This window comes from Trematomus bernacchii, unplaced genomic scaffold (assembly GCF_902827165.1).
Source record: "Trematomus bernacchii unplaced genomic scaffold, fTreBer1.1, whole genome shotgun sequence".
NCBI lineage: Eukaryota > Metazoa > Chordata > Actinopteri > Perciformes > Nototheniidae > Trematomus > Trematomus bernacchii.
In genome coordinates this window covers 16519711-16641606 of record NW_022987564.1, presented here as the reverse complement: position 1 = coordinate 16641606, position 121896 = coordinate 16519711, and the positions used below count along the sequence as shown (strand labels likewise).

General features: G+C 40.7%; 1 protein-coding gene and 1 long non-coding RNA gene across 3 annotated transcripts; both read left to right on the top strand.

Annotated features, from left to right (window-relative positions):
* The first annotated feature begins 590 nt into the window (after positions 1-590).
* Positions 591-33801, top strand: dbpa (D site albumin promoter binding protein a). The gene is made up of 5 exons (XM_034125222.1): positions 591-1580; positions 6693-6982; positions 8996-9203; positions 26446-26702; positions 29922-33801. Exons 1-5 carry the CDS (start codon positions 1388-1390, stop codon positions 30135-30137), a joined length of 1164 nt encoding a protein of 387 aa, XP_033981113.1. The 5' UTR covers positions 591-1387; the 3' UTR covers positions 30138-33801.
* Positions 33802-39376: 5575 nt separating this feature from the next.
* LOC117478307 lies at positions 39377-47213 on the top strand. 2 transcript variants are annotated; one of them, XR_004555407.1, is made up of 3 exons: positions 39377-39527; positions 41223-41242; positions 46358-47213. It is a non-coding gene; the product is annotated as an uncharacterized LOC117478307 (long non-coding RNA). The 2 variants fall into 2 exon arrangements; XR_004555406.1 differs by having other exon boundaries at positions 46338-47213.
* The last annotated feature ends 74683 nt before the right edge of the window (positions 47214-121896 follow it).

Sequence of the window (121896 nt, the reverse complement as noted above, 5' to 3'; positions counted from 1 at the left end):
TCAGCTGCTGTTTTATAGTTTATAGTTAGAAGTTTAATCATGCAACACAAAAACAATAATGAAACAGAACTAGCCTCATGGTTTTCATGACGTCTCTTTGATCTTTATGATATTTGGTTTAAAGGTAATATTAAATGTCGTCATTTTTGAATAAAGCAAACTGATCATTTTGTGTATAAAATGTCAGAAAACAGTACAAACAAATTGCTGTTATACATTCCTACAATCCAATAGGACATTTTCAGTTGTCATTTTTTTGTTTGACCAACTGCTCTATTATTAAAAACTGTTGGAGGATAATTCAACCAAGTTGAATATCATTTGAAGTTATCCAACAGTTTGATTTAAATTTGCCATAAAGTAAAATTACAGTTGGAACCGTATATGTTTACATGTAAAACAACTCAAATTTACCAGCTTTCCCATGCATCCGTGAACGCAGAATGCTTTACTGACAGGGGAGGCGTGGCTTATTTATGCAAATGATCCACGCCCCCAATCGCTTTTCCCCCGTGAGCGGTGACATCACACGAGCGGCCCGTGTTGGTTCCAGCTGACTGAGAGAGGGAGTCAGAAAGAAGGACGAAAATAGAGAGAGGTGTGTGTGTGTGTGTGTGTGTGTGTATGTGTGTGTGAGAAAGAGAGAGAGCGAGAGAAAGGGAGGGAGAGAGGGAGAGAGGGAGGAAAATAAGAGCCATCAGTCTCATCTATCTGACTCTCATACTACTGGATATTATTTATTTTTTTCGGGGGGGATCTCTTTATTTCCTTCATCTTATATTTTGTCGCTCATATTTAATCACAAGTTATTTTTTTCTATCTAGGAGACTCTTCGCTTCGACTGTTTCTAATCCTCTCTCACTACATGGAACTGTACGGCCATCCGCGTTTGAATCTGCTTTTATTTTAATTTTGCTTTTCCCCCTCCGGATTAAAAATCAAGCGACCGACCAACGGACCGGACCCGAGCGAGAGTTTCCTTTAACACAAACTCAAAGAGGACTTTACTCGCCGCGAGCGCCAGGATCCAATCTGTCTTCCTGTGTGTGCGTTCATTATTGCAGAGTTGTTTCAAAGAGGTGAAGGCTCAGCCAGAACCGAGAGGATGAATTAGACTCGGCGAACATGGTGCCATTTTGGAGATAAGTCCCCCCTCTTTTAATTTTGTACACCTTTTTTCTTCATGGGACGGGTGGATAATCGAGATTCCAGGTGGAGATTTTAAACGCGTCACCTGCCCGCGCACCTTTGTGACGACGCGCCTGTCAATTAGCGTCACTAATTGGATTATTTTGATCTTGAACTTAGAGTCTGCAGGTTGCTCTTCTCTACCTCCTCCTCCTCCCCTCCCTCACCTCCCACCTCCTCCTCCTCCCCCCTTGAAGTTATGTCAAGGCCTCTCACTCAGCTCTTACCGCCGGATCTCCCTGCCGGGGCCACCAGCCCCCAGTTTGGGGCCAGCAACTCGGCCGGAAGTGGCACCCAGGGAGGACACCTGACCTCCATGACCAACCTGAAGACCCTGCTCCAGCTGCCAATCAAGGCCGACCAGAGGGCCAAGGACTGCTGCGAGATGAAAGGTGAGTGTGTGCACGTGTTCATGTGTTCATGTGTTCGTGTGTGTGTGTGTGTGTGTGTGTGTGTGTGTGTGTGTGTATGTGTGTATGTGTGTACCTACGTGTGAGAAAGAGAGGCATCCTATAGGGGAGAAACTTCTTAAAGGGACAGTAAGGAAAAGACCTCAGCCAATAAGCAACTGCAGAACAATCATAGATGAATGCATGTTTACATTAGGTGCATTCAAATGGACTAAAATTAATATGCATGCACTATAAGTACAATGCATGTTTGTCTGATACATGTTGTCATATATTATTGTTAAATAATCCATATTATGTGCAGTAAGGATACCATGAACCTTAAATGCACCTGCAGAAATATCCTGCTAAGGAGGTATTGAACTAGAGCTAACACTTGATTCATCAATGAGTCGACAACAAGCCAGAAATTATTTGGTACAAGCTTCTCAAGGGATGATTTTGAGGCTTTCAATAGTCCAACCTGATATAAATATGAAGGGATGTGGGTGCTGATTGTTTGGTAAAGACAAGCAATGCGAATATGTCAGGTATACTCCTATGGGAAGTTATAATCAGCATTTCTTACATTTTTTACATTTTAATCAAGAAAATAATAATTAAAATGATCATTTGTTTGCTGTTCTAATTATGAAAAAACTTGAATAAATACTCATTAGCCTTTACTCAATATAATCTTTGCAGGAACACACAAGAATATTAGACTGATTTACTTTTCATTGCTGTGTGTGTGTGTGTGTGTGTGTGTGTGTGTGTGTGTGTGTGTGTGTGTGTGTGTGCATGTGATTGAGTGGGTAGGTGTGTTTGTAAAAGACAGAGCTCCTGCTTATCCAACACACACACACACACACACACACACACACACACACACACACACACACACACACACACACACACACACACACACACACACACACACACACACACACACACACACACACACACACACACACACTATCCTTCCTCCTTCTGGCCTGCTAGATTCTGATATTAAACGCGTCCCTTTTGTATTTTGGTGCTGGAATGAAAAGCCCATGTGGAGGAGGATGAGGAGGGTTTAAAAAAAGAAACACAATCTGGATTTAATGCCATCAAAAGAAAAATCAGCCAAAGCAGCAGCAGCAGTGTTCTGGTTCTCCGCTCTGTTTAAATAAAGGTTAGTGAGCGGGATTGAATTGTTTCCCATGCACCAGCTGCCATGACAAATATTAACCAGACTGCCTCTCCTTCCTCTCTCTTAGTGTGGGGATGTCATAACTCCCAGTCAGCTGCTGTCACGCACACTCAGATACTGGTTTTGCTGTGCTTGTGAGGACACTTAAAATCACTCCCTTGAGGATTGTTCTTCTTCTTAGTCCAAACTTTATTATTAAGCCACTGTGATGATGTGTTAAAATGTCCTCACAAGCACAATGGACTGTCAAAGAGTCCACAAGTATGTATAAAAGTTAACACACCGAATAAAGAAAGGGAGAAAAACAAAGACTCCTGCTTATTGGTGGCCCCTGGTGGCATATGGGTGTAACTGCAGCTGCTTTCTGTTCCTTTGCATGATGATGATGATGAGGAGGAGGAGGAGGAGGAGATGATGGTGAGCGCGGCTGACAGGCTCTCCATGGAGTCAGAAAGCAGCTCAGAGGCCCCCACTTCAGCGTCACTGTCAGCTCTCATAGAATGCATATGTCCTAATGTTAGGTGATGCATTCAGGGATGTGTTCAAAAAGGAAAAGACGATGCCGCTGTGTGGGTTTTGGTTTCCTCGATGCAGAGTGGATTTTCACCCTCCTGGCTAGCTTTGTGTGACGCCTTCACAATCTCCCACTCCTGCTCCTCTTCCTCTTCATCCTCGGTCCCTCTGCTGATTTACATCTTTTCTCAGGCTTCTCCTCTGCATCTTTTACAGCACATCTCATCTCTGTCTGTTTTCAGTCTCTCCTTGTGCTCCTCTTGGAGGGTTTTCCTCTTGCTTTTATATTGTTGTGTGCTTTCTTCTCCTGTCCTTTCTATGGAGCCTGCAGGTGGGCTTTTAATGTGTAAGCAGCATGAAGTCATTTGTGCTTTTGATGCACATACATTCAGTGTTTCCCGTAGGTTTACTGCTTTGGGGGGGGGGGGCATTGGGATATATATTTTTTAAATCCTCTGGAGCAGAGAGAGGAGCTGTGGAGTATTGTTATTGGTTAATGCATCAGTATTTCTTAGGGTCAAAAACACTAAACTCACAACTTAAAATGAAAGCATTTGGTTTATTTAATAAAAGAGCACATGTTCGATGTGAAAAGTGACAGTAGATATAGATTAGTTGCAATTTAGTGCTATATATATATATATATAAAAAAAGAAAAAATTATAAAGAAAAAAAGAAATTATAATATTTTTTCTTTTTTTAAACACCTTGAATTTCAGGGGGGGCGCGGGGCTCCGTTGGCGGGGAGCAGGGCCCCTCCAAGACAATGGTAGGGGAAACACTGTACATTAGTTATTTCTTGTATCTTTAAATCTTTGTACCTAGATTACTGTCTCTTAGTCAGCACAGTAGGAGCATCTCCATGTTGTTGTGGCTACACAGTCAGGCTATCAGCTGTGTTTTGGTATTGAGCTACCATACAATGTGGGTATTTATACAGTTGTGATTTCACATAGTTTGGCTGACTCTCTGTTTATATTCCACTCTGTAGCCTCAGTCATGAAGTGCACAATCAGCCCTGAAAATTCAAAATGAGCATCCTATATGATGAGATACATGGATTTGCTTTGGATTGTTGGTGCTAATTTACCTAGTGGTGGCTAATGGTGTCTTTAGTAGGAATTGTCAACAAAATAACGTTTTATAAATATTACTTTCATTATTTGGTATATTACCTCCTCTTCACTGCAAGGTAGGGCGCAAAATCTTGCGGCTTTGTTTCTATGTTTACCTTCTTCATTCGTCATCTTCAATGCGAACCACAAAACCAAAACATCAGCCGTTAGCTGTTAGCACTCAGAGCTCACAGCTCCTCATATCTGTTCAAAAACTAGACAAAAGTTAAACAAGTACAAACCACAGACTGTCTGTGTCATGGCGAATACACAGTCGCTGGTTTATTTATGTCTGTAGGCCGTTGTTGTGAGTGTGGACGGAGCATATACAACGTTAGGTTAGCCTGATCGATCCGATCTCCATTCAGAAAACACACATTTAAAAAGGTTTTTCGCCTGCCGTCTTGTCTGCAGACCGGTATCAGTATGTTGTTGCATCATTTTGAAACGTGTATTACAATGAAATCACGGTAAAATATGTTCATTTTGTTGTAGTTGTAGCCACCTTGCCAGCGATTCTCTCTGACCGTTCAGCAGTCGAGAGTGTTTACGTCACTAGTTTAGCATATTCAGCCCGGTTGTTGGCCCAGTAAGAACCTCGATTTTGGAGGGCCAGAATAAAGGTGAAAAAGTAGCCCTGAGTCGGAACTACCCCTAGTGGAAAAGCAAAAAAAAGCGGGCCTGGTTTGGCCCGGCCCACTTAAACCGTGCTACGTGCTGCAGTGGAAAAGCACCATTAGAGTCCTTTGAGTTTTGTATTAAACAGACAGTAATTGAAAAGAAAGTGGCAGATGATGATGATGATAGCAGAGAGATTATGAGGGACATGCATTTAAAGGCCTCAACTCTTTTCCTCCGTCCCTCCATCTTTCCGCTGTAATCTCCCCTGACTTTATGTTCTTTAATCCCTTTTTAAATGAAAATTTCCGGCCGCCCCGATGTTCTCCCGATGTCTCCTTCTCTCGCTTGTTCATTATTCCCCTTTTCCCTTTCGCCGCAGCCCAGTTAAATATGCTCTTTTATTACTATTTGATTGGGTTGTATTATTCATTGTTCCATTTATTCAATATGCACTTTGTGAGGCTTGATTCTGTAGAATAATATTATCAAAGGATCAGGGTACAAAACAATCACTCCAGTTCTCTCCTTGTGATGAAGTTTGGTTCTTTTTTAGTTTACTTGCAGGATGTTTTCGTTTATTTTCTGTGCTGATGCTTTATTGATGGCCTTATCTATCTTTCCATCAGACCCTACCGCTTAGATAGAGGTCATGACATGTCAGGGTCAGTTTAGTCGACTTTATTTATAGATGCCTTTTAATGATCGCAACTAAGTGCTTCCCAGAGAGCAAAGGACACAAACATCAGCCGGTGTTCATCAAACGACAGAATCAGCCTCGGGAGCTGTTTGTTTGTCGGAAAATAAGTTACGTTTCACACGATTGTAACGCAGCTTCTTGTAGATAAATGCAAGATCTGGTTCACCTCAGGAACAAAGGGATGCAATCACAAGCGGTTCAAAACCAGAAAAAGGGAACCAAATGTAAATTTTCTGAATATTTCAGAAGCTTTCTGAGGACAATGAGGCCTTCAAGGTAAACCATATAACATTTGCTGAACTGAGGTTAACTTTCCCATTTTGGAGCGTTACATAGAAAACAAAAGGCATGTGTGTTTGGATGTTCAAGTGTGTTACCCTTAGGGGATAAAACCTGTGACCATCTGGCGTCCAGACTCTGTCTTTGAGCACTTGTAAAGAGTGTGTGAAAGGATGTTTTAAATTAATCATTTTTGGGCCACAATTGCATCAGATTTGAGATATTTGTTTTATAGTTATGGATTGACGGCGGAAGTCATTTGGGGACACATGGATTTGATTTTGGTCACCATATACAGTATGTAAGGATACAATGCCTTGAAATGCTTTGACGCTATTTCTATAGGGACACACAGTGTTTTGGAATGGAGGACTGCATTTGTTTAAGTGCTTTTTTTTAGGCAATAAATCCCTGTCACATTAAGCTGAAGACAGATTGATTACAGAAAACAAATTAGATTTTCAGCCGTTCACTGCACGGCTAGTCTCTGCTCTACAGCACAAAATACTAAACATTTTCACACCCTGAAACACATATTTTCTAGCTGCATATTTTCAGTTCTTATCATTTCTTATTATTTATTTAACCTTTCATAACAAGCACAGACAAGTGGATTGAGATACATGACCATTTTAGGATGGTTCTTCTTTTATTACACAGATAAAATAATCCAACATACTTCTCCTTCTCTCCAGATAAAGATAAGCCTGCGGAATCTGATGAGGAATCAAATCCGGGTGTCATCACCGGAGGGCCAGGTGCTCCCAGTGCGGCCCCGGGGGCCCCTGGAGCCCCTGGGTCCGGCCCGCTGCGTCCCAACTCCCAGTCAGCGTTCCTGGGCCCGCTGCTGTGGGAGAGGACCCTGCCCTGTGACGGAGGCTTGTTCCAGCTGCAGTACATGGACCTGGAGGAGTTCCTCACTGAGAACGGGATGGGCATGCACAACAACGGGCCCAGCTCCACCCGGGCCCAGATCCCCTCCCAGGTAGGGCTGATGGAGAAACTGAAGCTTTAAAAACTTGGCCTCAACCTCACCAAGCTGCAAGAAGATTTATTTTTCATTTGACAAGGTGTAGCTGTTAGTTATAGAACTTGCCAGGCCAAACATATTGACCTGACTTTATTTATTTCTATTAAAGGAGAGGTGTCATGGCCATTTCCACTGATCATAATTCCATTGTTGAGGTATACTAAAATAGATTTATACTGTGCATTTTTCCAAACTCACATTGGTTTCTCATACAGCATCTCTGTAAACTACTTGTATTCACTGAATTTCACTATTTGCCTTTAACGGCTCGTTGTAGCTCCAAAAGCTCCAGCCCCCACCCTCCCTGTGAGCACAGTGTGCTCTGATTGGTCGGGACGTTGTGAATCGCGCTGAGCTCCGTGGAGGTGTTGCTTCCTTGTTTAGGATACATAGCGAAACACAGCCAAACTCATCCTGAGCACACACAAACTCACATCCGAAGTAAAAACAATAAGTGTGGCTTGATATTGAGTAAGAAAAAGGTTGATAAACGCTGTGAGAATGGGTCTGCAGAGAGAATTTTGCCGCGATCCCAACTGTCTGTTATCAGCCTGCAGCCAGGGAGGAGAAATCAGCTGAGCTGCCTGCTTCCTGCACACAGATGTGTGTGTGAGGAAGTCCGTGGATCGGTCAATTTGGACCAATCAGCGGGGGCTTAACGTAACGGCTCCGCGGACGTAACGTAACGGCTCTTCGGGATTGGTCCATTTCGTTCCGGGTACCGCTTGACATCATGCCGTACCCGGAACGAAATGGAAGACTCAAATGGCCAGTGACGTATCTCCAACGAGGCGTTTTGGGGAGGTATTTTCTGTGTTAGAGTTTTACTCGCTACAGGGTGTACTTTGAGGGTTTTGACTCTGCACACCGTTTACATGCATAAAAACCTTCATAACACACAAGGGGACGGGTAATAACCGGAAAAGCATGACATGGGAGCTTTAACAACGTTGTGGTTTTAGCTATCCACCGTAAAGAGTGACTGTCACCGTAAAGTGACCGAAGCAGAAAACCACTTGTAAAATGTGCAACAAGTCTTCATAAAACAGTAAAGCTAGTTTTCAAATTAAATATTTTATTATATTACCATTTTCGTTAATGTCGCAAACAGGTTTTGAAACACAACCACTTGATTAGCTTTAGCTAACAAAACTCTTTTGGAAGGTTCAAAATATCATGGTTTAGGTGGTACAAGTTTGTTTGTTATGTATTTACTAGCTTACATACGTATGATAATGTTTTATTTTTAGGTTTCAAACAGGATATTTTTTCGGTAAGGACGCCATTTTGTCACGCTAGCTAGCAAGCTTGTGTGCTAGGAGGTTAGCTTGCTAATGTGTAATGTTGTGTTTACATGGTTACATCCAAATAAAACTGAATATTCACAACAAATGTAATTAGCTAACAGCTAAAAACATGTGACAAAAGGTTAATTTAGGCTTGTTTTTTATCTTCAGGTGTAAAAGGCAGGCAATAGGGGAAAACTACCTTGAACATAATGTTAATACAGCGTTAGCCCGCTATCTCGGTCACTATAACATTTTGCTAGTTAGATTGCTAGCTTACTATGTGTGCCATCCTTCTTCTCCAAGTGGAATAGCTTTAAGAATTGTGAGGAAACAAGTTGATATCAAACTGTCTCCATGAATGTACCCATTGTTTTTCTGTTTAAGAAAGAAGATCCATTTAATTGAAAACATTTTTAAAAGCCCTTAGGACCCATAACAACTTGCCCATCATTTTAAAACAAAGTACCATTTTCTACATTTGGCATGAGGTCCCTAAAAAATGTCCGCCATAGGCACTGCTGTTTAAAGAAAAGTTTAAATATGAAATACTCAAATTATATTTTGTGAATTGGAAACATTTGAAGGAACCTAATGAGAGAGAATTTGATCAATCAGTCTGTGTTTACATCTCAAAATCCTGGACAAAAGTAACGTTTATTTAAATGTTCTCTCCTTCCAGAGCTCCCAGTCAGCGGTGCCCAACCAGAGCTCCCAGTGCCCTCCCAGCTCTCCCCCGCCCTGCTCCTCCTCTTCTTCCTCAATGTCCTCTTCATCCTCCTCTTCCTCGTTGCTGGGACTGGAGAACGTCCAGCCTCAACCGCCACCGCCACCACCCCTGCCACCTCAGCAGGAACAAGGCATGTTGGGAGGACCTGAGTGTCCAGATGGTGAGTGAACGAGTGAATTTAAGGGTTGCTATCCGGCGGTTTTATTCCATTTTGGCCCTTGAAGATTGAATTTGAACACATTTTGTACAATAATACCTTAGAACGATATGATATGAGGACCTTTTTTATATATTTCATATCTTTACATTTAAAAATACTTTCCCGTCAGAAATGAGAACGCTTTTATTATCCTCTTTTCCTCCTGAGAAGTCCACACAGAGATTAAAATTGAAGTCCTCACGTGAGAAGGCAACATTTGTGCACCAGCTAATGCAGTCAGACATTTCCGAAGCCGCACATGCAAAGGCTTTGATGTGATCTGGCACTAATGAGAACACAGATGATACATTAAATTAACTAACCCACTCCTTCAACAATAACCAGAGTAGAATTTTGTCTAATTATATCTCCGTGTGATAAATGGCTGACACATTGTTCTGCAGCCCTCCTCGGCTCCCTGTGACAGCCTCTTTTCAACCATTATATATTCATAATTTATTGTTTCCTCTCTCTGCTGGTTTTGATGTGAACTAGAACTGCATGATCATCAGAAGAGCTATTTTCTCTGTCTGTCTTTTCATTTTTTATTTCTCAACTCTGACAACTTTCAATTCTGGCTAATTGAAACCACAAAGACATTCTTCATAATGCTGACGGCAGTGTTGTGAAATCCTGCGAGCCATAGAAGGAATCATCGCAGCTAGTTTTATGATGATTTATAGATGGCAGATCAACCGCATGTCTTTGTAAATGTTCAGCGATTGTTTCAACATTTATTGGAAGGATGAGAAGATTAGCGAGGGAATGTAAGGACTGGCTTCAGATCGTTTGATCGGATTTTAGAGAAGCAGAGCTGTGAGGATGCTTTAATGCATATGAGGCAGGTGAATTAAATGTATACATACAAAAAAAAAGCAAGAATCACTATCCATCTTGTGGGGAAAGGCAGTATAATAGATCATGTTTACATGATCTATTATTTTATTATTTTATATGACTTTTTCAAGTTTTCAAGGCAGTGTGTCCTTTATAGTAAGCATTACAGAACACAACTCCTTTCCTTTGCTGTTGCTTTGTAACCTGGGAATAAGGATATCATTCTGCACTCTGTTTTTTAGCCATTTGTGGGCAGCACAACAAGCCACAAACACCACATTGACATATTATTACCTTATAAAGTAGTGAATATGTAAGCAAACTGTTGATTTATGCATCATTAGCATTGGATTTTGGATGTTTCTGCCGAACCGGGCAAATACATTTTCACTGCATAGTATGGCAAGACTCTATTCAACTAGTGTCGCTCTTTTAGCAAAGGTTGTGGCGTATACTACCTGGCCCTTTTTTTTGTGTTTCCCCCTCGATACATTTTTCCAAGGGAGCTGAGCTGATACCAAAAATGTTTTAATTACCAAGCTCCTGTCATTTAGATAGAACGGCAGCCAAGGGAACATCCACGATTTTATCCAATGAAGAAATCTATGTATTAAAAAAATGTTGGTCTGCAAAACTATGTTGCACTATTGACAAAGTGAAGACGTTATCCTGTGTTGTTGCTGCGAAAGGTAGCAAACAGTGGGTTTCTAGAGCTAAAAAGCTGCTGCTTAAAATCATGGATGTATAAAGGGAACTGGATACAGTTGGAGGCAGGACCCCCCGCCCCTCATTCCTATGAAAGTTGCTAAGTGGCGCATTATGAGTCTTGAGAGCCAAAGGGCCCGTATCTGGGTCCAAAGAGTATGCGCACTTGTTTTTTGCTTAATCTAATTGGTAACAATACGGCCAATCTTCGCTCATCCAAAGCAATTAGAGATTTAAAATAACTCTGGATTAATTTATAAACCATTTTACACCTTTTAGACCCAAATGATTAATATATGGGCAGTGGTTGGTGGTCGCTTTCCCAATGTAAGTCAATGGGGGAAAAAAGGTTTCGGCCTGCTGACGTCACGGACGAACACGGAAGTTGTACTACCATCATTTGGCCATTACAAAAATGTGCTTGCCGGAGAGGAAACCAAAACAGATAGAAGGCAGACGCTAAACACAGCTGCAAATGTGGGTTTTCTTATTATCTCTGCATGTTTATCACTACCAACAACACATTCTTCTATTGTCCATCTAATGGAAAACACAAATAGTACTGATTACATCATAACCAGCTATCTTTATGTGCACATGCGCAACTACAAATATGAAATGTAGACAAGGTAAATTAAAGACAACATTGAAGTAGACGATGCAGAGGTCAGTTGTGTGTGTCTGCTCAAGCGTTTCCATTTATACGAAGGCTGAATTTATGAAGGTATATCTGCATGTAGGAACGTCAGGGACTGCCCTCCTGCTTTGTTGTTTAGAAAATGTTGCCAGCCCCGGTCACAGCTGTGAGATAATTTTTTGATAATCTGCTCTTTACTTCATATTTCTGTCTGTGTGGTACTTAATGCTAAACCGGTATGTAGTACAAAGAGTTTGTAAACACATACAGTCAGAGAGGAAGACTCTGGGAGAGATAAACGGCGAGATACGATTCGGAGAAATCTGATTGCAGCATTGTCTTTTCATTGTGAGTCATAAACAACAAGATTTGTTTCACAATGAGAGCAAGCTGCAGTGTTTCTTAAAGAAGAATTTAATTAGCAAAAAAAACTATAGCAGAAAATTGAAAATGAGACACAGACAGAAGAGAAGGCAGCAGAGCCTCGGCAGAGCTGATACAGAGGAGAGAATACCACTGGATACTGCTGCAAGGCTCTAACTGTGCGCGTGTGAGTGTGTGAGTGTGTGAGTGTGTGAGTGTGTGAGTGTGTGTGTGTGTGTGTGTGTGTGTGTGTGTGTGTGTGTGTGTGTGTGTGTGTGTGTGTGTGCGTGTGTGTGTGTGTGTGTGTGTGTGTGTGTGTGTGTGTGTGTGTGTGTGTGTGTGTGTGTGTGTGAGAGAGTGTGTGTGTGTCTGTGGGTGTGCAGTACGCTGAACTTCAGATGCACATATGAATATGAAAGTGTCCTCTTTGTTTCCGCATTTGCATGCAACTGTTTAGGCTTTAATGTGACATGCTCTTGTGTGGGTGTGTGTGTGTTTTTTGTGTGTGCCTAGTGTGTGTGTGTGTGTGTGTGTGTTTTTGTGTGTTTGCCAGTGTGTGGGTGCTCTTGATTCTGAATTATAAACACGTGACTGAGCTGAGCATGATGCATCCAGCCAGAAATCCCTCAGGTCGCTGTGGAGCTGAAGTGTTACTACAGAGCTGCAGAGAAGTAGATGGAAAATAGACTGGTAATAATAATCTGATCCACATGCCCGTTTGGTTTTATTTAAAATCATTATGCGTCAAAGGGAGACAGCTCAGAGGGATGGGGGGGACACACAAATGTGGATACAGCTGTGGTTTTATAAGGTTTATTGTCACCTGTTTGTTGCTTAAAAGGCAATAAATGCTCAATATTCACATCTGTGGGGATTTAAACTAATGGACAAACAAAGAGACAGTTAATGCTGCTTGGATCAACAGCTGTGGTGAAGCTTGACACACAAATTCCCCCCAAAAATGTTGCTTTCCCTTTTTTTTCAGTTTTTCCGTACCTCAAAAAACCCCAGACTTGCCTTCTGATTTAGCTATTTATTGACTCCAATCTCGTGATTTTCAGATTTTAAATAAAAAAATACTTGGATTTTATACTGCAAAAGAATTACAGGTTGTTTAAATATAAATGTTCAACAGGACTTTATATCCAGAACTTGTTTCGAAAAATCCGGATTACTACAGTTTACGGTGAATTTGTTGTTCAGATAATGCTACATGTAATAGAAAAGACATTTAGAGAAATAGAAAAAAGCTTACAAGCCTTCAAATATGTGATGTAAACCCTGCAAATATAACATTAAGAATGATTAATGTAAATCCCCATTTCTTCTTAAAAAATACATTAACGAAACGCAAGCAGCTATACATAAAGGTATTTAAAGTTATGGTTTTATCTTTAAACATGAAACATGATCCTGCATGGTCTTTTCCTCACATTGGTGAATTCATTTTGTTACATGGTTTAGAAGACATTTCCAGAGCAGCAGAACTGCATCAAAATCAGAATTGACATCTGTCCAATCTGCAAATGAAGTAATCATTTGAATATTTGAATAGAAAAGTTGAAATATGTGAGGTTTGAGCCTGATTTAATCATCTGACACTCGCTAATGATGCTCTTGAACACCCACTGAGCTACAAAATAATTTGTCCTTTTTTTTTTTACTTGCCAGAGCAGTCTCTTTCCCCCATAAGAACACGTCTTTAGAGAGGATCGGAAACATGAATCACCTTGATTTGTAGTTCAAATCAGCTGTTTCCTCCTGCAGCCCTGACATTTCCAGGTCAGTTCACTCGGTCCGAAATCTGTTCTGATCAAACACAGATTTTTAAAGCTCAGATTTCCATAAGCACATGCATGCTTCAGGATACACAAACTCATTGAACTGCAATGTGTTTTGGAAGAAGGCATCTGTGGCACACATGTATAAAAGCTTTACAAAGGCGCATCTTAATCCATTATTAAAGAACAAATGATTATTGCAGGTAAAATAAAGCCAGGGCACCTAGAGAGAGAAATACCAAAACTGAATATCCACCCAGATCTAATCAGCTGCTCCTTCGCCTGAGGCTGATCCGTCCACCAAACTTCATGGGAAAATGTGCAGTTTTCAAAGCTGCTGACAGGCTGACATGTGAAGAGAATGATGGAGTGGCGGAAGTGGTTGATCTTTAGTGGGGAGTGCAGTTAAAAAGCAAGATTTCAGAGAACAGGATGATTTTCAGCTGATGATTTTTGTTTGGCCACCATTTGTAAAATACTTTAAACCAATACAGATCTAATTGGACTTCAATACCGGGAAATGAAGCAGATTTAGGCAATTGCGCAGATAAGCAACCATGCTTAATAATAGAAATCACTGGATTTTGTCATGGATTTACTTTTCTTTATAATTATTTAAGTTTAGTAAATAAGTTATTACATTAGTATTCCCCCAGCATTGTCCTAACTATCAAGTAACTGCTAGTTTGCGTGTTAACAAGTGACTTTTCAGGGTAAATGCCTATCTGGCTGTGATGTGAATAATAGCAATAAAACTGCAGCACAAAAATAAGGGTTACGTCCATTTGTCGTGGAGTGAGCGAACCAATAAAAAGACTCTGCAGACTTGAATCTAGCTCGGGACAAAAAAAGCTGCCTGCCGCAATGTACTTCCAAATAATAAGGGATGTCATCTACTGCATAGATATAGAAACGCAGATACAGCTGAATGTGAGGTCCGGTCCGCCAGTACATGAATACTAGACTTTTCTACAAATCACTGTAGCACACTCAATTCTGAACCAATGATCTTATAATTTGGTTTAAACATGAGAAATTGGACATGATACTGTGTAGACCATGGATGTATAAAGATAACTAGATACAGCGTTGGTGGCGGGACCCCATTTACTCCTATGAAAGTTGCTCAGTGGTGCATGAAGCCAAAACTGCCCATTGTGAGCAGAAGTACCAGTAGACTATCTTGGCCCATACAGCATGAAGCCCCGCCTCAAAGCCGCAGAGTCCCACCGATATCCGGTGAGTCAAATGAATGGAGAGGGAAAATAACACTGGATTCGGCTTCAGCTCATTTTACACATCTTGGACCCTAATGGTTTAACTAAGGCCTATATCCGCTGATTTACAAACGTCCTTTTCCCAATGTAAATCAATGGGAAAGAGTCTTTTTGCGCCCAATGCCGTCACAGACTGACCCAACAGTTGTAGTATCACTGTTTGGCCACTAAGACATTTGCGTCAACGTCCGGCGCACATCCTTGGGGCTTGGGGTAGACGCTAAGCGGCGGTATACATCATCTTGTTTTGACTTTTAAGCTTGAAATAAGTGTTGCATTAGCGCCCCCTACTGCACTGTCTCTTGCCACATTTATTCCCGCATTGCTGTGACGTGTAAATAGGTGAAAGAATGAAATGTTCGGAAAAGTAGTGCATGTGTAAATAGGGAAAACCCACAAGAGGGGCCCGCAAGGTTATCCCAGTAATTTCCTGGGAACTATGTGTGAAAGAGGCTTAAATGATAAACATGCCCGCATTTAGCTCAAGCACAGCGCCACAGAGCCGCCGTATGTAGACCCTTAATACAACAGTGTTTACAGCTCATAACAGGGTGGTTTACATTCGTCAAAACAAATATAACTATATTTGATATTGGGAATTTTTCACTGCTAAGGGAAAACATATGAAAACGTGGCAAAGGTCAGCAGTGGGATTACTGCAGTCACTTTCTCATGCAGACAAACACCCTGAGCACAGATTAGACCATCCTTGGCCTTAGGAACCACCAACCCTATATGATTTGCAGTGCTTTAAACCAAATAGTCCAGACTGGATGAATCCCAGATAAACCCTTTAGGAATCATTCAATCAGATCAATATACATTAAGAGTTTAATTAAAATATGCATTTAGGTGGAGCACTGTATTGGAATTCATGGGATCTGCTGTTTCTTTAATAGAGGCCGAGGCAGCCGGTGATTTAACATTCAGGGCTGTGATTAATCCTGGCGAGGCAAGGGTTAAACAAGACACTGACTCTGCACTCTGTAACACTGCACACACAGAGGGAGAGGGGAGTGCAGCGCTGGAGGGGGGAGAGCGAGTCAAGAGTGTTCGCTTTGCATGTTTTGAAATCTCTCCCTCCTTCTCTCTGCCTCACACGATCGGGCCATGTGCGGCCGCCACGTCACGTGCCGCTGCAGAAAGCAACCGAGCGAGAGAGGAAGAGAGAGGGGAAGGGAGGGGCTGGGGGAGGAGAGAGAGAGAGGGAGAGAGTGAGAGCAGAGCAGGGGGAAAGTATGGGGGGAGATAAAGTGAGAGGGAGAGGAAACAGTGGAGATTACAGAGAGAATAAACACTGAGGACGAAGGGGGAAAAAAAATCTTTAGGACGGCAGAGTAAACACAGAACTAGGGAGAGAATTCTAATTGAATAGCAGTGAGTTGAGAAAAGACATAATACTGTCTAATAATTGTACAAATTCATATATTTGCCATTGCAGCATGTCCAAAAATAAACTCCTTCTCTGCTACAGAATACATAACAAGAAACTAGCTGTAATAGATTAGCATTACCCTGTAATTTGATCATTGGTCACCACCTTTCCAGTGCTTTTGACCTTTATAAAAAGGACTCGTATAACATTTTCTCTTTGATTCACTACCTTATTGCTTCAAAGCAGAGTTCTGCAGCGTGCGTCGACTTGTAGTCATGCACCACCGTCCTTTTCTCTGCAACAACGTGCATTGTTTATGAAGTCTTTTGATCGTCCCTGAATTGCAAGATCACGGCTACTGTATTATGCATTGAGTGCGTGCTACGGGGCGTCAACGCGAAGCTAATGCGTGTTTCACTTTAAGGTCACGCTCTGACAATAGCAATGTATGAGAAAAAATAAAAATACAGCCAGAAAAACAAACAAGCACAAGTTGTGTCGGCAGAAAAAGTTTGCAAAGCACTAGAATGATAGAGTTGTAAAAGCTTATCTCAGGATTTGATAAATGGCTGTGCAGGGGCTTGCCTACTGATAAGCTGTCAAACGTATTGATCGGTAACTGGCCTAACTGGGTTATATGTCATCTCACTGGAACTTGAAACAACACACCTTTGCCGCTCCTAATAGTGCCATACATTTCCTAACACCTGGTTGGTTTTGGTTATGTTAAGATGGCTAAAACTATTTTTGGGGTTATGTGATGTTAAAAAGCAAGCAACATCCCGCGTAAGATTCAGATACTTTGACCTCCACCCTAAGATGTTTTGCAGTGTTGTTGCGTCACTCTGCTTAAGACTTTGCTTCTTACAGATGTATTATGCACACGAGAGGTCGCTTGTCAAGAAAACATGATGGTGTTTGAACACACCGTACTAATGATGTTGTTTTTCCGGTGAGGAAAGGGTGAATCGGCATTTGAATTGATTGTGAACGTGAATGAAATAGCTAAGCTGTGATGCAGTGAGAGGTAAACCTGCATGTTCAGTGAGTGAATCAGGGAGCAGTGATTTAGCAACACGTGCAGATATAACTCGTGTTGACAGAAGGAACAAGGCTCCCGGGGTGTGTCACCTGGACTGAATTGTTTGTGTGTTTGTGTGTGTTCACCGGTGTTCTCGCACACTCATGCGAGCGCACGTGCCTGCTTGTGTGTTTGTTTGTGTGCGCAGAGGCGAGTTGGAGCCTGCTGCCAAGCCTGGGTGTGTTCACGGACTTGCTCGCTGTCTGATACTGGAGCTCTGAGCTGAGACGTAAAACAGATGTTAAAGATGTAGACTTAGATACAAGTATATTAATAACACAAAAATGACTAGAATGAAACAGCTTGGGGGAGTGTTTTTCAACACATCTTTTTTTACTCTCCGCAATCCAAACACTAATAAAAAGTCATATGTGTGATTTTTTGGGTAAATATTACGAGTATGCAAATAGCAAGTTACTTTTGTCGTAACTAAAGCTACTTTCAACCCCATTTGACTTTTTAAGTACAATTTCTGAGGAGCTTAATGTCATTGTACTTGCTAGTTCTACTCAACTACATTTAAAAGGGGAATATCAAACTTATATCGTTTTTACTTTATAACATTTCTTTGATAAATGTAGTAACTTTGCAGATTCAGATTATAAACACAACATATATTCATCCACAATGAATTGTATTGTTATTACAATACACTAGGCAGCAGTATATGAAGTATTGTATTAGATCTGCCTTCACAACATTAGTAATGCTTACATATTCATATATAATTTATTATTATGCCATAATATGCCATAGTCCGGCAGTGGCTCAGTCAGTAGGGGCTTGGACTGGGAGCCGTAGGGTCGCTGGTTCAAGTCCCCGACCAGACCTAAATATGGAGTGTGGACTTCTACTTGGAGAGGTCCCAGTTCACCTCCTGCCCTGCCGTGGTGCCCTTGAGCAAGGCACCGGACACCCCCCTTCCCCCCTCACTCCCATTGCTCCCCGGGCGCTGTACAATAGCTGCCCACTGCTCCTAGTACTAGACTCCTGGTACTAGGATGGGTTAAATGCAGAGGCCAAATTTCACTGTGTGTGCTGTGTGCTCTGCATGTGTGACCATTAAAGAGGGTTTCATCCCTCCCTATTCTATTCTATTCTATTCTAATACAATATATATTATTCTGAGATGCGATGTTCTGCATAATGAGTAGCTTCTCTTTTGGTACTGCTTTGGATGCTTTTGTACTTTTACTTGAGAAAGAATGCAATACTTTTACTTGCAATGGAGTGTTTTTACACTGTGGCATTGCTAAGTGTAGGCTACTTAATACAAAAAAATCTAAATACTGCGTTCACTGCTGGTGGAAGCAGAACCAAACGTATTACTACCATAAAGTAGCAGTATTTGATCTGTTGGCAGTAATGGTTGTAGTTTTAGTGCTTGTACTTTGAGCAGTAGTAGCAGTGGCACCAGTGTTGAGCCTGCTGGCAGTAAAGTGCTTTCTGCAGAGTAAAGAGAATAAAGAGTCTGAGTTAATTTCCTCTCCAGTTCCACTCTGAATGGACGACATGGAGTTGAACTATGAGCTCTGCCAGCAGCTGTGTGTACCAAACACAAAAAAACATTAGCTGGAAATTGAATACACACGTGGAATGTGATATAGGAAGTGTGTTACATAAGGAGGGCTCCCCTCCCTGTAATGTAAACACGCCGCCATCCCCGGCTGCAGCCATGTTGGACTTCTTCCTCTCGGACTTCAACATATCAGATCCTTCCTTTACAACAGCAGCAGCAGCTATTGGACCAACTGCAAGCGTTAACTATATGTATAAACAACGGCAACACACTGCTACTGTCAGTAAGTACTAAGAGCAGCAGTAGGAGTATTAACAGTAGTTGTAGTGCTTTTATTACTGTAAAGGCTACTGCTAACATTGGATCTCCCACCACTGCTGCTGTTAGTTTTACAGTTAAGACTGCAAAACTACTGTTACTGCTGCTGAAAGTACTGCTATTTCTTAGAGTTCCAGTAGGTATGCACGATAAATGTTTCAGTGCCGAAAAATGATCAGCCGATAATCAAAATGTTTGTAAGGGATAATATGCAGCTAGGCATGGATCCTGACTGAAGCATGACTGTTGTCCACAGCTGACGTTAAATCGACCGGACTCCTTTTGCGGATTGATATGCCTGCCCTGCACAGAGTCCCTTTATTCTCCTTAGCAACAGTCATGGTCTCCTTAGCAGCGGTGTGTTAGCGCAAATTAACAACCTCTGAACCGTCCATATTGACCAATCACAATTGAGTATTCAACCAAGCCATGTAAAAATACTATTAATATATATATTCTAATATAACCAATAACTATTTCGGACGATTATACAAAGCCAAATGGTTTTCTTTGACTTAGCATCCCCACAGTCCTGTATTTGCTCCTGTAGGGCGGTATGCACCTCTAAAGTTGTGTTGCAACCTGCAATTCAAAACAGAGAAGAAGACCAAACATGGCAGAGAGACGAAAACCACCGCTGATGTATTTTCCTATAAATGAACAACTGATGAGTCATAACTGTAATTGGGTGGAACAAAGCAATCAAGTAGCAGTCAAAAATTAGATGACTGGACAACTCTCAATTTCAACGCTAAAAGAGATTAATGCATTTAAGTGTTTAACGCAGTGAAGATGGAAAATAAAACAGACTTCAAAACCACTTCAATAACAGTAATTACAATACAATTTGTTACCTTCAACCTTTTATAATTAGCATCATTACTATTGTAGCAGTAATTGCACGGTTTCCCTTTATTACATAAGAACCTGCTGAAACAGGAAGACGACTTAATCAGATTAACAACCTAATTATCTGTCCTGCTTTATGATGATGGTGATGATGATGATGATGATGATGGTGATGATGATGATGACGTCACTAAATTAAAATGTATTCGAGGAGGTTTTTGTGTTTTAGCTGCGTGTTCAGTTCCACCTGTTTCGCCCACTTCCACTTCAGTTTCTTAGGCTCCTACATTTCCCAAAATGCCTTTTGATGAGCCCTGTGAGAGCTGCAGTGAGTTCAGTGTTCAGCTGTTGGTTTCATGTGTAGGTGGATCAAGTGAAAGTATAGTTAGATCAAGCGAGCGATTAGTCAGGAGGAAGAGTTGCTCACCTGACTCTCAAACCTTAACCTCTCTATTTTCTGCCTCTGTGGGCGTCCTCTGCCCACGACAGCTGACTTCTCCCTGCATGCTTTGTGAACACTGGAGTAAAATGGCTGCTCAGGAGGGAAGCTGTTAGATTTTTGTCATTTTGCTCCTATCTAACTTTCTTAGACCTCGAACAAGGACATTAAAAGTCCTCACATATTACAATACATCGCCCAAATTCATCAGTATGCTTCGGATCATTCCATCCGAGGATCAACACTGTGATGAAGATTTTCAATGATACATGTCTTTTTTTAATGAAGGAATTTAACCAGGATTCCTTGACTTGACAAGAATATGAATAAGATATGCGTGCTCTTATCCTAAACCATATCGTCTGTACATTTCACATACTGAGACTTTCAAAGTCCTTGAGAAGTATTGTAAGTTAAGGCAGGAATGTTAGTGTTGCAGTGTGGGAAGTAACACTGGCTTTCTGTGTGATGTGTTTGGCACATAAATTGATCATTTAAAAAAGATAATAATTGAGTTGCTTTTGATCCACAAATATTTCTATATACAAGGCTTTCAGGGAACCTCACAGACTGATGGACAGAGAGACGGCGATATTCAGAGACTGACAGGCAGAAAGCGAAAAACACTTAATCTCAGCTAAATTAATGAAAGCAGATAGAGAGAATCGGAGAGTCTGAGGCTGCCTCGTCCAAATGGCTCTTGCTCACAGACAGGAAATGAAGCCAGGCGAAGCTGCACTTGGCGGCTGTTTACCCAGGAGCAGCACGAGCCGTGTTCTTGGATCGATTTCAACTTTTTGCCCAAAATGGTTGTTATTAGGACAGGGCTTTGGGCAGACTTATCCAGGATCAGCTCTGTCCAGCTGCCAGAGAGTCAGATCAAGGCAGCAGCAGTTCATCTAATAGAGTCTCTGCTGCACGGACAAACAGATGGACCACAGCATGCATAGCTGGATAAAGAGAAGGGTATATGGTACATTGTATTATGAGTCATAAGCTGTTTACACAGTTTGGGATATTTTATCGGAAATTCAGCTGCAAATTGGCCAATCATCTGTCCAAAAACCCAAAGATTTACAATTGATCAACGATAGATGTGTTATCTTGGCCGCTCGGGGGCAGTGGAAACAATCTGTTGACCTTATGTTATCATATCATCACAATATAAAGCTGATGTATCAACAGCGTTTATAACCGCTTGAAGCAAGACAATACAGTTGCAGCCTTTAAACCAAAACAACGAGCTGAAAGATGCTCAAATGAAATAAATAAGGGGCAATACCTTTGCCTGAGAGAAGTAATGGTTTTTGAATACATTAATAAACACTTACAATTATATCTGCTTACAACTACATTATAGAGTGTTGTAAACCATGTATTCAATGTTTATATCCTGTCTCTAAATGCTAATACTCTTTTCATAATTTCTTTGTCTGCTTTGTGTGTTGTTATTAGTTGCTTTTCTGTCTCCTCCTTCTATTCTACACCTATATCAGTAACTGAAACAACAAAAAAACACATCAGAATAACACGTGATTATGTACAGCACTTTTACAACAAGAGCTCTGTATACGCAGTGTTTGGTTAGGAAAGGGTTATCTTAGTTTATCCGTTGTTTATGTCAGTAAGTTGCCAGCTTGGAGGACTTTGTTTGCAGGTTACAAAGTTCAGTTTAGTTCAATTAGAAGCCCACAGGTACATTTGAACGCTGGTGGCAGCAGATAATGACACCAAAGTCCCTGGAAATTTGAGCCCCTTTCAAGAGAAGAGGACTCAGGTTTTGATATTACTGCCAAAATGTCAAACCCTGCAGGGTAGAACGTTGCCACAACTCATGCTAGTCAACAAGCTTCTGTATTTGGGAGACTATATACATTTTTTTATAAGCCTTTCGATGATTGAGATGGGCACTTTTAGCTAAAAATAAACAAAAATACAAAAAAGACACAAAGGATAATAATTGTTTGGCAGGATGATGCATTCATGGACGTAATGTTAAAACGAACAATCATTCAGTTATAGCTTGGTACATACAAATAGAAAATGTGGATATATTCTCACAAAATGTTTTTTTTCATAAGCAGATCAAAATTGCTGAGGAGCTTTTTCCCGCTTTTTCCGATTGGATTCAAACGCAATCATAAGAAGATTTTATCTCAGAGTTTGACTTGAGTTTGAACTCAAACACCACCATAAAGTTTATATACCAAGCATTTTACACTCCTGTCTTGGCACTCCCTGCTCAGTGTGTAGTCAAGGGTTTTCAGCTGGATTTCGGGCAGGGGGGAACACAATCGTCTACTTCCCCTCAAACGGTCCCATCCCTGCCTGCCGTGAAGCATTAGCCTGATTTCTCAGAGCCTGTAGGAAGATTTGGTCACAGTATTGTGGGTGACATGGATAATAAAATGATTGACAGCTCAAAATAGCAGTCAAATTGCAAAGCATTGTCAGTTGTGCTGCTCTGACTGACATTTTGAGGTTTGCAAAACAGTTGTACATGTTCTCAGATGGCTTTTTGTGTTTCTGTTGGCTTGAAAATAACAGCTTTTAGAACATTTTGCTGCTACCTTGACTTGTAAAGGGGACAATGATGCCTTTGTCAATCCCACTTAATGCCCCTAACACCTGTTCTTGCACTATTGTGGAAATGTAAGGCTTAATGTTGATTTTGGTGAAACTGGATAATATTTTCGGTATAAAATTATTTCAGTTTGCCCTCTAGTGTCCTCCACCTGATCTACTTCGGCTCTCTCTGCAATTTACAATTCACTGATGCACATACAGCTTTACTTGCTAAATAACACTTACCGCCAACCGCTAACGGCTAACTGCTAAATACTAACTGCTACTAGCAAAACCAGGAATAACAAACTGTTAGCTAGTTCGCTTTTAACTCAGCAAACATGTTGGTGTTTACACCACTATCACATGACCTTTGGACTGCTGGCTGGAAAATGTTTTTCCTTTGTACAGTGCTTGTGGTTTTGGCCGTAGCTAATTAGTTCTGTAATTGCATTTAAGCTAATGAGCCCCTTTTGCTCTCCAACGGACTGTTTACCTGCAACAGCCGTAGTTTCATAAAATATGACTTGACAATAGGCCTACTACTTTTACTCCATACGCCTCCAGTAAAAGATCATTTTGTTGTTGTCTAAAGATTAAGTACATTATGTTGCTTTAATAAGAGGATCATTTGGGATATAACCGTGCTCTCTGCTGGTTAAAATACTTAAAGAGTCAAGTAATGTACTGCCAACACATCTCTTTTCTGTTTGAAATGTGTTCGAGTATCTGAAATCTTTCCACTACTGTTTCCGTCGATATTGGTCACCAGCTCTGCAGTTATTTATAATCTGTGGCTGGGTGCCTGGAGCTTAAAAAAATAAAAAATAAAGGGCATTTTACAAATGCTGCCAAAATACAGTTCTGAATGGTGCTAGATGATTGCTCAACTGACGCTTGTTTTCTGAAGAATAGATGTTTGGAAAAATCATGTTTTTCTCCAGGTATCAGCAATGGAAAACATATTCTTAAGCAGCTGGTGAAGAGATATGGCTGAAAATAGACTCACTCTTCTTGGTTCTATAGAGATACATTCAGAAAAGAAAACAGTGCTGGAGCAGAATGGCTGCAGGGTAAATGAACTAATGAGGAGTTTTACACTCTGACGCAACATTTACTAGAATCCTCGAATAACTTGAACTGAAACCAAAACATCCAACAATTCCCGGTATTGTTAAACGTGTTTCACTCCATGACATCTACACACATGTGAAATGTCACGCCACAAAAGCCTGCTGGAATCGAATTGGGGAGAAAAAAAATCGACTGCCACACGAGCAAACCAACCAACATAATCTGTTGTCCATAAACGGAGGATTATTGAATCTCAAACAAGCACAAGAGATCTGATTTATGATCAGATTCTCTTTTATTTGCCTATTGTGGTTCAGCTATGATCATTCTGCGATTGTGCTTGGTGATAGGAGCAGATTTTTCCCACACGAATCACCACAAGGGGTTAAACTAAATCTGCTCTTGCTTGTTGTAAATCCAGCATGATGTGAACTCGCTGCCCTGCTCAGAGTCTCTGGCTCCACACCGCCACCTGGTGGTGAATCACTGTCACTGCGACTGCTGTGGAAAACATTGAAGATGCTGTTATTTTGAGGACATTTAACTGAGAATATGAAAAGTTACATCGTCCACTTGTATTTAAATATGCACAAAACCATTGTGAAATTAGAGTAGGGAAAGCAAACATACTGGCATTCCATCCTCCTCCCCCATTTTGAATTAAATGTGAACATATTGTCCGCTGTCTATAATCCTCTTTATGGTCAACTCATCTCTGTGGGCCTCATTCTTGGCTCTCTGCTCTCTGGATGAAGCATGAGGGAGAGAGACAGAGCGTTCAGCACATGTCCCTCTGCTGCCAGTCGCCTCAAACCCTCATACGACAGGCTTTGACCTGTGACTGATTTTGGACCAAATCTGAAATAGTTGCGTGTTTGGTAACTTTTTTGTATTCGCCATTGTAGAAAATATCTAAATCTGATCCTTTTCATGGAATTAAAAGACAGGAAAGCCACTGCTTATATTGATAGTTATGTAAATAATAACAAAGACATCACTGCTGTGTTTGTAAAGCACTTCTGCACATAGCCAATGTGTTACAATGTGCCTTACTTAAAAGTAAGATGGTGCCAATAAAATGTCATCTAAGCAGAAATAGAACGTCACCATAGAGCATTTCAAACATAAAACAGCTAAAAGAATATTGTGCAGTAAAAAATAATTTGAGTCCACTAAAAAAAGCATTAAAAAAGCTAATATAAAGGATAGAATTCAGATCTAAAATATGTAATATTGTCAGAAAACATGTATATTGGCTTGGTGTTTAGGCAGGCTGGTGCTTTCCACATTGAATGAAAAGTAAATTTTTTGAATTTAGATAGGTGAGGTCTGCAGGTATATAATTAGTTTCATATAGTGCATTGCCATAACTTGAAATTAATTAAATAAGGTATTTTATGTTTTTTGTGAGTTGCTTTTGGAAAATAAATATTTGAACAAAGCAGCAAACGTAAATAGAAATTAGAAATTTGATTGAAAGTGTTATACTTTACAGGCTGCTACTTTACAGCAGTAGTCCTTGTACTCAGCCCTCCATAACAATATTTGATCCTAGCTTGCTCCACATTCTGAGTCATCTTAATCTCCAGAGTTTAGGTTAATTTGATCAAACTTCCATTGAGGACGGTCTTGTTATCATCTTTACGTGTTAGCCTTTAGCTCAGCCACCGCTCTCTGGCATGTGACCGTCCTCAGAGAGCAGATGGGCTCTAATCTGCAGATGAAAGTAGATGATAATGACTGCACATCTAAATGAGTAATGAAGCCAGTCTTACATATTCTGTTTTGTGCATCTGAATGGACTGTAGAGCAGATTAAACTTTACTGGAATTCACCATCGCTCTCTTCTCTCTCTTTTATTGTGTTTTATTTGCCATTTAAAATCAAAGATTGTTCAGGGCTAGGGTTATTAGCCTTTTGATCAGCAGACAAAGGAGGTAGCTTTCAATTCAAACCAAACTTTAATGCTCTTGAGCTACACTTCCTTTGTCTGTAGTTGAGCTTGACCTCTGACCTTCCACTGACCTTCTGCATTTTGGCAATCAACAGCAGCTTTGCAGTTGTGTCTTACATCTTAGCATCCACATCTGGCTCTGTGGAAAAGATCTCTGTGGCTATAAAAGGCTTTGGAAAATGTTTGACTTTGGCCTCTCCTGGTGGCCAAATGTAAAAAAGACACTGTGGCCAAAATAGGAACATTTCAAAATTAAAGTTATTATGACACAATAAAAAAAGTTTTTTTAAATTTAATTTTATACAGAAGAGATTTATTTTGGAAAAAGTGTTGTAAAGGTGTATGTCACACCACCTGAAGGCTGTGGGTGGAGCTTCACGGTAACTGTTTACCAATCTAACTCATCCTCCGTCTCCTTCTCCCCACCAGATGGTCGGGCGGCGCCTCAGGACGCGTCCCCCACATCCACTACCTGTCCACCGGGACCCTCCGGACCCCCGGCGGCCGCCAACGGCAGCAACGACGTCATGGTGAACTTTGACCCCGACCCAGCAGACTTGGCGTTGTCCAGTGTGCCGGGACAGGAGGCGTTTGACCCTCGGCGGCACCGCTTCTCTGACGAGGAGCTAAAGCCTCAGCCGATGATCAAGAAGGCCCGAAAGATGCTTGTCCCCAATGAACAGAAGGTACTTCATTTCCCACAATTCTTTGCTTTCCAACAGATGCCTTTCTGACTAGTTTCAATGTGTTTTTACCCAGAATTCAAGCATACAAACAACTCTGTTATGGTTTTGCTGGGTTATGAAAGACACATATTTTTGATGGCCAATGACCAGATTTAAGGCTTTTTAGTTCTCAACGATTTGAATCATTTAGGAAAATAGGTTATAAGTTTCAAACCAAGTTTATTCAATTTACCAAATACCACATTTTTAAGTTTCACAACTTGTGTCTCAAAGCTACAAAAGCATTCTTATCATCAAATCATTTTTGTCGTTAAAATCTTATTTTCCAAACCCAAGGTCAAAAAATAATATTTTAACCAAATATATCTTCTTATATTGGGTATTTTCTAAATTAATAAATAAGTAAAATAAAGTTAAATTTTTTAAGATTCTTCTTGCTCAAGGTTAACATTTTTAATAGGATTCACTTCTAGACAGAAATGTATTTATATTTCTTTTTTAAACAACATAAGTCACTGATAAACTGACATATGTTCATTCAAAATCTTCACTGAAACATTTTAATCAAATCAAATTAAAGAATGGAATTTAAAATAAAACCCCAAAACTTTCCCCAATGAAAAGAGGTCCGGTTTTCTACAGTATCCTGTTTAGATAAAAACCCTGAACTTCATCACGATGAAGACCACAGCTCTTATATTGATGTAGAAAACGCTGCTGGAGCATGATGCCTTCTAATATTGATGGCTCCTGACGAGACTCACACAAATATTCTTTCTTGCGTTCATTGCACAATAAGCGGAGCTCTGATCGATGGCTCCTGCTCTCATAGCTCAGTGCAGAGCAGCTGCAGCTCCGGAGGCTTTTCTAATTTATGAACAGATGAAGGCGTTCACCTCGTGTTCAGTCGCAGAAGGATTAATAAATCATTTGTATGCAGGATGTCCGGGAAAAATTATGTCTGACCAGCCTTAAAGATGAAGCTGGGATTGCTCTGCAGCTCCTCATAAATTATATATTAGATTCAGCTCTTTGTTTAATACAAACCCTCAGCCGGACGAACAATGGCTACGACCGAAAGATGAAAGATATTTCATCTTCATAACATTGAGGAGTTTTTTTAATGAACTCATTAAAAAACGTATCTCATATTTTCGAAGCTGGTAATCCCAGAACCTTTAAAAAAAATTAGCAAACGTGTAATGATTTTGCAGAGTTTAATGGTGGGATGATATCAACTCTGTCAGTTCCTCTCAGAGGAAACACTTACAGTTTGGGCCTGCACTGTTCCACTGGTATAAATCGTTCAGATAGACATCTCAACTTTCAATTTGGACTCCTATTTTACTCTAGTCCACATATGTCAAACTCAAGGCCCAGGGGCCAAATCCGGCCCGTGGTAGATTTCATTTCGGCCCGCAGGATAATTTCTAATTACTATTAGATCTGGCCCGCCCGTATATTGCACGCACACCTTCACTCAATCCTGAGGGTTTCCTCAGCTCAGAGCCTGAGCCCAAACATTGATGAACTTGCACCCAAGATGAGATGCCAAGTATCTGGCTTGAACTAGCATCACAGAGCAGCAAACTGAGTTTAAATGGATGTTTCCTTCTGCACTTTCATTCTTTGGACAACAGGGCATGTTTGTTTTTTTCTTTGAGGGAAATAGTTTTTTTGAAGCTGTTGTTGGTCTGTGGAAAAATGTACTCATAAGAAATGACTCCGGAAAAGCTGCAGATGGAGCCATAAGAAATGAATGCAACTGATTATTTCATGTTTAATGTTGATTTTATAGGCAATCATTTAAGCTTTGTTAGTTCCAGGTTTAATATGTGCAATAAGTTCATTTCAATACGTTTTGCAATAAACATTGAACCAGTCCGGCCCTCGACTAGTACCCATTTTTTTTTTTTGGCCCACTGTGTATTTGAGTTTGACACCCCTGCTCTAGTCCAACAATCACAACACAACAATCACTGTGATTTCCAATCTTCCTTTCATGAGACCCTCACCGGTCAAAAGATTGCTTTCATGCCCCATAAAGCAACGCTGCAGACTTTATTTGTTCAGTTTAGCCCTGACTTAGGACTGCACAGCTGCATTTTTTTACACTACTTTTCCTATTATCTTTATTATTTTCAGTCTCACATACTTATTTGTCGGTATTGCAGACCTTCTGATTGCTTCCTGTGTCGTAATGGGTCTATTTGTTAGCTTTTAAGTGTCTGTTTTTCATGTGATAGCAAATACATACTTTAACTTATCAAATATAAGGAGCAGTTCCAATACAGGAAAGAAACAGATAAGGCCCATTCATTTTGTAGATAAGTATACCCTGCAGTGTATTATTGCTCTCATACCATGGCCACCTAAAGCGATACTAAACCAAATTCACAGTAGGTTCAGTAAATTCTAGTGTTTATGCAAAACAGAAAACGCCCAAATCCTTAACAGCAGTATTATACGCTTATCCATTATCTTTCCTGATATTTATTATGTTATTATAACATACTATTGTATGTCAAAATAGTGCTGATGCACAGTTTCTGTTTGTGGCTAATACAGTTAGCTGTTTATGAACGGACACCCCAAGTGAATAGGGTAAAACATCTAACTGTCAAGTGTAGTAAAAAAAAACACCTTAATGCTGATTGTGATGTTAAGCAGTCAAAATATGCCAAAATCCTAAACTTGCTCAGAACCAAAGTCTTAGCTGTGTCACACATTGCTGCATTTGTCATTTGTGAAGAATGTTAGCATCCTTGTTAGCGAATGGGGCTGCTAATATCAAGTTAACCCTCTGGAGTCTAAGGGTATTTTCTCGATTTGTATATGTTTCCTTAAATCACCTTTTAATTGTACTTGTCATACATGGCACCCCATGTGTTGCTGCTTACTGCAGCTATTATATGGAAGAAATAGCTAAAATGGCAACATTTCAATTTATTTTGTGTGACTAACTATTTTCCAAGGCCACAGTGATCTTTTCCGAAGTGGCTCTCCGCATTTGTGATATTTTCATGTTTGTTGTGTCCTGTTGTAGCAACTATTCAACTGTTGTCTCCCTTCCTCTGCCTTCTTCCTTTCCTGTCGTCCTTTCATCTCCTCTTATATCTGACCCTCATAACTCATCCTGTGTTTTCTTCTTCTTTTTTCTCTCCTCCCCCCACCTTCTTCCCCACACACCACAACATACCACACCGCCGCCGATGCCAGGACGACAGGTACTGGTGCCGGCGCGTCAAGAACAATGAGGCGGCAAAACGCTCGAGGGACGCCCGGCGGCTGAAGGAGAACCAGATCTCGGTGCGCGCCGCCTTCCTAGAGCGGGAAAACGGTGCACTTCGTCAGGAGGTGGCCGACATGAGGAAAGAGCTGGGCCGCTGCAGGAACATCATCAACAAGTACGAGAATCGACACGGAGACTTGTGAGGCGGCGGCGGAGGAAGAGAAAGAAGACGTCGAAGGAGATAGGGGCGGGAGGGGAGGATGAAATGAGAAAAGGGTACAAGGCAAACCCAACAACAGCAGCACTTTAGTTGAAGTGGCGAGGGGGGGCGGCCGACGTAGATCTGCAGTAAGCGCTGTGCGACACCGGGCGCAAACACGAAAAGTGTGTGCACGCTGTGCTTCAGGATGTCACGAACGGGAAAGCACAGCGACGCCATCTTTTCCAGTTTGACTCCTTTTTTTTTAAACGTGATGCTTCGCTGAATTCCACTCTACGTACTGTATCACCGCGTGTCACCTCGGCAGCTTACGTCACCCTCGGTGCTGTGCTTACGCCCGGTGTCGCACGGCATTTTTGCAGGTAGTGCGTCCCGGCTGCTACTCCGGCCAGTTCAAACAGGGTGTTGAATTCACATTATGCCAGTGAAATCTCACGTTATAAGCTCAAGGCACGGATACAAGCCAGGAGAGGTCAGATGTGTCATTTTTTTCTATAAATAGGACAAAAGAACATGTATATTTTTGAAGTGGGCAGGAAGGCAAGACTAGTCCAGCAAAGAGGAGGAGGTGCAGGGATTTCGTCCATAACCGCAAAGAGATTTTGACATAGGATTATTGTATATTTTTCTATTAGCAAAGATAGTCAGGAGGAGGATTTTGGAGATAATCTTTTGTATATTTTATATATGGAGGGGCTTAGCTGGACAGTCACGGGGCCACACAAAACACTTTTCCTCCCAGCTGTTTATCGCAAACAACAGATAATCTATTTTTGATTTCACTGAGCTGGTTAGGCGTGGGAGTAACAGAGAATGTATCACGGTTGAATCAGGTATTTCACTTGCTGCGAGAAGAGGCGGGGTATCTTAGTAACGATTGTTCTCGGCGGGGGCAGTTTGGGCGATGGCAGGGGGAAGACGGTGAAACAAAAATTGTACAGTTTTAAGAGATTTTTGTGTTTGTTTGTTTCCTTTGTGGGCTCGTTAAAACACTTTATTTGTTATCTTCTATTTGATTCCGTGTCTGATTTTTTAAATGATCGCAGGGGCTTTTATTTTTGAAGGATAAGGAGAAAAAGAGACAGGAAAACAGGAAGTAATTAGCCATCAGAACAGCTGGATGTGAGCAGATGTTTGAAACTAAATAAAGGTGGAGAATTTCGCTGGCAGGTTTGCATTTAGTTTGGTGTCTTGCTCGCGCACATACACACACTCAGAGTGACAGATATCAATAACACAACAGTCTTTCTCTCTCTGTTTACTCCTTGATTTGTCCAGGATGTGCAAAAATGAAAAACTAACTGGTTTAGGGTTGATTTGCCCAGATTGAACAGTGACTGAGACATTCAGCATGCAGACACACAACAAACACCCGGACACACACAGTCCCTACCCAGGTTTGAACCCTTGTTGTTGTTGTTGATGTTGTAATGGACTTCTATGGTGCTGATCTGATCTGATCCTTCACCTGACACACACACACACACACACACACACACACACACACACACACACACACACACACACACACACACACACACACACACACACACACACACACACACACATACACACACACACACACACACACACATCCACTGTTTCAAACACAGTACTGAACTGCCTATACCCTTTCTTTGTCTTTTATTCCTTCATTTTAGTTAAACAGTTTTCTTGCTTTTGTTTCATATTGTATCGATAAATCGTATATAGATTTACACACAAACACTTGTCTATACCTCTCCTTCAGACTTTACCCAATGAGAAACAAGACATGCACCCTACTGCTACTGTACCATACAACTGTACTATTGAATATTAAACTATTCTCTCACTAGATATAAATATATATATGTATATGATATATGCTTGAATTATGTGATAGTTGTAATATACATAATTGAATATATTACAGAAAATCCCTATGGAATCATTTTGTCAGTTTTTCTCAGGTGTTTTTGTCTGAGGTATTAAATACACATATTAAAAAAAAACACAAAACAAGTCTTGGATCAGAGAGTTTGTGGTTTGATTGGTTTTGTTTTGGGGAGGAAAAACAAATATGATGTTGGATTTTTGTTTTTGGAAAGCATTTCCAAGCTGTTGGGTTTTATTGTTATTATTCTGTTGTACCCCAATTTATTGTTAACGCGCTGTTGGATAGAAAACTTTCCCCGAAGACCAACTGACCGTTCATCAAGCCCCACCCCCTTAAGTCACTGTTGCTATGTGTTCAATTCTAAAGCTTCGCAAACACTTTTCACCATGACAACATTAGCTTTAGCTAGCTAGCTAACATCTCTACAATCACTTTTTATTTTTTTTTATTGTCATTACACAGTACAGGTACTAAGTAACAAAATGGTTTCTCTGCATTTGACCCATCCTAGTGTTAGGAGCAGTATCTCATTGAAGGAAGCCCAGCCACTATTTTGATGTTGGAAGTTATTGATTTCTTTTTTAGAGATAACAAAGCTAGTTTTCTTTTCATAACGGGTTAAGTTGTAAGTTGTAGCTACCTAGCTAACATTAAGCCGGTGCAAAATCAGTCGCACGTTTTTAATATTTCTGACTGAGTTGTACGACATTTGCAAAATGGTCTTAAATGTCCATTTAAGAGTATCTCTTTTACTTTAGCGCAATGCAATACTTCTTTAACATGCTTAGAACTCCAAAACCAAGTTACAATCGCTCAGCTAGCTATGATTGGACAGTCACTTTTTGGGGGAGAGGTTTAGTGAATGGTCAATTTAAAGCTTGTGTGTCTTTGCTTAGAGTTGGCGACTAATTGGTACTTGAAAAATACATTTCCTGTTATCTGACTGATATACAGCCATAGTTGCAAGTATTATGATTTCTTGATTGTTTTATTCAGGGGAAGCTGTGATTTGCTTCTCACCTAAATCTCTTTTTGATTTCCAAGAACAACTTTTACTTGATTTCCCATGAGCCTGTTTGCTGTTGACACCTTCAACAGAGACTTAACTGAATCCCAGTTGTATTGTATTATGGGAGCTGTAGTTCTATCCTTGATATAAATATATATATATATATATATATATATATATTTTCTTTTCTTTGGTATTTTCTTTCTGGAAATATGTTTCACCCTGATCCACAGAAACAAACATTTGAATATAATCCCTTGAAGAAAAGTCTCAGAGCTTCTTACACTTCCATCCGTTGATGGAAGAAGAAAGCCATGTGGTTTTTCTTTTTGATATCCGGGATTTTTGGATTTCCTCACAGACATTTTGGAAACTTTTTGACAGTGCTATTTTTCTATGTAACTGTGTTGTTGAGCGTGTTGCAACTTTTTTCGGTGGTCCTTTGAGGCCTACTTTTCACGTGGTGGCAATGACAGTTGGCTGATGTACGATGAAACACAGCATTGCGGGTAATAGTAACATCAATAATAGTAACATCAATAATAATAACGATAATAATAATGTACTCAGCCTTGTTATTTCTCCTTCAATTTTGTGGATTACCAGCTATCCTCTCCATGTTGTGACTGACTGTTATGAACTACAAGTCCCATGAGTGCAACACTACCCTGACTCCTCACCCATATTGTGTGCTGTCCACAGGGATGATGGCTTTTCCCCCTCCAAACACCAATAAAGGCTTATCCTTACTCACTGACAGAGGTTTCTGGTGTCTTGCTATGTGTTTTGAAAATGTTAAAATGTTTTCTCGCAACCACCACACGATAGAAGCTAATGCGGGAAGTGCCATTACCTGCTGTTCTTTTAATGGCCACTAGGGGGTGGCTCTAGTCAGTCAGCTAGTCAAGAAATCCAATAAAAAACCAAAAGCAACAATGAGTTATTTTGTTGATAAGTCCCTTCATGATAGACACAAACACACACTTAATTGTATTTAGATTTGAGATCTGAATGTGGATCCGCCACTGAAAATAGTCCCAAACAACTTATTTAGAGAGAAGAATAAGAGTTTGAATATCAGAACAATGGGATTTGAAGACACTAGAAGAATATTAAATGATGTCACCCATACCCTTTCAAAACAGCAGCTAATGGTCATGACATGTGGTTCTGCTTGGCATTCCAAGTACATTAAATCATTTCTTATCTTCGTTTCAGGTCAGGTCAGTGAGTATTCATATTGGTCTTTTTTAGGCAAACTATACACGTTAAATGGGTATCTTGATTGGCATCTCAGCCAGCCATGGTGTAGGATGGTTAATTCAAAATCATTCAGAATCTGGAAAACAGTAAATCTGCCTTGCAATATCAAAAATATTTGAACTATGGAGAAATTACAGTTTAATTTTGAACACCATTTACAATTATACACATTTTTTATTTACAATGTTGTAATTGTATTCCCTTCTGCCTGTATTTCAGAGATTTTGAATGATATAATAAATCGTTTACAGTGCAACAGCAGGCCATTGGGAGGCACTCGGACCCTTCTGACAGCTTCAGATATCATCCACAAAGAGTGTGTGTGTGTTTTTTGTGTATCTCATTATGTCCATGTGTAGTTACATGTGTCTGCATGGGTGCATGTCCCAATGTGTGTTTCCATGACTACTGCTATGAATTGAAGGTCCCCTGGACTGATTAGACAGTGAAGCCCCTCAACCTCGGTTATGTAACAAACACCATGCCGGTCTGTAAGTGTGGGGGAGTGGATCGCCTCACCACCTGTATGTGGTGGGTTGTTTCAGCTGTTGGGCGATGTCTGCGTCACCGGCTCCCCCTCGTCACGCCGCAGACCATCTGCCCAAGCTGGTGCCGAGGGTCAGAGCCAAAGCGTGCTCCATCGGCCCGCTCTGTGCCACACTGTGCCGAGCTGCTCCAGGTGGTGCCAGGCCCTGAACCCTGCTGCTGACGTTACTTACAGTGATAAGAGGGAGTCCCACAGAACAAGGCTTTAACATCTCCATAACATACAGATACATCTTTCAGCTGTTGATTTTTCCCAATATATCCAAACTGCTTTTTTGTCGACTAGCATTTTCAAGCAGTCGGTCTTGTTGTTGGTGCCACTTCTGTATCGCTTTTCTATTCCTAAAAGCTACCAACACCATAGGACACATTGCATTTGTTCCCCAACAACCTGCCCAACTGTGATGTTAAAACCTGTTTTCTGTCTGTTATTTTTCATATGAACAGACAGATCAAACTATTTACTTGTTTATATATATTGTTAGCAACATGGCTAATGCTAGCTGCCTGGGTAAACCAAGATACATCCACATCACAATTTGAACTATAAACCCCAATATAAGTGCTGTGATAATAGCAGAACAAAACAACGGATATGAACGAATTGGCAGCCTTTGTTACATACTGATCGAGCTTAGTAGAAAGACATTTTTGTATCACTCATTGTCTTCGCATATCTTGCATTCTCCGTGAACGAGGAGGCCCTTTTGAGTTTCCAAAGTGATCGTTACTCCGGTTGTTCAGCAACCTGGGAATAGTTACTGTAAGCTATTGTGTTGAGAGCTAAATGCTCTCTAGGTAGGCAGTGATGGAGAGTATATAACTAGGGCTCTTGTTATGAAAGGTACGAATTAAAGCTGCATGTTGTGGTTGAGAATGCGGGAGCAATAAAGAGTTTGCCGTTGTGGTTTAACTACGGAGCCTCCATGTTTTTATTGTATTACCTTCATTAGTATAGACGCAACTAGAGCGCCATCCTCTTCCTTTGTGCCCCTAATTGAGCCTTTATTTTCACAGAAGATGGGGAACCGTAGGCAGACATAATTGCTAATAAGGAGCCAATGTAAATGCTGATAGTGTCATTATTCATGAGCCATTACATTTTGTAATTACCATGCACTTCATAGTGATAAGTTAAAGCAAATAACCACTTATATAGATTGACACTTAACATTTATATCATTTATATCACTGCTCCTGTAAGCTATCCAATCAATCTGCTTATCACAAATAGCCGTATATAGAAAAGCGTGATGTCATTACTGTGCTGGCCTTTCAATTGTTTACCCATAATGCAGCGGTGTATCTCAAGGATTTCAGAAGTCCAGGTATTTAATCTGTTATTGTACATTTCCTTTTACAGAGGTCAACAAATACATATTTCATTGCGATCATATTATGTTGAATATAATGTAATTAATATGTCCTGTATTGTTGAAGATCGTGTGTGTGTGTGTGTGTGTGTGTGTGTGTGTGTGTGTGTGTGTGTGTGTGTGTGTGTGTGTGTGTGTGTGTGTGTGTGTGTGTGTGTGTGTGTGTGTGTGCGTGTGTGTTACACAAAGACACAATATAGACACAATGGAAAGTAGTAATCTAACACACACACACACACACACACACACACACACACACACACACACACACACACACACACACACACACACACACACACACACTCTCAATCTTTCTCTCTGTGATGTGTGACTTTCTTCTAATTGTCCTATAATTGGTTCAAATTAGGAACCACTTTTCCCAATTACATTAATTTCAATCCGGACACAAACAACTTGTAGCTAGAAATGGTGACAATAAAATCTAAATACAATTCACTAATAAACTAATTTCAGTCAGTTAATCATTCAGACGATTATGGTTTAGACACAGCACACATTTCAGTTTCACTCTTCTGTCATCCCTTTGGTCTGATTGGTTGCTTTGACAACCACACAGGCAGCATGTGTACTATGTGAGTATTGTTTTTTTGTGTGTGTCTGTAGTGACCTTCCTCCAATTGTAAGAAATGCCTTCCCTCCAATTGCATTTTCCCCACCATGAGAGGGAAGTTTCATCATCAGTCGATGTTTGTATAATGCAGGTGGAGGCTGCAGAGCCTCCTGGTGGTCAACTGTGACAATACATTCAATTAAAAACACTAATCACTTTATTGTGTATTTTTTGTAAAGGGTCCGCCCTTTTTTTATGTTTAGACCACAAATTGGATGTTTAAGATCTGAACTTTTTTGGAACAACAAGAAGAACTTGCAGCAAAGCTAATAAAGCAGTAATCAAATTCCAATTACAGACAGGCTCATTTTAAAGAGCAATTTAGCAGCAGTAATTAAAATGGATTAAAGCGCATGCAAAACTAATTGTTCATGTTCATTGGAGTTTAATTGATTGTGCTCTTTGTTTACCATTTTAAAACTACTTTTTATCCTAAAACACAAACAGGGCAGTTTTTTTTTTCTAATACTAAAACAAAGGTAAAATCTTTTTCAGGATAATACTAATAGATTTATTAGATTTTTGGTATCTTTGGTGCAGAGAAATAGCCTGTTATTACACATGTAACTTCACACAATAAAGCTCTTTTTTGATGCCTACTAAGTAAGTGTATTGACATTTTGATTTATAGTTGAGTTTATATTTTAGTTCTTCTTTGAAATTGTACAATATGTCAACGGAATGTTGATACTTTTTTACCATCTGGGTAGTGAACAGTCAAGTTATAGGAGCTTCTCCCTTAAAAATGGCTCTCCACTTCTTCTGGATACATGATCGATGATAGTGGTGAGCAAGACATAATAAACAGTAAAACAATAAATTGTATTGATGACTCAGATTTTGTGATATTCATCACATCATATTAAGTGATGTTTTAGGCCTCGTAGACTGAACTGGTGTGTTTCAACTATAAGAGATGAAATGATCCAAAATCAACATTATTGTTGTTTTCTTCTGGTTTGTTCCAGACAAGAAGCCCAGAGGATCATATTGAAGGGACACTCAAAGCCTTCTTTTAAATTCCATGAAATGTTAAACCCTTATTTTATTTTTTTCAATCAAACACACTTTGTATAGCTGCTGTCTGAGCCCAGTTCAGATTTTGCATTAATGTTTGCGTGTTGTTCTGTCTTACACAGAGAGCAAGGGAAAGACACCTTTTGAATAATTAATGGATTTTTATCAAAAATACCATCATTTATCTCTGTGTGTTCGATTGTGTGTGTGTGTGTGCGTGTGCGTGTGTGTGTGACAGCAGGTCATTTTGGAGTTTATCTGTCACATCTGTGTCGCTCTCCGTCTCGCTGTGAGGACGTCACTCTAAATGTCTCTCTGAGGCTCCGTTTGCCCTCAAACACCTTCAGCAGCACCTGATCCCAACCAACTGTCAATCAAACCCGCTTCCTCTGGCCCTGTGATGTCCCTAGACGGGCAGGTGTGTGTGTGTGCATGTGTGCACAAGCAAAACAAACACTGTTTGCATTCACTCCCTGCACACATACAGTAGGGGAATATTAAAACCCACAAACCTTGAAATATCCTCCACTTCTGGGTTTTATTTATTCATCTTTGATAGTAATAAAACATATTATGTGGACTACTATCAGCTTGTCAACTTGAACCTGATTTCATAATGGAATTTGTAACAACTTGGGTCTCATTTTAGGCATAATTCTTATAAGCTTTGACAAGATTACACTTAAACGTTATTGCTGAGCTCTGCAACACAATAAAATTAAAATGGGGAGAATTAACCTAAGCAGCTTCTTTTTATTGTGTTAATAAAATATTCAAGTCCCTCTCAGTCAAGGGTGTTATTAGCATGGCTTTTTTAGATGTATTGTTAAGATACAAAAAACAACAATATAAACCTATTGGTGCCAGTGTGTAAAATGTACAACCAGAAAATGCAGTCTATTACTACTGTGCGTATAAAGTCACATACAGTATTGACCTTCATATGGACAAGAAAAAGAGATGTGTATATATGTACATAATTGCTTAATGCACTGAGTGATGAGTCTAAGATTGCACAATGTGTCCTGGTTTGACTGTGACTGTTGAGTCGCATAAAGGGACTAGCATTGTACTGTATAATTTTGTTATAAAACACTTTTCTGTAGAAAGATGAATAATGAACCTTGTATCCTGTAGCCTACCCTGAAAAATATTACATTGTAATGTAATGTTGTCTTAATGTTAACTTTTCTCAAGTCAAAACGTTCTGTAACACTTCAAACAAGAGTCTTATTTATAGTTCTTTTTGTGTCAATTCTTTTTCCAAATGGATTCTTCTGTTTATTTTACATTTAAGCAAATATCTATCTCTTAGTAATTGTCATTATTGCAGGTTATTATAATTTTGAACTACGATATTAAGTTAGTGGAGACTGTATTTTAAAACCAATTTCAAAAGCCAATTTCCAGAAAAGGGAACTTTGAATGCCAACATTAAAAACCACAGAAGAAGAAGAAGAAGATTGCATGCAGGGTGGACGACACACCTGAAACTAATGACCATTGTCACTGGTGCTGCTGTATCTGAACTGAACCAGAGCCTGTTCTGGATTTGGACAACTTTATTAAGACTTAAATATCACGGAGCTGCCCCCCAGGTTTCCTGTTTGCAGTTGGACCGGGAGCAGTCTGCCGGAGGCCGGGTCGTTTTGCCGGTAAGTCAGCTAAGTACCTGCCTCTGTGCTGCTGGTGCTTTTACTCTGCTAGCATCGCATGTTTAGCTCGGTATGCTACAGGTTGTTTGCTCGACAGTGTGTGTAGTATGGCAAGCCATTTGTGTATTTATTCCATATCCTTGATATCAGACGGCAGCTGCCTACACTTGTTGGCTCTTTGATTTCACTTGTTAGATATATGGTCAAACTAGTTTGGCACTCTGCTTTACTAGTTAAATAAAACATTACACTAGTCACTCTTTTTCAGCAACTAGTGGCACTTTTGTCCGACTAGTTAGCACATAAGCCTTACTAGTTACGCCAGGAGCAGCACTTGTAGCACCAAAGTCCCAACTTGTCAGCTTTTTGATGAACTAGTGGCCTTCTGACCGTACTAGTGACGCTAAAAGTCTTACAAGTTAACTAGTGCGCTGCAAAAGCTCTGACATGTTAACTAGTTACACAAAAGAAGCAGAACTAGTTAACTAGTGGCATACATTTGTCTGCACTAGTTAACTAGTAGCACCCAGAATCACTCACTAGTTAACTAGTAAAGGCAAAAGGTTCACTAGTTAACATGTAGACATTTTGAGCCCCACTAGTTAACTAGTAAGGTCAAAAGAGGCGTCAACTAGTGAACCTTTTGCCTTTACTAGTTAACTAGTGAGTGATTCTGGGTGCTACTAGTTAACTAGTGCAGAAAAATGTATGCCACTAGTTAACTAGTTCTGCTTGTTTTTTGTAACTAGTTAACATGTCAGAGCTTTTGCAGCGCACTAGTTAACTTGTAAGACTTTTAGTGTCACTAGTACGGTCAGAGGGCCACTAGTTCATCAAAAAGCTTACAAGTTGGGACTTTGGTGCTACTAGTGCTGCTGCTGGCGTCACTAGTAAGGCTTATGTGCTAACTAGTCGGACAAAAGTGCCACTAGTTGCTTAAAAAGAGTGACTAGTACAATGTTTTATTGAACTAGTAAAGCAGAGTGCCAAACTAGTGTGACCATATATCTAACAAGTGAAATCAAAGAGCCAACTAGTGTAGGCAGCTGCCGTCTGATATCAAGGATATGGAATAAATACTCAAATGGCTTGCCATAGTAGGTATAGGCAGCGCCATATAGATAGAAGAGTTACGACAGCGGAAGTCCAAAATGCTTGATCGTCACGTGGTTCAGGGAGAGTCAATAGTTCCCCGGAAGTTCGTGGCGGGACATATGAATGCATGATTACCGGAGATAGAACTACGATTTTTGGTAATAAGTAGTGAATAAAGGTCTTGATTTGCAATATTTATACAACATACCGATATGTGTATGTATTTACATCAATATGTTTTAAAAAATAAATAGAATCTGCTAATATTTATGGATAATATTAGGAATAGTGTGAACAGCTAGTTTACTTGTTAACATATACATGTTAGGCTGTTGCCTTGGTTAAAGAGCCTGTTGCTGTTGTGTATTGCTTTGAATTATTTAAAACAAATATTATCTTCTTAAACAGGTATGGTAGTCAGGAGCATCACTTCCTAATGTTTATTGATATATTTAGAGGGAGGGGATGGTAAGGAATGCTTCAAAATTTAGATTAGATTCATTTCTACAATTTTTTTTAATTCATGGTGGTTTCAGTAATCCCATGGTACTTGAGGACATAAGTAATCTAAATGACTAATGTACTCTTTATGACTTTCAGAAAGGACAGGAGACCAACAGGTGACTATCAATGGACTAGCAGCAACATGATTATGACGTTAAAAGTGTTGTTTTAGGAACATCCATTGTAAATACATGGAATTCAATAAACATTGAATAGCATGTCATGCAGTTTGTCTGTGCCTTTTCCTCCGTGTTGTCCTGGCATATCGTCTCCACCATGGTTTGCTGTGCTGCCTGGGGATGTTCCAATCGCTCAGAGAAAGGAGTAAGAATCAGAATGTACGGCTTCCCCACTGACACAGAGAGGAGGGAAAAATGGCTAGCTCAAGTCAGCAGGAGCAATTTAACAATCAAAACAGACAGCCGCAACAAAATATGTGAGGTAATCATATTCAAACACTGCATTTGCACTTTTTCACAAAACGAAGACCACACCATTGGGAAGCTTAATGTTTGGTTTAATACAAATAACAGGGAAAGGCTTGAAGAACTCTGAGAGTTGAGACTCAGGGTGCAGGGTGAGGGTCTCAGTGCAGGTATTCAGGCTCTATTGAATCCCCCTCTGGTTCTTGTGCTGAAAGAGGGAGAAACAGACAGGAGAAAGGGTTATACACAGGTGTGCACATAACTTTTTGAGTGAGTTACTCAGATGAGTACCAGGAGACAGCGTTTGGTACTCACCCCACATGAAGCGTGGTGTTAATAAGTGCAGTCTTCCTCACTGTCCTCCTCAGTGTCTCCTTCACTGTCCTCTATTTACACTTCTTGCATGCTAGATGATGAAGATGATGAAGATGCATCTCCCTGTCTCTTTGTAAGCCTCCAATTTGCTTTCTCCAAAACTTGTTGCCAAAACTGTGTAGTCCTTGCATTTCCTGAGGCCAAGTTGAAGGATCAAATACTAAGAAATGATCACATGACTTGAAGTCATATCTGATTTCAGAGGTGGGAAGTAACAAAGTACACTTATTCAAGTACTGTACTTAGGTACAATTTAAGATACTTGTAGTTTACTTGAGTATTTCTATTTTATGCTACTTTGTACTTCTACTCCACTACAGTTCAGAGGTAAATCATGTACTTTTCTTCCACTACATTTATTTAATACCTTTAGTTACTTTACAGATGTGGATTAATGATGTGAAATATAATCAAGTGTTAAATCAGACTTTAGTTCCACCTGGAGTAAATCCACAAGCTACCCTGCAGTATACAAAGTCATTCAAACTAATTTTTAAACACTTTAATGATCAATAATTATAAAACATATCATATACATTATTATGAAATGGACCAATCTGCAAAATGACTACTTTTACTGTCGCTACTTTAACTAGATTTTGATGATAATACTTTTCTAATTTTACTTGAGTAACACTTCTTCCACCTCTGTCTGATTTCAAACTCTTCCATTAACAGCCTGAGTAAGTTTGCAGCTGTGTGTTTTACTCCACTTTGTTGTAAATAAAACTGCAGCAGCTTGACCACAGAGCGTGAACGTTGTGATCAGCTGATTTTGCGCAGTTCTCCAGTGTGTGCGCGGGGCACAGAATGTGCACAGGGGAGTCTCCCACCGCAGCCAGTTGACGTAGTTTTGGTACAATTCTGTTGTACACACCGACGTTAACAGCAGCTCCGTCTGTGCACACGGCGACCAACTCTGTCGTCCAGTGATCTAAGCCTCTGCCTCCTGTGAAGCTTCACAGGTCCGTCGGTTATGCCCTGCGCGGCACGGCCAGCACCCAGTTCACTCAGTCATAGAAAGTCTGAAGATTTTAGCAGGGAGCGAAATGGCAAAGTGGCTGCTTAATGTCTTTGTTTTTTTTGGACATGTCTAATAATTTACTCCACTGAGTATTGACAAGAAACATGTGTAGGCGAAATATGTGTTTTGTTTTGATGACCTATCAGGTACGCAAAGGCGCGTTGTGACACAAGTGACGTTACGCATTTCAGATTGTTGCCGCGCATGCGTACCTGCGTACCAGTTATGTGCACCCCTGGTTATACACACCTATATAGCACATCTATTGGATGGGAAATTGCCTTGGGGAGATAAGGTGTGGTCTTTGTTTCCAACTGAAGTTATGGAACTTTATTATTTGTGAGTTTAACAAAGTATGACAAATGGCATCAGTAATGGATGTGATATGAATTTGTATAAAGTTGTCTCACATTCTTGGTCGTATTTTACGTACAGTATGTAATGAGTGTATACATGTCCAGTAAATCCTCCACCTGTAACATCACTGCCCCTCCACCTGCCATACAGTAGGTTACTAATATACACTAACAAGATTACTTATATAATACAGTGATAGAATACATGTTTAGTATGCTTACTTGTATACAACAGTAGTATTACATTTACCTTGTGTTTTCACTCTCACTTTGCCATCATTTCAAAATCAGCTGAGCTGCAACATAATACAGACAGGTAATAATCAACAGAATACACTAAAAACACTCACCCATAAATTACGTTTTTGTTTACTGTTTGGAAGTCTCAAATATGCACTCTAAATTAATATCAAATAGCTCTCTTCCTTATTATTGTGTAACGTTAACTTTATTATACTAGCTTGTAGGTCTACTCCAAAATGGAGATCGTAATTTCTCCACCTCCACTCATTACAATCACACGTGCCCCAATGTTATATTTAACTAATATTATATTCCTCCACCCCACAAAAAAATCACGTTTAGAAGCCCTTTTTCTCTAATTCCACAACGTTGGATGAAATAACATTAGGAGAACGGATTAATAGGCTGTTCATGGTTAACGTGTGTTGCTAACTTTATCCGGTATCCTAGCCTAATCTGTTATCTGTAAACGTTTCCTAAATCAGTAGATTTAGGGATAATCCACTAACATCCTTTAATACACATGTTCATTTGACTCAGATGTGCTGATAATATCCGCAATATAAATCTTTAAACGTCTTCTTACCTTTAAAAGTCCATCACGAATGGTCTATTATGCTGCAACTCTACTGTGTTGCTGGCCGCAATAGTTCCCTGGAAGTCAGCGGCAAGCTAACTTCCGGGGAACTATTGACGGCTCCACGATCCGCCATTGCTGTAAAAAAACTGGTCCATTGGAGTGAACGGAGATGTCGTAACTCTTCTATTATACGGCTCTGGGTATAGGTAATTCACTTCAGAAACACTTTTTGTTATATTCCATGGAATGCTCTTAACATCCCGATAGCAATGAATACATTAAATGCTTTGACAATAAATACATAAAAAATGTCATCTGTGGAAGCCGTAGTACTGTAAAAAGCACGACCAATCATCTGAGCCGGCCGGCTAAAATAACTGGATGGCCTATCTGCCTGTCAGCCTTCCATCTCGTGCACAAACTTATCTCGTGCCCTCATTGGTCATGTGCGCGTTCGTGTGTGTTGGAGGAGGGGCTCTGTAAGGAAGTGTGAAGGAAGGGGCAGATTTCTTTCGGCTGCGTACTTTCAAATTCTTGCGCACTCGAGCTGGTTTCTCCATTCTTACCTACCCTACCTTTAACTAGTAAAGCAGAGTGCCAAACTAGTGTGACCATATATCTAACAAGTGAAATCAAAGAGCCAACTAGTGTAGGCAGCTGCCGTCTGATATCAAGGATATGGAATAAATACTCAAATGGCTTGCCATAGCTGGCTCCCAGTTTGCTGTTCATGCTGAATCAGTGCTGTGCCTATTCATTTCAATCTGTGTATTCACGTGCTGCGTTTTCTTCCACAATTTGTGTTGCGTTATAAGTTTACATATTTAAAAAAAATCACCTACACATGAGATGTTTTATTTCTAATATGAAGTCGTTTTCTTGTGTAGCCTCATCTAGCAGAGACTATGGATTTTAATCTATCGATTGAGGAAAAATCCAGGTATTTTTCTGGCCAGGTTGAATGAATTGTGACTTTTAATATACATTAAAACTGCTTCTGTGTTAAGCAGGTGGTTCATTTTCTCTTCTGGTACTTTTTGTTTTCCCCCTTATCTCCATTATTTTTTCAGAATACTTGGCAACGATTTGAAAATTAAATGTGAGACTCCTATTACATTAATATCAGTATTACACTTTTGAATTCATGTTAAATTAATGGAATTAAGAGACAGTAGTTTGCACTTTGACATGTATTTAACCTACCCACAGCAGTCAAGCAAGGGGATTTATATTCTTCATCAATATATTAATGTAGGCCTATTTCTAGGTGGATGTGCCCAATAATGGTGCAGCTACATTATGTTCTAGTGTTTTTTTTTCTTTGGGAGGATCTGCTTTTTCTTGTTCTGATCTTCCAAAGTGAAGATCCTTTGAACCCTCCTTTTTTTGGCTGAACTGGTTTTCCGCATGTTTCTCTTCTGGTGTGTTGTGGTTGTAATGGGAGTTTTCGTTTACCTCATGTAAGCTCATCTCTAAATTGGTTACTCAAATGTGTTTTATGGTGCTTTTATTGAAGAATCTAAAGCTGAACCTTTTCTCACTTTGGCTTCTTTAATGGAAGAGTAGAGAAGGCCGGACTTTGAAGAAGTGTTTCTGTATTGTATTGGTTAATTTAGGTTGTTGAATATTTCCACTAAGATACTAGTATTGTCTTATCACTGTTACTCTGCTGATTTCAATCCCACACCTGCTCCTCAGTGGTATTCTCTATTCCTGACTTAAACTTCAATTTGTGTTTATGTATGTGTTTTTTATTGATTAACTTTCAATAGATCAACTTCATCGCTGCTTTGACATGTAATTCTTAAATTATTTGTCAATTCCTTGAGTCTCTAGCCACAGTACATATTCGGGTTTTGTTAACTCTGTACTTATACTTATTTTCTTTTTGTGTGTGTGTGTGTGTGTGTGTGTGTGTGTGTGTGTGTGTGTGTGTGTGTGTGTGTGTGTGTGTGTGTGTGTGTGTGTGTGGTGTGTGTGTGTGTGTGTGTGTGTGTGTGTGTGTGTGTGTGTGTGTGTGTGTGTGTGTGTGTGTGTGTGTGTGTGTGTGTGTGTGTGTGTGTGTGTGTGTGTGTGTGTGTGTGTGTGTGTGTGTGTGTGTGTGTGTGTGTGTGTGTGTGTGTGTGTGTGTGTGTGTGTGTGTGTGTGTGTGTGTGTGTGTGTGTGTGTGTGTGTGTGTGTGTGTGTGTGTGTGTGTGTGTGTGTCAGCATACTGATGAGAGAATCAGGCGGGCTGATCTAATTGTCTCCAGGCTGCTGCTAAAGTGGACTCTGACAGAGAAATGGGATCTAGATCAACATTTCAGTGCAAGGCTCATGCACCAATATCTGGCTGAAGAAATTGCACGCTGAAGTCATTTGCAGTGGCTGTTACACATGTTTGTGTTGTTCACTGTCTCTCAGCTGCAGAGTCCAGGGATGGTCCCTCTTTTCAAATTACAGAGAGTCATGCATTTGTATTTTCAAACACAGCGCTGGCCTGAAAACTAGACCTGAAAGTGTGAAGAGGCAGACCCCTAAGGTGCAGTGTCTCTAAATATATTTTTGTAATAAAACTCAACAAGATAAAAAAACTATCATTCAAGGAAATTTGCCGTAATACAGTCTTATTGTTAAAAAAAAACGGATAATATTCCACACAATAAAAAATGGTTCCATGAAAAGCAACGGGTGACATTCAATCAATAACAGCAGGACTCATAGAAAATAATGTAATTGCTCTTAAAATGCAACACTATTTAATTCCTGATGGTTTTGCTCAGCAGTGGCTGCTTCGTGTGGGTTATTTCTGGGTTGAGCCGTCATGCTTATTGATGAGCATGAGCATGACTTATTACTGTTAGCCTCTGCATGCTTGCAGGTGTGAATGCTGCTGGCTCCCAGTTTGCTGTTTTTTCTGCTGAATCACAATGTATTCATTTGCAATCTGTGCTGTGTTTGCTTATACTTTGCATATTTAAAAATGTACTTGAACTCTTATGATTCTACATCTATTAATGGGTTCAAAAATGACATTATTATTGTGAAAACTATTTGTTCAGTCATCACAATGGTCAGTTATCTTCAATAAAAACATGCACTCGAGCTGACTTTTTTTCTTTTCATGATTTTAAATCAAACTGGTTCCGAAAGTTTCAGATGTGTACTTGGTGTTTACCCCTGACACACAGGGGTACTCATGGTGTAGTTATATATTATAACTGCAAGGTAAAAAACTGTGGAAAAAGTAAGACTTGATCTGATCAAAGTCTACCACATTGAAGTTGCAGTTTTTGATTAATGTGTTCACATTACCATCCATTTCCCTTCTATTTAAAATGTGCAAATGAAAAAGTATTGGTCATGATTTGACCAAAGCCACATGTGCATGGTATGCAGTTTTTTTTTTATTCCAATCCAAGCACGTCTGCTCCTCTTTACTCGACTACAAAGCAAGAGAGACATTTTTGTAATGCCTTCTTTTAAAAGGATATCCATCTTCAGTTGTTTAAAAACTGAGTTATTTTTGTATTGCTCCATTGGGTTGATTTACAGGGAGGCTGTGGCGCAGTGGACTAGTGTGTTGGTGTTCGGATCAGGGTAGCACAGGTTCAAACCCCACTGCAGTCAGCATGTCGTTGTGTCCCTGGGCAAGACACTTCACCCCAAATTGCTCCTGTGGGGATTGTCCACAGTATTGAGTATGTAAGTCGCTTTGGATAAAAGCATCTAACAAGTAACATGCAATAATTTAGTTAATGTAATATCTTTATCATCGCTTTAGAGATTGATAAACGGGCTCAGGAAGAGAACTTTCCCCTGGGAGGCTTCATCCACAGCTCATTAGGGCTTCAGCTACGTTGGATATATACACAGACTCAAACTCACCCATACATACAGTCTCCTACATTCAATAGTTCCTATACCATCCTTCCATGTGACCACAGATAAATCAATTGTCTGTCTCTGTCACTTTTGCCCCTGAGCCTGCTAACAACATTGACTTGGTTTGACTCTGAGGCCACTAACGATGTTATGGAGCTCGCTTGTGTGTTGCTGTGATGAGGGCTCGTTCTGCTTGATTTATCATCACTGTTGCAAATATATTGGCTGAAAACATTCCAAATATACATCGAATAATGCCAATATTGGTTGTCAACAAGAACTTTTATGCACAGTAAAATGGGTAAATCATGGGCAGCTAAGTGGATGTGTGAAATTACCCAGCGGAGAGCAAGCTCTTACTTGTATTGTTCTCTATTCAAGTGCAAAAATAAATAAAGCAATTACAGTGCAATTGATTTTTAATAGTTTAAAATTCTGATACCAGAATATAAAAGATACAAAAAACAAACAAACGGATAAATAATGATCCTGAGGCGATGTCTTTTTCCACCACTTAATCAAGTTATTTTGAGGGTCTGCCTGCAGAGCTCCTCTGGAATTGCTTTTGATGTTCCGCTCTCAAATGTTATTTTACTTTTCCCAAAGGATCTGATATCTCAGTGGTGTTCACGATTCAACGGTAGGTGACTGATTTGTAATATCCTAATCATATATTTTAAATGCATTGCTACTTTATGCTTGCCATTCACTTTCAATTTGTGCTAATTTAAAACATGCATATTACTGAATATTATACAGGGGGATAGGCTGTTTAATCGTTCTAAACGTAGCTACGTCAACAGTCGCAACTAAAGCTACTGAAGTTTTGTACATTTCGTAGCTTCTTTCTTGGATGAGTAAGCTAAATCTTAACTATGTGTTCAGTGTAAATGCTAGTTTAAAAAACTTGTGTTTAAGAGTTTCCTAAACGTATATTCCTGCATGTGTCTTACTGTGTAGACTGTGTCGCTTGGACTGCTTATTTGTCATCCAAAAGAAGATTAAAGAAAGATTTAACGTTTATATTTTGTTCAGGCCATTTGTTGTGAATACAAATGCTTACTGACAACTATTATGACTAACATTCTTGAGTAACAGTTTTTCTGTCTTTTGTAGATCCATCATTCAATTCATCATTTCCTGTGGAAAGCATGCATTCAACAGTTGCACAACCTTTTGCAAGCCTAACACTTATACTGTTTTAAAAATGGACATTGTCAAAGGTACATCACCCATCTGATCTTGGACTTCTGTTAAGAAGCCTGAAGTGACGAGAGGAAAAAGAACAATGGAACGGTGAAAAATACATTTTTAGACGACCACTGAAAAGCATTCAGTTGAATTCTGCATGTTACATGCTTTAACTACTACCCCCTTTGCAGTAAATGAAAGCATATCATATGGTCCAGCCACAGTGCAGGCTTTGCTTGCCAGGCAACTCCCCCGTCGACACAGAAAATACATTTCCATCAAAGTAAGTAGTATCTTTGTTTCTGCTCTTCAAAGGTAAGTGACTGATTTGCAGTTTCTGGCTGAAAACATTTTTGTAAAGAGTTAACCAAGGCTTTAGTCCTGCATTTCTCTTTTTTCTATTTATGATGTTGAGTTTTAGATTTGTATTTATAAAAATGTATATGAAAAATAATAAAACACAAATATTAATATGATATATTCAAATATTTCTGTAGTGCTAAAGGCTTTAAAACACATAACACACATAAACACAAACAATATTTTCCACATCTCTAGATTTGAGTGAATTAACCCTGCTTAATAAAGTGAAAGTAATGGGGCTAGTGGGATTGCTCTGAGCAGAGAGTGAGGATACTCCCTAAGTTTAATTGCGCCACAGGGAGCAGCAAAGAGCACGTGATGTGGAACAAGACCTTTTTTAAGCCAGCTTTGGGAAGCAGAGAAGCTTCTAGCATCGTTTAAAACACTCACCTGCATTGCGAACATTTCTTCTGGGCTGGTTGTGTAGTGAGTGTAGAGTCCAAATTTGGCTTCAGTCTGATAACGGTAAAGGCTTTACACTTTATTCTCAGTTCAGTTTGTAGAAACATTATAAATGAAGCTCAGCGCAAGTTCTTTCAGGAAGACTGGGTATATATACATTCACTCCGCAGCTGCATATATTACATTCACCTCATTCTCCAGCAGCCAATCACTGTGCTGCAGCCAAACTTTAAAATGGTTCTCCTCTCTCCTGCAGTCAGCTCTGATTTCAGGTTTTCATGCTGCCGCCATACCCGTTCCAGATCCTCGTAGCAGATATCAAGTCTCGTCCAGCCCTCGCAGCACCATTCAAAAACCCAGTGTGTGGTTAATCCGGGTCACCATAATGCTCTGATGCTCAATAACGTCCATGCGCAGCCAGAGCGGCTCCGGAAAATAATGGGGTAAAGATACTCATCTCTAAGCCTCAGCAACCTCTCGAGAGGAGAAGACCTCCATCGGCAGAAACACGGGTACAGTCCGGCCGTCTCGGCATAAGTGAAACGAGCCGATCGGGCATCAGAACGGAGTCGAGGCCTCCTCGATCAGCTGATCCGCGAACACGGAAGTCGCATTACGCACAAGCCGACCGTGAGCAGGCCTGGAGCAGCCCCTCTACGCCGCATTCAATCCCTCCCGGGAAATTCAACCAGCAGATAAGTGATGTTTATCCGTTTTCACAGTAACGTTTAGGCATGATCGCCTCAGTGTCTCATCAGATCGTATCTTGCCACCCCTTCATGGTTGGGGCCAGTCCGGATAAGTAGCTTAGGGCGCGTTTCCACTACACGGCCTCGCTCGGTATGGCTAGGCCTCGTTAGGACTGGCTCACTTTATGGCGCATTTCCATTACAGTTTAGGAACTGGGGTAGTATCTATAGTAACGCAGTGTAGGCGGAGCCGTGACGTCATCTTCAATGAGAACCCCAGAAAAACAACACAGCCGTTAGCTGTTAGCACTCAGAGCTCACAGCTCCTCATATATGTTCAGAAACTAGACAAAAGTTAAACAAGTACAAACCACAGACTGCCTGTGTCATGGCGAATACAGTCGCTGCTTTATTTATGTCTGTATAGCCCGTTGTTGTGAGTGTGGACGGTCGGAGCATATACTGCGTTAGCTTAGCCTATCTCCATTTAGAAAACACGCATTTTAAAAGGTTTTTCGCCTGCCGTCTGTCTGCAGACTTGTCAAAGCATTAATTCATGGTTTTTACTAACCGGTATCAGTATGTAGTTACTTCGGCATCATTTTGAAACGTGTATTATAATTAAATCACGGTCAAATATGTCCATCTTGTTGTAGTAGCCCCCTTGCCAGCGATTCTCTCTCTAGTTTAGCATACTCAGCCCGACTCAGCCTCGTTGTCTCTGGCCCTAGACCCACGATTTTATGAGGCCAGAAAAACTGAATTAGGACCCGCCGGCCGGTACTAGGCCAAGTGGAAACGCAACCAAAAACGGGCCGCTGACGTCACAGCCCTCTTAAACCGTGCTCCGCGCTGTAGTGGAAACGCGCCATTACAGACATGTTTAGTTCTTGCTGTACCTCGTTAACAACTACCGTACTCTCTGATAGAGGCGCATCAACATCGTTTCTCTGATTCCCTCTCTATATGGTAAAGGGCTCTCTTAAAAGCGTCCCCTCCTTTCTCTTAGGTTATGAATAAAATAGATAAAATGGATCAAATAGATATAATGGATAAAATAGATCGAATGAAATGAATGAAGTCTCTCCTGATTGAAATGAAGCTCAGCGCAAGTTCTTTCAGGAAGACTGGGGCCGTGTCTCAATTCAGGGGCTGAACCCTTCGGAGGCTGCATTTGTAGACCGCATAAGTCACTTCCGCCGAAAGAAGGCTGTCCCAATTCAAAAAAATGATGAGACTCCTCCGAATGTGGCCCACAAATGCGGCCTACTTTTCCCCAATTTGAAGGATACATCTGATGTACACTCCGCGGCCTACCATATCCCAGGGTGCAATGCGCGCATGGAAGAGTGAGTTTTTTTCAAATTAAATGGCTTCCGGTCTCCCCAGCAGAGCGGAGGAATCACTAATGCCCCTTTCACACCAACGCAACTCCGGTTCAAGCTCCGTGCTAGAGCTTTTCTGGTTCAGAACCGGTTCTTCGGTTTAGCGCCGGCTCTTTTCACACCGCTCAGAGCCCGACTGGTGCTGCCGCTGCTGCGTCATGACGTCACAGTTTACGTCGCTGAGTTTCTCCCCAACGCCGGAGCTCACCTCACAATAACAACGGGCCGGGGACTGCGTTGCTTTTAATCATACGAAGCCAGATTAAATTAAATAACGACTTCTCCAACCTTATACTTTTCTCCAGAGTGCCGTGGTTCATTGTTTATTAATGTGTTTCAGCGGCATTTACCGACCGCTGCAGTGCTGGCCGGCTGCTCTTCCACGAGTGTATTCTCCCGTTAGCTCCGGGTTAGCTCACACGGCTCTAAAGTATTCACTGTCTGACTGTCACACAAGCAGCTGATACATATCCCCAGTTCCCCTTAAGTGAATGTGTGTCAGTCTGAATTGACGCTGTTTGGCATCACAACGCTGTTATGAAAGTTTCTCTGGTATAACATGGGTGATGTTAGCATAGCAACCGAAGCTAAACTTGCTAAGCAGTTTTCTACAGGCACTTTTTACCGACGTATTTTTCATTATGATTCTACTTGTGATAGTCGGACATGACAACCTGTGCAGCCCATGTATTGATTCCATCCGATAGCTGCTATAATAACAAACAAAACGTCTGCCTGCTCTCCACAATGATCAATAACAGCGAACGGATGGTCAAAGTAAGGTACAAATAAACAGAATCACACGAAGCCTGGTTAGTGTTGCCTGACTTTATAAAGTGTGTTTTTTTTAACAAGTGTGTGGTTGCGTTCTAGTCACTTTGCTCAGCACTACTGCTTGTTACAACTTTTATTTGCCGTACTCGCCTTAAGTGTTAGCTCAGGTTAATCTCGCCCCCCTCCGACGTAAGCGTGACGTATGCGGTTCTTGCTTCTAGACGGACAACTTTTTGGTGCTCGAAACGAACCGGATTCCGGAGCTATGACGCTGCTCCGCTGCGGTGTGAACAGGAAAACCCGGTGCTTTTCAAGCACCAGCACCGAACCGGCCCTGAAACACCGTTGGTGTGAAAGGGGTATCATAAATGTGAGTATTGGGTTTTAACTTACTTTAAAATAACTAACGTCACACACGTCAAACCCAAGGGGCATTAAAACGTACATTTTCGTTAAATAATACGGATAAATGTGTGACTTTAGTGACGCTAACTAGCTAGCTGGACGTATTGCACTGTTGTTTACACTTATTTTTAATTCAATTCAGAAGTTTACTAAAGTCATACAGAGATCTTGGCTCTGTTATAGATAAGTTATACTTTATATTACATAAATAGACTAAAGTGAAAACATTTAGACCGGTATAGCCTACAGTACGGTGGGATTTATAAAATGCTACCCTGACGTGTAGCTGCTGTTTGCTTTATTTATTTCTCTGACATGTTGCAATGTTTTACTGTTTATTAACAGATTTCTTATTTGTAATCAAATTATCTTTTTTTTTTACCACAAGTTGATTACCTTAAAGTTCACATCGATATTTAGAATTTGGATAAATCCGGTACATAAATTAAATTTGGGTTTTGAAGGAATATGTCACCCAGTGCTAAAGTATGGCTCATTGATAATTGTTGTCAACACTGGAGTTCTTTGGAACAGGAATTAAATATAAGCCTTTGATTAACTCACTAATTGTAAGAGTATACATTTTTTGTATTCATGGCCTATTATGACAATATAAATATTTAAAAACAATTCTAACCCATATATTTAAACTGGATCTAAAGAAGAAAAACAAGTCATCATTCATAGATTAAGCTAAATTGAGTCACTAAAGGCAAACAAGGCATTCACCTAAACGGTTTACAAGCCCATATTCACTTTTAAGTAAACAACAATTGGGCTAACAAGCTAACAAAAAACGGGAATGCTCCTTCTGGAGAACAAAGAAGGAAAATAAACAGTATGATTACACTATCAAATGTCTCTATCCAGGAGTCCTCTTGCATAAAAAGAAAGTTTGCAAACTGTAGCTGAACCATAGTCTTAAAGTATTTATTTTAGATGGCGTTTGATATATTTTCTAATTAAACTTGTGACTTGGTAATTAGGTGGTGATACGAAGTGTGAAGAGGCTTAGTGATCCTTAGTGATGACTGTTTATGGAAGGCTGCCTGTGTGAATGAAACTTAATGACTTTATAGGAAAAGCTTTTTGAAGATGCTGTTGCCTCCCTACCATCACAATAGCTCTCACAGGAGACCAGTGCCCTGTACGATGAAGCCAGTTCAACAGACCCTGGATATCTTTGAGTTATCTGGTTTAACTAACCCTAACAAACGCGATCTCGCTAAACGGTCCTACGACGCTGGTTATCAACTCGGTAACTCAACCCAGGGTTTCTCTGTCCGGCTCTGAGCGCGCGCGTTCACGTGAAAGGGGCGGGGTTAGCAACATTTGACCAATCACAAACATGGACAAGCATACTGACAGCACAGCATCATACTTCATTATTGAAAAGTAAACTATCATGTTAGACAAATATGAAGAAGTTAAACTTTAAACATCCATGACTTAAACACTTAATCCAGGATAAAGCAACATAGTTGCACATGCAAGGTGAATACAGAACAGCTGGTAAAAAATGTGCCTCCCTCCTTCATCCACACACAGATGCTGAGTATTCTTCATGCAAGGTAAGTATGCCCCATTTGCATTCTCATTTGCCCAGTGAACCACATCTCTTTGTGTATTGTGGTGTTTTTTACACCAACTCTAACGTTGTAAAGTCCTTTGCCTCTAAATCAGGTCCTGCATGCTCAGTTGTTAATAACAGCCCCCCTTATGGCAAATCTATGTAAATGAGGGGCGATGCAGGTCAAATCTTTGTTAAAGATCTCAGAATTCAATTTGCTTCTGGTTGCCGTTACGGGGTGAAAAAAAATGAACGTCTAAAAATGTCTTCATTAAACTGAGAAAGGGCAAAGCTTTTTGCCTTTGTGCTTTGTGACAACTTTGTCAATTCTTTTTTTTTACGGCCAGATTGCTTTTACAAGTTCAGTTTCTCAACAATGTGTCACTTTTGATTGTGTGCTTTTTAAGTAGTACTTACTTTCTTTTAACACATTTTCTATGAATGTTTTATTGTGGAGGGACATTGAAAGATACTCCAGAGAAATTGTCTTTATCCCTCTTATTTCCTTCACCCATTCCATGGATATTGATACAACCTTATCAGCAGATTATATCAATTGTATTAAGCCCAAATATGAGAAATGTAAAACATGTTTTTAACAATCTTTATTTAGCATATTCTGGAAATTCTCTTGTACCCATATGTCTTTTGTTTTTGGTTCACTTCTTAGATTAGGTTGGGCTGTGTTCTCAATACAAGGGAATTCAAGAGGTGGTCGCTGAGGTTGTTTGAGCGTATGACTTCTGTTGGGAAAATACTGAATGTACTCTTTCAAGGACATTTGCACATGATAACGAAGGCCAAAGTGTATAACAGTGAATATGGCAAGATGTATGACTACCTAGTAAGAGAAACATGACAAACTTTTTCAGACATATGATAAGCTATGTGACAACGGTTAGCATGATGATTCAGCCTCTAGGCAAATAGGCATATGACAAGCATGAACATCTCTGATGTGGGCTTTAGCTAATCCGAACAAAACATTGTATACGGCTTTGAACTGGTATTCCTCCATCTTAGCCGCTTTCACACCAAGTACTTTGCCGTACTTAGTTCCCAGCACTTAGTCCCCCCATGGAACTAAAGAGCAGATCGCTTTCACACCGGAATAAGATTACGCAAATGAAGCCGCTGACGTCACTACTTCTGCTTTGGGTTTACTGGCAGGCCGCAAACAACTTCACGGCGTACACTGCCACCCGAAGTCCCCGGCCGGAAGTCCCTGGAGTAGGGGACTGGCTTCTACTGAAGCCTTCCGAGTAAATCGCCAGAACGCCGACACCTCCTCATCACTCCACCGCTCCCATGTTTTTTTTTTTTTTGCCATAAGTTAGTCTCTCTCCGTTGTTGCGCTGAGCTAATGCTAATGCTAATAATGCTAATGCCAGCAAATACAATGGCGGCTTCACAAAACTTTTCTGAGTTTTACGGGGCGTGGTTTGCAATTCGCCCAGCCAATCAGAAATTGGAACTTTTTTCTCCCCAGGAAAGTACCTGCTCTCTAGCAGGGACTGAAAAGGGGGAAAAAGTTCTCATGAACTAAGTTCTCTTTTTGGTGTGAACGCAAAATCCCAGGAACTATCGGAACTAAAAGGGAAAAGTACGGGGAAAAGTACTCCGTTGTGAAAGCGCCTCTTGTGACTGTGTAACACCCTCTCTTATATAAGCATGTGAAGGACACTGTTCGGGGAACTAGTTGTACCATATGCTCTGTATGTGATGACTTCTTCCATTCTTGCAAGGATAATATATACATGTATCCTGTTTTAAAACTCAAGCCGGTGATGAGTGAGATTTTCTGAACAACTTCTAAGTTCACTTAAAACTGACGAAATGTTGACTTGTGAAAGCGAAATAATTTAAAGGTGAATTTCAGCAAGAAATACCCAGATATTGAGCTGTTGCTTGCAACAGTGAAGTTGAAACAAAATAGACCTTGTATATACCTGATAAAACATTCATCAGTTTGAATCAATTCACTCCCAGATTCAAGGTTAACTTTGAAATAATTTAAGGCTTCTGAAGTTTCTGCAACTTGTTTTTATCCAACTTGCTTTTTCAGTGTTTGCATATTTTGTTGATGCAGTCATGTGACTTTTTTTTGTTATTTGGGACACCACATTTTTGTCTGACAGAATAGTAGAAGTCGTTTTTAAAAAGGAAAACAATGTTTGTCTTTTGGAGTCACAAGCCTTGAGTGTAAAAACAAACTTAACTCCGCATGTCAGAGGCCAGTTTCCTGAAAATCCCTTTTCTAGGAGCTGAAAAGGCCAAAGGTTTTCTAGGAAAAAGGGTCCCCTGTAAATATGTTCTGTTACATCAGACCATGGACCACACATACACACAGCCCCAGTGTTCTTACCAGTAATGCCTTACCCTGTTACATCACAGGTTTTAGCCTCCAAGTATCCCCACCCCTTTACATAACTCACTCCATCCATTCACCTGACCTTTGACCCAACATTCTTTCTAACTTTTGTTCATTCACTCCCTCCAATCCCTCGTTTCTGCCTTACCCTTTCTGCTTATATCCACCCAACGTCCTTGCATTTTCTTTCTTCCTTCCTTTCCTTCCAATGTTTGCTTTTCTCCTTTCCTTTTTTAGCTTTTGTAGGGAAATCGCATTACTTTTCTCCCTCATCTGTTGCCATATTTCATTCCCCAACTTTCCTGCTTCTCTTTTATTGCTTTCTTCCATCTTTCTTTTTTCTACTCCTCGTCCTTTTTTCATTAGTTTTCTCTTCTCCAGCTATTGTAAACTTCCTTAATTTATATATTTTTCTCCTGATATGTCCCAAATGCTACTTTCCTAAGTGTTTTAATGTCTTCCTTTTCTGCCCAGATTTGACCTGATCCCTCTCCCTTGCACTTCCTTCGTTCTGTCCTTCATTTTATCTCTTCACCTTTCCAAACATGTTTCCCTGTCATTATCTCTTTACTGATGTTTCTTGGCCCCCTCTTACTCTCTCCTTGTGTTTCGTCCTTCCTCCCCCTTTATACTTCACCCCCCCCCCCCCCCCCTCTATTAGAATTCATCATCCTCTCTCTGCTCTAAGGTGACTGGCTCTTTCTCTTCCAGCTTGCCAATTGGATGTTGTCATGGAAACGGCCGCTGGAGGGTGGTTGTTTGCAACTCTTGTCCTGCAGAGGTGATGCTCTGTCATGCATAAGCACGTGTGTGTGTGTGTGTGTGTGTGTGTGTGTGTGAGAAGACTTAAGTGCTAAGGCATGTTTGTTCTTGATGAGCGTGTAAAACCTTGTGCCGAGCTTGACGTGCATGTGTGCATATAATGATGCATGCGAAATTGATTATTCGCCATATGTGTGAAGGAGATGGGATATAATTTGCTCAGTTACCTTGCATCTGAAGTGTGTGTGTGTGTGCCTTTTCACACCTCTGGATGCTCAGCTGTCTGTGTGTGTTTCTGTCACGTTTGACAGCCATATCCCTTTACTTTAGTATTCTGTAGCACTGCTTGTCTGTGTGCAAACTGCAGAGCTGTTTGTGGCAACGTGTGTGTGAGACAGCAGCCTGCATGTTCCCACATCAATGTTCATGAATGTCAACGACTATACAGCCCAATGTTGAATTTCCACCTAATCATACTTTCTGCATGCTTATGAATATGTATGTCCATGTATTAGCTAAAGGCAAGATGAGCTTACACACACACACACACACACACACACACACACACACACACACACATGCTCCCTCTCCTAATCAGGGGAGCACTCAGCTGGAGGTGTGTGTGTGTCTGTGTACCCGTGCCCTTAGCTGCCAAAGAAGGGCCAGAGGAAGAACGAGGTGACAATCTGAGAAAAACAAGGATGGATCGAAATGCAAATCTGGCTAAGAATAGACCTAAATAATTAAAGAGCATGACTGCACCACTCCTGCTCCTCACCAGATTAAAAGTGACATTTAGGGGAAGCAGCCTGCAACAATGACGCAAACATCCTTTATCCTTTAAGTGATCAAATGATCCATGCAGATCATAAAGATTAAAACAAACACTCTTATGCAGCATTCTAATGCATTTGGAAAACACTTGGGGGTAACAGTGAAGTAAGTGTTTGAAATATTTAGATCAGGGGTCTCCAACCTTTCTTCATCTGAGAGCTACTTTGAAAAAATGAAAGTGGCCAAGAGCTACTTGCATCACATCGCTTACATTTATTCACATAGCACTCATCAGTTGAATTAAGCTACTTTTGTACACGTGTGAAAATGCAATACCCAAAGTTTATCAAAAATCTTAACTTCACATCAAGGTCCAAGAAAACGACAATTTCTCACATATTATTATGGCCCACATAGTAAGTACTTTACTGAAAATTCACATAAATGTCCTTATTCACCACCTTAAGCTGGCTACACATCAACCCGATTTTGGGAGTCAGAGGCCGTCAGAGGCAGCCGGGCATTCGCGGTGCCCTACTCAGGTTGGTGTGTCCCGCACCGTTGTCTCTTTACGGCACCTTTTCACACCTCCCGATGCCTCCCTTCAACATGTTGAATCGGCCGCGGGAGGTCAGAGAAAGTCGGCCCAAGCAATCACTCTGATTGGCTGTTCACACTACCGCTGCCTGCTGGTAAGGACAGTTATTGCCACTCGTCGACTGAAGTATTTGCGGTGTGTTCGTAGGCGGGCGACGTAGCGGGCGGCGTAGCCGACGCAGGCGACAAAGCTGACATAAAAGTCGGGACGCCTTCGGTACGCGTTCATTGGTCTCAGGTGGGTGTGTAGCGGCCTTTACAAGCATCTTATGGCACATGTGTAAAATAAGTGCATTCACTCTTTTTTACAGTCAGTGAGACGAATGGCGCTGCATGGAGTCCACCATAGAGGTGTATGATGGAGTGTACCCACTTACTGTAGGTTAACTCTAATGGAGTCATTTAAATGTTCATCAGTCAGTCTTGTTCTGTATTTAGATTTCATGACATTCATGTCAGAAAAAGCTGCTTCACAAAGGTATGTAGAGCCAAATAAAGCAGACATTTTCAGTGTTGCTTGGTGAATGTTCTTATAGTTTTCTGGGTCTACAAGGCTCCAGAAATGTTGTGAGTTTTGCTGAGACTTAAAGGGGACCTATCATGCAAAATGCACTTTTGTACGTCTTTTATACATGAATATGTGTCCCCGGTGTGTCAGGGAACTCACCAAGTGTCAGAGAACACAACCCTCTCTTTTCCTCCATACCCAAATCTCTAAAAACGGGGCTGCAACAGAGCTGATACAGATTTGAAATTGTTCTGATGTCAGAAATTGCCTGCGAGGAGCTACTGGCAGCTATGGGCATGGTTTAGGTGTGTCTGTCACAAAGAGGTGACTGTTCGTTCAGGACAACAATGATGGACCTTTTTAAAAGGGGTTAACTGAAATGCTGCAATTGCATCAATCATGACGGAACTAGAGCGTATATCTTCATAAAGAGCAAAGAAAATCTCCCAACTGGCTTCGATTACAGTTGAATTGTCGAATGGTTCACCCAATCACCTGCCAAATGTTTTTTGAGAAAGCCTGCTCTTTTCTTAACAGTTCCAAAAATGTCCTCTCAGATGGAAGTCAGTTAATGAACATAACATGGGCCATGCAATACACTGTTGGTGAGAGGGGGGAGAGGGTTGCATGCTTCATTAACTTACTTTATTAAGTTCTTTACAACTGTGAGCATCTACATTTAGTTCATGAAAGAAAAAAACAAACACTCTTAATCCAAGCCTCAGTGAACCCTTTCAACTGCACACCCTTCACCCTCCTCCTGCTCTTCTCATGTCTTTTTGACTCTGTGGGGAATCAAAGAATGTTCAGAGTCGATGTTTCACGTCTTGTTTGGTCTCGGAGGTGCAGGGGGCATTATTACAGTCATCATTTTCATTATAAGCAGTGGCGGTGTAGCAGAGGCTGCGGGGGTTTAATTGGCTGCTCCACTACAAGAGGTTAGCCTCATTTGCAGGCCTTGTTATCCAGCTTTTGTTTGTAATGTCAATGAGGGGAAGGTGTAACAAGGTTATCTGTTAGCAGATATTGCCAGAACAAACTGGACACATCATGGTTACAGGCAAGCTAATGGATTAATTGACTGGCAGGTTTACTCTCAGGCAATTTCAAGACATTTTAACAGAGAGAAAAACATGCCTGGAAGTTGGGCCGGAAAATATGTTTTGATCAGTTCTTTGACCAGTTGAAATGCCTCAAGTCTGCTTATAGGAAGTAAATGAGTAACTAGCTACAAGTAACTGAGTTATGCAATTAGATTACAAAATATATGAAATTAACTACAATTACCAATGAAAGTATTGATGATTACAAAAGGATTAAATCCAAATGTATCCTTTCTTATTTCCTATCAATTTTTTCTACAAACAGCTGCGGTTGAAAAAAGGTTTATAATAAATATACGTGATTCTGTGTTTAGGTTGTTTGCCAAATTTCCATTTAATTTGTTCAGCCTCCTCACGTTCCAATGTTTTTTGTTCTGAACTTAAAATTACTCATTGATAAATGTAGTCTTATATTCTCCATCTATGTTCAAACTCTTTTCCTGTTTCAATAATATGTTGTATCCTGAATATTATATTGACATTTCATGATTTTCAGTTAATAATTTAATAATGATGATTGAGCTCTTCCTGTGATCATGGTTTACACGTGATAAGCAATATGGACGCATATAATGAGCCCCAGCTGTGCGTAATGATGACTGTCCTGGTGCTGTTAAGGAATCTCGTGGAAGACCTTCTGGGGCTTATAAATAATGGAGGTTGTGGCTGACTGACAGTGTGTGAGAGTGTGTGTGTGTGTGTTCTTGTTTCCCTTCAGAGCCGATTATGGTAATACGACCATCATGGGATTTGGAATGTGGAGAGTGGATGTGAGTGGCGCTACATTGCTTCTGGCTTCAGAGGGAATTTACGGGTCTCTACACTTTCAGGATGAAGCAGGAGGTGTGTGTGATAGTGTGTGTGTGGACTCTATCAGCGTTCATTCCATCTTACCACTTTCCTCCCATTGTGATCCTCAAAGTGCCCCTAGTCCTTTGAGTGTTTCTACGCCATTTCATCTCCCTTTTTATTTTATTGTCTTGGCCAGCGGTAACTCGTCACTCCATCTACTCTCATCATGCTGCCTCATTAGCCTTCATCTAAGAAACCCCTCCCCCTCCTCCTTCCAAAACTATTTCACCTTCTCCTCCACTTTTTCTTTCCCTCCATCATCCCTGTGGCTACATCAGTCCCCTCTGCTAACATCTTTCCAGCTCAAGTGATTCATACTCCTCATTTCAGTGAGGAGAGGTGGGTGTGAGGAGAGGGGAGGAGTGATAGAAGAGTGGAAGAGTAGTAGACTGGGGAGAAGAGGATTCAGGGGAGAAGCCTGGTGCCAGCTAAGAGGAGGGGGAGGTTTTGGAGGGTTTTGCCCATTGTTGCCAGATGTCATACATGTGTTTCTGATGCTCATTACCCATGCAGAGAGGGGTTTTCTCTCTAACACACACAAACATTAATCTGTACAAACATCTGTGTTATTATTCCTCTAATTCCCCTTATAGTTGTTCACAAACTCATTATGCTTGAATGCAACGGTGAAAGCTGTACAATGGCTATATGTTCTATACCTGTATGAACTGAATGATACTGTTACTGCTCTACTTAGTCTAAAGCTGCATTCACAGGAAAAGAGGTAACAAGGCAACATGGTTGAGATTTTTCCCTATAAAACCATAAATGCGAACATCATGATGAAAAGGAATACGAAAATCAATTAAGCTATGCTACCTTACCTTAATTTTGAACATGTTTGAAATGCAGTGCTCTGTACCAAGCATCATCTAGAAAGGCAAAAGTATTTAAAGCCGGTCCAAATGGAAAAATACGAGAGCGCTGAGAACCCAGGAATTGTACAAAATTGTATAGTGGGACATACTTTCTATCCTTGTGTTGCAGTGGTTGTACATGAATAGTGACATAAAAGGAAAGCTTGAGATAAGTTCAAACCTTCGATATACTTCTCACCTTTTATATAAACTGACCAGTCTCAGCCTGAAGTAGCTGTGATTGTTGGATTTTTGCAAAAATTGCTCGACAAAGCGACCCGCAAACATTAGAAAGGTGAAATTTGACTGGGGAACGTTTTATTGTTGCCTTCAAACCTGCATATTTATTAAAATACTCCAGCATGTCACACATACTGTTCTGTATGTTTCAGAACACCAAAACATGTATTTCTGATCAATGTAAAGCAGCAGAGGATCTTTTTAAATTTTTTCCTCCCTCCATCCTTGTCTTCCTCCCTTTCTCCCTGCCGCTTATAATCTTTCTTCAAGACTCAGAGGAAGCCCTGTCAGACTCCTTTCTTTACTAATGTTCTGCTTAAACGCAACTCAAAAATAATCCTTTAAAATTGACTCTCTTTTTACAATTGTTCATTTCGCCTCTTGACTGTCTTCATCTCCATATTCAGCTAAATGAATCAACTTTAAGTGGTTTCAGTTGGAATGCCATTCATGTCTTTTAATGGAAATAATAGTGGAGCTGTGTCTGGGTCAACGAGGGATCAATTGGAAGGTTGGGTCCATGTTTCTTACTTTCCTAAAGAAACCTGACAAGAAAGAGATTGTTTCCTTATTAGGCGCGTTCACACCGGAGTACTTTTCACCATACTTTTCGCGTTTAGTTCAGTTAGTACCCCTTATGTCGCGTTCACACCAAAAAGTGCACTTAATCCCAGGAACTTTTACCCCCATTTTTAGTGCCGGCTGAGAGATGGTACTTTCCTGGGGGAAAAAAGTGCAGTAGACGATGCTGGGAGTCCCAGCAGCGTCTACTGAAGCCAGTCCCCAACTCCGGGGACTTCCGGCCGGGGACTCCGGGTGGCAGTATACGCCGTGAAGTTGTTTGCGGCCTGCCAGTAAACCCAAAGCAGAAGAAGACAAAGTGACGTCAGCGGCTCATTTGCGTAATCTTCCCTCAGGGAAAAGTACTCCGGTGTGAACGCGATCTGTACTCAGTGCCCTGGGGTAATAAGTGCCAGGGCACTGAGTACGGCAAAGTACTTGGTGTGAACGCGGCTATTGTTTGCATGTGTGTTTGATCACTCTGTTGTTTCCTAATACCAGCCCTGTCTTCACTAGTTTGCTGGCCTATCAGAGATACTGACACATAACTCCTAAAACTACAACTTTATAGAAGTTTATTAGCCATACAACCACAGTTTATTGTAATTTTATTTAAATGGTAATTGGTTAGGGAACAGTCAATTTCAAAATAAAGATGGAAAGGAGTGCAAAAAATTGCGAATTCTGTCTTCGGTTATGGTTTGTTTCTATTATAATACCTTAATTTCATGCAAGATACAGCCCAAACTGCTTAACAAAACAATATCAGATTCAAATAAACCATAAAAGCTAAAGCAATAGTTAACAGCGTTCTTTGCTGCAGTTTTTTTTTTTCCCCTCTGCTTCATTTGCTGCTTTATTCTTCTTTTAAATGAGTTTTGTTATAAGCACAATTAAACTGCCTTCGTATCGAAGCACTTTTGTCACATTGTTTTGAAGTGCCGTTATGATTTGATTGTGATGAGACTGATGTGATTGGGCTGCAAAGTCCTCCACAGTACATCTACATGCCCCTCTCCCTCTGACATACAGTCAACACAATCTTCACTCTGTATTTCTTCTGCAGCAACCATCATAATTTCCCAGACCCCTCTTTGCATAAATTCACTCTCTCCCATTTGCTTACTAATGCGCAGCACCAGCCCGTGCATAATTGTGCTCATTTAGGCTTTTCAGAAGTTAAGCTGCCTTCCATCACTCGAGGGCTTCTGTCCTTAGAGATTTCATATTTCAGTGTGGTGAAGTATTCTACCCATTGACAATTGGGAACATTTTAGCATGTAAATGATCCCCCCTTTTCTGTCTCACCATCTTCCTTATTTGCATTGCTAACAGCGGCTGAATGAATGTGTGATGAGCGTGTGTCAGTCAGGTTGTCATTTCAAACCCATTAGCCAGCCACTAATGGTGATTGAAATGGACGAAAAAATGCTTCAGCATTCGTCCTGTCCTTTGTCCACATGTTGCTCTTCAAATTCAAAATGTGTCGCTTTGACCAGGAAGCATGCTTTATGTAATAATGTTACTATTTTAAATGATGCATTGAGTTTGTAAATACTTTTTTTTTAGCTTCATCTTATCTAAAAAATAATTCCCAAATTTGGAGAATGACATCAAGGGTTAAAGAAATTAAAAAGTAAAGATGTGAGACAAATAAAGAACAGTTAAATGTACAAAATGTGCAGGGCTCGACATTAACGACTGCCCGATGGCCCTAATCTCATTTGTATATCATCGCATTATTTTTGTTTAATTAAATGCTGTTAGCTTTTATAAGCTTCCTTGGACTCTTTTCAGTTTATCCTGGTCTCGGGGTTTAAGAATTCCTAACAGCATACACAGCGATCACGCAGTTCTTAACGAGAAAACGAGTTGCTCAAACAAAACATAGGAGTGTACCTGGTTAGCTAGCTGACATTACACATTACACTAGTTTAGTTCAAGAAAGGAGGTAGCCATAAATTACTTCAAATTAAATTGCAGTTTAATTGAAAACTAAACTTTTCATAGCCTCCCTTCACCTCTGAGGTGAGGTCAAAGAGAGCAAATCTTATCCCCTGTCTCAAACCTATGACAGAGCGTAAAACACTTTTGTTCCTTATATCTAGTCTGTCTTGTGAAGTAGAATGTTTTTATATTATTCCCCATCTTCACCTTTTTTTCCTCATCTGTCAACGGTGTTCTTTTGCCGGGTAAAGTTAAAAAAGTGAACATGAATCCTGTTCTACTACCTGCGGATAGCTACTGTAAGCTACTTTGTTGAGGTGCCTCATGGGTAGACAGTGATGCAGTGTATATCGAGGGCCTTTTTTTGTATTGTGAAAGGGAGATGCAACAAGCCTGCAGGCTAAATTGCATTGTAGAGCGAGGCTAACAGGGAAGATCTAAACAACGCTGTTGTCATTATTCTACAGCCATTCCATTTACCCTTTTAATGAAATAACAAAAACAATGCAGATGGACTAAACTTGAGGCTTTTCAGAGGCACTTCAAAGGGACCAGGACGCTCTGTCCTCTCCTCTCTCCACTTTGTTAAAATGTCTTCTCCCATGTGGTCACTCTCCTCCTTCAATCCTTTTCTTTCTCCCTCCATCTGTCTGCCCTCTGTCTCCTCTCTGAGTTTTTCATCATCTCTATAATGTGTCTGGAGCCTTCTGGACCCTCAGCACCAGCAACAAACATCAAACAACACCCTGAGTCTTATTTCTACTCACTCTCTCTCTCCTACCTCCTGTGGCTCCTTTTCTCCATCTTCCTCTCCTTTACAGCTGCATGAAGCACCCATCTTATCAAACTGTGGCCCCAGCAGCAAACATTGTTTATTCTTAAAGGATTGCTCAATACCCCAAAGGAAGTGAAACGTTATTTAAAAAATAAATTGGGAAAACTCTTTGTGTGAAGGGAACACACAAACCACCCAGATAAACAATTAGTATAATTTAGTATAATGAGGATGTTTGTGAAATATATTGTGTACGGTTGATATGAACAACATTATTAAGCTACCTCTCATTCACTTTGAGTTGACTTACACGCTATATATCCTGGTTCTAGGATTGCACAATACTAATAACATTGCTGAATTTCATTATAAGGAAATGAGCAATATACACAAAATATTTGAAAGTGAACTTGGTTCCACCGTTTTCATTATACTACTGATAATGGATAAAATAACTAGCTTTTCTGATTTAAAAATAGAACTTTGTCAATTAAAAAAAACAATTACAAAACATTGAAGACAAACACACAAGGCAGCAATAAACGCTGATGGTATGTGCAGTTTGCTGATACCCTTTTAATTGATACAAAAATAAATCCCTTTACCTGCTTTAAGTGGAGTCACTTTCTTGTTCAACCAGTAAAAAGTATTTTAAGCACAGATCCTATCTTGCATTAACATGACAATGCCCAAATCTAAAGTCCCTTAGCTTTTCCATGTGAAGCAGCAGGCTACTATAAAGCCAGAGTTGCTGTCTTTTGATGATCTCCTTCTTGTCCTGACACAACACCTCTGATTCATCTCCTCTGTCATACTCTCTTGTCCCTCACTGCCTTCCTCAAAATCAGATTGACAGGCATCATCTTGAAAGCCAAATTGGCGAGAGCCCCATCCCATCATTCCATCTGTTAGAGGGAAGGTGGCTGACGGGGAGAAAGGTGTGTGTGTGTGTGTGTGTGTGGTAGGGGGTGGTGGTGGGATGTGGTCGTGTGCTGGTGTGTCAGTTTGTTGCCCACAGTACACAGACATGATTGTGCCGGTCTGTAAAATAAGTTACTCTCACTGAGTGTTTTTATTTATGCATTCATGTATAGCTATGCTCAAGTCTGCAGAAATATGTATGGAGGTGCAGAGAGTGCAGCTATGCACACCTGCCCAAACAGAGTGTAGTCATGACACACGGGGGAATAAATACATATTGTGTGATAGAGAGGAGAGTGCAGCTGGGAGAAAGTTGGATGCAATGGAAAAGCACACACACACACACACACACACACACACACACACACACACACACACACACACACACACACACACACACACACACACACACACACACACACAGTCCCTTTACAGGAGACACACTGCAGGAAACATGGATCCTGCTGCCACCCTCTGGTGTTCTCATGCCACTGCAAAAACACTCCTTTACAAGGGCAGCAAATCCTCATTGATTTACCAACAAGTCCTCCAACTCATACGATGAAATGGGTCGATTGTTCAAGCCCTTATTACGACCAAATATGTCGTTTGTTCAAGCACTTAATACGACCTATAATTACGTTTTAAACCTCTAGTGCTCCCGTTGAATGCAAATGTTACAGAGGGTCGTTTATTCACAAATAACCCTCTCTGTAAAATCCTATATTGTAGGATAGTTTGGCCATTAAAATGCTTTTTGATTAGATTTCTAGCGAGAAGTGTATATTGTACTTTTAGAATCCACGTCCAGTCGATATGTAGGATCTATAGTTTGATAGATATTACGAAGATGATTTGAGGTATGCGGTAGCTTCCATGTAAAGTTACGGGTTGAAAACAGTATTTCCGGTCTTGACGTTTTCATAATATAACCAATGATCAAATGATTTAACAGTGATATCTGCAGTACTCATCCACTAAAAAACACCAGTTTATCCTTGTTAATTATACAACATTACTTGGTTTAAATTGTGTACAATGCTTTTGTGTTTTTCCCATAGGTTTTTCTCTTTAGATTCTGAGACACATTTCTTTTTTCAGAGGTTTTGATAGGCTAAAACATCGAACTACACCTATAATCTTGGATGTTTTAGCCGCAATGCACGGGATATGATTATGTGATATGAAATCGGAAAACATTTTTAAAAAATACTTTATTCCGAGTGTTCTTGCTTTTCTCTTTGGAAGTCATCACATAACGGCATTGTAATACACAGTTCGGCTGCATTAAATATTACACATCTGTCGTAGTTCTCTATTTATAGAGCCCTGATGAGAAGACTTCTGGACAAACTGGAAGAAATGCCGCCAAAACTGAATACATGACGTGGATCATAAATATATCAGCAATTAAACAACATCTTCCATTTATTTTCACACAATACGTCTCCTTGCAGTATCAACACTAATTCGGCTGACTTTTATATTTGATCCAATTGGTAGATAGGTTATAATTACACCATAACGGTGCACAGCTGATAGAAAGGGACTTGTAGCTTTTAAAGATATTACTGATTTACTGAACTACCTTTCCAACTCCTCATGCAGTTGACTGTTACAGGTCTATACAGGTTCATGGTACAATGCATAAGCTTCAAATCGAGAGACTGAAACTGTATTTTTCTTTACCGTTCTGTTTTAATTTCACAATAAAGTTAATAGTAATATTATGTTTGATATTATTATGTTTTATTAACTAGACCACTGTTTTTTTAACCCGCACCGCCTAGTGGTTAAAGCACGTTATTGAATTTAGTTGTTGAATAAGTTATATTTGATGAAAACATTTAAATATTAAGAGTAGCCTACATACAACATAGGGGTCAATGATAGAAATATAGAATAGAAAATATCAAGAAGATACTGTAGTGATCTCTACAATAAAACAGTTTAGTGCAGGACGTCCAAAGATATTAACAGGAGGATGTGCAAAACAGACAAACTGATTATGCTTTATTAAAACATTAAATAATACTTTAATCAAATCAAATCAAATCAAATCAAGTTTTATTTATATAGCACATTTTAAAAACAATTTTTGGTCAAGCCATAGTGCTGTACATGCAATAAAAAACACTTTACTGCGTTAGCAAACAGAAGACAATAAATTACAACTGCAAATATAAAAATCAAACACAGGGAAATGTCAGGAGTCGTGCTCCGCTCTGACTAGAAGGCCAGGGAGAAGAAGTGAGTCTTTAGTGTCTTTAGGTTAAGGTCTTCTTTTAAATACATGTAAGAAAAAAGCTTTGGGGGTATCTACAGATAAATATTATGCCTGACAAAGTACTTAACGTTTAATATATTGCATTGTTTGTTTTGGGACTTGACAATCAACTTTCCTGCAATGTTAACTATGTTGAAGCACTTCATTTAACTGAGATTTTACGTATTTATTATACTCTTATAAGATGTATGTAGATAGAATAAGAAATGTTCAGAATATGATAGTTTAATGGTGGAGGTACACACATATTAATAGATGTCTTGCTGAGGAACCTGTGACCCAAGTTTTTCATTCATTGCATAACTACACCATAGTTGTGTATATGATATGTCAATAAACCTTTGAAAATCTTGAAATCTTGAAAGGGATGTGCAAAATAGCCATTATATACAGAGGTCCCATCCCGACGGAGTTCATATTGTAGCTGGAGACTTCAATCATGCATGTCTAAAAAAGGTGCTTCCCAAATTTGTACAATATGTACGATGTACCACCAGAGGAAAGAATACACTGGACCGGGTGTATTCTAACCTGAAGCATGCCTACAGAGCGGTACCACTCCCCCATTTAGGTCTATCTGACCACCTCTCACTGCTTCTCATCCCAGCTTACACCCCCCTCAGAAGTAACACCAAGCCGGTGGTCAAATATATCAGAACCTGGCCCGAGGGGGCACTCTCACAACTGCAAGACTGCTTTGAACACACAGCGTGGGACATATTTGAACAGACAGACTTGGAGGAACACACAGAGGCTGTCTTATCCTACATCAAGTTCTGCACAGACACTGTAACTGTGGAAAAACGCATTCGGGTCTACCCAAACCAAAAACCATGGATGACAAGAGCGGTGCGGTCTCTCCTGAGTTCCCGTGACACAGCCTTCAGATCAGGGGACGCAGCCCAGTACAGCATGGCAAGGGCGAACCTGAGGAGAGGCATCAAGGCTGCGAAGGACTACAAGGGAAAAGTGGAGGAGAATCTCGCTCATAACAACGCACGGTGCGTTTGGCAGGGCCTTCAACAGCTAACCAACTATAAGGGCAAAACACCTGGCACTACTAGAGCTGACGCCCACCTTGCAGAGGAGCTAAACCACTTCTTTGCCTGCTTTGAGGCTAGCAGACCCCCCCACTTTTCTACTCTGCCTCTGTCCCTGCAAACTACCAGCTCCATACCACCTCCCACTCTCAAAGAACATCAGGTGAAGCAGACGCTGAGGTCTGTGAATCCTGGAAAAGCCGCAGGACCCGATGGAGTACTCGGCAAAGTACTCAAAGCTTGTGCTGACCAGCTCTCAGGGGTCCTGACCAGGATATTCAACCTGTCCCTGTCACAAGCTTGCATTCCATCCTGTCTGAAAACGGCTACCATCATTCCTGTCCCCAAAAAGACACCAGTCAGAGAGCTCAACGACTACAGGCCCATAGCCCTAACATCGGCGGTGATGAAATGTTTCGAAAGACTGATAGCCGACTACATCAAAGCCAGCCTGCCACCCTCCCTCGACCCTCATCAGTTTGCCTATAGAGCCAACAGATCCACGGATGATGCCATCGCCACGGTCCTTCACACAGCTGTGAGCCACCTAGAAGGCCCTATATAAGGATGCTGTTTGTCGATTTTAGCTCAGCTTTTAACACCATCATACCTGACATACTAGTGGAAAAACTGTCAAGCCTAGGTTTCCCCTCCATCTTATGCGCCTGGATTAATAATTTCCTAACAGACCGTCCTCAAACAGTGAAAATAGGCCCTTATTGCTCCTCCATCCGCACCCTCAGCACTGGCTCCCCGCAGGGCTGCGTGCTGAGCCCGCTACTCTACACACACGACTGCTCTCCCACCCACCCCTCCAACTCCATTATAAAATGTGCAGATGACACCACTGTGGTCGGCCAAATATATAAGGGAGCCGACGAGTCAGCATACAGAGACGAGATCCTGAAGCTGTCTGCGTGGTGTTCAGCTAACAACCTACATCTGAACACAAGCAAAACAAAAGAAATCATCATAGACTTCAGAAAGCACCGTCCAGAACACGCCCCCCTTCACCTCAATGGAGAGAGAGTGGAGAGGGTCTCCACCTTTAAGTTCCTGGGGGTTCACATTTCGGAGAGCCTCAGCTGGACAGCACACACCACTGCAGCAGTTAAGAAGGCCCAGCAGCGACTACACTTCCTGAGGGTGCTTCGGAGAAACCGACTGAACAAGAAGCTGCTGGTGTGCTTCTACCGGGCGACCATCGAGAGCGTGCTTTCATACTCCATCTCTGGGTGGTATGCAGGATGCTCAGCTGCGGACAAGAAAGCCCTGCAGAGAGTGATCAGGATGGCAGAGAAAACCATCGGCTGCCCCCTGCCCTCTCTGGAACACATCTCCACCTCCCGCTGCCGCAACAGAGCTAACAAAATAATAAAGGACAGCTCTCACCCAGGTCACAGACTGTTCTCTCTCCTGCCTTCTGGGAGAAGATACAGGAGCTTCGAGTCACGGACAAACAGACTCAAAAACAGTTTCTACCCCTGGGCTGTCAGGCTGCTTAACCACCACACATAATGCAACAACCGTAACCAGTCTCACATATACACACACTTTGAATGCACTTTATATACTATTTTTATATCAATATTTTTAACTATTTATTCCCCTGTATGATTGTTTATGATGTCTGTCCTATGGCCGTGTTTTTTTTAGTGTTCTGTATGTGTTTGTATTTTTTGCACACCGGGACAGAGTTGCACTCTGAATCTCGTTATACTCTGTGTACAATGACAATAAAAGGCTTTAACTTAACTTTAACTTTTAATGAACGATTATATGCTTATAGGGATCTGCAGATAACTGTTTTGTCTTTCATTCCATTTCAAAGTGCTGTTTGACGCTCGGCGTAAACTTCGCGCACTGCCACTCCAACATCCAATCACAGAGCTTGAGGACTAATCACGGGGTTTGTCGAGCAAAGCGGCTGGTGTAGTCCTAAACGATAGCTGAGGATTATGGGTAGTGTAGTGTTTTCTGCCATCCTAAACTCAGAAAAAATATGTGTTTCTCCGAATCGAAGGGGAAAAATACAAAAGCATTGTATACAATTCAAACCAATCAATGTTGTGTAATTAACCCTTTGGAGTCCTGGGCTAATTTGGCCGTTTTCGCATACTTTTGATTTGTCTTACTAAACCCCATTAAGAAATGTTTGGAATGTCAATGTTTGGTATCTTTTTTTTAAGGACAACCTCACCTATATAACCTGATAGTTATTTTTTTCATTTTGAGATACTATATGAACATTTTGGACCCAAAATCACCAAAAAAATTAAAAACGGATTTTGAAAATGATATTATTTTTTATATAGGTAACACAAACATGCACAACGAAACCATTTGAAAGCTGGAAATATATACATGGGATGTCACTATGATAATGTGAAAGTTTGATTGAGGTAGCATGAACCTATATACACATTTTATGAACAAATAACAGGTGTATCCATAGGCGTTTTTTCCTCATTTCTCAAGTTCTGTCAACAGTGACACAGTAGGCACAACAAAACATTTAAAAGCTTAAATAATGTACATTGGATTTCATTCTGATAAGGCAAAAGTGTTATTATAAATATAATACAAATATATATATATACACATTATGTACAAAAATCAGTTTTTTCTGTCTTTATCTGTGCCACGCTTCAAAGCAGTTTCTGTCAACAGAGGGCAACATCACAGGCTCCTCCTCCTCCTCCTCCATGTCAAAAAACAAGCTTATAGCTTGACTCACGTTCAGAGTTCTCTTCATCATAGTTGAATCTTCAAAACTCTAAATCTATCTAACTATATCTAAATTCTCAATGTTTGTCTGTCACTTTACTTCAATCGCCGTCTCTCTTCGTCTCCCGCCACCCGCCGCCTGTCTTCGTATATCTTCGTCTCTCTCCATTCCCTGCCGTCTCTCTTTGGTTCCCGCCGTCCCTCTTCGTCTCGTTACGTATCACTCTGGGTGTTTCTCAATCGCGAGTAAAGCTGCTTCAGAGCCACTATTTCAAGCATACTACGTCATCGAGTGCCGCCGAAGTACTGTTCCAATCTTCAGTATACTTGGAAATCTACCGAGCCCGGCGTACTCCGTTTGGAGAAATATCGAGTGTGCACATGAGTAGACTTCGCGGTCTTAAAATCCCCACAATGCTTTGCGCACGGACCAATTTCCCCAAATCTGTGGCGGAAGATGTAAGGCGGGGCCTCTCATATAATGCACACCTGCACACTTGCTAGCGTGTTCCTCTCTTTGTTTTCCGAATGTCAGGAAGTATTCTTGACTCGCTTCTGAAGCAAGATGCTCGGCAGACATGTGCTACCAAGCAAGCGTACTCGCGATTGAGAAACACCCTGTGTTTACCTGATTACCTCACCCCCTCCCTGGTAAATACATCCTGTTGAGCAGGATCTACAGTTTCCAGTATTTTCCGTTTTGTAAAATGATAAAATACGGGGAAGATATTAAAATATGTGCTTCCATTTTTCATACTTTTGAAATATATTTGTATTAATTTTATGTCATCGTATCTCCGTGTTTACTGGGTCTTTTTGCATGAAACAAAGACTGGCATATAGTTTCAAGCCAGTACTTTCGACGGAAACACACACACACATACATCCTGTTGAGCAGGATCTACAGTTTCCAGTATTTTCCGTTTCGTAAAATGATAAAATACGGCGAAGATATTAAAATATGTGCTTCCATTTTTCATACTTTTGAAATATATTTATATTAACTTTATATCATCATATCTCCGTGTTTACTGGGTCTTTTTGCATGAAACAAAGACTGGCATATAGTTTCAAGCCAGTACTTTCGACAGAAACACACGGCAATGTTGTCCGGACTGTTGTTTTTATGCGGCATCGGCTTGAACAGGTCATGTGATCTGATCACGCCGGTGTGACGGTCGACTCCAAAGGATAATCTGGTGTTTTTGAGTTGAGTAGTGCAGATATCACTGTAAAATCAATCGACAGTAAGGAGAATACTTACTTCCGGGTGTAAAATTCTCCGTTATCCAATGGGAATGGACGCTCACATTGCCTTTACCTGCCGCCGACATGGACCGATGCGGTGCTTCCCTGAGCGTCAAATATCGCCACCGATGGGAATACATTGCAATCAGTTAAAAGCTCTTTGCGTCCGTTTATGAAGCTGAAGGAGACTCGGTGGGTCACAACTGCACGCCATAGAACCCTGACCAAGCGTCGCTATTGGACTATCAGGGAGTGAAACTGTGTTGGTAAAAACATGGTTTAGGATCATCAAGAAAAATTGGTTCAAGAAAAATGCAGACACCCCTAGACAATTATTGAATCATTATTCCTAATCATTCCTGAAGGGTTGTTTCAAAATAGGTAGACTTTAATGGTACACATTTTCAGCATTTATTAATAGTTTGCAGGCCGCATGAAAAGCTTTGGCCCACCGTATATAGCAATAAGTAATTGTTTTTTTTTGCAGTATACATTCCGATTAAACATTTTTCCTGGGGTTTAAGAAGCTCCTATAAGTGTTCCAAGGACATAGTCAGAATGCTGTTTCTTTTATCATCAAAATATAACAGCAGACGGGACAAAAGAACATTTTGATTTTTCAGCTCTTGGAACTATAATTATATTATCACATCTTATGGCATACAGATATCATTATATTTTGAGGAATATTCTTCACCTAAACTGATTTTATTTATGAAATAAAATGTATATAAAATGTGATAAATTCAATATTAAACGGTAAATATTTTTAGTAGATGCCTGATATACTTATTACAATGGTGGATAAATACCTGGAATCTGTCCTCCACCCCAACACAATGCTTTGGGCTGATACACTGCATAAAACAGGACGGTAACTAACCAAATTACAGTGTGACTGCTACTCCTTCGGGTGTCTATTACCAGTGTGATCTTACTAACTTAAAAGCAACCAGCAACCTTATTCTCAATCCCAAATGATTTTTGAGATGATGCCATTTTGATGTAATACAGGAGGATAAATGTGAGCAGGCAGTGTGCTGTGTTTTACTTATTGGCAGCTTCTTACAGAGAAGTGTCCCATAGTGATACAAGAACACCTGCCTGGGGCTCGGGATGGGCCTGTTTTCAACTTCTATAAAAGCATGTAAGACATCGTGGACCCTGGATGCGGCAGCACTGGCATGTAAACATGTCACATTAAAGGCACACATTACGTATATGAACATGAGCATAATGTCCTCAGTCAGGAGCAGACAGTGGAAATACTTGAGTATAAGTACCTAAGATTGTGCGATAGAACAGAACTGCATTAAATAGGCTTAGGTACTTTCCACCACTGGTTCACAAACATCATTTATAGTGTATTTGTATTAAAGCATCCATGTGTAAATGTGTACAAATTGTAGTATTGCAAAGAGCTGGAAATAAGAACACAACCCTTAACCGGATCCTGGAGGTGGAAAAACAAAGTATAATGTATGCTTGGTCGATAATGTTAAATTAGATAACATTAAGGAAAGCAACCTTAAAAACTTCCAAAGAAGGCCCTTCATGTTTTATTTTGTTATTTGTTGTGTTTTATTTTTTTTAAAGGAGAGTGCTCTTCACTTGATCACATAATCACTGCCTGATTAATATCAGATAGGAACAGGTCAACAGGATGCTAATGGGAGATGGGTTTGTTTACCACAGGACTGCAGTCAGGGAGTGTGTGTGAGGCAAGGAGTCAGAATTTAGATTTGAATGAGATCACCAAATCTGACTCCTGTCACCGCAGGATAATGTGCATTTGTGTTTCATTCTTTGTTTGCTACTCATTGTGTGTAGGTCACTTTTGGACCAAATGATTGAGATAATTATCCTCGCTGCTCGCGCATGGAAATTACACTGTGTTTTTTCAAGCGTCACTACGGTGGCCCTGAAGTGCAAGTCAAAACAACATTTCACAAAACACTACAGCATTTCAAAAAACACTTAAACATTTCAGAAAACACTACAGCATGTCAGAAAACACTACAGCATTTCATAAAACGCCACAGCATTTCACCAAACGCTACAGCATTTCAGAAAACGGCACAGCATTTCACCAAACGCTACAGCATTTCAGAAAACGCCACAGCATTTCAGAAAACGCCACAGCATTTCACATGTTACGGAAAGGGTATAGAGAGGCGAAGTCCCTCCCCTTCCGGGGGACCTCCATGGGACCTTATTTCGGAAAAATTATGTATTGAAGTCAATGGAGAGAGAAAGATTATCTTTCGATCCCGTTTGAATTGTGCCACGAATTACACATATGATGTTTGTCAATTTAAAAGGTCAAAAAAATTAAAATGTGTCGTAAAACTGTGAAGTACCACATTTCTTTGTGTGAACCGCTCAATAGGCGCGTTCACACCAAGTACTTTTCCCACAGTAGTTCCTGAGAACTTTAGTTCATGAGAGTTCTTTTAGTTCTGACGAACTAAAGCAGATCGCGTTCACACCAAAATGAGTTCCTGGGGATGGATTAGGCAAATGAGCCGCTGACGTCACTTCTTCTTCTTCTGCTTAGCTTTTCCTGGCAGGCTGCAAACAACTTCACGGCGAGTACAGTAGGTGGCGGTATGCACCTTAAAGTTGCAATCCGCCAAAAAACCGAGAGAAGAAGAAAAAAAACTTCCGCTTCCGCTGTATGCTTCTGTTTACCTTCCGACCTCAGTCAGACACGCTATGGAGTTTACTGAAGTTGTGGTTTTGGTGATGAGTTATTTAAGCCAATAACTCAGCCACAAATACAGATCGCGGTTAAGAAGCCTTAACAAAAGGACTGGACGGCGACAAGCACACGCTATGGACATGTTTCGTCAGCTGAGGATGATGACCGTTATCACGCCCAAAGAACAGCAATGGTACGTTCAGTAAATCACATTAATACTATCTAATGTAGGATTTATGGAGTTATGTAGGGCTAATTTGTGTCTTTGTATGTGTTCCAGATATGCGGTGCTTGATGAAGCGAAACGACTGCAACATGGACAATATCAAAATCCAGGTGGCAGCATGTTGCGTATTGCATAACCTGTGTGAGCGTCGTGGTGATGAGTACAGGGAGGAATGGACTGCCTTACCGGCGACCCAGCTTGATGACAACCATTCATATTTTTTTGTTTATTACAAATTAAAGTAAAATATACACAAGTGTCTTGATTAAATGATTGTAGAATAAGGATTTTGGACGTTTGCCCTGCAGCCATGAATTGCATTAAAAGCAGCAAGAAACTTTGAATTGATTTCATTTTATACACATTTATATCTGAGTAGGCAATATCAATATAATCAATTACTGTAGTACATGTCATTCATTTATTTGTGATATAAAGTCTGTGCCTAGGTGGTGCATATTCTGGAAAATCAATTGAGAAACAAAAAGAACAATCTGAAATTGTTTAAATGACTTCTGATTTGTCTGACCATAGGAAAGAGTTAGATAAGAAATAATACCACTAACATGTCTGTAGTATTGCACAGTAAATAGGCTCAGCAGTTAACACCTTTATTATATATCCTCCTATGTTCCCTTACTATAATTAATTAAAATATTGAACTCACAACACTGTTAATTACAAACTTAACCATTTATCTTTCTATAAATAGTGTTTGTGTTGATGGACGCCATTTTGAAATACAATTGAATGATCTTTTTCAAAGACACATATATGGGGTGGGACACAATAAATAAAGCTTCGCCAGTTTCATGGTGTCATGATGGTATCAGAATAATCACTTACATGTGATGTATAGGATGCTACACAGGTCACCATAAAGTGTCAGGAGAAATAAGCAAGATACATTTTCTGTTTAATCGCAATGTAGGTTCTCTTTTATTGATCAGCAGCAGATCAATAAGTGTCAGTAGTATCAAAACAATATAATAACAGGGACACAACAGTGTCCTGATCTGCAGTGGGGTTTGAACCTGTGCTCCCCTGATCCGAACACCAACGCACCAGACCACTGCACCACACGCCTCCCAACAAGTCATTGTACAGTTTATCAACGACGACAAGTTTTTCTTAATTTTTGTATTGAAGGCCTGTTGGATTTAATCAGCTCGCTTAGCACTGCCAGAAGCCCAGCCTGAAAGGTATTTTGTTGCTCCACCTGGCGCGCCGACACCTCCACCTGGCGCCGCCGAGTCAGCATGGCGCTGCATCAACATGAGCAGCTGGTCGTCCGATTCCTGGGCCTTGTGTGAATGCAGCAGCCGTTCGTCGTGCATCTCCTTGGCACGCAGGTCCTCATTCTCCTTGCTGACCATGGCACGGCAGTCCATGGTGTCAAGGAAGCTGTCATCGCGTGCCCACTTTCCTAAGGTGAAATATGCAAGATACAAGATCAGTTTAATCGTAACAACGACACAACATTGTCCAAATACCAGAAGGGGAGCAGCCCATAACAGAGAGCCCCCCACGTCAGAGTCATCACTGTGGGCGATCTCCACCTCTGAGGCCCAATCCCAAACCACTCCCTCGACCCTACCCCTCCGTGACGGAGTGAACTCCGTCTGTAGCCACACTCGCAGCTCAACGAGGCTCCCTCCTGTCAGATGGAGGGAGTAAATACAGCGGCAAGCTTTGGGACAAACTCCCCTCTCTCCGGCAGAAACAGGAAATGCCGTAACTGTATGTAACAACGGTTTCAAATCAGCTTCTCTTAGACAAAAAATGTAAATTAATAACTCAAATAAAACTCCAAACATCTTTCATTGTGTTACTTTTTTGTAAAGCTCTTTTAGTTTTAAACCTGATGTTTATAAGCTTCTTAGTTTTTGCAACAGTCTGTAAATATACACAACTTTATAATAAAATGCACACATTTACCTTTTTCTAGACTAAACACAGGTATGATCCTAAGTTAAAAAAATATGAGGTTATCATGAGGTTGTTAACATCGCAATTTATCAGTGGATGTTTGCTGGAACTACTTTTTAACAGCGTGTTTCCTGACGGACACACACAGCGTGACTCCAGTCAGGTAGAGACCGGTCTCAAGTCAGCACCGATGCAGACTCGCTGTTTGAGGGCTTGATAGCCCACTCCCCCTCCACACCTCTCCACACTCGTTGGTTTGGAACAGCACTTAATGTGGCGGACCCTCCGCGCGAACGCGCAAACGGAGGGGTAGTGTGTAGGGGTAGGGTGTAGCATGTCGTTGTGTCCCCGAGACACTTCACCCCAAAGTGCTCCTGTGGGGATTGCCCACAGTATTGAGTAGGTAAGCTTTGGATAAAAGCGTCTAACAAGTGACATGTAATGATTCAAAAAGCTTTTGGTGGCCATATTGAATAACAAACCAATGTGGTTTACTTGTTATCCACAGTTTAGCTGCTAAATGTTACCTTTACAAAGCTACGCTGAAAACACAGCAAAGTTCATATAACGGTATTAGGTTAGTTGAAACTAATATTTTTATAGTTAAACTCAACACTTTTCTTTGTGCTCCACATATCTAAATGTATAAAGTGTGTTTTCACCTCCGTTCCCTCCTGTTTGCTGCAGTATGGCAGCAGCGGTCAGGATGGGATCCTCTGTGATCAGATAGTGGTCCTGATGGTGTCCGCTGACCGGGCGCAGGCTGCCTACTCTCAGCGGGGGGGAACTGAACGTGGAAACTGTGTTTCTCTGAGGGATCCTCCATGTAGTCTGAGAAGCCTTCTGAGGAAACAAGGTCAAACTATTTAGGATAATACTATGAGAAGGAACAATGTTAAGCCAGTAAATAGAATTTCAATTACATTTCTACTTAAATGTGCAAACATATTAGAACATCAGTCTTTGTGGCATGCAGGTAATCAACTGTTTAAGCTTTTACCATTAATATGTAGAATGAATGTTGCAAATTACTTGAAATTAGAGCAACTACAATCTATTGTTTACCTCAGTGTAGCCACACAGGTCCAGCTAGCATGCTAATTGCTAACGTTATATTATCGAGTTATCCCGGAGGGGAAAACTAGTTTCTAATCCTGAGAGAAACACCTCGCCTGAAACACACGATTAGTGCCATGAGTTGGTGAAGCAAATTACAGAACATTGCACACTTATTCACAAGTCAAAACGTGTTCATAGCGGGCATGGATGAGAATAGCTAGCTAGCTAGATGTTATTAGCCAGCTTGGACCTAACGTTAGCAAGTTCTACCGTGGCTAGCTCGATCTACTGAGCAAATAAAAGTACATCTAAGACCAGTATTGTGCAGATTAAAACAGTGCAGTGCATGTATTTTATTTTACCTTGGTAGTCGTCCCGACATGACTTTGCCAGGTCTGCTAACTTTGCAGAGCCACAGAAACTGCATTCAGTAGAAGCTTCGGAATGTGGCGCTTCGCGTCCTCCGAGTCAATCGCCAGAAGCGCAGACACATCCTCATCCTCATCACTCCACCGCTCCAATTGATTTATTTAGTGTTGCTATAATAACTGCTTTCACAAAAGGAATCTCTTCGTGTGTGCTGCGAAGCGAGGAAATACAATGGCCGCTTACAACAAAAAATTCTGAGTCAAACGGGCGTGGTTTGCATTCCGCACAGCCAATCAGACGTATGAACTACTTTCTCCCACGAAAGACCCTGCTCTGTGGCAGGGACTGAAAAGCGAGTCTCGCGAACTAAGTTGAGCTACTTTAGTTCCTGGGGCTTTTTGGTGTGAACGCAAATATATCGTAGTTCTGATGAACTATTGTGGGAAAAGTACACCAAAGTACTCCGGTGTGAACGCACCTCATGAACTACATCTCTGGTCTCGCACACGTCACCAACACCAATGGCGCGTTTCCACTCCAGCGCGGAGCCCCGTTTAAGAGAGCTGTGACGTCAGCGGCCCGTCTTTGGTTGCGTTTCCACTTGGCCTAGTACCGGCTAGCGGGTCCTAATTCACAGTTTTTCTGGCCCCATAAAATCGTGGTTCTAGGGCCAGGAACAACCAGGCTGAGTCGGGCTGAGTATGCTAAACTAGAGAGAGAATCGCTGGCAAGGGGGCTACAACTACAACAAGATGAACATATTTGACCGTGATTTAATTGTAATACACGTTTCAAAATGATGCCGAAGTAACAACATACTGATACCGGTTAGTAAAAACCATGAATTAATGCTTTGACAAGTCTGCAGACAGACGGCAGGCGAAAAACCTTTTAAAATGCGTGTTTTCTAAATGGAGATTGGCTAAGCTAACGCAGTATATGCTCCGACCGTCCACACTCACAACAACGGCCTATACAGACATAAATAAAGCAGCGACTGTATTCGCCATGACACAGGCAGTCTGTGGTTTGTACTTGTTTAACTTTTGTCTAGTTTCTGAACAGATATGAGGAGCTGTGAGCTCTGAGTGCTAACAGCTAACGGCTGTGTTGTTTTTCTGGGGTTCTCATTGAAGATGACGTCACGGCTCCGCCTACACTGCGTTACTATAGATACTACCCCAGTTCCTAAACTGTAATGGAAATGCGCCATAAAGTGAGCCAGTCCTAACGAGGCCTAGCCATACAGAGCGAGGCCGAGCGAGGCCGTGTAGTGGAAATGCGCCAATAGACACAGACAGACAGAAGGAAGAACAAGCACTCCCTTAGTATAGATTGAGGGAAAAGGGTAGCAAGTAAGAGAGTAAGAAACAGAGGTGAAGAGGCACACGTAGGGAACAAAGTCCCCACTGGAGCCTTAGTTGGAAATTGGTGAGAGATAGGGAGGTACGCTGTGTCTACGAATCGTAACACTCCCCGGCCTGCCTAAGCCACTCTGCAAACCTGTTTCTCTCTAATAAAACCTCGAGAGGTTAGAGAGGGAAAAGGTTTTGGATAAAGAGAGGATAGAAAGAATCGATTACAGGAATAGAGAGTATGAGAAGTAGAGAGAGACAAGATTTAGAAGAATGAGTAGTAGTAATAACCTTATTTTTAAATATACGATCCAAGTTTTTAGGATTTAAGTGAAAGAGCAAGGACCCAAATATAGGTGAAGATGCACAGCGTATCTACGTCAATGCAGTCTTATTTGATTATTATATCAGCTATAAGCTTTATCAAAAAGGAAGGTCATAAGCGTACTCTTAAAACGGAAAGGCTATCGGCCGCCCGAACACAAACCGGAAGCCGAATTCCACAAAAGTGGAGCTTGATAAGAAAAGGCTAGAAGGCCAGAGAGAAGAAATGAGTTTTAAGTGTCGATTTAAAAACCCCTAGGGTCTGGGCCGACCTCACATGGAGGGGCAAAGTATTCCAGAGCCTAGGGCCCGCTGCTACAAATGCTCGGTGCCCTCGGGTTTTAAGCCTGGTCTTAGGCACTATCAACAGCAGCTGGTCAGCCGACCTTAAGGCTCTCGCTGGGGTGTAGCGATGGAGGAGTTCTGCTATATAGGCCGGAGCCAGCCCATTTAGGGCTTTGAAAACAAATAAAAGGAGTTTAAAATCAATTCTGAACCGAACTGGAAGCCAGTGCAATGAGGCCAGAATTGGGGTGATGTGGTCACGCTTTTTATGGCCAGTGAGAAGACGTGCAGCTGCGTTCTGCACAAGCTGCAGGCGTCTAATTGACACCTGGTCCATACCCACATACAGAGCATTGCAGTAATCCAGTCTCGAGGTAACAAAGGCGTTAATAACCCTTTCTAGGTCTTTAAAAGATAAAAACGACTTGGTCTTAACCAACAGTCGTATTTAAAAAAAGCAGGTCTTGACTAGGGTGCTGACCTGCTTATCAAATTTAAAAGCGCTATTGAAGGTCACTCCAAGGTTCATGACAGAGGAGAGGATGTTTTTATTGAGGGAGCCCAGAATATCAACCGGGGAGACTGGAGGTTGGGGTCCAAAAAAGATGACCTCGGTCTTGCTCTCATTGAGGGTGAGGAAGTTTTGGCTCAGCCAGGATTTAATCTCTGTTAAGCAGTCCATCAGCTGCTGTAGTGAGTTGGCATTTTGATTGAGAGGCAGATAGATCTGTACATCATCAGCGTAACAATGGAAGGGGATATTATGTTTTGTGAGAATTGAACCTAGGGGCAGTATGTACAGTAGAAAAAGGTTGGGGCCCAGAATCGAGCCTTGGGGAACCCCACAGGTAAGAGGGGCTTTGGCAGAGGAGAAAGCACCTAGCTGCACTGAGAAGCTACGGTCTGTCAGGTAGGACCTGAACCATGCAAGGGCAGAGCCTGTGATGCCTGCGGACAATTCAAGCCGTGACAACAGGATGCTATGGTCCACAGTGTCAAAGGCAGCAGTCAAGTCTAACAGCACCAGTTTAAATATACCTGGGCAGGCTCTGTTTTGCCGAGGTCCTCTGGCACTTGCGGGTCCTCTGGCACTTGCGGGCCACCGAGGGGTGGCGGTGTTTGGGGCGACGAAGACGGCTGCTCTGGGGGCCGGCACCTTGCCGCCCGCCGTCATGACGCATCTACTGAGTACCGCCGTACCGGCACCGTGCCGGTACTCAGTAAGAAGTAACGGTATACACTAGATGGGTAAAAATCAGAAGTCCCGGTGAGTACCGGCCCAATTCAAGCACTGGTTATAGTTGTATGGTTATTCAACATACATTGACTGGCGAGTACAGAATGAGCAAAATTCAAATGGCAGATGTCTTCTTTTGCAATTCAACTCTTCATTAGTTGTGCTTGTCTAATTAATATATTTTTTTGATTCGGTGTAGTGTGTTCTTCTGGGCTCAGAGCCTGGGGCAGCTGCACTCTTTACAACACACACACACACACACACACACACACACACACACACACACACACACACACACACACACACACACACACACACACACACACACACACACGGCAGTCCGCCCCTCACTTCAACTGGAATTCCCAAATCTGAGTCCCCTTAGAGGCATTTTCCTTTTTATCACAAATATGCAGAGTGTGTAAGTCAGCTGCCGGGCACATCATTCTCAATCCATTTAAGAATATCGCCAGGAATTAAAAGCAATGAATAAATAAGGTTCAAATTGGCCCTTTAAAAAAAAAGAAAGAAAAAAAGAACCAAATGGCCATATCTGCCGGGTGTGTTGGAATCCTTGACCAATCCGAAAGGCTGAGTGAGTCCTTCACCAGGTGATGAAAGGATTTCAGGCTAGTGGTCTATTTTTGAATCTACTCTACCTCCAACTGGTATTACAGTGATAACAGAGAGTTTTTGTTTATCATTTTGACTACATTTGAAGCTATTGATTACGGCACTGTACTTATTCCAAATGTATTTTATGTTATTATATTTTCTACTATGTATCTCTACCAGTGACGTGTGGTGAGGCTCATGGCTGGTGAGGCACTGACTCACTGAGTCAGATTTACAAATATTACATTTTGACCTTAATCGAAATATTCGGTTATTTTCAAAAGCATTTTTAGTCTGATGCTTCGATTCATTTTAAACAGACCGTTCAACAAAAGGATACCCACAATCTAAATATTGGATTGTTCTTTCTTAGTAAGATCCAATTTTCATTACAAATGTGGTCTTACCTTGACTTGAAGATGAAGTCCATGCTATCCTTCTGGACAACAATCTCTATTACTTTTTTGTAAAAGTCCTCCTTATCTTCCTGTAGTTTCAAAAGTCTAGTTTGTTGTTTGCGTCTACCGTCTCTGCGTAGAATTACAGTAGCAACAAGAACCTGTGGGCTCACGTGCGCCCCCTTCAGTGCGGCAGAGGTTATGGCTGCCTCTCCTGGGCTTTTTTCATTGCCGTTGTATGATGAGACCAGCGAGCCTAAATATCATATATACTGTACGTGAAATAAGTTATTTAGAGACTATGGATGGCGAGGATAAATGTAATAAAGGGATCTACAAACATTACATTGGTGACATACAGTGAGATGGTAACAGGCATGCGCTTAGTGCAGGCTTTCCAGCCAGTTTCTGTGGGGTGACGCATTCTGAGGTGAGGCAGATCTCATCTGTGCCTCACCTCACCCCACAGTAACTGGCTTGAGCACGCTCACAAAATAAGTGCCCGCGCTAAATTAGTGCCCGTGCTCCAGCAAGTTACTGTTGGCTTACGAGAGGCAGAGCTCGTCCCTGCCTCACTTCTCATCGCTCCCGTAGCGGAGTTTGGCAAATTTGCTGATTTTGACTATAAAAAGCGATTGGAATCATACATAAATCACACTTACAACACAGATCAGTGGAGACATTTTATTATTATTACTATTTAGTTTTTCTTTAGTTGTTTTTCCGTTACATTGGAGTATGACAGGTGAGGCTCTGCCTCCCCTGCCTCCCCTGACTGCACGTCGCTGATCTCTACTGTACATGCTTTTAACCATACTGCCTTTTTTATCCTCTAACTGAAACAAGAGTCCAGTCTGCTCTGAGTGGTTAGCTGGCCAACTCTTTTATGATTGGTAAAACGCTTAGATATGTAGCCTATCACATACAATGTGTTGGAACGCTAGCAAATAGGAGCGTGAGTTCATGGTGATGTCACTATGTCACAGAGGTAAACAGTGGACGTTTCAGAAAGTGGGGGTGGGAGTGTGTGGGAGGGAACTTGGGGATTTTAGCCTTTGCAGACCTACATTCACAAAACCTATACAAAACACAACAGTAAAGGGATAACCCCAAAAAGCACAATTGGGCCTCTTTAATTAAAAACCAGTTTGCCGATTATTTTTCCATGGCTCTGACACCCTGAGAGGATTAATGAGGCTCAGAAACGTTTAAACAAGGAGTGTCAACATCAGCGAGTTTCAGGGAAGAGTTAGGACGCAGCACCCATCATCAAAGTTGTTTTTTTGGAAAACATTACAAAGAGAACTTATTATCCCTGGAACATGAATTTGAGGCTTTGGACCTGTCATGTATTAATTTAGCTCCCAGATCAGCACTTTTCTTTCCTATCATCCTCCCTAGATTAAATAGGGGTTTGTATGGGAATGTGTCTCATTTGGTTTACCTCTGCCCAGGAAAAGTAATAATGGGTCCTGGGGTGTACCGCAAATGAGAGATGTTATCCTCTTGTGAAAGCCATGAGGTGAGCAAATGTGTTAAACTTGTTTTTTTTAAAGAACAAAGGAATGAGTTTTTGTTGTTTGAGAATTCATTTTTCCTTTCATCCAAAAAGTGCAAACCTCTGTAAAATCCTGCTCAACTTTAAATATATCAATGCTGTCAATTTCTGACTAGTGTAACTGTGTTTATTAAGATGGAAGCTGCAGGGGGACTCAGGCGCCTGCTGCTGTTTGCCCTGCTGGCACTGTGGCCCAGACAAGTAGCATTAAAGATGGGTGGATGAATGGTAGGAAGTTAAGCATGTGTATTCTGTATTAAAGGGGACCTATCATGCAAAATGCACTTTTTGATGTCTTTTATACATAAATATGTGTCCCCGGTGTGTCGGGGAACTCACGCAGCGCCAGAAAAGAAAACCCTTTCTCTTTTCCTCCGTACCCAAATCTTTAAAAAACTGAGGTACAACGAGCGGATACAGATTTGCTGCCGATATTACGTAATTTCGGATGGTGGACCCACAGAGAGTTGCTATCAGAAACAATGCCTGACGTGTTCTGGACGTAATATGGTATTTGTTTACATTAGCAAGCATCGCTAACACTCAGAACTAACCTGTACTGAAGAGCACGTTTTTAAAAAGCAGGAAATATAAAAAGGAACTCACCTTGTGGTAAACCCGCAAGATAACAATTATTGGAGCTCCATACTGTTTCAGAAATAATCCTTGATGTGGTTTAGAACAGGATGGCGTTTTATCACAACAGAATTTAACTTTATCTCCGGTAGAATTCTGATCAGGCATTAGCTCCGCCTCCTCTTTATTTTGTTCAAGCTAAGGACCCAAGATCCGCATTTCTCTAAACAGGGCTGAAATAGAGGGATATGAGGGATGTCTAATATGCATGATCTGTTTGTATTTTGAGAAAAACACATCATAGACATGTTTTTATATATTTTCATATATCTGAGACCCATATATGCCTAAAAATAGCATGATATGTGCACTTTAAAATACCCTGGCTGCTCTTTAAATATACAACCGCAGAATTGACAACTAGTTGTAAATGCTTTCTAACACAAATTAAAAACCCTGACTAAAGTATTGAGTCACTATCTCTGAAAAATAAAAAGGCGCTTATCTTTTTGCCCAGGTTTCAAATTGTCCCAGACAATTTAGTTGCAATCAATTATTCTGAATAGGTGTCAACTAGTGTCTAACTCTAAATCTGCAGCATTCATTTTAATTTGACATTTTTATATGCAGGACTGACAAGATATTTGCATAGTTAAAAAGTTATTTATATTTTCTACAGACATTAAGCTAAGGCTGTAAACTGACGATATTCTTCACCTCACACCAATGCCAAATTGCCATGCGACTATGCGTATTTATTTGACTCAATCTCCTGTAAATTAATTCATGACTTCCTCTCGGCTACACTTCACTTCATTCAGTCAAGAAGGGCTGCTTCATCTCATCTCTTACCCAAAGGAGCCAATCACTAATGATCATCCTCTTTATCAATCAAATTAGCTGCACCTGCAACACCGTTTTCAGCACCTGATGATGACGATGATGACGATCTACTTTTTAAAAAAAAGAAGTAAAACTTACGGTCTTTAAAATCAAAGTCAAATACAGAGCTTGGGATACAATTCAGAGAAAAAAACACAAATAAATGTTAATATTAGAGTGGTACATTTGCAAGAAGAAACTCATACAATGAATTGTATGAGTCTAATGCACCCAAATTCACAAATATGTCCAGTGCATTGAACTTCCTTTTCAAAATGTATCATCACCTCATCCTAAACCTAACCTCTCCCCTTTCCCCTAATCCTCCTTGCCCTTAACCGACATCCTTCTGGTGCGGTTGGATTATGAAAGAGAAAAACAACACATTTATAATAAATGAAACAGTAAAAAATAATGTATTAAACCGTCCATTTATTGTCCCATCTATTTATTTCTGTGGGGATGGGTAAGGAAGGGTAACAACACCACAGCTTGTCAGTTTTTCTTTGCCACGTAACTTTCTGCTCAGTCCCCGGAGGGGCCGAGCTCTCATTGGGCCGGAACTGTACAAAGTAACAGAGAATAATTGCTAATTTGAGCTCTGACCAGCGAAAGGATAAAACTTACATTTTATCCTAGCTTAATTTCATGTAAGAATTCTACCGGACTGACACTTTTGAAAGCCAAAGCCTGAAGAAGGTTTAAACAGTCAAAAATAATAATTAAACGGTAATATAATGCAAAAAGGCATCTCACCTATTTATTTAGCCTTATCCTGAAGAAGGTTTAAACCGTCAACAATAATAATTAAACAGTCAACTATATTGGTTTTAAATGTACCAATTTAATCTAATAGAGAACATCATCAAACAGGAGTGCTTCCTATTACATTTCAATGCACAGCAACAATGTGTAAATCAGTAATGAGTTTTATTTTGCTTCCAGATGTTATTGTGTCTGTGTTCGTGCACAGTTTAGTTTTCCCATGACAGAGGCGTTCAGAGGTTATCTTCTCTTTAAAGAATACATTAAAGACTTGTAACATCTGTGTGTTCACATTCTTGCTGCACATGTAGATAATGTGAATAATATGGCACAAAACAAATATTAACAAAGAAAACCATTCACGCTGGCACGGTTTGCTTCGAACGACTCAAATAGATGTGTGATTACTTGTCTTTTTTTTCTCTCTGGCTCCCTTCATGTCTCCTTTTATCCTCTTTGTTAGCCGGGGGGAAGTGATGGACATGTGTCGGGGGTCCAGAACCACAGGTGTTAGGGAGGAAGCCGGTAATGAATGGCTTCTAGAAGAATGTTAACAATGATTAATGAGTGGGGACAGTACGGAGGCAGCGGTGCCTGACATTGGAGCAAGCAGTCCAGCCGTGGCAAACGTAGGCCTCTGCACAAAACCCACGCAGAGCTGCTCAGTGGAGGAGTTCGTCCAACCAAGGACGGCCATGTCAACTCCCTTTGCCATTCAAGAATCATAAACTGTTGCTTTATGGGAAGCGTAAATCTGTTTTCCAACAGTGGTCGCAATATGGCACCATCACTTTTTATTCGCCCTCTTGGGATGAAACGAAGACCCATGACTGAGACGCGACGAAAGTAAAGTTATATGCCCCTGTCATTGGGTGAATCAGTAGTCCTATGGAAATAGGTCAAAATAAGACTTTTATAACCAAAATATTCCTCATATCACCGACATATTTTTGTTGCAACTTCAAAACACTCCTTTATCTATTATTGTAAAAAATAAAAGTGCAGATTGTTTTGTTTTGGCTCTACAATAGAGATTATCCAAACTGGACTCATGACCTTTTCCGGTGACACAAACAACACAAACACAAAAAGTAAGGACATTTGTGTTTGATAGATTATTTCTTTGTTTTAACAATGCTTTTTGGCAATAAAAAAATCTTACACTGTTGAAAATCCTGTTTTCTTACCTTTCCAATGGTACCACATTTGTGAGGAACAAGCATTTGTGGGATGAGCAGCAGAGCTGAGTACAGTATGTGGGGTGCGCCCATGAAAAATGTGACAAATCTCCTCTGCCAATGCCAAAAAGCAGCCACACTCCGGACTCGCACGGCTGCCAGAAGCCGGCCATGACTGCCCTTCACCATCAGGCCCACTTGCACTGGAACCTCAACATGTGGAGGAACATTATGTTCAGCGATGAGTCCAGAATCTGCCTTCGGCACTTGGACCGTAGGGTCACAGTGTGGAGAAGACGCAGAGAACGCTTTGCTGATTGCTGCACCAATAGAGTAGGAGTGAAGAGGATGGGATGGCCTGCAGTCCTGACATCAACCCCATTGAACCCCATTTTGTGACCAACACAACGGCGTTGGCTGACTTGGGACAAATGCTGGTTGAAGAATGGGATGCCATCCCACAGCAGTGTGTGAGCAGGCTGGTGACAGCATGAGGAGGAGAGGCTGTGTTTTGTTCTTCCACACGCTACTGAGGCTGCTTGTTAAATGAATATATTGTTAATAAATCAATTGTTGCCAATATGTCTTTATTTATCAGACTTCAATCATCCAATCCACCAAACAACACCATACTAGAGTCAGCAGCAAAAAAAAGCTGTTTGGCATTGGCAGAGGAGATTTGTCACATTTGTCATGGGCGCACCCCACATACTCAGCTCTGCTGCTCATCCCACAAATGCTTGTTCCTCACAAATGTGGTACCATTGGAAAGGTAAGAAAACAGGCTTTCCAACGGTATACGATTTGTTGCCAAAAAGCATTGTTACAACATAGAAATCATCTACCAAACACAAATTGCCTTACTTTTTGTGTGCAGTTTATTTTAAGTATTCGGAAAAAACCCTCTTTAAAAATAGCTCAAATGCAGACATGTCCCTTGTGTTATACTATTATAAACATGAAATTATTAGATTATTATTATTATTAGATTATTAATACTTGTAATTGGTTGAGGCAGAGTTTTTTCACATTTTACACTATATAGGCTATTATTGTTTAAATATTAGACTGTTCATTTTCATTATCAAGTGTCTCATTTGGTCCACAAAACATTATATTTACTGTAAAAATATTACTAGTTACTTTGACTCTCAGAGAAAAAAACGCTAATTTGCAAATACCTGCCTCAATCCAACAATACAAAGCCACCTACAAATTGGCAAAGAATCCCAAGTATTACAAACACTTGAAATGTGCACTTGAATGTAAACATTGAATTTCAATGCATATACAAATATGTAGCATTTGCAATTTATTTGGCCTGCTTTGATGTAGGGTGACATTTCTCTCTGTCTTTTTGTTTTTGTTTGTATTGTGTCGGTAGCGGGGAAGGGCTGTGTGTAAAAAACTCTCCAGACTGGATACAAAGTAGTTTTTTATCTGAATGCTCACATATTGTCAGAGCAAGTGATTGGATTAAAATTGAAAAGTTTAATTAATTTTCACACAGAAGGCGAGTTGTTCGATTCAAACCATCCAAACTCTTCTACAGTTGCGTGTTAAAAACAAACATTGAATAGAATGAGACAATATTTCTAGTTGATTGTGCAGATCGTGCTCCCAGAAGATTCAATGCATTGTTTATTTTTCTCTTCATTGGAGGCCTGAGGGAAGAGGAAATTACCTTGTCACCTGTCACCGAGCATAGCTATAATAGCTACGTGTACTGTCTGTATGGCAGCAGTAAACATGGATGCTGGAGCGTGTGCTGCTGTAGGCGGCGGGACAGGTGCTTTTGCTAATCAAGTGGGAACGTGTGTGTGCGCCTGTGTGTGTATTTCATTAAATCACCTGGATGCACTTCCTCCAAATGCTAGTGCGAAAGTACTCCCATGTGAGTTTTTTCACATTTCTACTCAGATTCAACTTTGTGTGTGTGTGTTTTAGCTGCGTGTCAGCATGATAATTAGAGGAATTATATTTTCACGCTGCATTAGGAATCCTCAGACACCCGCAGGCAGGGGGGATCAAAGGTCAGTTGATGTATTCACTGAGGATTGTTCATTGTGGGTGTCGATCTCATCGACTTGTGTCTGTCAGATCCCACATTAACCCGCTAACATTACGCATTACATTATTAACATACCTTATGCACAAAACAGAGCACACTGACTTAAAGCTGCACTAATACATATTTTATTTGACATATGGGTCAAATGAACATACAGTATGTAGTATGGATGACACTACAACAAATACCTTAGTAACAAGGAAACCTTTACGGAACTGATTTTTATTTTCTTCAGTATCACAGGTGCCGTGTCCCCCCAGGGCTCGAGGCTAACGGCATTCCAGAAACGATGGAGAACTATGCCTGGGATCCATTTAACGTAATGTGTTTACTGTTAAGGCTCCTATCGACGGGAGGAGCTAGTTAACTTCAGCAGTTAGCTGTCATGAGCTGGTGAACGGAGGAGTTATTGCATTGTGTAATCAAGACCTATTCGGTGAAGACAAATATTTTTTTATATTTTGTATAACGCAATGATGATGGGTTCAATGTAGTTTTCTGAAACAGACTATTTAGTTAGTCTGTAGTAAGCTGGTAAAGAACATCACCACATATAGTGCTTTAGAACCAGATGATTTTTCAGGAGATGATGGAGACAGAACCAGAACCGAAAGAAGTGTCAGAACTCAATAAACGTGCTAAATTGAAATATTGACCTGCTAAACTTGTCAGTATGCTCACAATAATTAGAAAGATACAAAACACTGGGCTAGTCTTGCAGGTCCAAAAAAATGGAAATTCAGAGAGTCATTAGGGTTGATCCTCTGGGGAACCATAAATGACTTTACAAAACGTTTTGGCATGTGCTGTAGTAGTAAATAGTTGTTGACATATTTCAGTGGACCAAAAGCGGTGTTACTGACCATCCAAGTGCCAGTGTTAACCAGTATGTTTGAATCGTATCCAATTGAAGATGTGGTGCACTCTTTGATGCTTGCAGCAACAAGGCTGAACATGAGCAAAATACAAATAAAAAACTAATTCCAAAATGTCTCTTTCACCTTGTAACTAATTTGAAGTGGGATTTAAATGTCAGTTGTTATGACAACCCCAGCGTTGCGTGCAGAGTGTGTGAAGAGTGTCCAGCAGTGCATTGAGCCACTGTACCTCTACATGTCCGTCTGTCTGTCCTCTCTGCCTCTGCTCATGTGCCTGCCTATTTGCCCTTCCTAATTATCCCCTGGGGACAATAAAGATTGACTGAACTGAACTCTGCGGTCTGTGAATGACTGATGGGCTGTCCGTTTCCAGGGTAACGCGCTAACGCGGTATCACTGTATACGAACCTGTCGACCTACACAGCTGTCTGTCTGTCTGCTATCCCGCCTTTCCGTTGCTTGGAGTCTGTCAAACTGTCTGCCCCCTCCCACCGCTCAATTGCTGTGTGCCGCTTTGCCGTTTTCTTCCTTTTTTTCTCTCGTTCAATGTCCTCCTGTCTCTGCCACTGCCCGTCTCTCTGTCTGTCCCCATCTTCAGTTACATCTCCAACTTGTCAGCCTCTTTAACAAACCTACCGTCCGTCCATCTGGCAGGTTTTGTTCATATTTAATTCACCATCTCAGGGGCCTTTCACGGCCGTGATTTTGTTGAATTTGTTTGCTTTTTTATCACAGCTAGGCCATCTGAGAGTGAGAGAGAGTAGAAAGCAATTAATCAGGAGCCAGAACTTTTATTCCTGAATGGGGATCCTAGAAAACGGCTTTCCAGCTTATCACTGGCTGATAGCAGATCTGAGATTGGGAGGTTTGGAAAATTACATTTTCACAGGCAGCTCTGCCAGCTGGAAGTCTTTCTGAATGAAAAGGAAAGTTGTTTCCATGGGTATACAAGCTGCTATAACAACGTGTCAAATGCTTGGTAAGCCTCAGATGGTGGTTGTTGGCATGACATGAAACTAGGATCCTTACTGTAATCTAGAGGGTTACACAACTTTCCCCACAATTTATTGTAGTGTTGCAGTCCCCTTATGTGGGTTTCAAAGTTGGATATCACCTCCACATTTCTTCAATAACCCATTATTGCAAGGCTTCAGAGAGGAGCTATTGTAAGTGCAGTACACTATGTTTCAAAAACTATAAATAAATACACTTCCTACGTGTCACAACATTTTCTACTTTTAACTCTGAAGTCAAAAATAGCACATTTAGGTTGCTTTTGACAGGAAATGTGCTTGTTTTGAGTTTCACCTGAGTCAGATAAAATGGTGGATATTCTCAATATCAATCCCAGTAGTCATGTTGTTAGCTGTTATATCTTACACAGGCTCCGCCCTCTACTGGACTCTATGGGTACTACCTCTTAACCATATTATGCGAGCATTCACCTACTGAGATATCTATAAACGTAGCCGGCCCCTCGGGGCGGGCCTACCTGAATGCGTGCGCAAGCCCACGTATATAAGGCGGCCACGCCTCCTGACTGTCATCCTTTTCTCTTCAGCGAGCGAGCAACAACTGAAGCAGAGAAAGTAAAACGTTTGAAAGAAGAAGAAAGAGTTATCATACCTTCATGGAGTCGCCACTTCTAGAGACCCGGGCCTGTCCTTTGCGCCCTGGCTTCGCACCACCTCTGATATGGCCGAGGCGATGCCATTCACGTTCGCCATTCCAGCGGGGCGGATGGCTCCGTTTGCCGGGGAGGAGGATGACGAGGACTTCTCGTTGTCGTGCACTTCCGGGTCCGGCGTCCATGGAAGTCCACCGCCCAGGTCTGTGCTTCCCCCTAGGTGATGACCATGGCGGCGAAGCGTGGCCATCTGCTCCCTGCAGGCAGCAGGCTGGGCAGAGAGCCTCTGCCCCGCTGCCGCGTGACAGGGCGGCTGCAAATAAACGCGGGTGTGTTGGGGGGATCACGCCGCATGGCACTTTCCAAAAAGACCGTGATGATCTCCTGGGAGCCCCCGTGTTTACGGAAGGGCTCTTTGGATCGATTTCCATGGTAACATGGATGAGGAGTAGTCGCAGCTTGGCGTATACTGCTTCTTGCTCATCCTCAAAGCGAGCACGTGAGTGGAATAAACCGCAGAAAGTGCTGTCAAAGCACTGTGCGGGTTCAGGAGACGCTATTTCCGGCATGCTGTTGTCAGAAAACACACCTTGCCTGGTATAATAGCTCAGATTAATGCGTTTCACCGTTGAATGTGAAACACAGCGTTAATACGAAGGCGCGCGCCCCCCCCCTGAGAGTGACCACGGTGCGTTCAGGGACCTCCGCAGAAGAACGGTGGGTTACGTATTGTAACCCTAGTTCTAGAGTAATGTGTGTGTGAAAAATGCATTCAGTAAAAACGATTGCATTTATCCCAGAGTAAGACTCATCTCTCTGCACAATTCCACATTTCCCCATAATGTCCATTTCAAAGAGACGGCATTATGACAGAGCCGCGGCCCCACGAGAGCGTGCCGTGGTGCGTTCAAGGACCTCAGTAGAAAATCGGCCCTTTCTGTGTCAGCCCCCCATGAGCCAAGATGCATCCGTGACAGGATGGGGGGGGACCTGCCTAGAGAAAGCTATAGGTGGTGGCTGGCCTCTGACAGAAACTCGGCACATCAACCTTCTAGAGCTACGGACAGTAGTACTTGCCAGACGAATGGTGGTTCTCTCTGGTTCGCTCTGCAGGACAATCCAACCTTGGGGGTGGACACGTTTGCACACGAGCCATGGCCAAGATAGCTGCTCTACGCCTTTCCACCGCTGCATCTCATTCTCCCCCTCCTGGAGAGGGTGAGACGAGAATGTCTGTCAGTCATCCTAGTGGCCGGCCCCAGGTCGCCGCTTGGCGCCGTGGTACGCAGAGGTGACACAGATGATGGTGGGCCAGCCCTGGACGGTAACTCAGGTCTGGGGGGCGTTGTCTGAGGAAGCATGTGCAATAGGGGCGTTACCCACTCTGGGCCAACCTCTCCAGGCTTGGCTCCTGAGAGGGACAGGCTGAGACGGGAGGGACTGTCTGACAAAGTTATTAAGACTATCCAGGCAGCAGGAGCAGGATCCACCACAGCCGGTTACAGGACGAAGTGGTTGAGATTTCAGCGGAGGTGTGAAGAAAGGAGTCTAGAGCCTCTATCATGTACCAATGTACATGTGCTCTATTCTGTCCTATTTACAGATACTGGTGGACAGGGGGCTTGCTCATTCCACAATTAAAGTGTATGCAGCAGCCATTTCGTCCTGCCATGAGAGATTTGGCGGCAGGTCAGCCTTCAGTCAGCCGCTTTTGCAGGGGGTCAGGAGACAGCGCCCAGTGGTGCATGCCTCCTCTGCCGTTGGTGCTCGAGGCTCTGGTCACAGAACCATTTGAGCCTCTGGAGCTCTCCTCCCTGAAGGCACTATCATTGAAACAGCTTTGCTGCTTGCCCTGACTTCAGCCAGGGGAGTGTCCGAGCTGGCCGCTCTGTCGGTGCACCCGAGTTGCCTTTTGATCCGGGGTGACCGTAGCGGGGCGACACTCAGACCGAACCCCTCCTATGTTCCTAAGAACCTAAGGAGTTTGTTCAGGTTGAGGGCTATACAGTTAAACGGCTTTATTCTTCCACCCCATATTGGGGACAGGGAGGCTAAATTACACCTCCTCTGCCCAGTGCGTGCACTGGCATGTCATGTAGGGCGCACAGCTTCCATTAGGCGCACTGAACAGCTGTTTGTGTGCTTTCGTGATGGTGTGGCCGGTAAAGCTCTGTCCAAGAAACGCCTGACAGGATGGCACTGCGAGTGCATTTCACATGCCTATGGACAGGCGGGGAGAGCCTTCCCCACTGGGGTCCATGCACACTCTACACGTGGTATGGCTGTATCAACAGCCTTGTTCAACAGCGTGAGTGTGGAGGGCATATGCACGGCGGCGTCTTGGTCTACGCCAGGCCCCTTCATAAGGTTTGATTTTTTGGACATGTCTGGCTCCTTTTCATCGTCTGTGCTTGCTGGGTCAACACAGGACTGGTGAGGGGGGGGGGGGGCTGTGGGTCAGTAGGTATCTGACCCCCCCCCCTGGACATAATGCACTTATGTTTTCCCATTCCCCATCACCCCAGCCACAAACTGTTCAGTCTGCTGCCGTCTGGCAGGCGTTACCGCAGCATCCGGACTAATACCACCAGACACAGAGACAGCTTCATCCCGCAGGCAATAAGACTGTTAAACAACTGAACTGCTGAAACCATTTCATAACATTCATCTGCTACTTAGTAATTATCTATCTATTATCTAATATATCATTCCAATAACTTGTATATAGACTCATATTGCACTATTCCACTTTCTCACTTTTTTTAGAACTATTTTTCTTTTTGTATTACTTTTAATATAATATACTTTAATATTGCTTTAATATTGTCTGCTTATCTGTATTATTGTGTTGCATTGTTGGAGAAGCCTGTGACCTAAGATTTTCAACGACATAATTACTCTGTAGCTATGTTAGTTTGACAATAAAGAACCTTGAACCTTGAACCTTGAACATCCATATAAAATGTACAATGCAAATGTCTCTTAGTATAAGAGAAAAACGTATTATAGCACATGCGGGCATGTGGTCTTGCATCAGTAGTGGTTGGTATTTGCACATCAAAGGTTGTATTAGGGTAATGGAAAACCCTCATTTCAGGACTCATTTCTGTTAAACATGCTGTTTTCAAATCATCTAGGTAAGTCATATTCTCTGATCATTATAGGAAAAAAACAAACATGCAAGCAACACACACTTAGACACACATTTTCTATCCATTAAGCCGAAACAAATGCCCTGGGAGAGCTTGTTAGGGCCGTTGAGTGCCTTAATGTGCCGGGGGATGAGGTGAGTGATGGAATAAAACAAAGGAGGGGTTGGCGTTCTGCCTTTCATCTTCCTGTGTGTTTAGCGGCAGACGGGTTATTAGTTTGTACTCTGATAAAAAAAAGGGACTTGTCTAAATGCCCGAGAGTCCCTCATTCTATTAGCCCTCATGAACCTGTGGATTATTCAATCACTACCTTATTCCTTTTTCCTTTTTTTTGCAGGAGTCACTTTTGATTACTCCGTAGATTACAGTGATGGCTTTTTTGATGAAATGAATATTCATTCTTAACGTGAGCCTCCTTTGCGAGGTGTCAACACTTTTAGGTATTATCAAGAGACTGCTGCATAGATTTCTACCTTACGCTTGAATTTAACGAATGCTAATGAAGAACATGATAATGTTAAATAGATATGCTCCTCTTCTTGTTTAGTAAAACTGTTCATGCAGACATAATATTTGATACTGTATCAGACTTTTGCTTATTGTAACCTAGTTAGCCTGTTTAAGGGAAAGATCATGGTTTGAGGTAAAATAACTCATGTTTACAACAAAAATATTACCGCCATGACTGTCAGCAAGAAATGAGTGGTCTCTTGGGTTTAGGTCTGATGTGTTGGCGACCAATATATCCAGCCATACCTGCTCCTGCTGTTGGCTTTATGGCTATATTAAAAAGCTGTCACAAGTTAGACACTTATATTGTTGTTTTGGTTTGGCACACCTTTAACTCTCCTGTCATTTCAGATCCCGCCTTCCTCCAGGCTCTTGCAATCAGCTCACTTCCCTCACCTGGTCTCCCCAGCCCTTCCCCTCACCTGTTACTCATTCCCTCATTACTCCACAGTATTTATATCACCTCACTCTCACCTGCCCTTTGCCAGATTGTCTTGTCAGTTCTGCCAAGCTCTCCAGTGATTGCTATTCGCTAGCCTATATTCCTGTCCTGCCCGGTTTTGACTCCTACCTGCCTGTATTCGGACCTAGAGTTCTCTGCCTGCCCCCTGCTCGGATAAGTTTGCCTCTCTGACGGATCGCCTGGTTCTGAGCCCTGTTCTGCCTGCCCCTTCTCGGATTGTTTGCCTTTCTGCTGGATTTCCTGGTTCTGACCCTGCCTGTCCCTGACCTGAATAAACGGAACATTTCTGAAACACTGCCTGTATCTGTGTCGTGCTATTGGGTTCTGATCTGTATCTGTGAGCGTGACAAAAGCTTTATGTTACTTCATCCTGATGTAAAATAGTCATATTTCCTGCAGCAGCTGGAGGTCTGAATGTAAACATATGTCGCTGTCATCTCCCAATTCCTTAAGGAAGCAAAAGAGCATCAATGTTTTTAATTTCAGTGAACCATTTTGTTATAACCCAGAGTCTGGAAAATGTTATCAAATGAATCCCAACCCTGGATGAGACTTCACCCCCGGGACATGTTTGTATGCCAACACACTTACCCTCTTTCCTTCAACTGAGAAAGGAAAGAGTAATATTACTGCTTACTACTAGTGAATTAATGAATTCATTCATAAAACTATATTTACAGTCATAAACATTCAACACATCACTTCTTTACGTCATGGCAAGCTTAAGTCCTATAAGATATAAATCTAGCATGAAACTAAAGTTTCTCTTTTTTAAAGGACACATTTTTTGGGGTAAACTATTGGGCTGTTTGATCTTGGCTTTGATACTTCCTATTGTGCATGAATAGATTGTGAATAGGTGCTCTTGTGTCATTACAAAGGAAGCAATCAATGCTCTTAAAAACGACATGCCCTGGGCGTGTTCGCGGTCAATGCAAAGGTGGCACCTGAGAGCATGATGCTACCCTTCCTGTTTGATGAAAGATAAACAGTATAACAGATAAGAGCGTCTGATGAGTAACTGACCCAATAAAATGATCCATTCTACTGGGGAAAAATCATTTTATGCTTTAAAACTTGAATAACTTGTGTTTTTAAATCTATACACTGAGGTTAGGCCGGTAAAATAAATGTTCAAACTGGTTTGATATAAAGCAAAAACAGTGAATCGGTGTACGGAATTTGACCGCAAGGTATTTTATTTGATTCATTTCATTTTTATTTGTCCCGCTCATGGTACGCAAAACTCAATGTACAATAATTGCCAACAAAACATGTCTCTACATCACACCATTGAGCGAAAAGGAACAGGGAGAAGAAACAAATCTTATATGACCTGCCCCTTTCTAAAAAAAAAAAGAAAAAAAAATAGAAGTAGATGGTCTGCCCTTCATATTACTTTTTTTTTTTCACAGCCAAACATAAAAGTGTCTTAGGATACTAAGAGAAACACCAAAAATACTTATTTCCCACTTGACGGTTAACGTAAAGAAACAAAACAACAACAAAAAACAACACCAAAACATCACATGGAAAAGGAAAAGTGCAACACCCTCATCTAAGTCCTACTGGAGAAGAAGGTGGAAAGCGGCGCATAATAATAACAATAATAACAATAACAATGGGACCTGCAAATAAAGAAAAAAAATGTGCAATGCAGGACCAGTTTACATAGACTTATTCACATTCTGCTTCATATAGTCTCATCTTTCTTAATTTATACAGTTTCTTTAACTGAAAAATACATATACAATTCTTTAGTTGTTCTGTTGAGAATTCCACAATTGTACACCAACCACCGAAATACACATTTGCTTAAGAGTAGTCCTTGCATAAGGATGCTTAAAGGAGAGGTGTCATGCTTTTTCCGGTTATTACCCGTCCCCTTGTGTGTTATGAAGGTTTTTATGCATGTAAACGGTCTGCAGAGTCAAAACCCTCAAAGTACACCCTATAGCGAGTAAAACTCTAACACAGAAAATACCTCCCCAAAACGCCTCGTTGGAGATACGTCATTGTCCATTTGATTCTTCCGGGACGGCATGATGTCAAGCCGTACCCGGAACGAAATGGACCAATCCGTGGAGCCGTTACGTTACGTCCGCGGAGCCGTTACGTTAAGCCCCCGCTGATTGGTCCAAATTGACCAATCCACGGACTTCCTCACACATACATCTGTGTGCAGGGAGCAGGCAGCTCAGCTGATTTCTCCTCCCTGGCTGCAGGCTGATAACAGACAGTTGGGATCGCTGCGAAATTCTCTCTGCAGACCCATTCTCACAGCGTTTATCAACCTTTTTCTTACTCAATATCAAGCCACACTTATTGTTTTTACTTCGGCTGTGAGTTTGTGTGTGCTCAGGATGAGTTTGGCTGTGTTTCGCTATGTATCCTAAACAAGGAAACAACACCTCCCCGGAGCTCAGCGCGATTCACAACGTCCCGACCAATCAGAGCACACTGTGCTCACAGGGAGGGTGGGGGCTGGAGCTTTGGGAGCTACAACGAGCCGTTAAAGGCAGAGAGTGAAATTCAGTGAATACAAGTAGTTTACAGAGATGCTGTATGAGAAACCAATGTGAGTTTGGAAAAATGCACAGTATAAATCTATGTTAGTATACCTCAACAATGGAATTATGATCAGTGGAAATGGCCATGACTCCTCTCCTTTAAAATTAAATTTCCTTCTGTGGTCTTCCTTTTCTGATCCAAAAACAAACAACTGTTGTAAATATACTGGTAACATTCTGCTTTTTGGCTTGTGCATTACTAATAATGTCTGCAGCTCAGCTATCTCTTTGAGTTTCAAAAGTCCTGACTTAAAAAACAGTCTGTTGGTGTGTTCTCTTGAATCAGCTTTATGTATTATTGTTACTGCCCTTTTCTGTAATATTGACAATGGCTTTATGTTGCTCATATACGTGTTGCCCCACACTTCTATACAATACATGAAAAATGGCAAAATGAGTGAACAGTACAACATCCTCAATGCCTTGTAATCTAGCAAATACTTTGCCTTGTTTAGAACAGAAATATTCCTGGACACTTTCGTTTTAACATGTGCTATTTGTGATTTCCATGTCAGGTTATCATCCAGTGTCACACATAAAAACTCCATCAATGGACAGTGAAATGTTTTCATCCTTTTTTCTATTAGCAAAAACCATAAACTTAGTTTTATTCAAATTTAGGGTTAACTTATTTTCATCAAACCATCTTTTAAGTTTGACCATTTCATGTCCAATACATTTTGCTAAAATGTTTAAATCATCTCCTGAACAAAAATAATTGGTGTCGTCTGCAAACAACACAAATTGCAATAATGTTGACGTTTCACATATGTCATTGATGTACAAAATAAAACAGCTGCTTATGACTTTTTTTCCTCACAAGTTTAGACGTTGTGTTGTGAATTGACTAGCGACACCTTAAATCCATCCAGTTTTATTATAATCCTCATATCACTCATTACTAATTACTAACAATGCAAGTTGACTTGGCACTGTGACACCATCAGCACAGGTTGCTGATGTACACTTAAATACTTTTTAATTTGTTGGAACCTTTCATAATGATTGATGCCGGTTAAGCTGGTTTGCACACTTTTAAACCAGTCGCAGAAAAGCGACCAAACTAACTTTTCATACATTTACTGATCCAAGAAGTACAGCCCTACTGACGTTTTTACTTTATATAACCTCAATTCAGATATCATCAGTCTGCTGAGACCCTGTTCAGTCTCATTCTTAAAGGGAAGAAGAAGCTGTTATCTGACATGAGGTTTGTCATTATTTAAGCTTCTGACAGCTCAGCTACTATCAGTGTCCCACTTTGGTCAAACTGCGAGACTGGCACTTTTGTTCTGGACATCTTGGGGTTGAAGATGTGTGTTTTTACAATATATAGCCCCCTCCCATATGTGAAAATACAGTTATTATTACTTGTCAATATGAGCCAGAAATAGACGCTGATTCTGCTGTGTCATTTTTTTTAACAGTACATATTGGATATCATCATTCCCTCACAGAGCCATGTGGGTTTCTTTTTCACTTGGTGCCATCATCATCATTCCCTCACAGAGCCATGTGGGTTTCTTTTTCACTTGGTGCCATCATCATCATTCCCTCACAGAGCCATGTGGGTTTCTTTTTCACTTGGTGCCTTCAGCTGCCTGGCATAAAAAAGGAAAATCATTTTAAACTTTGATCTTTTTTTAGAGATGTCAGAAAACCAGTAGATTATGTCATCTCTCAACTCACTGCCGGGACTTGGGAGACGCAGCGAGACCAACAAAGATGTCTGGGAGGAATGCTATAAGGCTGGATTTATTTTCACAGTTGCTTTAAAAACTGATCATAATACACCTTAAAATCAAACATATAAAGAGATTAGACATCTGTTTTTTTTCCTGCTCGTCGGATCGAGGGCGGAATCCATTCATCTTATGGCTGAAAGCTGTGAACTGTTTCAGGTAATTGAAGCTAATTTCTTCTGTGACAGACTAAAGTGCCTAGGTGTATGTGTGTAGGCGCCAAGGATTTATACACTGTCCATTGGCTCTACTCAGTGCTATGGATTTTCTTCTGGTCCTTGCCGCTGGAATGTTTATGGACCTTACATTAATGTAAAGTTACCAGTCAGAACTAACAAGCACTGGGCAGCTTCTGTCAGACTCTGGGTTTCTCTGTGAATCTGCTGGATGTTTTGAAAGTCACACGAATCATATTTCTGGCTTCACTGTGTAGTAGCTGAGTCAGCATCGCTCCTTCCACATGCTTTGTGTGCAATGGCGTTTTTATATGTACAAAAGTGGTGGAGCACGAACAACTTAGATTTTTTTTTTAAACACGTACAGTAAACAAATAGCTGTAGGCTATCCATGGTTCTGATAGAGAGAGGGGGGGGGGGGATATAAGGAAAACACAAGACACTCATCACCGAGGTCACAATATCAATCGATCCAGCAGAGCAATAGCCTATAGGCAAAACACAGAAGATCAACAAAATATATGACATAAAATGAACTTACCAAAGCTGAAGTAGATGGTCAACTTCATTCATTTTCTTTCCATTTTACTGATTTGAATTGCTAAAAGCTGCTCTCTCTCGTCTCCTCTTCACATCTAAACTTTTCGCGGCACACGTACTTACAGCCAATCAGCTCTCTGAGTTATGAGATGACGTTTGGTGGGTATGGCAGCACAGTGCCCCTATTGTGATTATTCTTTTGCCGCAAACATTGAATAGAAAAATACTATATTTTAACATGTGTTTTCTTTGCATATTTTGGGAATGATTATTTGCATTACTTTCTGCTGACACTAGGTAGGATGAGTCGCCACTGTTTGTGTGTGTCTGTGGCCTGTCGGACATAGTCATAGAACTGCTGATTATCGCAATCACTGTATTTAGCACATCAAAAATCAACTGCCACTGCCATAGCTAACGTTACCAGCTGCTGTGTGAGAGGCAGACCAGCGGTTAGGAATTCTGGACAGGGCGACAACATTTATCAAATATAATCTCATATCGAAGTCAGTGTAGCATTTCTAAACTGTATCTTTTTACTTTGTTATGGTCATGTATTGTGGTTATTAAATATTTGCTGCGATTTGAATTATTTTTAGCATTACAAGTTGCTTAGAGGTAAGAATATTACACAGATGTATTGTTCACAATGTAGTTTTATCAAAATACCTTTGAATGTGCAATCGGTTGTCCTTGAGACGGTGTCATCTGACCTCTCTACCCCCAACAACAGGCTTGGTGAGAGGCAGAAACGGTGACTAAGATTGGGCAGTGCCCTTGTTTGTAATAGGAAACTTGAATGTTCAGTTTTGATGTTTAATATAAAAAAACAAAAACAAATGCAGAACAGACATGTAATAATGTTGGTATTCAGAGAAATGAGGACACAAATCACCAGACTTCAGAGATCAGAAATCCTTTATTCCTCCCACAGCGGGGATATTTACAGTGTTACAGCAGCAGAAGAGAGACAGTGGAGATAAAAGAAAAAAAATTAAGAGGCTAACATATATTAAAGAAGAGGCAAACACACATGTCATCAAATAAAAAAAGTACACAACCATGCTAAAAATAACTACCAGTATAATAAAAGTAGGTGAAGATAAAAGTAAGTGAACCTGATGCCAGTTTTAACAATAAAACAATTATTCTGCACTTGAGAATTGTGATTGAACAACAGTGGTGTATTTTTCAGGCAGGGTCTTAGTATTTATCTATGATAACAATAACTTGTAAAACATTTGAATGCTGACAAATGTTTACAAGTGATGATGGTACATCATGTTTTGTTGCTGAACTCATATAGTTCTTTTGAAAGTGAACCATCTTCTTAAGAGCCGAAGCTCCTTCAGTAATCTCCCCTTTATTCACCCCTAATTGCGATCATTATTCTACCGAGACAGCGAGTGATTCCATTATAGCCGTCGCTCCAGTCGAGACGTCTCCATTTCGCTTGCTCTCGCCTGATTCCCCCCTTGGCTGTCAGATCAACGCAGTCCCCTCAGATTCCCTCAGATCTATAAACATCCTGAGCAGTCACGTCAAGGGAGCAGGCGACCAAAGACTGGAGAAGAGGAACAGCGCCGGGTGATTCTTTATTCGAGAGAGGGAACCGAGTGAGACTGAAGGAGCAGAATGGCAGAGACACATGTTCCTTAACCTGTTACGCACCATCCGCCCGGTACCGGGCGGATAAACGCGTCATTTGCAGGAAACAACGTCTAAGGGATCTTAATATTTAATAAACTATGAATGTTTTATATCCATGTAACGGGAAGAAACTCAGCTAACTGATCTTTTAAAAAAAAAATTCCAAAAAAAACCCACAATGCTAGCACTCAGCCTCTGAATTATCCACGAGCGAAAAAATGTAACCTAAAACGGCACTTAAACTCACAATAACTCCCTTATTACTTATCCTAGATGCACAGCCAACCACTCGTTTTTGGTGTTCTGGAGACACAGAATTTGTGTAAAAAACCTCAACACTCAGTGATAAACATTTGCGACGCTATAAACGAAAGCGTACATCATAACATGTGGAGCTAGGTAGCTAGAAACGCTAACATGCCTTACCTTGGTCAAAACTGGTCTTCAATGGCATTAAAACGATAAAAAAACGATGCTGCAGTTAATCCATAGGTTCATCCAATGTATCTGTGCCCTCTTTGAAATTATTTCTGATAATCCATAAGCAATAAAACTGCTTTTTAGTTTCCAAATGCCAGAGCTAGAATGTAGCTCCACTCTGCTTTACATTTACATGCGCGCAGCCCCCACCTTTTCTCTTCACAATGAGTGTGTGTGTGGGCCTCCCCCTTCAATTCTATTGGCTCTAACGGTCAGAAAGAGGTGTCAACCATCAAAATTGAGCAAGGGGGGCCAGAGATATGGAAAAAAAAACATTTTCACCCAAATCACCTCAGAGGTGGGGTGGTTTTGGCTAAACCTCTCTAAAAAGGTCAAATGTCACTTGTTTTGCATCAATCTTGATACAGGGTACTTATTATATGTTGTACTTTGGATTCCTAAAGCTTTTAGTCTACTAACCCATCATCCAAGGGTAGTTTTCACTATGTGTAAAAAAGAAATTTGGACGGACACTATAATTTACAATCTTTTACTATGTAAAATCTGAATTTTCTTTAAAATAAAAAACATTTATATTGATTCTGACACTTCTACATCCAACTCACAGATGTAACCTTGCTTTGATAAAAGAAATTATTCATATAACCCTTTTAGAAGTTAAGTTGTAGTCATTTGTTTTGGGCATGTCATTTTCGAGCCTGAAACATGAAAAACAGGCTTGGTGCTTAACAGGTTAAGGGAAATGCAATTTTTTTTCTTGAGTCCCTTTGTTCTTTTCTGTTCAATTCATCTGTATAAAGTTGTCAAAAAGGTTAGAGAGACAAGCTCATGACTGAAAGAGTCCATTCGAGTCCCAGAGCAGCTATAAGAATGTGTGTTATTCACAAAGAGAAGCTGCTGCATAGCCACAGAGTTGGGAGGTGAACCCAGGCTGCACTTTGCAGCTCGGAATGTGTCCTGGTGACAGAATATGATTCAAGGGGACGTTAATAATGTGCTCAAACAATCTTCACTGGATAAATAAAACTTCTTTATGACCTGAATTCAGAACCATAATGTTATGCAGGGAAAAACAGGCCGGGCTGTTAAAGCAGATAAGAACGAGTGAAGGAATGCATGAATATAAAGTACAACTATACAGTTTATTTATTATAAGTTTAATAATATTGTATATTTTAGAATATAAAGGTAAAGGTGACACTTAGTGATTACTTGATTACAATTTAAAAAGTAGTATTAAAACTATCAAAATATAAATCTTTATTTTTTTATTATTGTATTTTGGTTCAACAGAAATTTCCCAGCCGACAAATGGTATTTTACAGACTTAATAAAAGATAAAATTCCGCTACAGATCGTCTTCGAATCATACTTGATACTTTTAATATATATCTCAATTACAGTTAGAAGAGTGTTTAAAAAGGATAATTCCCTCTTTTGCTCAAAACATATCGCAATTGCAATATCAGTGAACTTAAAAGTAGTGAGTAATGCTCAATTGGGATTGTTTGATGGATCTTGTTTGATGGGTACTGGGAATTGTTTCTGCTAAAAGAGCAAAGTGGAAAAATAGATAACGACAACTTTAGCATTTTTGTCAAACTCTTATTTACCTATAAAGAGTCTGTCAAATACAGTTTGCTTAATTGAAGGTTTGCTATAAACTTGTATGTCTGACCACTTTTGCTCGGTCACAGTTTAAGCATAATGTTACCACCTTCTAGAATCTCTAGAACAGGGGTGTCAAACTCATTTTCATCTCGGGCCACATTAGCATTATGGTTGCACTCAAAGGGCCGGTTGTAACTTTGAGACTATAAGAATACATATATAAATGTTTAATATATATATCAAATAATGTATTTTATTACATTATTGCCTCTGCATTGGATTAATATCAGATAGGGTAACTTCATTAATAACTTCATAATTAACTATGTCTGAAAGCAGAAGTCTAGGGCAAATAATTGCAAGTCTCTTCAGTGAGAATGTCACAAAATTATTTTAAAAGAAAAGCCAAATTCTGGAAATAAGTCAAAGAAATTACATTTTGAAAAAAATATTCTGAGAAAAAAAGAATATTTTGAAGAAAAAAAGTCAAATTCTGAGAAAAAGGTCAAATTTGAGATGCATTGTGGGACATGTAGTTTATGGGCAACGTAGTTTATGGGCAACGTGCTTCTGTAAATCTGCTTGTGAACCGTATAATAAACATACTATATTCTTTGGGGCCACATAACATGAAGTCACGGGCCGGATTTGGCCCCCGGGCCTTGAGTTTGACACCCCTGCTCTAGAATACATTTATTGAGGACAATGTAATCGTAATAGACGGCCCTGATGTTGGAGCTACTTAAATGAAAATCTTTGTTGAAATAAACATATTTTATCTGCATGTAGCCTATGCATTAATCTCAACACAACTATATTGAACACCTTTTTCCCACTTTCTTACTTTCTTTTCTTTTGAGGATTTAAAGTGTGCGCTTGAATGGAGTTAGTGCCATTTTCATTCACATGTATCATCAGCTCCGGTTTTATTTTCTATTTATTTAGAGCGCCCGTGTGAAATTGCTTTTCTTTTACATTCTTGTCTTGTCCCTGTGTGTATCTTACTTGATTCACTACTTAATACAAATTGGTAGTTTAAAATCAAGGGATCCGTTAAAATGTAATCATTTTGAATAAGTATTGCTTATCGGTCCAAACATCAAGGTCAGCCAGTATCTGAATTTGGCTGTATCATACTGTAACTGTTGTTCTCACTATGATACACCAGTGACAAAACAGTTTGGCTACTTCTCATACATCGTGTTTAAGTAATCGCTGGAAAGGCTCCAGACAAAGCAGAGAAGATCAGGTAAATACAAATATAAAGCTATAAACAGGTGAGACTTTAATCATGTTGAGGCACTGCAAATCAGTACAAGGGAAGCATCTCTATTATATTTCTTCCACACTGCACAGCTCCAAAACAGCTTCAAAAAGCGCACGTGTCCGCTTACAAGATAAGACAAATCAAGCGTGCCTCATGTTTTATTCAACATTTATGCCAATACCTTTTTGCCTGAGTCTGGAATATAGATCCACACCTGTGACTACATCTTGGCCAAGTTTTTCACAAAGAAAGCACTGAAGCCAATCTGTCAGGGAGACGACCCCTTCATTGGAAATCAAATCCATCATCCCTGATGTTGGCAGGAGGGAAAATACAGAGGGTTTCAGTAAAGAAGAGGCAGCACTATTGGTTAATTGATAGATATTGAACATTTGTATTTTTACAGCATCTCACGTCTCAATTGTAAACACACATTTGTACTCAAATTCTCAAAAGGAAATTTTCGTCAAACTTTAATTAGCCTGTGACCATAGCAGTAATCATCATAAGTACGTGGCTAAGGCCAACCTTACTAAAACCTAACTCTAAGCCCTACATCAAAAACTAAGTCTTCGCCTTGGACTTAACAGTTTAACTTGTTAGAACCTGATTTATGTTCCCTCATGGGAAAATATAATTGTGTGAATGGTTTAAGTTTAAACTTAATTTCTTTACCTTACTTTAGAAGCGCACTTTAAAATTCCATCACTTTCAATGTGTTGAGGACAAACCAAAAGGTTCTCACTTTCCAAAAATGTCCTCACTCTCAAAGTAAAAAAACAAACATTGGTCCTCACATGTACAGCAAGACAGACACATGTACACATGAAGAATAAAACCAAAGGCAGTTAATTTAATTTTTTTCATTTGTAAACGGTATCCTGATTGCTTGTATTTCACTTTAAACAAGTGCATATGAATGTGGGGAATTTGCAAGCAGAAACGCATATGCCCTAAAATAGTACACACACACACACACACACACACACACACACACACACACACACACACACACACACACACACACACACACACACACACACACACACACACACACACACACACTACACTTAAGAAAGTCATTTACATATTGTTGCTCTTTGCGGACCAAATTAACTGACTAAAGCAGTTGGGAACGGGAAGAAGAAAAATACAGTAAACAAGATAAGAAAATGTCAGTCGTGTTGAATTTTAAAATCTTTCAGCCTGTTTGCACAACACATTTCTGCTCCAGGACCTTGTCATGTTCTTTGATTAAAGTAGCTCTGAGCCCCCTCCACATGGTGAAATCACAGTGAAAACATGACAGAGTTTTTGAGGCCATCTGCCTCATTAGATACACCATAACATGCATGCCAGGCGCACAATACATCCTCAGTGACTGGGGATTTAGACAACTTCCTGTAGTACCTGTGGCATGATTAAAACAAACAACCTACCAACTGAACATGTTCTGATCCTATGATCCCTGAAACTAATTAAAAAACCTCAACAAGACATTTCACAAACATAGGCATCAGAGACAGGAATATGAATTCCTTTGGCGAATGATGTGAGACTAACACTTTGTAGTGTCCATTCATTCGCCAACAGTCATGTGGATTGATCCGTGTTGACTGATTACAGCCCACTGGTTCTTTCTGGGGGTTTATGAGGCCAAAAATCTCCTTTTTTGCCTGTAGGGAATCTAATTTAGTGCTCTGGTCACAAGTCCAAATCAAAGTTTTCTGAAGTACAGGTTTTATCCTGGGTTACATTGAATAACACTGAGTACACACTGGTGCATGTATTGTTCAGACTGAACATATATATATATTTTTTAATTATCCTTTATTAATCTAAGGAAGATTTACTGAGCATATATTTACCTTTCAGCACAGTGCTGTAATTCACTCTAATGCAGTTACATGCATTCACACCTGAGAACAGATGGCCTTTAATAAGTGTGAACTGTCTGTGATGAGTTGACATGGCAAATACGGCGCTCTGTAAGAAAAGTGATTGATTTCTGTTTACTCACTGCCAAAAGATTAGAGGTGTGATGATAAATGGTAACCGCACTGACATTTAAACAGCACCTTGGCATGTGTTTTCAATACAAACAACATAAACAATACTAATTCTGAGGATAACATTTGTATTGTTTGTCTTTGTGAATAAAATAAATCCCTGACACTATCACTACGAAACAAGAAGCCATTCAATTGGCCTGCATCTTTTAGGTCTCTCATGTCTTATAGTCCTTATAGTTTCACAACAATTAACAAAAAGTAACCTTCCTTTTTCAAAAAAAAAAATATTTATAGATTTGAACGTTTATAAAGGTAAAGCCCATAAAGATGCTTTGTCAGTGATTGACTAATTTGGTACTTAAGATGAGTTCAATTAGTGCCCATATGACCTCAATGTCTCCTTTTAGGTTTCTATGAAAGGTGTTTTTAGGCAATAGATTAAACTGTGAAGTGCAGATATTTTAGTTCAGGCCTGGCTCAAAATCTTGGAAATATGCTGCATCTGTGTTTTTATAGTGTAAAAAGTATATTCTATGACTTAAAATAATTATTATTGAATGTGTTAAAGCTCCCATGTCATGCTTTTCCGGTTATTACCCGTCCCCTTGTGTGTTATGAAGGTTTTTATGCATGTAAACGGTGTGCAGAGTCAAAACCCTCAAAGTACACCCTGTAGCGAGTAAAACTCTAACACAGAAAATACCTCCCCAAAACGCCTCGTTGGAGATACGTCACTGCCCATTTGAGTCTTCCATTTAGTTCCGGGTACCGCCTGATGTCATGCGGTACCCGGAACGAAATGGACCAATCCCGAAGAGCTATGGCCACACCAGCAGCGTCGTGTTCCTCCTCCAGAGGTTCGAAGAACCGGCATTTCACAGACGAAAGCTTCCAAAACATTGCCCAGTTTGAGGCCGGATATGCACAGCTTGTTTGGACTGTTTGGAGCAGGGGAAGATCTGGGTATACAACCTGTAAGTTTGCATTGTTATTTGTGTATTTATCAAACAAGACTGTTTAAATGTGTAAACTGTGTTGGACTGCTAAGCCATTGACACAGTGCTAACTGTGCTAACTAAGTTGCTAGAGTTTCCATATATCAACTCTAATATCAGCAGATGGCCTTGCATACATGTATCTCATAGCAGGAGAATGTCTGCATTCACACACAAAATACCTATTGACAGTATACTCCGGGTGATTTGCCGGTCAGTCGCGAAACGTAATTACATTATAGCTGGCGTAGCGATCTAACACACGGAGCTAGAGCTAGTTTTGGTCAGAAAAACATTTTTGTGATGCTACGTTGCTAGCGTTTAAATATATCAACTACAATGTCAGCAGATGGCCTTACATGTTTGTCATGGCAGGAGAATGTCTGCAGTCACACACACGGAATACTCATACAGTATACTGTACTGTGATTTACCGTACATTGTGACCGTACATATACTGCATGTAGCTAACGAGGCTAGCTGTATGCTAGCGTAAAACAATGTATTCATGCAAGTTACATTGTATGACCGAACGTAGCAGAATACCCGTATACGATTGCAATTATAAACACGTTATTGCTAGCCTAATATGAACCACTAGCTTTTGTTCATAGTAGTTTTATTACACTGCATTATAGTTGCCTTTCCTCCAAGCTAACGTTCATATCGTGTTAGCTACCAAGGTAAACAAAGCTAGGTTAGCATATTAGCAGGCAAGCTGTTCATTACACAACTACTACTAACGAATCTAAAACAACTAAGTTTCTCTAATATTTTGTGATTTGCATTTGATTTCGTCCAGCCAGATCCTGGCGGACAATCCATGACGGGGAAGGGATTCTACTACTACTGAGGGTGCTAAAAGGCACCGCACCGACTGTGCGCAGGCAAGATGCGAGGAGGAGGAATGGATGATATACCGTGTATATATGTATATTTATGTTCATTTTGTACATTTCTAAAAATAAAGTTTAATGGAAATACTTAGTAGGCCTATCCTTTCTTCCCTGAATTCATATATAGCAAACCATGATTTGATTTCTCATCAAACAGTAGTAGTTTATAACGGGTAAAAATAACTTACTCTTTGTTATGAGAGTAGCTCGTAGGCCACAACGGAAAGACAAGGAGACATACACGAGTTTACAAAACCACGGCACATTTATTGTGGTAAATGCAGAGACAGGTGGTCGAGGGGAGAGGGTCGCTCAGTTCGTCCTTCTGCAGCCGCTTTGGAGAGAGACTCCGGGCCGCTGGGATTAATAGCACCGGCTACGGAGGTGTCCGTGATCGCGCTGATTACCCTCTTCAGCTCCACCCCACCGTAAGACAAAGGCCCTGAGGCCGTCACACTCTTCTATAACAACAGTTAAAAATATATATGTATATAAAATATACCGCTGTACCGACGCCATGATAAGACTGATGTTACGCTGAGAGCAGCCGGGAAAAGCACTGACATGGGCACAGCCTCTCTGGTGGTTGACTAATCAGAACGAGTGGCCGAGCTGACCAATCGGAGCACACTAGGCTCACAGGGAGGGGGGGGCAAGAGCTCCAACGAGTCGTTTAGTGGAGAAAGTGAATACTGCTGAATACACATGCTTGACAGAGATGCTGTATGCGAAACCAATGTGAGTTTGGAAAATTGCACAGTATAAATCTATTTTAGTATACCTCAACAATGTAATTATGATCAGTGGAAATGGCCATGACATGGGCCCTTTAAAGCATGATGAAAGCCAATTCCACCCTGACAGATTGCTGCGCTTTTACTTTCATGTCAAATGAAACATTTATGGCTCAAAAGTTCCTTCTGTTAAATGAGTAGTTTAAGCCATCCTTAAGACACACATTAAGTGTGTCCTTTCTCTGCTTGATGACATTCATCCACCAAACCGTTGCTCATTAAACACTTACAAACCGGCTACAACTAAAACATTTAAGATAAATACACTATTCTGAAAGATATTTGGAACAAATATACATTTTAAAGGGTAATTCAACTCATAGGTCCCTAAAAAACACTATCAATTATTTCTTGATTCAGATTGAAGGTTCATGTTGCTGATAACTTTGTCAGCTTGGTTTTAAGAAAGTTGAGCATGAGTTCAAGTGTTACACATTGTGGTGAGGTTGGATCCTCCAATGTTTTTCAATTTATTTGAGCAACATTAAGTTGATTTGAAAGCGAGAGTTGTTCTTGTGAACTTGTTAAGATCAAACTCCTTCAAATACTTTGAGGTTTTAATTCAACTGGTTTCATGAAAAATGGGTTTGGAGAACTCGGTCCTCCACTAGCAGCATGGTTGTTGGTTCAATTCCCATTTCTTTTGTCCATAAGTCCTATGAAGGGGCATTTGCGTGCTTGATTGGCCCCATCAGTGTCGATGAATGCCAGGTGAATTTAAAAGCATTCTAGATAAATGTGCTATACATCAACACAGTCTCACTCCCTGATAGTCCAATAGCGACGTTTGGTCAGGGTCCTTTGGCGTGCAGTTGTGACTCGCAGAGTCTCCTTCAGCTTCATAAACGGACGCAAAGAGCTTTTAACTGATTGCAATGTATTCCCATCGGTGGCGGTATTTGACGCTCAGGGAAGCACCGCATCCGTCCATGTCGGCGGCAGTTAAAGGCAATGTGAGCGTCCATTCCCATTGGATAACGGAGGATTTTACACCCGGAAGTAAGTATTCTCCTTACTGTCGATTGATTCTACAGTGATATCTGCAGTACTCATCAACTCAAAAACACCAGATTATCCTTGTTAATTACACAACATTGATTGGTTTAAATTGTGTACAATTGTATTTTTCCCCTTCGATTCGGAGAAACAAATATTTTTGCGGAGTTTAGGATGGCAGAAGACACTACCCAGAATCCTCAGCTATCATTTGGGACTACACCATGTGCTTTGCTTGACAAACCCCGTGATTAGTCCTCAAGCTCTGTGATTGGATGTTGGAGTGGCAGTGCGCGAAGGGTCACAGGCTCCTCCAACAGTGCAACACAATAAAACAGATACACAGAAAAAATAGTGCAAGTAAATACAAAAAGAAAAATTGTAAAATAGTAAAATAGTAAATAGTAAATAGTGCAATAAGAGTCTATATACAAGTGATTGGAATATGATATATTAGATAAATAATTTCTATGTAGCAGCAGAATGTTATGGATGTTGTTTCAAAGTTCAGGTGTTTAATAGTCTTCTGGCCTGTGGGATGAAGCTGTCCCTGAGTCTGGTGGTTTTAGTCCGGATGCTGCGGTACCGCCTGCCAGACGGCAGCAGACAGAACAGTTGGGTGATGGGGGTCTTTTATAATCCTGAGGGCTTTCTTTAAGGTTAACCTGGTATTTTTTCTCCCCTACATTTATTTTAGTTACTTTACAGATTTGGATTAATGATGTGAAATATAAACAACCCTTAAATCAGACTTTAGTTACACCTGAGTAAAATTCAGGGAAGGTGATTGTCAAGTGCCAACAATCAGGCAAGATATTAGTTGGTGCTTGAGAAGACTAAACATTTATCTGCAGATCCCTATAAAGCATATTCATTACTCGTTATTCTGTAATCGTTCATTAAAAACTGTATATAATGGCTATTTTGCACATCCCTTTCAAGATTTCAAGATTTTCAAAGGTTTATTGACATATCATATACACAACTACGGTGTAGTTATGCAATGAATGAAACACTTGGGTCACAGGTTCCCAGAGGTGTGGACTCGAGTCACATGACTTGGACTCGATTCAGACTCGAGTCACCAATTTGATGACTTTGGACTCGACTTGACAAAATCACAAAACACTTGCGACTCGACTTGGACTTGAACACCAATGACTCGGGACTTGACTTGGACTTGAGCCCTCTGACCAGAGTTCCCGTTAGCCGGTAATTACCGGACAATGACCGGTAAAATATGCTGAAGTCCGGCAAATCTAAATCTCTCCGGTCAAAATGTCCGGTCAAAATAATTTTCCCTTAGCGCAATACCGCATCAGTTGCGCCACTTATGTGACAGACAAGAATAGTATGTGACAGACAAAAGAGTATGTGACAGACAAAAATTGTCAATTCTAATGTCTAACACTTAATGTGGAGAAAGAGATGTCCTGTATGGGTTGATTGTGCGTTGATCTGTTGGTAATGCCTCGGGGTTCCGGTGGGCATGTAAACAAATGCATAATGCTGCGCTATACTTTGTGGCCTCATCCGGTTGCATAGCGACGCTTATTGTTTAGGTGTCTTTTAACAAGCAGGTAGTCATATCATTAGCTAGAACTAGCTAGATCTGATCGATATGGACATAAATGCGAGTAAAGTCTAATCTGACAGGAGAGAGAGATCGGCTGCTGCTGACGAGTCGACACGCAGCTCTGCATGATCCCCTGCAGCGGCGAGCAGAGCAAAACACACTTCAGGTTAGAAAATCACACGTAGCTATTTTAATTACCTCTCAAACTACCTAAACTAGTTATAGATATGTTTAGTTTTACTGTCGGGTCACTCATTACTGGATCCGCGAGCTGCATGATACTGACGGGCTGTCAGGAGAAGGAGAGAGCGCTCCGTTTATTATTCCCGCGTTTTTGTAAATTACTGTACACTTTTGAATAATGTAGTTAATCTACTATAATTAGTTTGTTTAATGTCGAATCATATCAATTTGTTTTAAAGCTCAATAAATAACAAAGAAGACCTTTAACCGGCACTTATCTAATTTTGTCCGGAAGATTTCAACTTTAACGGACATGTTGACCGGCAAAAAAATATTCTAACGGGAACTCTGCCTCTGACTTGAGGTGACTTGATAATTTAATTCCGAGGTCTCCAACACGCCGATCGCGAGATGCCGCTTGAAGAGCAGACTCTCCAGCCGCTGCAACTCTTGCTGAGAATTCTTGCAGGCAGGGGCGGGTCTTTATTTAGCTGGGCCACCATGCGGCCAATCATATGTGAGGACACACTAGGATCATACCATTATGTGAAAGAAGGGTGGGGGGCAGACGCTCCAAAGACAGCAGGTGTAGTGGTACAGGCCAGCTACACAGAGCCACGGGGAGACGGGGAGATGGATTTAAATGCAAGCGCGTCAGAAAAAGTCAAGAAATTAGCGAAAACCGAAAAAAGAAGCAGCTTCTGGCTGCATTTCAATGATATTGGAGAAAGCAAAGCTGAGTGCAGGATTTGTAAAATGAAAATAACCTTCAGAGCAGGTTGTTTTTTTGGTAACCACTCAGGATTTATTGTCAGAGGTGGGAGAAGTTCAGATCTTGTACTTGAGTAAAAGTACCAGAGTGTAGGAATACTCGGTTACAATAAAAGATCCTGCATTCAAAATGTTACAAATAAAAGTACAAAAGTATTAGCATCAAAATATAGTGAAAGTACCACCTACAGAGGGATCTAGATTCAGGTGTTCTTTTCCCCATAGAGACCGCCTCGCTGCACATTATCCCTTGCATAAAGATAGATTGTGGGTCCCTTATAACATGTTGTACACAGTGGAAATAAACATTCTGGTTACCTCAACATCAGGGATCTTATCAATTAAACTCCTTCTGAATCAAACCGTCACGGTAGCATTACCTTACTGATCCCTCTTACAATAGAAGAAAACACATTACTTTACCAGCAGAGAGAAAATAGATTATTACAGTATTAATGTGACTAATAAAGAGCAGTTTGATTATTAAGTATTATTCTGTTGATCGATGTCATTACATTTGGTGAAAAGCACATAATGACTTGTTTAAGACTCGTTTTGTCAAAGTTTAGGACTTGGACTTGACTTGAACTTGCCCATCCTGACTTGAGACTTGACTTGGACTTGAGCACAAAGACTTGAGACTTGACTCGGACTTGAGCGCAAAGACTTGAGACTTGACTCGGACTTGCAAAACAATTACTTGGTCCCACCTCTGCAGGTTCCTCAACAATGCATTACAAGACATCTATCAATATGTGTGTATACCTCCACCATTAAACTGTCATATTCTGCACATTTCTTATTCTATCTACATACATCTTATAAGAGTATAATAAATATGTATAATATCGGTTAAAATAAGTGCTTCAAAATAGTTAACATTGCAAGAAAGTTGATTGTCAAGTCCCAAAACAAACCATGCAATATATTACTTTAAGTACTTTGTCAGGCTTAATATTTATCTGTAGATACCCCCAAAGCTTTATGCTGACATGTATTTAAAAGAAGACCTTAACCTAAAGTATTATTTAAAGTGGACCTATCATGATATATGTGACCCGCTCTATCGAAATCAGTCGGAAGTCGCAACGGCTCATTTCAAAATAAACGTGGATTTGCGTAAAAAACTATTTTTTCGGGGTTCGGGTGTTATGTTTGATTTTAAATAAACAAAGTCTTGGCTTTCAGAATATGAAACTTTTATTTCCAAAATCACACGATAAATACATTTGTGAAGCTTGTGAAGGGAAGATGACAGGCACCTCTCACTCGCAATCTGCTCTTCCGCAGCGCCGCCCCCCCCTCCCTCCGGCTGAAATTATGAATGTAAGGCATATAGTAATCATAGATAACACGGCAGGGTCCGTTACAGTTTGTTTTCATCTGATTTCAAATAAACAAAGTCTTGGCTTTCAGAATATTAAACTTGTTTCGGCAAATTCAGATGATAAATACAACTATGAAGCTTGTAACGGCATAATTACAAGCGGAGAACGGAGTAATTTAACGTTACAGCAGGCATAACAACAGCCGGTGTTTCTCTTGAGTGTTTTCCCCGGGAAACAAACACAATATACACTTACGCAAAAATACACAAACACACACAAACACATACACTCACACACTCGCGAGCTTCCCCCAGACCAGTAATCCAAACGGAAATATTTTCCCTCCGGACTATTTTGATCATTTGCTCCGCTAATAATCAATCAGATCGATGGATTCAAGAGAAGAGGAAACTTTGAAGGCCTTTTTCTCAAAATGATGACTCGGTGACAGTCATTATATAATGTGACATATTTTGCTTAATATTTGGAGCACAAAAACAATCCTGATATCATTAGAAAGCTAGGAATCTCCTCTTTCCAATAGTGTATACAACTCAAAATGTGTCTTCGGGTCAATGCGACTGATTTCGATAGAGCAGGTCACATATTTAAATGATATATTGTAGGGCCATACCTATATAAGGTATATTTATACGTTTCTGTTTTCAAAATACCAAACAGATCATGCATTTTAGCCATGCCTCATTTCGCTCTATTTGCTGTTCTCCAGCCCTGTTTTTGGGGGCTGATTCTGTGAGCTGCAGCTGACCACGCCCCCCTGCAGGAGAGGGGAGCCGCTCTGATCAAGTCAGAAGAGGGGGACAAAAATAGATCTCCGTCCTCTGTGTTTTATTATAGCCTATCATTATATAGAGTCGTTATTCATTTGTTTTAAAGCTCAATAAATAACAAAGAAGACCTTTGACCGGCACTTTTCTAATTTTGTCCGGAAGATTTCAACTTTAACGGACATCTTGACCGGCGAAAGAAAACCTAACTGAAACTCTGCCGCACGGTCCCCTCGTTCCTTGGAAGAGGCGGAGAGTTGGGTGTTTGTCATCTGCTGGTGGACTAACCGGAGATAATTACAGTGCTTGCCTCGACGGGGAGGGATTGCATTGAATTAATGCAGCAGGAGCAAACGCTTGCCTCGGGGAGGGAGAAAAAAAGCCACAGCGGAGAATAAACAGAAGGGTAACCATGGTAACCATGCGCGGGAAGTCTTCTTCGCTGCTTTTGTGGCAGACTACAGCGCCACTTACAGGCCTGGCATATGTACTACAGCGTCTCCAGCGCTTTCGAGCGGCAATGGCCGGCCGTGGCCCAACCCCACATTCCCCTGATAGGTGGAGAGTTGGCCCAATAGCCGTAGCGCCACCGTCCTGACGTCAGGACAGTGTTCAAATCTGGATCAGTTTTTATCAGATCCGTTGCAGCCCCTTTTTTAGAGATTTGGGTATGGAGGAAAACAGAGAGGGTTGTGTTTTCTGACACTTGGTGAGTTCCCTGGAACACCGGGGACACATATTCATGTATAAAAGACGTACAAAGGTGCATTTTGCATGATAGGTCCCCTTTAATGTTTTAATAAAGCCTAATTAGTTTGTCTGTTTTGCACATCGTCCTATTAATATCTGTGGACGTCCTGCACTACATTTTTTTCATTGTAGAGATCACTTACAGTATCTTCTTGATATTTTCTATTCTATATTTCTATCATTGACCTTCTACTTTCCCCCTATTTTGTATGTGCTCTTAATATTTAAATGTTTTCATCAAATATAACACATTCAACAAAACATGCAACAGACCTTAGGCAAGGAAAGACAAGTTTATTTATACAGCACCTTTCAACACAAGGCAATTCAAAGAAAAAAGCATTTTAAAACAGTCATTAAAAAGCAACACAATCTACCTTCATTGCAATTACTCTAAACGTGTAATAACGTGCTTTAACCAGTAGGTGGTTTGGGTTAAAAAAACTGTCAAGTTTACAGTGTTAACACAATAAAATATACTGCTGTTTCCGGTTTAGTTTAGATGGATATATTTTGTTATTGTTTTGATATTTGTAACACAAAAGTGATGGAAAGAACCCACAGCAACACAGAAAAGATGGTCTTAACACGACCCAGCGGTCTAGTAGTTAATCAAAAACAATAATATCAAAACAAATTATTATTCCTAACTTTATTGTGAAATTAAAACAGAACGGTAAAATAATAGTTTCCGGTCTATTCTGAGCCCCGATCTCTGTAGATAAATAAAGAACTACGACAGATGTGTAATATTTAATGCAGCCGAACCATTTATTATGCATTCATGTGATGACTTTTAAAGAGTAAAGCAAGCTTTTTCCCTGAGCGTCAAATACCGCCGCCGATGGGAATACATTGCAATCAGTTGAAAGCTCTTTGCGTCCGTTTATGAAGCTGAAGGAGACTCGGCGCGTCACAACTGCACGCCAATGGACCCTGACCAAACGTCGCTATTGGACTATCAGGGAGTGAGACTGTGTTGGCTACATACATGCAGATACACTATGAATGCAGTCAATCCACCTAACTTGATAAGTTCGACATTATCATCAACACGGGTATGAACCATCAAGCTGTAATTTACAGATTTAGCACTGAACTGAGCTTGTGTGGACAAATGGAGGACAAGAGTTGAGGATAATAAATGGAAACCGTTCAATCAGCTGGGTTTAAAATGGATCCCTGTTGTGTCTTATCAGCTACATTATCAAAGTCGGCATAGACTTAAATAACACCATTATATATTCATACATTAAACAACATTTGCAATTCAAAAGATTTGAACAAAATCCAACAACCAGCAGCTCTTTGACATTTTACATCAGAGCAGTATGGGATTTGATCTCTTCAATAAGCATGTTAGTGATGGTGGTATTCTTGGAGGTTTTCCCGTGGTGAGTTTAAAGTGATTATAAAGGATTCTGAGGCAGACTTGAGGAGAATCTGCCTGTGTTTGGTTTGGCCGGGACATACAGTACAGTCTGGGCTTCATTCTGCTGCTGCCTTTATGAGCACTGACATGCTGTTTTCACAAATGTCTTACTGTCACTGATTTTGCAGCCAGGTCTGTACTAACGAAGACATTCAAACTCTGGAAGGATCCAGATGTAAGATAAAATAAAGATTATTATTTCTATTCCAAAGTTGCGTGTGATAATGTGTAACCTCTGAGTAATTACTTGACAATTCATTAGGGTTTTTAAAGTTAGAAATATGATCCAATGCAACTCTCTTATCTGAAAAAAGTGTTACTCTTAATAATTAAAGGTCTAAGTATGTGGTGAAGATCTTTCTGCGACACAAAAAACAAATACCTGTGATGCAATGTAATGGAAGAAATAACTGCGATAAATACAACCTCTTTTAAAAAGTTTAGTGTCTTGCAAAATTAAATGTGCTATATTTAAACACAATTTTGTATTTCAATACTTACCCACAATGGAAACAGAGAATGTTGGTTATTTAACACAGAACTTAAACAGCTGCCCAACCCTAACATTAACTTGTGCGTAGGACTTGGGTTTGAATCCGTCCTGGCACCATTTACCGCATATCATACACTTTGTCTCCCACTTTCAACTCCGTCTCTTCAATAAAGGTGCTGGTGGCTTGAGAAAATTCCCAAACCCTAACACTGATGTCCACATGTCAATCACAACTAAATAATGGTGTGTATACAAAATGTCATTGTATGTAAGCCATTTTGAACAACTTTGATTGAAAAAACGTCATCCCCGAGAAGATTATGTAGCTGTAGCCCATGCATTAAGAATATTTCGTATTGAAAGGACCTTTTCAAATAGAATAATA

What these genes read in the sequence shown, in the direction of transcription:
- dbpa (XM_034125222.1), top strand. Translation starts at nt 1,388, where the DNA reads ATGTCAAGGCCTCTCACTCAGCTCTTACCGCCGGATCTCCCTGCCGGG. An exon ending in GGGCCCAGATCCCCTCCCAG is followed by an intron (nt 6,983 to 8,995) that starts GTAGGGCTGATG and finishes CTCTCCTTCCAG; the next exon opens with AGCTCCCAGTCAGCGGTGCC. An exon ending in AGGACCTGAGTGTCCAGATG is followed by an intron (nt 9,204 to 26,445) that starts GTGAGTGAACGA and finishes TCTCCCCACCAG; the next exon opens with ATGGTCGGGCGGCGCCTCAG.